We start from the raw sequence: 144,179 nt of genomic DNA on the forward strand, positions 1-144,179 counted from the left end.
AAATCATCAATTTTCAATAACGAACATTTTTCTAAAAATAAAACGAATTTATAAATTTATTTATTGCAAGTATTCATTCGTTAATTTTTCCTAGATGAGATCTGGAACCGTATTAATGAGGAAAAAAATCTTCGTTTCAGAAATTAATTTTAGTGCGAATACAAATAAATTAATATCACAAGCAGGATTGCAAAATGCGCGGCAATGTAAAATGCCGCACCTTTTACATTGAGTTATTTTTCTTTTACCAATGTAGTCAAGACTCAAGAGGGAAAGAAGTAGAATTTCCTTGGAAGGATCTGTAAAAAGCTGCGGTTTCATTTCGCCGTCAGCTATTACCTCCTTCGACTACTCTGCACAGCAGGGGTAGCGTCCGGTCTGTCCCCCTGCAAAATGTGACAGGTCACATGATCCACACTTCCATCGGTCACCGTTCGTTCTATTGGTTGTTGAAGTGTCAATCATTTCACTGATGAGCACTGCTTTCGTTTAAAGAAAAAGCCCATTTTCAAGCGAGATCGTTTTTCTTCCCCACTGAAGAGCAGCCTTAATGCCTATGTTGGGCTTTGTTGACCTTAAAAGAAGTCCAACATCAATGATGGTATACATGAAAAGTTTTAAACACAGCTCAATTATTCTTAGCTTCTATATTGTTTTTCTGCTGCACATTGCCACGTTTGCTTTTTTTAGAAATTACACCTAGTATTTCGCAACGGCTTTAATAGACCAGTAACTGAACCAATCATCAGATCATTGTGACATTACTAAAGCTTTAATATATCTTTCGTCTCATACGTGACAACTTTTAACAGGTGCAACATGAAGCATCGCATCAACGAGGCAACAGATCAAACAAAAATTCGCCGTTTTATTGACCAACACCAGTAAAAAACACCTCTTGGCGGTATCTTCAGCTGCCGAAGACGTCGAAATTGAATGCAAATTTCTCACACCGTCGTACCTTCCACCGTTAAGGCATTCTGAAAGCCATTCGCCTTCGCTCTTATCTTATTTGTACATCTTTCCAGTAAGCATTGCGTGTTCCGATTAATATTGAAAAGTCTTGACGCTTCGTGCGCAACTTCGTGTCTCTGTTTCTTGGAGTTTTATTTAAGTATTGGATCAGATCGTCTGTTTGCCAGCTCTGAAATGGCCTTTCGAGATGTAATCGTATCGTTCGAATCTAAGTTTGGACTTCGCAGGTGTCAAGTGATAAAATCGAGTTCTGTGGTGGATAGCGTTTTGCAACGCTATTAAACATGTATTACTTTTTAATTTACACCTCAGCAGATTTTGTACGTAATAAAAAGTGCGTAACTGTACGAAATTCGTAATATTAATTTACTCATTGTAAAATTTATTATATGTATCAAATTAATTGTTGCATATTTTGCCAGACTGTTACTCAGGTCCAACACGCAGCGTTTCAACGTTTCATAAACGTTTTAAAATGGTTGTCACAACGTTACCAACCATTTAAAAGCGGTTATAAAACGACCTGGGAAGTGCTAGTCCAGGTAGTACGCGTAGCATTTACACGTTTCATAAACGATTTAAAATTATCATCACAACGTTACTAACCATTTTAAAACGCTTATGAAACGAAGGTGCAATTTGGATAATAATCTTTTCTGATCATTTTTTTTCCCAATGACAGATGATCAAATCAAAGTCTTTTGTGATAAGCTTACACAGTGTATTATTCACACAGCTGTAATTCTACACACTTCAAAGCTGATTTTTCTGCAGTTTAAATACACCATTTGTACTTTGCATTTTTTTTAAATGAAAATATGTAAATGTATATAGTATTAATAATTCCTTTTATGCTTTAGTAATACCTTGGACTGGAGACTACTGGAGCATTTATTATTTTTTCAATTTTATTAGTTAATTTATTTTATTATCTTTATTTTATTTGTTTTATTAATTTCATTTAATTTTTTACGCAACGGAATTTTTAAGTAAAGTTTTTTACTGAAATATTTTACATTACAGTTTACAAAACACTCGCTTCCTTTTTAAAGTTTGCTAAAAAGAAACCAAAGGAAAAAAACCTGCTTTCACCCGAAACGTTTTTATACATTTCAATGCTTTTCTGGAACAAAATGTCGTGAAATTAATTTTTAAAAATGAATTACAAGGCAAAATTTCCCCAACTTTCAATCATGTATAACCTGCTGTTAAATTTTCATAGTAAGAAAGATAATATAAATGGAAGATTTGTGAAAAACTATTATCACTCATACATAAGACTGATAAATTGATTTTTTCTTAACTAATAATAAATCTGAAAGTCTCTCTGTCTGGGTCTCTGTAACACTCATAGCGTCTAGACCATTCGGCTGATTTTCATGAATTTTGGCACAAAATTAGTTTTTAGCATGGGGATATGCACCTTTCTGAAATTCAATTTTGTTCTTTTTAATCATTTTGTTTTTACCACCATTGGTGGACAAAGGTGGTAAAAATAATTCCTCTTCACCGAGCTAATTAAAATAACATGGACGAGTAAATTATCATAACATGGAAGCCATAACAAGGACGAGCAAATAATAACATAGCATATTGGCGAGAAATTGAGAAATTCATCATCCATTATTTGTAAATATACAGGTGAACCAAATAACCTTTTAATTTTCTACTACGAGCAAAGCCGTGAGAGAACCACTAGTAACTAATAAGACTCGCGAATTAATCTCATACGATCCATCCATTCGAGGAAAGAAAAATGAATTGTTGCTTTCGGTTTATGTGTTTACAAGCGCAAAGTCATCCTCAAGCCATCTTCTGTATTTTTCTCCAGAACTCAGTTGACATCCATTTCCACAGAACCTTATTTAAATTCAGGACCATGCATGGAAAGTTACAATGCATGACAGGTGAAAACCACAACAAAGATTCACAAGATTCAAACGCAGCCGAAAAATGCATATCCAGCTCATTTTCATAAGAATCGTCCAGTGAAACTAAGAGATTAATGATTTTCCGCAAATAAGTATAATATAAACCCTCTTTATTTTATTTCTGCTTAAAATCAGGATATGATAATACGCCACTTAAACATGTTTTTGATAAGATTACAATTTCGGACCATGAATTTTATCTTGCAAAGTTTTTGCAGAACATTAATCATTGAGAGGTCTCTTTCAAAGTGCAATTTAGCTATATTATTAAAATGTCACCATGCAAGGGGAGCAGCTGCGGTGCAGTAATATTCCTACGGAAAATCATTAATGTCGATCATTATCAATTTCACGGTTACACTGGTTTAGTAATGAAGCAATTTCTCGGGAAATTTTATCAGCAATTCATTGTTAAAAATAAAGTTCAATGTTTCACATAGGAATTGTTAAGATTAGTAAAATTTAGATGTAATGATCTTATTGGTGATACGTTTGCCCAATGTGATGGTACTCTTACAATCTGGTGTTTGTAAAAGCAACATATTGATAAATTTCAATACTGGATGTCTTTTCTTGATTGAACAGATTACCTTTTCTATTCTTGAAACACATGCAGGGGCGGATCCATAAATTTTTGTAAGGGGTGTCAAGTTTCAATGGCCAGCGTTATACTTCCAACACAAAAAAGTATCAGTTAAGGGGAGCAAGGAGGATGGCGGACCCCCTCATATGCTACGAACCCCCCCCCCCCCCCAAATGAGATCAAATTTCTTATCATTTCAAATTTTCCCCTCACCCCTCTCTTCCCTAAACTTTATACAACTTCTGACATGGATCTTGGTGCAAGTTGCCTTAAATTTTCAGTAAGTCATATTTCTTTAGGTAAACAAGCTGGACACGTTGTCGTATATATAAACTTTGAATATATTTTTCTTTTAAAAATTATAATAAAAATCTCAAAAGAGCAGTAGCCCAGTAACCGAACTCAGTCAATCCTTTGAAATATGACATGCTGATAAAAAATACCCTGCAGATAGAACCAACCAAAAAAAGGTTAACATTGATTTCATGTACTATTTTTTCGGATTTGAAAATTGAAGTTTAGTAACAATCATGATACAATTCATGCCACAGGGGGGTCAGCTGACCCTTTGACCCTCCCCTGAACACATGACTGGTTAAAATTCAATGTTTCACTCAGAAACTGTTAAATCTAGTTAAATATGGTTTTAAGGATCTTATTGGCTATAAGTTTCACCGATGTAAATAGTACTCCTGCTAACTGGTGTTTGTAAAAGCAATATTACATTGGTAAGTTTCAACTTTGATGTCTTTTCTTGACTGAATATAGCTCTTTTTCTTGCCTTTGAAACACATGGCAGCATAAAAGTTAATGTTTCATCAAGAAATTGTTGACTGTAGCCGTGAAACTTAGTCATAACGATCTGATTGGTGATAAGTTTCACAATTATAATGATGTTACTTTTTCAAACTGGTATTTGTAAAAGCACTAAATGTTACATTTGTGACATTTATATACATTTCATCATTGTTACCATTTCATTAGTAAATTTTAGCCCTATCCTTTTCTTGACTGAACAGAGCACAATTTCTAGTCTTGTATCACATGAATGCATAAAATTAATTTTTCACCAAGAAATTCATTGAATCTTGAAAAATTTAGCTGTAACGATCTTATTGGTGATAAGTTTCACCAATGTATGGTACTTATCCGACTGTTGTCTGTAAAAGCTCCAATTTGGCAAATTTGAGCTCTGATGTCTTTTCTTGTCTTGAAACACATGAATGCATAAAATTCAATGTTTCAACAAGAATTTAGTTTAATCCAGCAACATCTAGCTGCAACGATCTTATTGGTTTATGGAGTTTTTGTAAACTATTTTATAAAGCACCATTACATTTCAAACTTCTCACCAATAAGATGCTTGTAGCTAAAATGTATGCTATTGGATTGAACTAATTTCTTGGTGGAACATTGATATTTATTTTTAACAGTGTTCCAAAAAAGGTAAACGTAACTGGTGGTAGTGTTATTATAGCTTAGAGTTTAGTAGTACAGCTCAGTGGAATTCGGGCTTTTGAAATTTTTCGAATGATACAGATTTTCGAGGTTTGCTTTAAATCACGTCATCAGTTTAGAAGTATTTTTTAAAGCTTTTCTCTATCTTTTTTTAAAAACTATATATTTGAACGCAGGCACGTCGTTTAAGAGGGTCATTCCCCCCCCCCCCCCCCCAGATTTCAAAAATCAAATTTTTTTGCTAAAAACGGCCCTGGTTTTTAGTATTTTTCAAAAAAAAAAAAAAAAAATCATTACACACCCTTTGACCCCCACCCTCTGGAAAAATTTGAAATGACGAGCCTGCTAATGGTAGCTGTTTTGTCAGTTTTGGAGGCTGGGAGGACAAATGAAGAGTAATTGTTACAAAGTTGGTTGTTAATAAAGGCAAGAATTTAATTCCTAGAGTAAACAGCTAAGGGAATAGATTTGTTTCTTACGGACTTTTCAAACTTAGCAAATGAGTCGAGACCACTAGAGCGGCCAGAAATACATTCTGGAAGGGGTTTTTCGATCAAAAATACCTTCTGGTTTTTTTTTTTTTTTTTTGATGAAAAATATCATCTGAAAGGAATTTTTTGATCAAAAATACCTTCTGAAGGAGGCTTATTGATCAAAACAGCCCTTTCATATGCACGAACTAATGTATTAGAATTTACATTTGTGCTAAAACCAATAAATCTGGGGGCTGTTTTCACCCCAACCCCTCCTCCCCCTCTTCGCTGTACCACTGGTCGAGACTTTTCTCGATTGAAGTCATCAACTTGAAAGATTTTTTTTTTCTGCAATTTACCTGTTTGTTTTTATTATCAAAATATTCAAGCAAACAGAGTAAGTTTTGGCTGATGTTATATTTTAACCATTTTTTGTCTCTTCCAGGCTCGGAACCGCTCTCAAGCCCAACCTTCCCGCCGGAATCCCGCTACCCTCTTCCTCCTCCCCGGCATCCCGAGTCCCCGCGCTCCTCGTCGGTCTCGTCCGACCTGGAGCCGGACTCACCGCGTCCCGGATCCTCCCGGCCCGGATCTGCGCCGGCCGACGACGGCGAGGCGTCCTCGCCGCGGCCCCCTTCTGCGCCGGCGAGCCGTCCGGCGCACAACCCGTACGCGGCCGGACTCAAGCCGCGCTGCAACAGCGAGCCGCTGCAGGTCGTGGAGTGCCTGCTCGAGAACAAGGACCTCTGGGACAAGTTTCACGAGCTGGGCACGGAGATGATCATCACCAAGACGGGAAGGTCAGTGCGTCTTCCTTTCACCCGATCGATCTATGCCTTCAACGAGTATTCTGGGGCAGGGTTCGAGACAAATGAGACAAAAGCTGGTGAAAATCAGTAGTTTCTAAAAGATGGGGCATTACTTTTACCACAGCTTGGTGCAAGTTTTTGTGCTTATTTGGGCGTTTTTCACGAAAATTTGGTAAAGAAAATAAACCACTCCTTAGGGCCAACAACTTACCCCAATTTTTGGTGCAACACCGAAAAACATTTTACTGTTCAGTTCGTTGTTCTGCTTACGCTATCTGAAATATTCAGAAATGATATCGAAGCAAAAAGTTTTCTAAAACATTTTTTAAAGGCATGGCGCAAATGTTGTGGGGACAAGTGACACATGCTCAATAATCATGCCTAAATAAAAGAAAAAAAAGCAAAATTTTTAATCAACGTGTAGAAAAGAGCAATTTTACGACTAAAAATATAAATTTAGAATTCTTTGGATTAAAAAAAAAATCTAAACCCCTCACCCCCAGCCTCCTGGGGTGAGGAGAATTCTGGAGCATCAAAGGATCTCAGTACGAAATTTTGGCAAAGATCCGACGTAAACTTCTTATTTGAATAAGAAGCATACACACACTCATGACATTCATTTCAAACAAGGGTCAGGCAACAATTTTTGTTGGGCTTCGGACACTTATGAAATTTTTTTCCCGGGCGCGGTCCAGAAATTCATATTCAAAATTCACCTTCAAGCAATCTTGCATCAGTTCGCAATTTTTTTTCGCCCAAATACTAGAAAAAGGCTATATATATATATATATATATATATATATATATATATATATATATATATATATATATATATATATATATATATATATATATATATATATATATATATATATATATATATATATATATATATATATATATATATATATATATATATATATATATATATATATATATATATATATATATATATATATATATATATGGCGCCTAAATATATTTTTGCCAACATAAAAATATTTTTAAATATTTATTTATTTATTTATTTATTTATTTTTTTTTTGTGCAATTTATACTTTCAAAATATTTTTGGATGTCCAGTTTTTGGACCAGTTGCTGATATAGAAGTTGAAAAAATGAACACTGGTTGTGAAAGTCTTAGTCGTTAAACTAAATTCTTAGTTCAAAATACGACTAAAGACCATTTGAGGCAGTGAGAAGAAAGGGATGTAAGTGGACATTTTCAAGTTTTGAGTAAAACGCGTTTAAAGATAACATCCTAGGTAGGCTTTCATTGAAATTATTTTCTCAATCATGCTGTATAGCAGCAACTACCAGGGTTACGAGTACCATCTCGTGCCCCCCAAGGCAGAGGAGAGGTTCACCCACCTTGTGTACTGATTATCTCCAAATTTTTAATTTTGCCACTTACATCCCTTTGCTTCTCACTGCCTCAAATGGTCTTTAGTGGTATTTTGAACTAAGAATTTTAGTTTAATGATTAGGAATTTCACAACCAGTGTTCATTTTTTCAACTTCTATATCAGCAGCCGGTCCAAAAACTGGACTTCCAAAAATATTTTTATGTTGGCAAAACTTTAGGCGCCACTTTTATCACTTTTTATAGTATTTTGGCAAAAAAAAAATTGCGAACTGATGTAAGATTGTTTGAAGGTGAATTTAGAATATGAATTTCTGGACCGCACCCGGGACAAAAATTTCATAAGTATCCGAACCCCAACAAAAATTATTGCCCGACCCCTGTTTGAAATGAATGTCGTGAGTGTGTGTATGCTTCTTATTCAAATAAGCAGTTTACGTCAGATCTTTGTCAAATTTCGCACCGAGGTCCTTTGATGCTCCAGAATTCTCCTCACCCCAGGAGGCTGGGGGTGAAGGTTTTAGAATTTTTTTTTTTAATCCAAAGAATTCTACATTTATATTTTTAGTCGCAAAATTGCTCTTTTCTACACGTTGATTAAAAATTTTGCATTTTTTTCTTTTATTTAAGCATGATTATTGAGCATGTGTCACTTGTCCCCACAACATTTGCGCCATGCCTTTAAAAAATGTTCTAGAAAAAAAATTTGCTTTGATATCATTTTTGAATATTTCAGATAGCGTAAGCAGAACAACGAACTGAACTGAAAAATGCTTTGTGGTGTTGCTCCAAAAATTGGAGTAAGTTGTTGGCCCTAAGGAGTGGTTTATTTTCTTTGCCAAATTTTCGTGAAAAACGCCCAAATAAGCAAAAACACTTGCACCAAACTATGGTAAAAGGAATGCCCCCATATTTTAGAAACTACTAATTTTCACCTGCTTTTGATGCATTGCACCACGTTTTTATATTTTTTACTCTGCTAAATGTTATGATTGTTATGCATTTGTACCTCATGTTTTGAGTGTACATGATGTTTTAAGTACAAAGTATCTTAAAACATCACGACTTTAATGCCTGCAAACAGATATTAAAAACTAATATCTATCAAAAATTTTTGAGAAATTGGTAATGTTATTTAGATGCATGCATATGTTCATTTGCCTATTTTCACTACCGCTCAGCAATGTAAATTACATGATTAGCGGCCGTGGCTCAGTGCAGGGAGGGGGGGGGGGGCAATGAAAACACCCCACAAAGCCATTGGTTTAAACATAAATGCAAATTCTAGTTCAGTAATTTATGCATAGGAAAGGGGTGTTTTGTTAAAAAAAAAAAAAAACCCTTCAGAAAGTATTTTTTATCAAAACACCCCCGTCAGAAGGGATTTCTGGCAGCGCTAGTGATTAGCGGCTTAACCATTAAAATTGTAAGCATTAGCTAATTTGCATTATCAAAAAATAGACGTCAAAAGTGACGAAACAGCAAAATGAAAATTTTAGGTGCAAAATCCGACTCATAACTGTTAATTTCGAATTCTGTTTCGGGCGTTAACCTGACGAAAATTCCTTATTTTAATGCGTCGTTAAAATCTTTTTGAAATGCAATCAAGGCTGCTAGGGAAATACTTTGACTGTCTGTTCATATAATTTGAGCTTATTGTTATTGTGAACAGTAAATTAGTTTAAATGACTCTTGAACACAACACTACCCAAATTACCCTTTACTTTTATTTAATTTTAGTTGTTGATTTACTTAAGTAGCCTCTTTCTTGGAATTCAAGAATGGGGTTGTTTCCATCATTTAAAAGTACTACTTTTAGTCACTGAAGTTGATAAAATGAGCAAAAAAAAAAAAAAAAAAATAACATGGAGCGAGGAAAAACTTTCATTTTCCCAACGATTAATTTTCAATAAGTGTCCGATTTTTCAAACAAGGCGTGGTCTTTATGACATCACAAGTGATGAACTTTGGCGCGCTATTCCACTGGCGCGCTGAATGCTTTGCGCTTGCTGTCTACCGCGTTTCCAGATGAAGATAATTAAGAAACGAATTAAATATTGTGCTCTACACCTGCTATCAACCATATCGTCTCCAGTCCATGTGAGTAAAGAAGCGAATTAAATATTGCGCTCTGTGCTAATGGCATCAGGAAATGGCATTTCATCACTTGTGATGCCATGTGCAGAAGCGTGAAAAATGAAATTGAATCTGCGCATCGATTAAAATAGTTTTTAAAAAATATTAAACGTTGCCAAATTATTTTTTAAATGGTCAAATACTATGTTTTTAAGCATGCTCGTCCAGAAAAAAAAAAAAAAAACTTCTAAAATTTCGGAAACGACCCCATTCTTAGGAATTCAGTTTTTATTTATTTCTTTCTTTATTTTTTTAAGCCAAACTTTTCAAATTGCAAGATTTTCGTCTTCGACACTCTCTTGCAAATTTCATCCATTCATTCATAACCACAACTTTCAAAGCTATTTTTTTTTCTTTCGGTATTTATCTCAAAGTCACTCAGAATTAAGAGGATTGTTTATTTTTCTCCCGAAAGGGGAAGCATGTAAATCTATAGTAATGATTCCGCTCCTTTCCTCGTAGGCAAATGTTTTACCGCATTTCTTCGCAACAGAATAATACATTTAGGTCATTCATTTCCAAGAAGTTGAAACAAGCAAACTTTGCAAAAGTGCTCGAAACCTCGACCTTCACCTGAGCATGTCCGGAAATCACGTGTCAACATACGTTTTTCCGCAAGCAGCGGCACTTCATAAGGATTCTACTTTTTGAATTCAGTGAGTAGGCATTTGTATTCGTTGTTGACTCAGCGCAAAACTGACAATAATTTTCACTTCAAAGAATTTTTTTTTTTAACTCTCCAATTTTTTTTCTTTTCTTTTTGTTTTGTTTTGTTTTCTTTCTTTCTTTCTTTTTTTTTTACATTTTTTTCTTCTGGGCACTTATGCCAAACTTGTGCAAACAAACACGTATCATTTGTAAATATGATCTTAATTACACAAAATGCTTTTCTTACATCTTTGATAGCTCGATATTTGAAAATGTCAGTTAAAAAATAAATAAATAAATAAAATAATAATAAAGAAATAAATAAAAGCCAAAAGATTCGAGGTTATTTTCTCGAATTGCTATACAAAAGTGTTTTTTATTTTAAGTAATATCTTTTCTGTTTTTGTGAAGCATTTTATTGAAAAGTTTACAACTCTTTACCATAAAATTTTCCACTTTTTATTTTCTTTACTATAATAAGGCTAAAGGCTCTCTGTCCGGATCTCTGTGACGCGCATAGCGCCTAGACCGTTCGACCGATTTTCATTAAATTTGGCACAGAATCAGTTTGCAGCATGGGAGTGTGCGCCTCGAAGCGATTTTTCGAAAATTCGATGTGGTTCTTTTTCTATTCCAATTTTAAGAACAAAATTATCTTAAGATGGACGAGTAAATTACGAAATTATCATAACGTGGAACCGTAACATTGGCGCAAGCCAATTGGAGAGATACGAAATTATCATAACGTTCAACCGTAACATGGATACAAGCCAATTGGCGAGAAAATTCACCATATTATTTGTAAATATACAGGCGAACCAAAAGACCTTTCAATTTTTCTATTACGGGCAAAGCCGTGCGGGTACCACTAGTTAATAATAATCTGACAGCTGTCTTTTTAATATGCACTGTTACATGAAAAAGTAGCTCTAGGCTCGCTCAATAGATATCACGTGACTTCATTATATTTGGACAGCAAAAATCATATCCAGTTTAATTAATGAACACATATGTGTGAAATTAATGTATTCAAAAGCATCAAGAATTTCATATGCATTGAAATAGTAATCAAATACATTCTTACTTTAACTTATTTCGTTTATAAGCAATCAATAACGAAGATAAAGAAAGTAACATCAATAAGTTTAGAGAAGTTTGAAAGACTTAAAAACATTGTAGGTAGTTTAATACTTTAGTTTAAAAACAATAATAATAAGAAGCAGCTTTTTGAAAATGTTGCACAGAAAATGCAAGTGACAACTGAGAAAGAAGAAATAATTATTTTGGACAGGAGAAAATATGGAAAAATACGTTTTCGTTTGTCCAAAAACTTCATTTACTCGCGGGAAGAAGATATACAAACACGCGTGGAGGACACGTTACTGTTAAATCTAATTAGTTATTCGTTGAATGTTTTGAAACACAACTTGCGGATTATCCATGTAGCTTGAAGATTGTTTTTGGGGGACTTTAAGTGTACTGTCCGTTCTCGAAAGCAAAGACTAGCACTCAGGATAGATTCCATTTTAAAAAGGGGCGATAGGTTGAGTACGAGCACTTTCATCTCGCACTTGCTATCTCTCTTTTTCGAAACTACTTTAGATGAACTGCTGAACATGTTAATTTGTACTTTTTACTTCCGAGTTTTTCTCCCTGTTTTCATAAAATCAGAGCAGACCTGACGCATGCGCAACTTGGTGGGAGGTCTCAGCTAAGGAAAACAGACAGTATACGAGTCTTTATAAAAATCACCTATTCGTACATTTCCAAGATAGGTACTAATGTGAAAGACAGGTGCACCTAGGTTTTAGATAAGATTTATATTATAGATAAGTTTAAGGTAGGACACAGTAGCGTATCTAGGGGTTGGCAGGAGTGGCTCTCGCCAGGGGGGCGGCATTTCGACTGATAAAATAAAAAAAATTTTAAGGTTTTTTTTTCCCATAGAATTTAAAAAATGCTTTATTTTTTTTTTAAATACAAACTTGCAAAAAAGAGAGCTATAGGTTATGTATGTATGTATGTATACACACACACATACATAACATCTACTGAGAAGGATCATTGGACATCATTGAAAACAATTCTAAAAAGGAAAATAAGAAAAGAAAATTCAATTCATCAAAATGTTCCAAAAAAAAAACATTTTTTTTGGAGGTCAAAATGACCTCCAGTGACTTCCCATGAGGGCGACCCTGTTGGAGGCAATTTTTTTCGTTCGCCAGGGGCGCTAGACCCCATAGTTACGCTACTGGTAGGACATTTCGGGAGGACACAGACAAAAATTCCCAGGGAATATTTCACCAGAAAGGTATTTATCCCAGGGAATATTTCACCAGGAAATAAAAACATCTCGGCATACGATCATAATGAAATCATCGATGACAAAGACCCTTTCTTTCCATTTACACGGACTTATGTTAGAAATAAGTACATGACGGGACATTTCGGGAGGACATAAACAAAGAGTTTACGAAAATTTCCCTGGGAAGATTCACCAGGAAAGAAATCGGCTAAACGGAACTAAAGAAATAAAAACAACTCAACAGACAATCATAATGAAATCATCGACTATAAACAATTCACGGAAAAAAGACACTTCTTTCCCCCTAAAACTTAAACCGCAACTGAAACTGCTCGAAAACCCTCTGTGCATCGGTCACACACACACGCACTGGGATGCATTTGGCGGTCACGGGCGGACATCCGAGAAATCAAGAGGGGGGACAACGAACCGAGGCGGGGGAGGAAGGCAAGAATTCTTTTTCTCAGTCGAATATACAAGAATCGCGATGTCAACTTTCACCAGCATCACGTTTGAATTGCGTGCCCACATAAACGGTCGTATTAAATCACGAGCGCTCACGGAAAATCACGCGCGAGGGTAAGAACTTTTTAGACAAAGGCGCGGTTTTGTTTTCGGATGCTATTTTCTTCCCTGTTTTATGGCTTCTTTCGGAGAGCGTCCTCGTCTGACATTCTGCTGACGGAAGTTGAACTGAATGGGAAATTCCTTGCGATTTCTAGGCTTTAGGTTTCTTGAAAAATAACTGAGAAGTCTGTAATGCAATGCAGCCTCGATGTAATACTGTTTAGCCATGAAAATGAATCCCACGGCAATCCTAACCTATTGACAAAAATAAAACAAAATGAAATAATTGACACATGCTTTCTTAATGAAAGAGTTCTTTACACTTGAAAACATGTACGTAAAGGTTCGGAATTATGACAATAAAAAGAAAAAGCTGTGTTAAGTTTGTTGAAAAATATTTTTTCAACTTCTACTTTTCGCAAACAAGTATAAAATTATTAAAACAATATTTACGTATTTCTTGGTCCATATAGAAGTAAGGTAGTCTGACTGAAATTGATTATAGCAATATTATGTTTAAAACGATTTATAAGATTGTTAAAAACTGCAGCATATGAAAGATGACAATGAAAATTATGTGGAGTCGGACTCATTTCGGGGTAAAGGAGTCAAAGTTGAGAGCTTTAAAATTTTAAAAGTCGTACTCAATCATTTTGTTTCGAATCCGCACCTTTCACTGTCACATTACCTTATATCAGCGGTTCCCAACCTTTTCTGTAGTGCGACCCACAAATTTGGTAAAAGCAAAACTGGAGGCCCAGTAATTATCAAATAACTACACAAGTAATATAACTTCATAATGGAACGAGACCAATGAAGTTGTTTTAAAAAGTGGTTTTAAGAGTTTATTTATGCGATATTTTAACTAACGAGTATTCGTGATTTGAAGATAATTTCAATTTCTTACATAATTTTCTTCAAATAGAATCCAATTCAGTAGATTTTATCTTCAATTTATGTGATGTTCTCTTTGAAACGTATGCTTTATTGGCAAACAGCCACGGTTAGCTTTTGAGTAAAGGAACATCTCAGTGGTGAACTGTCCCGAAAAAATATTAGACCCCAGGATTTATTTTGGCTTTTAGAATCTAGACCGATGACCACGGCTCAGTACTAAGCGACCCACGGCCTACTTGTGGGCCGCAGCCCATGGGTTGGAAACCGCTGCCTTATATGGATTTAAAAAAAAAAAAAACTTCCGCCATATTAACCAATCTTGCAAAACCCGCATTGATATGGATGAATATGGTCTTCTTTGTAATCCCTAGTAACACTGTTGTAACGATAATGATTTCAAAGCATATATAGATTTGATGACCACTGTATAATTCACAGACGAACAAATAACGAAACTTCGTGCGTATCTTTTTCATTAAGTAGATTAGCTCGTTCGCAGTCGCAACTGCAACAAATTGCATCATATGCCTGAAGACGAAACGCCGCGGTAGTTACTGAACCGTACAAAACAAATCAGTACAGCAGAACAAACGCTCGGAGTGGATAAAGCGATGATTTATCTGAACAAACTGTACAGGAAATATTTTTTAAAAACTGCCTGGATAAATGTCTAGACACAGACTTAACTCATTTCGCCTTAAATCCAGCGAGCAGTCACCCTGTTAATTCAACGCGCCCTTTTAAGTCTTCTCTCGACTGTTTCTGCTGAAATCCCGCTTCGTCTAACACGGCAGTTAACAATGCCTCTAATGACCATACTTATTCTAACCCAAATGACTCCGGCCGTAATTGAATGACTCTTACGGTTTTACGAAGATGTCCAGGTTAATGAATTTTCCTGCCCCCCACCCGCTTGGGCAGCATTTCTGGCAACGGCCACCCACCTCCCGCGCAATCCAGGCCGAGAGATTGCGCGGTCCGGGAGCATTAAGTTGCACGGGGTAACATTAAGGCGCAAAGGGATTTACTGTGCGATGCCCCACGTGATTAATTGCAGTTGTCTCGCAATGGCCGGCCAGGATTTGGTCTGTGGTCTCTAGAATGTTTGGATAGGGGTGTTGGTGAGGATTAGGGGTGTAGCTCTGGGAACGGCTGTCGTTACAGCAGAGGGCTGTGGATGTGAGCCTCATCGCTTGAGCGTGTTGTATTGGCCCAGGAAAGCACATGTAGGCCCATGCGATTAGTCGAGGAATGCACATGCAATTGCATGTTCACAACACCTAAACATACAGAGCTTTCCCAAACTTGCACTTACAACTCTTGCTAACACAAGTTTGCGGCATTATTGGTTATTGTAATGGTATTAAACCAAATGACAAAGGTTTCCTGCGTTTAGTAATTATCGCGAATTCTATTAAGCAGCATGCACAGTAAACTTGTTAATATAAACTGAAACAACATAACTGTGATACGAATATGAATTTTTAGCTCATCCCAATTAATTTAAGATATGAAATAGCAATTCTTCAATTTTGAAAGCAATAAGAACAATACAATAACCAACTTTATTTTTCTGGTCATTTAATACTATTGAATAGCCTGTAAAATCTGATTTAATCTGGTTTTTGATTTGTAAAAATCTAAAACGAATGAACTAGAAGTATACGTATCGCCAATAGTGGACCGTTGAAATAATTTCGAAATAAGCAGAATACTTCAGTAACCTTAAAACTACATTTAATTTCTTTACTTATGTGCTTAAAACAATGTATAAAAAATTTGTGTCAGTGTGACATTTGTAGAAGTGTGTTTTATATTTTGGTAAAAAAAAAAAAACTAAAATATGGAATCTTGAAAAAACTGATAATTTTTATTATTGTTTTTTTTTTTTTTTTTTTCGAAAATAAAATAAAGCTGCGTAATAAAATCAAGCCTGAAACCAATCATTCGCTGTATTTACTAATATTTCTTTACAAACATTTCATGGAATAATGGTTAAAATAATAACAATAAAATCAAGCATTTAGATCTAAGATTGGGAATTAAAAAGTTATGGGTTTTTTCCTCAACGGGTAGATCATATCGAAAGTTTTTACCATACAATTTAGATAGGTAAGAATTAAACCTCCGTATTAGAGCTGCACTATTTCTTTAATTTGCAATTCAGAGTTACGCGGTAAAACTCTGTGCCTCACTCACATACAGTACAACCGAATGATTCAAAATGATGATAAAATATTTCTGCTTCCAATCTGATATTAGGCTTCACACGCGACAATGAAAAATCGCTCTGAATTAATCCCGAACGACAATAACCATGAAGTTCACACAGCTTGCATGACGATTTCACACTTCACTTCACTTCTCCGGCTTAGCTTGGATTTAAAATGTATCCACTTTTCACCTGATTCAAAGCGATTTTTTTCCCCTCACATCAATCAATCAGATAAGAAAGCTTATTTAGGACAATGTATCTTTTTCAGGTGATTTTACACGTCCTTGTCAACAGTTTAAGTTATTCTGATTTACTCAAACATGGAGAAAAAAAAAAAAAAATGCGTAAATAAAAGACATGCTTCGATCGTTACTTGGGAAAAAGCTCACAGTGAAAAGAAACAAAAATTACAAATAATAATAACGTAATATGAATTTAATGCTGAAATTACGAGATTAAATCAAATATAGTTGAAGTCAAGATATGCATCGCCTTTAATTTTTCACTTTGGCTGAATAAACGGCATTTTAGCGGTTAAACACTTTCCACTATTTTCGGTTTATGTCTGGCAACTGCATGCAAGTTTTAAAATTCTTAAAAAAAAAAAATTTTTGTTAATTTTTCAATTTGTTTTGCCAAGCATTAAAAAAAATTGTTAGAGTTGCTGGTTTTAACGTAAACAAAATTGCTTTTAAAAAAGTCCGAAAACATTTTACATTCACAAAACAGTTTTTAAAAATAATCCGAAGAATTGACATTTTCTTTTAGCATTAAGATAAGTTTTTTTTTTTTTAATTTGCAATTTTGACTATTTTGAAACATTTTTTTTAAGTCCAAGAATTTTTCCTTTAGTATGAACAAAAGCAGTTTTTTTTAAATAAAAAATTGAAAAATTGATATTTTTTTAATAAAATTAACACTTTAAAAAAATTGAGTGTTTTAATTTAAAAAACGGAAGTTTTATATTGTCTACCAAAATCTACAGAGCTTAAAAAAAATGTCTGAAAATTTGATTTAAAATTATTTAACTTTTTGACAGTATACTAAAGAAGAAAATGAAATTTTATTTCAAACTTTTGTTTATACAAGAAGGCAAAAGAAAAGATATAGAAAAACCGCGAAAATATCATTTATCATATTGGATGTCAAATTAACTAAAGACTTCTTAGGTAGCAAGCTATTACAGCTGATTCTAATTCAGGACACAAAAGTTAATTTCAGTATATCAGAAAACAGAGAATTTTTCCTCAGCCAGAGAAGTGAATGTGTTAGATTCTCCGGATGAGATATTATGACGGCAAATTATGTGGAATCACTAGAACGCGCCCAGAATACTGATGGGGAACTAGACCAAAACATTCGAACATTTACCAATAATCTCCGCATTTTATGTTACACCAATTTTGCGTCAGTATTGATGTTTCTTTCTCGTTTTGCTAAACGCGATATTTTGAAGCATAGAAATGAATTGTAAATTAAGGGTAAGTTTTCTTCTTCTTTTTTATGTTTCTTTTTGTTATTAGGTTTTTTTATTTCTTTTTCTTCATAATTTGCTGTTTTTCATCAATTTTTTCTTTTTCTTTTTTCTTTTTTTTGTAATGTAACACTAGTACAGTGAAACCTCGATTTTAGTTCCTCCAAATCTACGTTTTCCCCGCATTTAACTTTTTTTCATCGGGTCCCATCATCAGTTTTACTGCTATGTATTTCCCGTATTTTATGTTTTTTAACCCAGTCCCTTGAGCAACAGGCATTACCTAGTTAATACGCAGATAAACTGTTTTTCTCCTTTAATATGTGAATTCAAAAGCTTTCCGCAGTTTACATAAGTAATATGCACATTAACGGTTCTCACATAGTTAAAGTTCCAAATGTTTTTTCAGAAAAAAAAAAAAAAAAAATCTTAAAAAAATGCTCTGAAATTCAAAGTGTCACCAATCTTTAGATTAAGTAAGAATAATTTCATCATGTTTCTCACAATTATTTTCTTTATTATGTTAATATTTTTGAAATTTTGTAAAATTGTTTTTTCTTGATTGATGATTGCTTTTATAAAATAATTTGTTGACTGTTTGATGGTATTACCTTAACGCTTCAGAAATCTAAAAATAAATGTATATCATTATGCTAATTTAAATGCACAGAAACCTTAAAAGTAAAAGAATTTTCGGAACTTTAAGTTATCAATCTATAGATAATCTGTAGAACAACTAATTTCTGCACTTTTTCTGTTGCGGTACATCATATGCCTCTATATACGTATAATGAAGCTAAAATAATTTGCCCCCCCCCCCAAGAAAATGGAATAATATGTAAGAAAAACTTCTTAATAGCAACAAAACGAGTTTTATCAACAAATAAACAAGACAGATATTGACCAGCAGACAAATGTCAATTGAATTTTTTTCAAAGCCAACGTTTCATTCTAATTGACTAGGCAATTCATGTTGACTTCGAAATGTAGTCGCCAAGTCAATATCAGTAAAAATAGATAAAACAGATAAACAGTGGTGGATGCGGAAGTTTGACTGCTACATAAAAACGAATTTTACAAAAGTTTTTGCAGAACGTTTTTGATAACATCGCTGGATTTACAGATGTTATCGCATGCCCTTAATACCGCCATACTTAATTATGCAGATGATTATCGAATCCCAACTTTTCCTTGGACTCTTAAACTTACGTCAAAATAGGAACTATATGTAACAAGTTAAAACCATAATTGGATATGAAGATATGATGATTAAGAGTGCGTTTAGTTAAAACTTTTTTGCAAGAAGCTTGAATGTCGTTATGCTTTGTCGCACTTAATTTGCAAGAGTTATTATTCACCTAATTATTTTAGGGTACATTGCATGACTAATAAAATAACTGTTGACAATAATGCTGTTATTAGTAATATTTGAACTTAAAAATATATTTAAATTATTTAAATCTTGTTTATGACCTCATGATTGGGAGCAATTTGATGCTCTTTCATGTTGATTCAAAACAGTAATTATTCACCGTAACTGCAATGTCATACATAATTAAATTTTGAACAGAAGTTGAACTTAATTTTTGCATAAGATGGTTAAGATAGTGTAAAAGAAACTGCTTGTGTAATTTTACACAAATTCGGTACGATAAAAGTAGAGTGGAGATACGTTGGATTGGCAATTTGTTTACTTTTTACAACAGAAACATTTAACAGCCGCCTACATGTTTGCTCCCCATAATTTAATTTTACATTTTAACGGAATTTATCATTTTTTATCATTTGATTGGCGTATTTCGCAAATTATTTTACATAATGATGGAGCTTTTAATGCCATTTAATGTAGTTGGTAGATAATTTTAACAGTTCAATGAAGCTTTTAATGCTGTTGAATTTAGGTGGCGAATTATTTCACATTTTTATGGAACTTATTTGATGACTTGTTTTATTTATTTGGCGAATTGTATTACATTTTAATGGTTTAAATTTTTTATTTGCGTGCTCTTTTATATTTTAATGAAATTTTTAATTTATCAGGCATCAGCTGAAAGTTAGGTGGTAAAATTAAAGTATGTTATAATAGCAATAATTGTTGATGATGGCTAGGCAACTTAGTAATATTTAACTTAAAACGCATATTATAAATTTCCTATTCAAAGCGCACAAAATGTATGATATGATTTTTTAAGTTCTTTACTTGGCAATTTTTATGTGTTCAAGCTTTGCGAGCTTGCGACAACTTTACTGAAAGCCAGATTTTTGGGCACGAGATTTCTGTGGCCTGGTTTATGGGAACCACTTCGACAGAGAACAGTTGCAAAACTTCGAGTCTTCCCGGAATTGCTTTTTCACGATAAGACATAGCCGGAGAAAGAGAATAGCGTTGAGAAAGAACGACAGGAACAAATTATGAAAATAAAAAACGATGTCCTCAAAATACACGAAACGAACGTGGAGACTCAACCGTGAAGACTGTCACTCTCTTGTCTCCGGCAGTCACTCAACTTATTATCAACAAACGATGAGTTGCAAGTTGCTACCGTTGCCGATGACGTCACACGGAAGGAGAGAGGGGTGGGCGTACTAGCAATATGGCATGCTATCAGTTGTCAGTTTCTCCAATTAGCCAGTTTCAGGAAGAATCTCTTCGGAAAGGGAAAGGGTTGACGGAATAAAGTAATTAATTCTAGTGACCGTTTTGTTAACAATAGTGTGGCATGGAACATTTTATTTGTTCGAATTCTTGTGTCATTGATACTGACTAGTATCGAGTTATGGATTGCTGCATCAGAATGATACAATGGAAGCTCAAACTCAGGAAGTTATGTTTTTTTTATATATATTTTTTAAAGAAAACGAAGAATAAAAGAAACAGATGGTTTTGAATTTATTGTCAAGACAGTAATGATAACTACAGCTATACAGAAAACCTCATTTGACTCAATTTTGGGATTTTTTTTTTTTTTTTAAACCAGAAAGAAGATAGGGGAATCATTTTGAAAAAGCAAGAAGTTTCGATACAAAAAAGGAAATATTGAAGTTCGCAAACAATTTCTGCATTAGGCACTTTGTAAGAGTAATATTTTTTCAACAAAAAAGAAAAATAAAAGTTATCATAATGAAAACATAAAAATCCTGAACCGAAATATGACATTAATATTAATAATCTTAGTCTCCTATTACCTCCGCCGCTTGCAAAATTAAATCAAAATCTCCCCCCTCCAGAACCCCTCTGTAATGCATCACATGAAACTTAAATTTGAAGCGTAACTCATAATATACGGCCCTCAGATTGAGCCTATAAATCTAAATCATTTTTATGGCTCTCAGTCATTGTTGTCTTTGAAGAAATGGCGCGAAGACGGAAGACTTCAGCCTCTAGTTCCACCTGAAGGCAATCCACAATTATGTAAAGCTCTTTCTATACAGCTGTCTGCGGGTCTATTACTTGGTATTAGTGCCTCGTGTTTCGTGCCAATCGTTCATTTTATTTTAAGTTTTAAAGGGAAGTCGGGTGTTTTCCCCCGCAATTTATTATTATTAGAATTACTTTATTATTATTATAGTTCTTTTTTTTTAGAATTTATAAATGTATACGGTGATCCGATTGGAGGTCACAGGAGGTCAGCCTGACTTCCCAAAAAAAAATTTCTTATTTGGCAAATTTCGACTTGTGATTAGGCAATTTGAAATAGTTTTCAATTTTTGAACACCGAATACCCCTTTTCTTTAGATGCACGTATGTGTGCTTGCCCGTATTTATCATTCGAGAAAAATCGAAGCTCTAATCGGTAAATTGAGAGCCCCCCTCCCCCCCTTTAAGTAGGGGGAGCCCTTGTGTAGTAGAATGTCAGTAAAACGACAGTAGAACGTCGAAGATCTGAACTAACTGGGACTAATGAGTCGTTCGGATTTTCAAATTGTTCGGATTTTCGAAAATAACCAACAAAATACCGTTAAGGAAAGTAGTCTGCCATTTTATCAAATAAATCTGCTAAACAATACGTATGTACATAACATACAATGTTGTACATAACGCTGCAATGTGTAATTACATTTTTTAACACAATTGAACTCTCACCGTTTACTCAAATTCAGGAATAATGTACCGTACTGAATTTAAAACTTTTCAACTGATTTTGTACCTACTGAAGTAGGCACAAATCTATTTTTCTTCAATAAGTATTTAAATTTCTTCTTATTTTATGTAATGAGTGATTTCTCGTAAAAATCGAAACGAAAACAAATATTTCATCTTTTTCATTCGCTTACTGCTGCGAGATAAGAAAGAAAAGCAGAAGGTTTAAAATGCTGCACATCATGCAGCCACATTAAAATATTTCTTTGTCAAACTAAAAGAGTTAAACAAAGCGAATCATAATTACTATAATTAAAACCCGGTGGCCATAGGTATCTTATTGTATACATGCTTCTCAAACGAACGTAGTAATCATTAAACTGCGACATATGAATAGAGTTTGAAAATTATAGGTTACCATAAAATTTTATGTCTATTGACATCTGACAACTTTATCTGTGCTGTTTGATTACCGGAAGGAAGGAACAACTCAAATATTAGCCTTTTTTTTTTTAAAGGGATGTATGTAATTTAATAAGGTATAACTTACACGCTATCTAAAAGTGACATGATAATCATATAATTTAACGTATAATTTTTTTTTCCAATTTATTTTATTGTTTTTTTTTAAAGATACTTTCTGATGATTTTTATTTTATTTATTTATTTATTTTTTTTGGGGGGGGGGGATTAGTTTTCGTCTTTGTTTCAAAATCTTTTCTTATTTTAATACTTTAAAATCTTGAGTTCGCTTTTGAGTATCGCTTTTTAAAAAACATACGACAGTCTATTTTCATTGTCCATTTTCTTTTTTATGTTCGAACTTTGGTTTAACCTTGCTAAAATATGCCATAAATTACATAAGATATTTCTATGGCCTATTACTAACAACATGATATGAATGTATTACAAATCGTTCAATAACTGTTACCGTTATTCCAACTGTTTTTTGTTTTTTGAAAATGACATCAGGCGCGTGATTTTAAAAAACAGAAAAATATAAATAAATAAGTAAATGAAATATAAAAATAAAATAAAATAAACAAAATAGTGTGGAAATAAAAAGACAGAAAGAAGGACCCCCTCCCCCCTTTTGCGTATTGAAAAATAAAAAATGCAAATCATAGCAAAACATACATATGCTCGCCAATCCACTTTTGCTGTTACTTTTGAAAAATACATTTATCCTGAAAATTTATTTAATTTTTATCAAACGGTTAGCCACTAGATGATATTATATTTTTTGTTAGTGTCTTCTATACCCGAATGCATCATTTGAGTCTATTATTGTCATTATATAATGATTTGCCTTTCTTGACTGCCGCCTTTTAACCATTTCGTTAACCACGTTTTCATCTAAATTGGCACAAAACTAAAATGAGCCTTTGTTGTACATTGTGGCAAAGGCTAACAACGAGCCAGAACCAGTTTCTGAATACTAATGTCCCATTTTTCCTGAGCCGGAGACTCTTGCTGTGAATGTTAAACTCATCTTCTACATTCTTAGGCAACTTGCTACCGACTTTGAGCAACATTTACCGGCAACGTAATTTCAGTCCTCCAGAGCGTTGTAAATGTCAACACCGGTCTGGCAACACGGGATGTATATTCTCTTTTTCTTGGTAGATATTCTTCCTCCAGCAAACAATAACGCGTTCTTTCTTTGATCTTTTTCTTTTTTTACGGTCTTTCGATACGGTAGCGGAACTTGAGAAAACATGGACCAGCCATCATCAAGAATTTCAATTCGAAGTGGATGTTCGAATCTTCGGCCGGATGTATGGTAGATGGATATCGATTAATAAGCTACTGTCACAAGCTATCATTGCAAGAACGTATTATCGCGGCTAGTTATCGTAGTTGGAGGAGATTATTATTGTATTTTTGGAGATTCTTTCTCTTTAAGACCGCTGTGTTTAGAAACAATGAAAAAACATGTAGCTCTTACATAATAACGCATAAGCAAGACCAATTCAGTTTACTAAATAGTAATTGAAAAAAGGAAAAGAAAATGGGAAAAATAAGATACTGAAAATATATACATATATTTTCAATGGTTTACAAGGGCGTGCACAGAAATTTTGGGGCCCGTTGCAAGTGACTTATCTTTATTCCTTACCCCTACGTCCCAGCACATATTTCATCCCTCTTTTCTAAAATCACTGGGCCCCCTTCAGGCTCGGCCCCGGGCCAATAGGTGTCCCTTCCCCCCCCCTGTGCACGCCCCTGGTGCTTTATGAAAATTACTGTGTTAGATGAAGAATATGCATGCAGTGTTAAAAATAGTAATAAAAAAAAAAAAAGAAGAAGAAGAAATGAAAATAAAGAAAAGGGAACAACAAAAAGCGAAAAGGTTTTTTTTTTATTGTAGCAAAGTGTTCAGCATTTAAGAAAGCATAATCATTCTAGTACAATATACAAAGTTATTCTGCTATAAATTTAAGCTGATGAGGTGAACATTAACATTATTTGATTTTTGTGAAATTTAATAAAATAAGGAGACCTCTATTTATTTTGTTACTTACATTTCGAATATGTTTAATAAGTTGGTTCTTCATTACTTTTAATTCAAGTTTTGGCTGAAACATTGTTTACAGAAAAGTTGAATGCTGGGTTAAATTGATATGGGAATTAAACGAAAAGTATGCAGAAAATTTAAATGGAATAAACCAAATTACGTACTGCCCAAATTTTTAGTGAAGTTGCAATGTATTTTATCCTGGTTTTCTGCGTCTTTGGGTAATTTTTGAACCAAGTTTACTCCATTCAACTAATATACACCTCAATTAGTATCTCGAGGGTAAAAATTATGTTCATTTTAGAAGTTTTGGACAAAGCGTTCTCTGGATCTGGGATATAACAGTTTCGCGAAACGAAGGGAAATGTATACTGAAATTGTACCTGCTGTACTATTACATGGTTCCACAAGAGCAAAAAAGTGAATATTTTAGCTTCCATAAAGCAAAAAAGTGAATATTTTGTGTTCCATAAGAGCAAAAAGGTGAATATTTTGGATTCCATAAGAGCAAAAAAGTGAATATTTAGTCTTCCATAAGAGCAAAAAGGTAAATAGTTTGGAGTTGACCAGAGCACAAAAGTGAATATTTTGGCTTCTATAACAGCAAAAAAGTGAATATTTTGTGATCCATAAGAGCAAATATAAATATTTTGCTTTCTGTTAGAGCAAAAAAAAAAAAAAAAAAAAAAAAAAAAAAAAAAAAAAAAAGAATATTTGGGGAAAGAAAAAAAAAGTGGAGTGGGAGAAAGAAAGGAACTAATAGTGAGTAGAATACGCCAGCAAAACACAAATGCATACCGCTTTAATTAACTGTGAGAAACACTTTTTTAATGATGCAATAAATGACATCCTCTGGAGCACGCGATCAGCAACTTGAGGACGGATTAATTAATTTAAGCAGAGCCCAAACCGGTTTTTACAACAGCGTTCGTCTGCAGTAACCTCTTTATACTATATTTTGGCGTGAAAATACAGTAGAATGCCGTTTATCCGAACATATAGGGACCGATCCCAGTCTAGATAAGTGAAAATTCGAATAATTGGACAGGAAGCATGAGGGATGTTTCTACTGAAATGGTTGAAATACATACATTCATTTTCGCGTAACGGGTTTTGTTTTCATACAGAATCTCTATTTTTATCAATTACGTAGTTGGTCGGACGGTAAAAAATATATTGTGTGAGAGCAGTTTTTCTTCACATTCTATCCAAGCTAAGGAGGGTTGCGGTTCGTGCAGACATTTTAATTTTGTAAAAAAAAATTGAAACTTTTCTTTGTCTTTTCCGTCTGTTAATTTTATTCCCATTTCATGTTTTCTTGTTAATACTCCCAACGTATAAGATCGGGGGAATCTTTTCATTTCACTTGAACAATATCAAAGGTAGAGGGAGATAGAGGGGGGGGGGATAGAAGTTTGGAATATCAGACAGATAAACTAATCGGAGTTCGGATAATCAGAACAATGGCTGCCAAAAAGCAATTTGAAGTCGCGTTTATTCTATTCCTTTTCCTCATGGAAACATCCACCTGCTAAACCTGTAGATGACCATGGATTACAATGCTTATGATGTTGTCTAAAAAGGTTCAAGTGTGATATTGAAAACGCGAAAGGGAAACGAAATCAAGTTTTCTTACATTTTTATAAAGCAAAGATAACGGGGGAGAGAAGAATAGAGATTCGGATAATCAAACAGTTCGAGTAATTGGTGTTCTACTGTGAATAACTGAAAAAGATGAAAATTTGAAGTCTGTTGCTTTTCTGATAGAACTTCTTTTCTAACGGAAATGCCCTCTATACCACAGATGACTATGGATTTGATAATGCTTATGATATGGTCTAGAGGTGAGTCATTTTCGTCAAATTCGATTATGAAAACGCGAAAATGTAACGATATAAAGTTTCTTTACTCCTTCATAAATCAAAGAAAACGAAGGAGATAGAGAAGGAAAAATAAAATTTCGGATAATTAGACAGTTCGGATAATCGGTGTTTTGCTCTAAATGACTGCTAAAAGACAAATTAGAAGTCTGCTGTTTTTCGAACGGAATTTCTTTCCTTTCGAAAATGTCCTCTTGGTGTACCGTAGTTGATCATGGATTGACAATGCTTATGAAATTGTCTTGAGGATGTTTTTGACAAACGTGATATTGAAAACGTGAAAGTGCAATGAAATCAAGTTTAGCTACAGAAATCTGATATCTCTCCCCAAATCTTTCCACTAGTCTCCTTTCGCACTTTTTCTAGTGTTGTCAAGTCAGTAGTTGAGTCACGTGACCCCCGATGGACCGTGTCGAATGCTAAAAGGGGCTGCTTTTGTGGATGCCCGTGGATTTGCTCAACCATGACTCCAGCCATGAAAAATTAGGAATGGACGAACCCTGGGTGTAAAGCATGTAAATTCAATCCATTTGAATTAGATTTTCTCCCTTGCACCCCTCCAGCTACCTTTTGACATCACTCTTTGCTTTTGTGCTATGTGTAAATGGAGTTCTCTGTTTTATTCTATCTGAAGGGGAAGGAGGGGGAGTCAAAAAAAAAAAAAAAAAAGGGATAATTCATCGATTCTCCCGATATCTGGAAATTATCTTCTGAAGTTTTGCAATTATGGCGCCTGTCAGGTAGGAGACAGGATGTTATTTAACGCATGACCGTTAAGTAGTAACTCATAAGTGTAGCTGAAATATTGCTTATTTACAAAAGAGGAAGAGTAAGGAAATTTATGAGCCATCTCATTGTTATTTAGTAGGTCTTCTATTGTATTTTAATGCAGCTTAATTTTCAATTTTACTCTTTTTGTGATATTGCTGATTACGTAGTAATGTCTTAATTAAGAGAAAGTCATTTTCAAATATAGTATACCTGTGCGGTGCAGGTTTTTTGTGATCAACTTAGGCAGGTGATCACCTCACAGATGTTGATATGTATGGTATGGGACTAATCCTGTACAGAACAAAAGCAATCAACTAAGGGAGGTGGTCAACTTTACAGGTTTTACTGTATTATGAATTCAATTCCAACTAAATAACAAATATCGTAAATGCTCATAGAGTCAAAGTATATATAAACGTTTTATATTTGTATGATAAGGCGCACTAGCGCATCCAGAAAAACCTTCTGGAGCGGTTTTTTTTTAAATCAAAAAAACCTTCTGGAAAGGGTTTTTAATCAAAAATATCTTCTTAAGAGAGTTTTGTGATTAAAACAGTCCTTTCATTTGTTTAAACTACCGAATACACATTTCTATTAAAACTAATGCCTCGGTGGGTGTTTTTACCCTCAGTCCCCCCCCCCCTTCTCTGCGTGCCACGGATAAGGTATAAAGTTGCCTTGCGAAATAAACAATGGATGTAATTAACTATAAAAAATCAAATTTTAACTAAGGCCATATTGCAGTTTAATAAAATCAATAGGGGTAGAACTGAAATTTAAAAAAAAAAATGAAAATTATATCAAGACTAATAACATTAATTGTTTAACGCTTTGTTTTGTTTGAATATTTATTATGCTCAATTAATTTTCATAACATCTACGGCACCATTTTCTCCAAATTTACAAACATTGAATTATATACGAGAATCTGTAAAAATGGATAAGACACATGAAAACTAACAAAATATTTTTTAATGTGAAACATAGAGAACTTTATAAAAATCTTTATTTTGAACTACCGAAAGAACAAATAGAAATAAATGGAACAGTTTGAAAACAGAACCAGAAAGAGTAAAAAGAACTAAAAATTACAAATACAGGTGGAAAAAATCTAAAAAATAAAGTAGCTTACATACACATACACTCACAAAATAAGAAAAAAAGAAAACGCAATTAATTGTAGAATTTTTTGTGATCATTTCTTTCTAACACTTCTGTTTTTTAGGGAAAAATGGTTTGGATAAAAAAAAATGTGACTTACAAAATGGATGAGCGCGCACATACACATTTACACACACACACACACACACAAATAAATAAACAAATAAATAAATAAATAATTAAATAAAAAAGAAAAAAAGAAAAAAAAGAAAACACAATTAATTGTGGTTATGTTTCTTCAACGCACACATCAAAATGGATGAGCGGACACACACACACACACACAACACACATACACATGCACAACATATAGAAATTTGTACACATATCGAAAGCTGTTCAGTGCAATAAGTAAAAACTCTAAACGTCTACAATAAGTAGTCTAATAAGCAAACCCAGCGTAGATACACTCCGGTAGTCACTAGTCAAGCAGATTCGAAGCATTTGTTAATATAGGATAACACTACTCCGTGTCAAAAATTAGATACCCTCTTTTTTTATATCCGTGCGCGGCGGCCCTCTCGTCAATTTCTAATCCACCATTGTTGTGCCCCAGTGCCTCCCCCACGCGGGGTTATGTGGATAATGAAAGGGGGAAGGACCCCCAGGGATGCATAATGGCACCCCGCACCCCTGCGAGATTGATACATGGCAGGACAAACTCCGGACAGGAAGGTTAAATGGTGTGGGACGATCCTAATGCTTTTTCCCCCCTGTAAATGGCACATTTGTTAAATCGGCCTGGATTAATATCAAGTGCCGTGTAATTGGAAGTTGGCTCCTGCTCAAGTGGGGCTCTTGTGTCAGGGTTCTTAGTTTGCAGTACTTCATTCCTCATCAGGAAACTGTGGACTGCTTGTTGATATTGGTGATTTACTTGATGGTAAGCGCTTTGCTCAACACCGCGTGTTCTTGCAATTGCGACAGATTACTTGTTTTGAAATTTAGATTTGATTTTGAAGTTTACAGTGGCAATTCAGAGCATAATTTTTGAAGTTTCAGAAAAAAAAACTATTTTTCTGTTACAAAGTTTTATTTATTAATTTTTATTAATAGCAATTTAAAGCCTTCAACAGTGATCCACGTCTATGCAAATTACCTCCTTGTGCTTTACTGTTTATGGGGAAAGTCTGATACTAGTCAACGCATTTTAGATGACTGACGTCAATTTCTCAAAGGTAAACTCAAAATTTGATTAAATAAATTTTCTACTTTTGAATTAACTTATATATTTTTTTAATTCATGGCAGAAGTACACAATTATATCTTCAATTTTTAGTTAGGTGCACTGTTAAAAAAATTTCCTGAAAATAACGGAGAAAGTACCGGCAGCAAAGTTGCCGTAAATATTACGTTTACGTTCAATGACTTTCCGTGATTTAACAGAAGTTCCATTTCTTATTTCTCCGTAGTTGTAGTTTTCCGTTTATAAATTTCTCGTGACTGAACGAAAATTCCATTTCTTATTTTTCCGTTCATTTACGATCTTTCTGTGTTTTAACAGAATTTACGTTCCTTATTTTTTCATTGCGATATTTTTTCCATTTCTCACTTTAGCGTATTTAAGTAAAAAGATTTTATTTTCAAAAAATATTTAAAAAGTTATGTCAAGTATTGACTTTTCGTTTCATTAAAAATTTAGTTCTTTAAAATGATATATAATACAGATATAGTTAACTGTTCTAAAATTATTACTTTTTTTATTTGCATTTGTTACTTAAAGATTTTTTAAATTAACGTCTGGAGAGAGAACTTACCTAACATACCAAGCATCCATTTGCTGACCAAAACTTTTTATATCAACTTCAGATGAGTCAAACTAATCAAATAGTACTAGCAGAAAAATTGATGGATTTGAATAAGACACCAATTATCCCTGCTGATACTGTTCGATATTCCCTTCGTCGTACATTGTCTGGGGTGGCATAGAAAAACATACATAAAAAAATATGATATTTTTATTTGCAGAATATGTCAAATAAAATGCTATTAAAAACAGGTTGACGTTATCATATAATAATATACCTGATAGAGAGTACCGCATATCTATTGTGTTTAAAAACAGAATCATTGACATGCACGTGAAGAATTTTTGGTTCAGATGCTACATCCCCCCCCCCCCAATGATATCCAAATTTTTCACTCATTGGAATCGCAACATAGATTTTTAGTACATAATCATTATTACTTAAGCATATATCAATATCAATCAGTTCGTTTTACCCGAACTGTTTTTCCAAGAAACTTGCAATAATCTCAAATAAGTTGTTGGATAAGATCTTAATAAATTAAATTAAGTACTTATTGTTGCCAAAACTTTCATTGTATATATCAAAGATCAACAATACACCTTTATTTAGAGATTTAAAATAGTTACTTTCAGTATTCCAAACTGTGAAGCGAATCCCCCCCCCCCCCCCCCCCAAAAAAAAAACTGAGTGATTTTTCCTATCTTGCTCTCACACCACCATAATCTCCGGTATAGATACGAAATGGCATTTAGCGTATTAATGACTTTCAAGAATGCGTAAGATCAATAAAAAATAACTCTATAATAGTTGTATAAATTCTAAATAAACTATCATCGGAATTCTATCAAATGCATATTAACAAGGAAAATACATTTGTATATTAACATGTACAAAGATATTCAACAACACTTACATATGACCAGCGGTGCTAAATGCATCTGGATACAGCTAATCCAATAGGCTTTATTTTAAATTGATAACACGAGATCCTTAAACTGTTCTCACTGCTAGAGCACACAATATGACTAACGAATAGAATTGTTCAAAGTATTGAGCAAAATATTAAAACCACAAAAATATTCTAATACTGACTCAGTAAAACCCAAATCAAATCACCAGGGCGATCAAAACACATCTGCAAGTCTAAAAATGGCGCGAACATTTTTCCAAACCTACAAAGCTCAAAGGCGTATAAAAAATTTCGACATACGAGTATATTACTCTCCAGACATGAAATAGCAAGCTATCTATTTTGTCTACAGCCTCTGAGTTGTTATTCTAAATATGCTTTTAATTAGCAAAATGTAACAGTGCGATTAATAAGCACTATCAATAAGTGATGTTTATCATGACTTGAAGACTAATCGGAGCAAAGTACAGCACAGCGGCAACCCTAGAAATGGAAAAATTCCGTTTTCGTCGGGATGTTTACGTTTTTGTAAGGAAAAAAATACATTTTGAAGCATTACGGAAATATTCTGTTAAAATCAGTCAGAAAACTACCTGAATTTTCAGTTTTTTTTAACAGTGTGCACTGTTAAAGGTATAGTCAAACGCTTGCGATCTGTCAATGCTGTAAATCCTCGAACTTCTAGCATGTGTTTAACATCACAATCGATGTGGTATACGGCCAAATTGATATTTGTTGCATCCTTAGTTTCCTTAAGCTGTCGTGAACCATCCTTAGTCCAAATATAAAAATGGTTTTATGGTTTTCAGCTTAATTATCTCTTTGTATTTTGCTCCAAATGGAGCAGGCATTAAACTTGGAAATAATTATTTGGTGGTATAATGCAACAAATATTTTTATTAATAAATATATGTATAAAGTCATTTAATGAAATCAAAAGCTATTAATCACCAGTATTTGCATTAAACTAGTATAAAATTGGCCTGAGCATGATTTACTCACAAGATTTCATTGAAGTGGCCTCGCGCAGGTTTTTTCCCCTGCCACTCGTATTTCCATTTAATTAGTCGAACGACACATTTTCATTAATCTCTTGGTGGAATTCGGGCACAATTTATCATCAACATCGAGAATTCGACTGCCGTTGACGTTCTAATTTTCGTCGAGTTTTGAAACCACGTCTGTTCGCACGTTGTGAAATTAATATCAGCGGTATAAATTAACACTTCCCTTCATGGCAGATGTGCAGAAAACTGAAGCAGAAACCTGAATCTTTGCATATGAGATAGGCTGAACAGAAATGGGGGGGGGGGGTAGTTATTCAGTCCTTATGTCGTCCTATAATGGATGAAATCTGAAAAAAAAAGGCTTCCTCCAGAACAGCACAAAAGGAACAAGCAAAAGCTAACCCGTCTGGAATAATAAAATATCGGTGTAAATAAATAAGTAAAAAATATGAGGGGGGCGTGAAAGGTTTCATTGGGTGGACGTATTTCATCGTCGCATGCACGCAATCTCGCTTGTCAGTGTGGTCACGGCATGTCGTCCTGTCGTCAAGCTCAGCCCCAGTGACACTCAGATACCGGAGCTTTTCAAAAAATATGGCTGAGCGGACTCTTTTTAGCATTCATAAGGCCATCTAATTACGTTTCTTCAGACTCTTTTTAGCATTCATAAGGCCATCCAATTACGTTTCTGATGGCCAGTTTCTTTTTTGAGCGCCTGAAAATATCAATAACGGAATTTTCGCGGCGGAAGCTCAAGTTCGCTTATTTATTATCAAGTTCGAAGACTTCTTGTCTTGATCTATCGTTTGTGTGGTTTCGTCAAAACGTGATTAAACTTTGGATTAGATTATTTTTTTCCCCGACTTTATTCTCGATTTTCGTTAATTAAGAAGCAGCTGTTGATGTTATTAATCATCCCGTGGCATGTTTTGTAACTTTAGGAAGTGAAACTTATCAAATTGCATTGTCGGTAGTTTGATATCTGGGAAGCATCAGTAGTAAAGCTGCGAAAATGATCATTTATATTCGGTAAATTAATATCCTCAAAAAAAAAAAAAAAAAAAAAATGTCGTAGATTAATTTAAACAGGTATATTGTGCTTAATTATAATGTTAAATAAATATACTCGAAGGGCAAATTTAATTGCAGTTGTCAGTTCATTGAAAATTTTCTGTGTTACAGTTACAAACACAGCCATTTAAGGGAACTTTGAGAAGAAATGCAAAAGAAATTATAGAAGGTCAATTTCGGTATCCTAGTGACATTTATTCAATACAAATGAATCGGTTCGTTACTCACAAAGAAAATAAAACAACATTAGTAAGTAAGGTTGCATTTTGATGTAAGTAATTACACGACGGCCTATTCAATATCTCCCTGACAAGTCGCACGAACTAATTTTTGAATTTCAGGATACATATAATACAGAAGTAAAAATGCAAAGGATAAGTGATAAAATTTTTGATTGGTTATGAAAAATGGCGCAATAAACATAACAAAGAGAACTGAAAACCAAAGTTGCATTTCAATCAGAGATATTTTTATCGCCTTTTCTACAAGCGTATTTCACGCATTAAAAATCAGAAATACGCCTAAAATTTAGTTAATGAATTTTCAAGCTTTGTATTTTATTCAAAAACTTCGCGTCGGGAAAAATGGTAAGAAAATAAATCTTTCGTCACTTTTTTGAATACGAAATGTCAACGGTTCTAAATGAGAAAAATCAAAATTACACCTCTTTTATTTTTCTGTCATCTTCCATTTCATTCTCCGAAATTTTTTTTTTTAAATTTATTTTTATGTATTTATTTGTTTATTTTTATGGAATTGATCACTAATATGGTCTCTTGCAATGGTTTCCTACATTTCAATCATACAAAATGAATATCCTTCCTTTGAAAAAGGCCAAAAAGTATTTTCAGAGAGAAAAAAAAAAAAAAAAAAAAAAAAAAACTTTAGCTGATTACAATAGAAGAAGAAAATGTCTATTTTCAGACTTCAAACTATTAGGTTGGTTAATGCGGACTTTTGTCCGGCAAATAGTGTTCTCAAAATACGAAGTGCAATTTCCTCCACTCCTCAAACTGCAAGATCACAAGGCGCGTACAGTGGCTGCCGCTCATATGAATCACGTTTATTCTAAACCGTTTTGATTCCAGTACCTGGGCGACCGAGCCTCGCTCAGCTTTTAAAGAATTATTTTTTGTCAACTCGTGTTTTTTTAAGGTTCAATACTTTTCCAAATATACTTGAAAAGCTTCAAGTTAACGAAATATTAAGCACTCAACCTTCTTATAACACTAAAGTATGAAACAAAGAAGATTTTGGATGTAATTAAATGAACATTTGTCTTTAAACTATGTGTTACATTTGCTTCCACTATACAATTTTCTTGTCAGTAATTAAAATATTTTGACATTGGAGCCAGTTTTGCTATGGTGAAATCGGTTTTTAACCGAATACTTCCTTTCATACTATGATGCGTGTCACGATTTTATCCCAATCGAGATTTTCTTTTTGAATAAGTACTTTTAGTGTAGTTGGTCACTTTACGCCAGAAAATGCTACATACAGCATGATATCCATCAAAACTGATGATCCACAAACTATTCCAACAAATGATAACAACTGTCTTAACGAAACATAAACAGTCTCAAGATATACGTTTCTTCGAAATAAAATTTAGATGCGTGATTTAAAAAACATGTTAAACTATTTGAAGTGTAAAAAGAAAATAAATAAATAAAATAAAATAGGACGATTAAGCAATAGTTTCACTTAAAAAAGAAAAAAGCCTTACATAATGCTTTTGAATTTGTTTTCAACCAAGTGTGTTTGAAATTAGCCAAAGTGGCCAATATCAGCCAAGCCTGGCAACCCTAGGCAAGTTTAAACTTTTAAAGCGAGAAGAGACAAATTTTCATTGATATGGTTGCAAATCGTCTGCCTGATGCGTCAATTCACAGTTTACTTCAAGGCTTAACTTAATTAGACTTAATATGAAAAAACCGTTTTTTGTAAAAAAAAAAAAAAATCACGGTTTTACAGAAAAAACACTGATGTAGGTGAACTTAGAATGCAAAACTACAATTAAATCCAAAATTTCATCCAAATCGCTAGAGCCGTTTTCGAGATACGAAAGATAAATATATATACATACCCACAAGAATTGCTCATTTAAAGATATAAGATAAAGCGGTCAATTCAAAAAGCCGGATTTTATTCTGTTTTTGGCAATTAGATTCATTAAAGCGATTGATTCAATTAGCCGGCGTCCACTGTAGTAGGTTATATGGGATGCATAACTTAGGAAGAGCGACATAGAACGTAATATAAGACATATAACGTTACATAGGATGACAAATAGTGTCCTCAAGATTCCTAGAGTAATTTTCCCCACTTCTCAAGCTGTTGGATCACAAGACGTGTAATAGGTTAAAATATAGGATGAATAACCAAGGGATGAAGACATATAACGTAATATATGATATATAACGTTGTATAAGATGTATACATGGAAATAAAAGGGGAAAGAATAATGTGATAAAATTTTCACCTGGTTAAGAAAAATGGCACAGTAAACATGATAAAAGGAACGTAAAGCAAAGGTTCTATCATTATAAGAAGAAAAAAAAGTCTTTCAGACTTCAAATTATTAGGTAGGTTAATGCGGACTTTTATAAGGCAAATAGTGTCCTCAAAATTCCTTGGGTAGTTTTCCCCACTCCTCAACCTGTAGGATCACAAGGCGTGCAATAGGTTATACATAGGATATTGCATAGAATTTATAACCTAGGGAGGGAGATAAATAACGAAGTATAGGATATATAACGTTATGTATGATATAGAACTTAAAAATAAAAGTAAGAAGAATAATGTGATACAATTTTCATCTGGTTATGAAAAATGGCGCAGTAAACATGATAAAAAGAACGTAAAGCAAAAGTTCCATAATTATAAGGAAAAAAAAAGGCTTTCAGACTTCAAATTATCAGGTAGGTTAATACGGACTTTTATTAGACAAATAGTGTCCTCAAAATTCCATGGGCAATTTTCCCCACTCCTCAACCTGTAAGATCACGAAGCGTGTAATACTCACAAATAACCGTTTTTATACACGTAATTCCTCCCGTATAATCAAATCGTATGCCTTCAAACCCACGACACAGCGGCGCAAACTTTCAGGCATAAAAAAATCTGCGCGACGTATAATGAAAAAAGAGAAAAAAACAGATTTGCCCCTAATCTCCTTTTAATTGGCATCAAATGTCGTAGTACCTCCCTATAAATCAGACGATTTCACGAACGAAGGTGTAAGCTTCATTAAAACTTCCGGCCATACCTCCAGTAAAAAACATTAAGGTTATAAATCATCTCCTGTAGCATTATATGCAGCGGTTTTTTCGCTACTGCGTCTTTTATTTCAATCTTCCTATGTATTTTCGTGAGGTTTAATGAAAACTGGGACGAATTTCCTATCCGTAAAATGTGTTTTCTATTGCTTGTACCTTCCCTAATGTCTATTCTCGACTTTAGTTAGAGCGTTACATTACAGCTCCTCGCGTGGATTTTTTGTGAGAAGTGTTACCCGCAGCAGTTATTTTCTTTGCTGTAGGTTTCCTTTCTCATACTATTGAAAATGAGATCGCATAAAAACTATGGAATACACTAACAATTGAAGAATAATGAAAAGGTTTTATTAAAAAAAAAAAATCTTAGTAGTAAATACAATTAGGCCCTGATTTCTGCACAAGCAATCCATTGACTTCGGGACCCCCAAATCCTGCCATAAAAAGCGGTTTTCTACTGTCTGACCATCGATTATACGGAAAGGCTAATATCCGGTTTATATGCGGAAATGGACGTATCTATTACTTTATAGGGGTGTTAGTTGCTTTGTTACAGATGTGCACTTTTGCCTCTCTATTATTTAGCCTTAGTTTTGTAGAAATGAAAATTTGCTCTCAGCAACATATTTTAATCTAAAGTATATTCGATCTATATTCTCACACCAAAAATTAATTGATTTATTTATTCACAACAAAGTTTTGAGCTTACCATTTTGCTTTTACGTTCCTGAACGAAAAGAAAATATTTTCTTTTCTTTTTGTTGTTTCCACGGTAATTTTTGTTTTCCCTTATTTTATTTTAGAGAACGCAATAGAAGAATAAGGCACTAGTGACATTATAAAACGTGTGCTTCAAAATCCCATCGTTATTTTCCCTTCTCCCCTGCTAGATTCATTCAGATGAAATAGTTTTTACTTGGTAGATTGCCAAATTACATACAATCCGCGGTCAAACAGTAATGTGTTGTTGCTATTCTACATTTTGATCTGAATTTATTTCCAACTGTATGAACATATCTACAACATCTGACGTTGTTATGGATCGATGAAGTTCAAAAATGTTCTTTTTACTTCGCTTTTTAAGTATTTTATTCCCATTTATTTCAGTGAATGCATGACTAAGAAAATGCTTTTTAATTGAAAAATCATCATTTGTGTGTCCTGGATTCTTTTCGGTTACTGTACATTAAGCGGCGCTTACTGTAACGGGCGCTAGGGGGCTTACCAATATTTTCCTTGCCCAAGGCACCCCGAAGTCAAAATCGGGTTCTGAATGCATTGAATGATCTGCAAGCACCCTTATCCTAAGTGGTTAATCTCAATTCCGACGACTTACATCAGTTTCACATTAACAGAGCTTTTAATGGGGCAATTTTTTCTTTGTTTGACGACGTGTTGGCGCCAATAGCACGGGGGGGGGGGGGTAATCTTCCTAACTGAACCCTTGATCACATTGCCAATCAAGTGCGAAATTTTTTTTACATGAATAGAAGTAAGGACTGTTATAAACAAAGCTAGCTTATCATGGCCCTCAACTGGTTAAAAAGAAAATTCCGGGACTATATACCATTGCTAATAGACGACGACTTTCAACTTCAAATATAACTGCAATCATATATTTTATTGGTGTCTTTCTGCTTCCTTTTCCTGTAATATTATATCTATGAATGCATCTATCTCTACATTCGAAAAAAGCAGTCTCAACTCTAAAAACAAATCTGCCACTGTCTTCCTTATGCTGCTGACAAACTGCTTTAGCGACCGTTTTATTTGTAGTAGCTGACTCTTTTTAGCGACACTTTTGCTGCATATCTAAAATATCCCAAATTTTTACTTTGGTTATGACACAAACGAACAATCCAATTTTGTGAGTTATGTCTGCTTCCTTCCGAAGTAGTAACGAAATTCATAAAAATTAAAAATGACTGTTTAGTTAGATAAGCCGTCGCACTATATCAACCTGAACCAAGAAGTTTTGTTTAAACTTCTGCGAGGGATTTTCAAAGAACACTATTTAAACAGCGAACATTTCATGCGAAATCAGTATCATTCCTTCAGGAGATTTCCTATTGCCTTCAAAAATTTGTCGAATTTTTCATTTTTGTCGTATCTGATGACCCAAATGAGAAGCAGTCAATTAACATTGACAAGCAGTTATAAACCCCTTTTTACATATTTGATATATTTGCACTCGTCACAAAGCTGATTGGCATCGCTTTTGGCAGACAGGCAGCCATATTGAATAAAAGATCGAAATTTATATTCTAAAACTCTTCGGATGAAAGATTTACATTCTGATCCCAATCGCTGTTCCAGACTTAAATAAACATTGAGTACAAAAAGCTCTTATTTGAAAATATCACGGAATTTACTAAGTTTCGAGTATACGCGTGTGTACCCAATAGTGTCATAAAAACACCACTCACCGTAATGGATCCACACTGTTCTAAAACACTTATCACGTCTGGAACAATATCAAAATAGACACGGACGAACTGTCTGAATATCACTGGTACGTGATGGTTTTTTGGTGAAAAATTGTTAAAATGCTCCTTTTCCCCACTGCTCAACAAAAAACTTTCAACCTCAAGAGAGGAATAAAACCGAAAAAAAGGTCGAAAACTATGTTCAATGTCCTCCGCAAACCGTAACTCTGAAACCTGTCAATGGGCTGATCTGAGGGTTGATGATGCCACTGCGTAATAATCGTGATTCGTGCTGCATCCACCATAACTGGTCACGTGACTAGTGGAATATCAAAATATGTCAGGTATATGTACTGAGCTGGTCGTATAGCAGGGCTTCCAACTCTCAAAATAAAGATTTCGATTTTTGTTCGTGGGCATCGAAATAAACGCTTTTGAGTGAAATAACAAGTTTTCTGGCTTTTTATTATTTATTTGCTCATGCTTTTAACCGAATTTTTGCTTTATATATGTATTTTTTCGAGACGGGTAGGCAGTTCTTCGGCATTCTGTAGCTTTTTCTGAAAATTGGGCAGCAAAAGTTTCTGTTGTTTTTACATTATCTCAAATTGTCAGTACATGGTGGAAGAAACGTATACCGTGGATGAAAAGTTGTAAAATGAAAGCAAGAGATAAAAAGACAAGTTTCTGAAATAATAATAGGCTGATGTTTTCGGATAAACTGTTGTAATACCAGTAAATAAATATACGAACTTTTTTGTTATACATTTTTACTTCACCATGTATTGGTTTCTAAAATCACTTGAGCATTTCTTTCCTCCTTGCCATCGTTATGATTTTGTTTTATCGTAGATGACTTCAGCACGTTAATCAAGTTAATTTGAAATCAAGGTCTAGTTAACCACAAATTTAAACTTGGGTGAATTGACTAAGTAAGCGTTTAATTCAGTACAATTCGGTAATATTTCCATATTTGAATCAATGGCTAAGAAGTCCCCGTGACCACAAATTTGGAAACAGTCGTGCAATGTTGCAATTTTTTAAATAATACTTAATGTCCCTTCTCATTAAATGCAGGTATGTGAGCATGCTCGTATATTATTACTCAGAAAAATTCGAAGTGTGATTTGGCTAATTGAGAATACTCCTCTCCCAACAATTTACCAAGCCAGATGGGTACCCAAATTCACTGACCATTCATTGACTGTTTATGAGGTGTATCATTCTAAATCCATGGGATATTAAGTTTTTAAATTACAAGGGGGAATACAGATGGATTAATTATATACAAATGGCTTCAGTTTTAATAAACTACACCAATCTCTAACAATGCCACCACAATTAGAATTACATTTAAACACCAACCACAATTAGAATTACATTCTTCAAGTCATTAGTCATTACTTCCAATTTAGAAGTATTTAACTCAGCACAAACTACTTAATTACATAGCATAAAACAAGTGGATCGATGTAAAGGCTAGTTAATGTAACACCTTTACAACTTTGCAAAGCATACCCCCTTAGTTCCCTCACTTCATTCTCTTGCTAAAAGTGTGTATCCTCCATTTTTTTAGAGAGACTCCCGCTACTTTACAAGTCATTCATTCCCAAATAACCTCAAAGATGAAGGAGAAAAAAAAAGTCTTTGCAACCCGATAGCTACTTCATAACTTGCAGACAAGCACGCGCCACCAAGTATGGAAACTCTTTTTTCCCAAATAGGGGAGCGACCTGGGGGTGCTTTTCGGACCACTTGAGACCTTTGGCACCAGACCACAAGAACGATATCGTTTTGCACTATCGGGGGAAGCATGTGTGGGGCTTCCGACGTGGGAGGCACGGGCCCCAGAAGCGACAGCGAGTGTCCCTGAAGATAAAGGAGGGAGACTAAGTCGATAAAAGTATGGACACTTTGACTATTTCCGGGGGATATTTGGAGAAGTGCTATTGCTGTCACGTGCCCGTCACTACATAAGACTTTTATGATGTTGCTATCATATTTGCGAGGTGATTGTGTGTGTGCTGTTCAAGGCTACAGTCCTGCCAAGGGGGTGTCAAATATTTTTGAGTGTGTTGGAAATTGTAGTAATTAACTTGCTAATTAAGAAACAATTAATTACTAAAATATTTTAAAATCACAAATGATTAAAATGTAATTTCATACATTAGATTGAGCTGTTAGGCCCTTTTGTGTTTAAAATGAGATTTTGCTTGTTTTTTTACTTCAAATTTCTATAGTTATTCCACAACAAACCAGGGCAAATATTTTTTCTGACTTAAACATTTATTTCTTCACCAGAATGAACTTTTCCATGGTCTGATATTATAAATACATATCACTAAAAGTAATTCATACAAATCTTAGTTAAAAATTTATTTGTTGTTAAAGGATTTTTTTAATTTTTAATTTTAAAGCAACTGCGCAGAAAGTAGGCCAACTCTCTTTCCTAGGTAAAACTAGCCGAAGCTTCTTGAATCTACTCTAGTATAAAGCATTTACCAAATTGGATTTTTGAAAATGTCGCAGAATACAATGTCATTGCAAAAAGCACGAAAAGCTTAACTTATTTTATTGTTTGTTTTGGAATTTTCAAAAATTGTAATGTACATTACTTACTAAATGCTTGTATTTTGCAAAATACAGATATAACTGTAATTTTCAAAGTAAATTAAATGCACAAATTTGTATGTAAAATCTATGACAACTCATTTTTGCGTCAAAAATAAAATAAAATATAATATAATGAACTCACAACTTTAGACAAATTAAATGAAACTTCAAAAACAGTTTTTAGTTTTAAAAATCACAATCTCAAAAGCAATGTTTCTAAAATTGAGACCTGTTGAAAAGAAAAACCCTCAGCTGTGATCAAATGCATTTAAACATCCATTCTGGAGTCAATGTTTTTGACGAAATGAAATTAGCTAAATGCAAAAACGCGTGATGTACGTCAACTGTCACAGATGCGATAAATTCTCAAGTTTTCCGGGTTAGGGCTGTTAATCGCGTGTCGTTTTTCGCCATAAATGATGGGACAACTAATTGCACTTTCAATGCCTGACGGCATGTAGAAGCCAGATTTAATTACAAGACTAATATTCGCCTGATGTTATTGCAACGCATAAAAAACGCCATGGCGCCAGGCAGAAGCTACTGGCAGAACCTTAGATTGCTTTGGTGGTTTAAAAAAAGTTTCGCCAAGCCGGGCTCAAGCATTAGGGGTTGGGTCAGATAGTCCGTTTTTTCCCCCTCTCGGGTTATCTCTGTAATGGGGGCGTCCACAACTTTGAAAGCTAATAAAGTACTTTAAATGGAAAGGGCGGCTGGCGCTGTGGTGAGCGACCATTTGGCGATAACTGGGGTTTTCGGTAAGTAGTTGCGGTTATTATCAGGAAAGCACTCCGAGAAGAGTTCGAGACAATGGTATGATGATATTTCTTGGGGAATGGTGCGGATTTCTCAATCCAGTGGCACAAGAAAACCTGTTAAGCATATCAAAGACCAGGGCTGCGGAGTCGGAGTACGAGTCCGATTAATTTTGGGGTAAAGGAGTCGGAGTTTGGAGTCGAAGATTTAAAATTTCAAGAGTTGGAGTCGCTCAATTTTCCTTAAAATCCGTAACGCTGCCAATGTTTGCGGAGTCGGAGTCAGACTGATTTTGGGGTAAAAGAGTCGGAGTCGAAATTCTCTAAAATTCCCGGAGTCGGTCACTTGTCCTGCTACAGATTACATAAAAAGGAACTTTATGGTATATATGTGTATATACCATATAACTGGAGAAACAATGACGCCAAAACTTGTAAAATACAGTGGACTCTCTCTATTCTGAACACTCAAGGGACCGAACAAAAGTGTTCAGATTATGGAGGCGTTCGTTCATTATAGAGGGAGACTGGATAATGCATAATGCATTCGCCGGGACCATCAAAATGTGTTCTGAATATTGGGGTGTTCACATTAGGAGAGTGTTCAGATAGAGGGAGTCCATTGTATTGCGTAGGCACAAAAAATTTGAATAAACGAAACCCTACTTGTCCCCACCTGAGGGGTGGGGACAAATAGGGATGACTTGATATGTGGCTTAATAGTCCATGTAGGCAGACAAAAAGGAAAAATGGTAAATTACTTAATTAGCAAATGTAAGAAAAGTCCTTTTTTATGGTTTTCATTTTTTTTACACTATTATGTTGTATAAGGGAATGAATTATGATACGAATATATAAATATCATTGCTTTTTAGCTTATATACCTTTGGAGTTCCATTATTGACTGTAGACTTTTAAGAGTTTAACCCTCTTTTCTCCGCTTAGCTCAAACATATTTTTCTTTTTATGTCATAATCCATATTTAAAAGTTGCGAGAATCCTTCCTTTAAAAAAGTAACGTGTGACATATTACCGTCGCTTGCTTCCCGTCAAATTTCACTAGAAATTTTGTAACCCTTTCTTGACTTATGCTTCTTGCGATGCAGTTTTCAAAAGATGTTCAAGTTAATGCCAATAAAAAAGAAAACCAAACTGACAGAAAAAAAGGTCCTCCCTTTCCCCATCATCCAAGACCTGAATTCAGGGTCATACAGCATCGAGACATCTTATCCCACCCTCTAATTGACGTGGAGACTTCACGCAGCTTGGCGACTCATTCCCCTGCTATTAGAGTCTGAGTATTCTAGGCTTACGTGGAGATAGCGTAATGTACAGCTAACTTTACTTGAATGTTAATGGGGAAAATTTAAGAAGTGGTGCAAATACAGTTGGCAATATTTGTTGCAATTTTTAAGAGGCACCGAAAAAAGGAGGAAACCTTTGTTTATTTTGAGAACATTTTTTTTTTAAATTTTAAGACAGTTATGAATTTCCGGTTTTGATTCCGTAGAGTTTATATACAGAATTATCTTATAGGTGGACCCGATGGGAGGTTACATCCTTTCAAAAGTTTAAGCTCGGGGCGGCTTTGTTATCGTAATAACCTCTTTAAAATAATTTAAAGTGTTGATATAGAATTAGAATCCCTTATATTTTTAATTTCACATCATTTGATCTAATTATTTTTGTTCTCAACTTTCAGCTTTCCGTCCACCATTTCACGTTGATAAAGTAACCTATTTTTTCTATTTCATGACTTTTTAGATGCCTACAGAAATTTATATATGCTAACGTACTTCAATTATGTTTAATGATCTCAATTATGAATAATGATTAAGTTAGTGGCCAGCTACGGACTACTGAAATATCATAATTACAGCTGTTGTTAAGAAGCGACAATAAAGTATTAGTGCAGAAAATATTTTGAAATGAAATTTGTCAAACACTTGGCTTTTACAAAGAAGGTGGGAAAATACGGCATGAATGGTGACTCTTGTCCAGCAGCTTCAAGATCTTCATGTAGTTTCGAAAACTCGTGTTTGGAAGTCGCATTTCGAGTTTTTTCTTATTACGTTTCCTTAGTCATATGATTTTTTTTAGATTCTCAGGAATGAGACATCGTTTTCACGTCTTAATGAGCTTTATGAACATTTTCGTAATCTTCTCAAAAATTAATGACGTCATCTAATTTCATTTGTACAGATTTTGTTATCAATTTTCATTTTGTTCTAATTTTAATCGAATTCTTGATTCTTCATGACATTTTTCCCTTATGTATTTCATGTTCTTTTCTGTGTTATGGCAGACGATATTCTTTAAACTCTTGGCACGTGAACAGAGTTTACCACTAGTTATGAGATAAGTAAATAAATAAATATTGAACAAGAATCCCCCCTCGTAGGGTCGTTGTAGGAATTTAAGGGTATGTACCTTGTCGACCCCCCAAATGCACACCAAAAACAGCTCTTATGACGGAACACAATTTCAGACAGACCATCTCGCATCTCAATGGGTCTATCTTATTAAAAAGCTTTTAATAGCTGGCGCTGAAAAATCGGGATCCGGACAAAACGTCCAAAACCAAAACATCCACGGACAGAAGGTCTACATCCGAAAGGACCGATGCGATGGACAGAAGATTTGAGAGACAGAAGATCTACATCCAAACGGACCGTGCGATGGAGAGAAGATTTGAGAGACAGAAGGTCTACATCCAAAAGAACCGATGCGATGTATAAAAGATTTGAGGGACAGAAGGTCCTGAGGACATAAGATCCAGTGGAAATAAGTTCCGACGGACAAAAGATCCACAGAAGGACCACATTTTTGGACAGCTAGGACATAAGGTCCAGTTTTCTGAGCTGACTGGACATAAAACTAAGAGCTAGCCAGATAGACGTAAGTGTTAACACGGGACCTGTTTTTTAATTAAAGGGCATTTCTTCTGTGGATAGAAGAATTTTAATTTTGTTTTAATAGTACTCTTTTTTTTTCGGGTGGAAATGGATTTTCATTTTTTTATAACTGTAATGCGTATTTTATTAAATACTTTTTCTAAGAGTTGGAAGTTGCCTTTTTCCCCCTATTGCAATGCGTATCTTAATTAAATTCTTTGCACATCGTTGAAAGGGAAGGGGATTTACATATTTTACTTATTCTTCAAAGTCGCCACATGAGGAGTTCTTTAGACCCGTATATCACTAGTAATGTAATAAATAAAATAAAAAAAAAGTAAAAATATCCACTTTGGGGCTCTCTTAGCAATCTAATGGTATGTACCCTGTCGACCACCCAAGGCACACCAAAAACAGCCCTTGCGACGAAACACGACTTCGGAGGGACCTTCCCGCATCTAAATGGGCCCATCTTATTTAGTGGCTTTTAATCGCTGGCGTTGAACAATCGGCTCCCTAAAACTGAGAGCCATCCAGACAGGCCGTGAGTGTTTACACGGGACCTGCTTTATCAGTGTCTTGGCGTCACTTGCAAGAAAGCACTGTTTGGGGCCAACTTATAGCGTCCATGCTTGTATGCGCCAACACGGGCGATACCGGATAAAACGTCAGCAGTGTTGTTAAGTGATAACGATTATAGGCTGGTGTCACCCCCTCCTCACCCCCAGCCCCGCGTCATTCTCCCTGGCTTTTAAAGTGGATATCTAGTTTTCGTTTTTTTTTTCTTCTCACGTTTTGTTTGTTTGATGATGATATTTCAGGCGCCATCTCGATTCAACTGATTTGCAAACTAATATTTCCCCTGTTTGCTATTTCCGTTCGTTTCTGAGGGGCCAAAATTTGTGCGATGGGGGGAGGGGGTTGGTAATGGCCTCAAGGTGGTGTTCTTTCTGTTTGGTTTTATCTTTTATAATTAAGAATTGAGTGTATGTATCTATGTATGTCTAAGTTATTTCTCCTGAACTCCAATGAACTGACCATCCAGTCAGGTATCGATAGATTCCTAATTTTGCCGTCTTTATGTTTGACTATTTAACATAATCCTCCGATGATAATTAGCGGAGATATTAATTAAAAACTAGGTAATTATGACACCTAGTTTTCGTAATAAAATCCCTATTTTTCGAAGGCTTTCCTCCATTCAAATTATTATTCAGTGCTTCATCTCAACTTTCCGTAACAATGCTTTTATATTAAAATTCGTAGCGTGAAGAAAAGCATTGAGACGAAAGATCTGTTGCCATTTTTTTCTGGAATATGAACAAGAAAAAAATCTGTTTTTTTTTTTTTTTTTTTTTTTTTTAAATGGCTTTTCCTGTAATCGGGGATTTAAAATGTTTCCTTTTTGGTTATTTTTCCGCAATCTGCCGCAAAATTTTACTGATTTTTTTTTTTTTTTGTTCAAGCCTGGCTGTTGAACACGCGTCACTTGACATAATTTTTACTTTCGAGGTAGACCGTGCAAGTTTTTTTTTTGTAATGAAATTACTTACAATTAACAATAAAAAAAGTTCAATATTTAGGTTTTTATTTATTGTACACGCTAAGGCTTAAAAAGCAATATGAAAACATACACACATGAATATAGGGGATACACTTTGGGAAAACACACAAAGAACAGATTCTTCATCTACATGGTTGTAAGCAGCATCTATACTTAATTATCACATGAAACTAATTTAGAAATACATGAAATCTCGTTCATTTGCTCATTCTTTATTGTTAAAATACAGCACTGCTACGTTTTATGAAGCATGCCTCCTCCAAGCAATTTTTCTTCTCCCGTGAAAGTTTTGAAAAATTAATGTTTTTCTCTTAAAACTTAATAATAATAATAATAGCATTATAATGGGGTGGTTTCCTTCAGTCAAAAGTACTACTTTTAGTCAATAAAATATATAGAATGAGCAAAAAAAAAAAAAAAAAAAAACATGGACCCAGAAAATACTTTAATTTTCCCAACAATATTTTTAAATTAAATTTTTAAAATGTCCGATTTTTCAAACAAGGCGTGGTCTTGTTGGCGTCACAATTGATGCACTTTGCCGCATCTTTCTACCACGTTATGATAATCAAGAATCGAATTAAATATTGCGCTCTACGCTTGCTATCAACCATATCGTTGCCAATACACGTGAGTAAAGATGCGAATTAAATATTTTGCACTGTGGATAGCAACACTGAATCACTGTATTACATCATTTGTTAAGTCATCGGAAGAAGCCGTAAACAATAAAAACACTCCGATTTAAATATTTCTTAAAAAATATTAAACTTAAACAAATTATTTAGAAAATGGTCAGATCCTATGTTTTTAAGCATGCTCTTTCGGAAAAAAATGCGTTTAAAATTTTGGAAACGACCCCATTATCAATTTAATAATATCAATAATTTTATGGGTGTTATAAAACCTACAATTGCCTTTTGAAAATATTGTTATCAATGCATCAGTATTATTTTTATTACCATAATAAGTTTTCCAACTAATTCTACTAAAAGTTATCTCTCTTCTTGCAGGCACATGTTTCGTACAGTTCGCGTTTCATTTTCCGCTTAATCGTATAAAATCAAAAATATTATTTTGAATTTTTATTAATAACTATTCTTAATGTTAGTGCTATAACAGTATTATTTTTATTACCATTATGAACATTCTTTAAACTAATTCTGAAGGGGAAAAAAACCTCTTTTCTTTACAGGCTAGTGTTTCCTACAGCTCGCGTTTCGTTTTACCTTCTGTGTTACGAAATCAATAGTTTTCTTTTTATAACACTATTAATAATTACTATTATATTGTTATTACTGTATTATTTTCATTATCATAATAAACTTTTTTGAAACTAGTTGTAAAAAAAATACTGTTTCGTTTCTTACACAGTCCGCGTTTCGTTTCCCACTCAATATTTTAAAAAGTAATAGTTCTTTTAATAAAACAAACAAACAAAAAAAAATGTTATTGCATTGTTATTACTGTATTTTTTTCACTATTATGATGAAATTAAAAAAAAAATTCTAATAAAAAAAATATTGTCTCTTTTCTCACAGGCGTATGTTTCCTACAGTCCGCGTTTTGTTTTCCACTCAATATTTTATAAAATAAAACAATAAAAAAAATGTTATTGCATTGTTATTACAGTATCTTTTTCACTATTATGATGAAATTTAAAAAAAAAAAAATCTAATAAAAAAAAATTGTCTCTTTTCTTACAGGCGTATGTTTCCTACAGTCCGCGTTTCGTTTTCCGGTGCTGAACTCCACACGAAATATGCGGTATACATGGACATTGTTCCGGTGGACAACAAGAGGTACAGATACGCGTACCACCGGTCGTCGTGGCTTGTGGCGGGAAAAGCCGACCCTCCATCTCCTTCCAGACTTTACCTACATCCGGATTCTCCCTTCACCGGAGAACAGCTCAAAAAACAGGTGGTTACTTTTGAAAAAGTCAAGCTCACCAACAATGAGATGGACAAACAAGGACATGTAAGCCTTCCTCTTATTCATACTTAGTTAAAAATACAGTAGAGCTTCGATTATCCAAACTCCAGTAAACCAAACTGTCCAATTCTCCGAAATCAATCGTCCTCTTAATTTTTTTACGATTGACTCGTTGAATTGTAAACATTCCTTCGATGAACGAGAAAATAAGGAGTTGAGTGAAGAAGAGAAATCAAAGTTAATAGAACAGACACTTAGGGAATTATTGCCACGCCCCATATCAAGTGAAAGGGAAACTTGTAAACGTAATCTACCAACTGATGCAGTGAGAAGCAAAGGGATGTAAGTGGACATTTTAAAAATTTTGAGAAAAAACGCGTTTAAAGTTCCGGCCCTAATAGGTAGGTTTTAGTTAAAATGTGTTTATACATTATACTGTTAGCAGGGTTACTAATACCATATCTTCTAGGGTTACTAATACCATACTTCTACTAGGGTTACTAATACCATATCTTCTACTAAAACAGAGAAAAGGTTCACCTACCCTAATATTTGCCCTGGATTTAAAAAAATTTTAATTTTGCAGTTACATCTCTTTGCTTCTCACTGTGTCAATTCATTAACTGAATTTGATAGAAACATAAATTTTCTGTGTTGAAAATGTGCCTTTTAACAGTTTTTTTAAAATGGTCAGAAGCTTTCCTGGAGTTTCTTGACCAATTCTCCGAACTCTCCCCCATGCGAATTAGGGCCTATCCCGACAGGTTTTGATAATGGACGCTCAATTATTGGGTTATTAGAACTTTCGAAAAGTAACTTTATTTTTTATTTGACTTCGCCCATTTGTGCTATACTTGAACGGTCTCGACAAAGAACTTCATTCATTACCCCTCTTAGTCCCGATAAATATATTAAGCTCCGTCACAAACTGGCTTTTTTAGATGTGATGGAGTTGATTAACACTATTAAAATATGAATAAAACAGTTAAAAATAGGGAAACTGATTCTATGTTACCGTGAGTGAACTGCAAACTTTAGAGGGCTGCGCAAAGTAGAAAACCAATCTTATAGAACAAAATCATTTCATCAACTCCCGTAACGGTGAGCAAACTCATGTACCATTTGAACGGTCTCGACAAAGAACTTCATTCATTACCCCTCTTAGTTCCGATAAATATATTAAGCTTCGTCACGAACTGGCCTTGAAGATATGGTGGAGGTAATCACTAGGAAAAGAGCTCCTGAGACCCTCCCGAAATCTCCGTTGGCGAAAAAAGAACATTAAAAAACCCCTCCCTCTATCGAATCATGTCGCCATGATGCGACATGCCGCCTCGTAAGAGAGCGAGATGAAAAATCGCCAGAGATCACGCAATTCCTCTTTATTAAATCGCGAAGGGGAAAAAAAAAAGAAGCCAAAGAATACAAGCCAACATAATCGCCAAAAAAAAAAAAGAAGGGAGACATAATAACATCCCCCTTTCTACCACACCGCCAGTACTCTCAAATTAATAACGCATGATAAATACGCGTCTAATAACTTAATATAGGCTCTGAGAAAACCCACCGCTATAATTTAAGGTACCCCCTTGCCCTTAATCATCCAATGTACTGCTCATTTTTATACATTTATGGGCCTTCTCCCCCCTGTGGCTGTCTTGTTAACTCGCAATAATAAGATTTTCATTGGGAGAAACAGTAGGAAGTGATATTTAAGTTGTAATCATAGTTGTTAGGCGGACAGTTGGATATAATATTTCAGTGGTATCTCGTTGTACTACTTAGGCGATGTTCCCGGTTGTGGCTTTACGAGTTTATTGATAGATTGATAAATCGAATTGTTGTAATTGAGTGGGATTGGGTTGTGTTGAGGTGGAATTGAAAGATTGAAGGACTATGATTGGACTGTAAGTAATGTCAGTTGCTATAGTATTCGTTATATTTCTTGGAAAGTACTTGATGATACTTTTGCAGAATTTGCTAGTTGTTAGGCGGATAGTTGGATATAATATTTCAGTGGTATCTCGTCGTACTTAGGTAATGTTCCCGGCCATGATTTTATGAGTTTATTGATAGATTGATAAATCGAATTGTTGGTAATTGAGTGGGCTTGGGTTGTGTTCAGGTGGAACTGAAAGATTGAAGGACTATGATTGGATTGAAAAATAATATGAATTGCAACTGTATTTGTTATATTTCTTGGGAAGTCGTTGATGATGCTTCTACAGAAGTTGCTAGTTGTTAGGCTGATAGTTGGATATAATATTTCAGTGGTATCTCGTCGTACTACTTAGGCGATGTTCCTGACAGTGGCTTTACGAGTTTATTGATAGATTGATAAATGAAATTGTTGTTCTGGGTTGGAATTCAAAGTTTGAAGGTTCATTTGATTAGACTGAAAATAATATCAATTGCGATTGAATTTGTTATATTTCTTAGAAACTCGTTGATGATGCTTCTGCAGAAGTTGCTAGCCGTTAAACGGACTATTTGATATGATATATTTCAGGGTCATCTCGTCGTGTTACTTAGGCGAAGTTTCCGGCTGTAGTTGAACGAGTTTAATAATAGATTGATAAACCGAATTCATGCAATTGAGTGCGCTTGGGTTGTGCTGAATTGGAATTGAAAGATTGAGTTGATCTGTGACTTGACTGAAAACAATATCAGTTGAGATTAAGTTTATTATATTTCTTAAAGTCATTGATGCTTGTGCAGAATGGTGTTCAGTATCTTCTTGCAAACTTAAATGTAAGATTAAAGTATCTTTAAACTAACATGATTTTTCTGAAGCAATTTAATATAAAGTCAAATAAGTAAAATATTTTTAATCTGTCCACTTTTTATTATATTTTATTTTAATGATTTTTTTTTTCTTTCTATCCTTCCCACACAGAGCAACAGAGTAAAGCTAATTTATAATAATTGTTTTTTCTTTTGATGGAACTTACAAAGAAAATAAAAAGCAATAAAACTAAATAATTGTAGTGAAATCAAAAATTGTAAAATAAAAATTTTAACTCAATTTATGAAAAAGTGAGGAGACATAAGTATCACACAGTATCTCCTATGGATTTTTTTTGTCCTTTTATTATTTATTTATTTATTTATTTATGCTAATGTTCAATCGTATTGTTATTGTTTAACTTTTGAACAACGAAAAGAAATGAGGCAAGTTAAAACGACTGAACTAAAATGAGCAAAACTTAAATGAAATTTATCGGATTAAAAATGTAAAGATTAAAAGTTTAAATTATTAGAACTTGATCCTCACAAGTAAGGAAATATGGAAACATCTTCCCTCTCTGTAAACATCAACGTAAAAATAGAAAAATAAATAAATAATAATAATAATAACAAACACACATACACACACACACGCAAGTGGAAAATTTCAGTGCTGAGTCTGCAAAGTCAAACGAATACGAAGACGAACAATTTCACATTAATAATAGGAATTAAAACCAATAATGTTTGAAAGAGATCATTTTTAATTATTTCACTTTTAATTCTGCGAACTCAGGTGGAAACTAAGATGAACAATTAATTGCCCATAAAAGATATCAATTAACGCCTGTAATGTGTGAAACAAGATCATTTTCGATTGTTTCAGCTTTACTTCTGCTAAGTTGGACGAAAACGAAGACTAACAATTGCTCATTTACGATACCGCTTTATATCAATAATATTTGAAACAAGATTATTTTAAATTATTTTAGTGTTAATTCTGAAAACTCGGACGAAAACGACGACGAACAATACTACATTAACGATACCAATTAATGCTAATAATGTTTAAAACAAGATCATTTTCAATTATTTCAGTGTTAATTCTGCAAACTCAGACGAAAACGACGACGAACAATTGCACATTAACGAGCCTTATCGCAGTTTCCGTCTGCTTTCATCATTTTGGAGGTATTTTATGAGAGGCGGGGTTGTACGATTGAAAGTGATCTTGCTGAGGCAAAGTAAAATTAAAATAACAATAAACCACGGACGAAAGATAGGAAAGAGAAAGATAATTTTATATTTTATTGCCTCTTTTTTTGCTTTCAGAGCAGCTCAGTCGGAAAGGTATTTTATTTACGATGTTTTTTTTTTGTCGCGTTTTGTATTGATAAAGCGGTCTTTAGCACTAGCTGACCATAGCTTGAAGGTTAAGGTGGTGCTGTATTGAATACAGGTTTACACCCTTCGCTTAACAGGTAACGTAGGAGTACTGGACTCATAAAATATCGAGTTTTTTTTTCATCTCTCTCGCCATGGAAGTGTTTGAAATGCTTGCAGTAATGCATTCACAATATGTAGCAATTCATTGATATTCAAAGTAGTAAGAACGTCTACTGGTTTTATTAGACTGGATAACTTTCATTTTAACTAGAAAAATCCTGCGCTGCGGAGTCAGAGTCGGACTGATTTGGAGTAAAGGAGTCGGAATCGGGAGTCCAAGACCTTAAAAATTCCAAGAGTTGGAGTCGTTGTCGGTAATTTTCCCATTGAGTCCAAAATCTGTCATGGCTGCGGAGTTAGAATTAGAGTCGGACCGATTTTCGTATAAAGGAATCGGAGTCGGAGTCGAAGTCTGAAATTCCTGGAGTCGGAGTCGATTATTTTCTTTCCGACTCCACAACCCAGGACAAAATCAGAATTATGGTTATACTGTCAATGAGTGTTCAACATTATTCGTGCTACCATTCATCATATAAGTTTTGCAATGAAAGGCAATTCAAAAATATTTTAAAATAGAGAATTATAATATAATTAGGTTTGTGAGAACTAAAGAGACATGAGTGGACTCTTTAAAGTTTTCAGTTAATTGTGTAAAAGCGTAAAAAGTTCAAAACCTACTTGGCTTTCATTGAAACGGGTTCCTAAATCATGTTATATAGCAGGATCTACCAGGATTGCTAGCACCATATTTTGTACCAGCTTCAACTTTTGCTTCCAGCTTCTTGCACCAGCTTCTTTTTGTTGGCTTTCATTAAGAAAGGGTTCCTAAATCATGTTATAAAGCAGCACCTACCAAGACTGCTAAGTACCAGCTTTTGTACATGCTTCAACTTTTGCTTCCAGCTTCTTTTTGTTGACTTTCATTAAAACGGGTTCCTAAATCATGTTATACAGCAGCACTTACCAGGACTGCTAGCACCATCTTTTGTACATGCTTCAACTTTTGCTTCCAGCTTCTTTTTGTTGGCTTTCATTAATACAGGTTCCTAAATCATGTTATAGTATAGCAGCACCTACCAGGGCTGCTAAGTACCATCTTTTGTACATGCTTCAACTTTTGCTTCCAGCTTCTTTTTTGTTGGCTTTCATTAAAACGGGTTCCTAAATCATGTTATAGTATAGCAGCACCTACCAGGACTGCCAGTACCATCTTTTGTACCAAAACAGGTGAATAGCTCCTATAACTTGTGTTAGTTATCTGCAATTTTTTAAATTTTAGCACTCACGCAGCTTCGCTTTGAGCTACTTAAATTTTTCTAGGACTGTTATTGGGAGTTCTGAGCGTTACTCGAAGGCGCGATTTCTGGACAGGGTTTTAACTCTTAAAACCCTATACATTGTCTTTGCGAGTTTTCTCATTACACATGTGTGCAGCATTTCGTTTCCATTTGATAAAGTAAATAACACAATAAGGGCAAAATCTCGACATCTTCTACATTGTCTCTAGCGATGGGATTTCTTCGCTTTCATCACAGTTGGACCTATACTCTTCAAGGAGTGCTTAGGTCCAAATTAAGTAATGACTTAATTTGTTAAATTGCGACTACGACAGACTGAATGTGCACCAATCGACTTTAGCATGCACCACAAATGGTTTTTTTTCTTACCGTCCTTAAAAAATAGAGGGGGGGGGGATGTCATCTTTGAATGCCACTAAAACTTTCCCTGCAAAATGAACCATATCATGTGCTAAACAGCGTTGAATATTTCCTGTCCTATCATATTAGTTATTAGCTGCAACAAAATTTTAGCAAAAAACAGATATTTTAGAAAAATATTTTTTTTTTTCCCTTGATGAGTTTCCTCAAATTCCAAAGTGAGTCCCCCAAAAACATTTTTTTTTAAAACTACAGCATTGAGTTAATGCCAGAATATATGGTTATATGGCTTTCGTAAGTTGTGAACAAATAATTTTTTTTTTCATAAGTGATATCGAACTGTCTATAAGAGTCTTCTCATCAAATACAAAATCTTACCCATAATTAGTGCAACTTATAAACACAGGAAACTAAACGGAACTGAACGAAAAGGAAAACTAAAACAAAAGGAGATAATACCAATTAAAACCCCAATAACCTAGTGTAATAAAAACACTATGCTAGAAATTCGGAATTGTCACAGATCGTAATCCATTTTTGGATCACAGAGTCTAAACTGATCGCATTTGTCGATTTCACCTGCGCATAAAAATCCACATTACAATACGCCCACGCGCATGCCATGCCGCATATTTCAAAATACCATTCATCGTTGCTCAAGAAAACCCTCCAATGAAGAAATCCGCCACAAATGGAACCATCTGATGCATAAGAATATTATGTTAACGTAAATCACCCCCCGCATAGCGTTAAACAAGAACACTTCAGCATCGATTAAAAAAAAGGGGGAACAAAGTAAAAGCAAGCGATCCACACCGCAGAGAATATTTTTGAAGTCCCTACGCCCCTGACAGTGTGACAAATCACCTTGCGACTGGGCCACGCCTTTTTCCAACGCTCTCACACGTCGGCAAGGATCAAAAGAATTGCTTTTTTGTTCTTGAGTTCTTTCGGGTTGTGATAGAGGGCAGCACTTCTCTCTCTTCTAAAAGCATCTCCCTTCTAAAAGCTACCGGACATGTGTGATTAGTGTTGTTCATTTTTTCCCTTCATGTAATATTCGCTTCTCTTCTAATGGAATTTAATTAATTTGGTACATAGAGTAATTTTTAAAGTTTCTACTAGCTCATGTTTTTTTTTTCACTTATTACAAAAAATTGAAATTAAAACAATCTGGCATAAAAATATAAAACTTAATTATTAAAGTTGTCAGCTTATCTTTCTGATTCCGTTAATATAGAAAGTATTCATTTTATTTTTGATTCCTTGTAATAATGTTTCGTATTTTCATTATTTTTGATTCAAAAACTAAAGTCAACCAATGTTTTTTAACTTTTTAAACTCAAAAAGTACAATTAAAATATGTATATCTCCATTAATGAATTTTCCCCTTCCTGCAATATTCGTTCCTCTTTTGAGCGAATTTAATTAACTTCGTACATAGAGTAATTTTTAAAGTTTCTTCTGACTCAGCTTTTTTTTTTCTAAAGAAATTAACAGTATTTAAAATCTGGCATAAAAACATAAAAATTAATTATTAAAGTTGTCAGCGCAACTTTCTGATTCCGTCAATGTAGAAACTATTCGTTTTTGTTTTCGATTCCTAGGTACTATATTTCGTATTTTCATTATTTTCTATTAAAAAACTAAAGTTTGCCTATGGTTTTTAACTTTTTAAAACTCTTAAGTATACTTAAAATATATATGTCTCCATTAATGAAAATTTTCATTGGAAACGAAGCGAGTCGCTTTGAAATAGTAACAATATTTGTAAATATTTCTCACATTTCACATCTTTAAAATTTTTTAATTATATCTTCTTTCTCTTTAGTATTCATATGAATTTTTTTAATTTTTAGGAAAAAAAAGACTTTGACATGCATATTTACATAAAAATATAAAAGAATATCCTATAACCCCCTAATAAACGGACGAGAAAAACTCCATCAAAACATTCCAACTCTTCTATCTAATTTCGTTTAGCGTTCATTCCAGACAGTATAGTCCAGAAAAACAATACAGATCACAAATGATAATTAAAGTAAATAATGCAAAAGAAATATAAAACATTATAGGCGATAATAAATTAAACTTTACTAATAATAAAGCTGAAAGTCCCTCTGTCTGTCAGGATCTCTGTCCGGATCTCTGTCTGTCAGGATCTCTGTGACGCGCATAGCGCCTAGACCGTTCGGCCGATTTTCATGAAATTTGGCACAAAGTTAGTTTGTAGCATGAGGGTGTGCACCTCGAAGCGATTTTTCGAAAATTCGATGTGGTTCTTTTTCTATTCCAATTTTAAGAAAAAAATTATCATAAGATGGACAAGTAAATTACGAAATTATCATAACGTGGAACCGTAACATGGGCACAAGCCAATTGGCGAGAAACTTCACCATACATTATTTGTAAATATACAGGTGAACCAAAAGACCTTTAAATTTTCTATTACGGGCAAAGCCGTGCGGGTATCACTAGTGAATACTAAATGCAAAGAGCAGCAGACGACAAATTAATAAATAGCTGTACAACTGCATTGTACGTTTCATAAATGATTCTTATGGAAAAAGAAATAGTTTAGCAAGAAAACTGAGGTATGTACTCCGTTCTTGATTACGAGGGTTTTTTAGTGTACTGGTGCTGTTTCAAATGGCAACACTACACTATAGTTTGGCAACACTATACTATAATTACATGATTATCGTGCTATTACAGGAAATTTAGCACGATTGCTTGTTTAGGTTGTGCAGTTTGGGTACTTCTGTTGGAGAGTTTACTTCAAACTCTAATCACACCGGTCAGAGTCTTAGAATGTTCTGAAAGGCTTCTTAGTGATGCATGGAACGAAAAAAAACAAAAAACTGTTAGATAACCCTTTATCTCCCAAGATTGCTAGGGCCGTGAAAACAAGTGTGTAACCAAAATGAGAGAGATGTAAAGTAACCAGACTAATTTTAATTATAGAAAAGGGTATTTTTTCAGTTAAATTTAGTTACATAAATATCTGTTATAGCGGTAATTTACTAGTATATGCCGAATATTTCTTGTTTGATGATTTAACGTTTGACTGAACTTCACAGGAACAGTCGTTGACTTTAGCTTGACCAATTACTCATACTGAATTCTTATTTCGAGACGAGTTCGAAGGATCCATACTTGTCGGTGATATTTGTCTTTTTTTTGTTAGCTTGAAAAAAAAAAAAAAAAACTTTCTTTATTTCTTTGATTTTCGCTTGAAGTGGCTGAAAGTTTCTACAGACTAATGTCTCTCTAAAGTAGAAAATCGGATTTGTGTAGCTAAGAAACCTGTCGAAGAATAAAATTAAAGAATAACTAAAATATTGGGGGGGGGGGGGGCAATGTCTACTTTTGACAAGTTTCTTTTTTTTCTTTACCCTGCTCTAGTAGAATGTTCACATTTAAAAATTCGCTGAAAACGTAACATTTTTACAACTTTTTCTTTAGTCTTGGTGTCCTTTAGCTCGGTGGAATAAACATTTTAACCATTGCCTAGAACAAAAATGAATAATAGTAATTGTAAAGTTAATTGTTGGTAAAGTTAGCAAATGATTTTCAAGGCTCAACTTTTGAAAGTTTAAAAGCATTGAAAATAATCTAGATTTTGGACTTTAGAAATTTTTAAACTTTGCAAATAATGTTTCAAGCCTTTGCTAGATTTAAGCCATCAATTTAAGAGCATATTCAAAAAAAATTTTTTTTGTTGTTATGATGTGCTTCTTTTACTTGCTTTGTCTTCAGTGGTTATTTAAGTCATCAATTTAAAAGCTTTTTCCCCCTACGTGCTTGATATTATAATGCTTTTATTCTACTTACTCTGTCTTGACTGGGGATTCAAGTCATTAATTTAAAACCTTTTTTTTCTCGCCATACACTTGCTCTGCTCATTAAAATTAGCTCATTGACAGTGCATGTCAAAGTCGTCGTTCCAGCCGATATATCGTGTCGTTCGTGACCCTGAAAACAACATTGCTTCGTAACAACACAGCCATCCTCAATTTTAACGATGAATAGAACGTGAGGTCCAAGCATTTAGTATTGTTAAATCCGCATGCATATTTATCCCCAAAACGAAAAGATTCGGACTTCCTCTGTGGCACCCAGGCAAGAGTTTCGTGCTGCACCAGATACAGCAGATGTGAGGACCGCGTGTGAGTCAGATAGCTTTTCAACAAGAGTCCAACTCCAGCGAGGATGTCTTTGTTGCACGCCACGCAACAAATCACACGCCGACTGTCAACCGGGGCTCGGCAGCTTCGATCACTAATAAATAAAGGTGCTCCGTGACATTTACTTACCGCTTATGGCCACGAAAATCCACAAATTGGTTTCGGTGGGAATGGGTTATTGTTGTTCTCTTACCCTTCACATGTCGAGAGTTCCGCTTGTCGACGGCGACAAGTTCAAGTACCTTCTTCTTCTCGTTATGGGACGGAATCCATTCTGGAATGCCTTTTTAGTTTTATGGGGACATGAGGATGGAGATTCGATTCTTCGGCATCCTGTTCTCACCAGGAACCACCCTCCAGTTATTAATCGACGCAATTACGCACGATATCTTTTGATACGGAGTGGTTTAAAAGCATTTCCCAAAATAGCGATTATCGACCTTTTTCTTTCCGCGTAGAGGGTTAAAATTTTTAAAACTATAAATTTCAAAGTATTCTAAGTACTGTAGAAAGTAGAATTAACCGGAGCGGTCGAGGCCAAGGGGCGTCCGGTAAAAAAAAAAAAAAAAAAAAAAAAAAAAAAAAAAAAAAAAAAAAAACCTGGATCATTGGGCAATTTAAAATCAACTTTAGGTATATTTTTCCTGCACACTTTTTCCAGTTTTTAGAAATGTAATTAAAAAACACACACACACTGCAAATAGCTTGTTTAGAACTGAAACTTTAACAAGAATTACTTTTTTTTTAGTAGGGGAAGGCGGGTTCAATGAAACACAACTAGACTTTTACATATGTTATTTTCCAATATTATAAATATTGTCTAAATCCTGTCAAACATTTGTATCGATGGGGAAACAAGACTAAAAATATGACTTAAATATAATTTGCATGCAGAAAAAAGGGGAGGGGGAAGCAAATTTTGTTAAGTCACGAAACTATTAATGAAAACATGCTCCATGTAGACATGCGAAACGTTTGCCTTTATGAAATCTCTACTTTACGTAAATTTCAAATAAATTAATGCAATGAACTATTCATAATTTTCTTTTTCAGAACTTCTTCAATGGTTTTTTTTAAGGTATTGATAAAAGATGAGTAGAACATGTGTATATTTTAAAAATAAAAATCAATTTGAAAGGTGGATTTCAAGCATTCCACAATTTCTTGCAAATTGATTGAAGTGAAAATTTCTATAGATTTCACTCAGTCATGAACGAAATCAAACTGCAGACGATTTGCAACTATGTAAACGAGGATCTCGCTCTCTAACAATAATATATATGAAAAACAACTGTCGTCATGGCAATCTGAAAAATCAGAGCAACATCAACTTTGGTCAAGTAAGGATAATAAGCAATTCGGAATTGCGAAAAAAAGAGAAATAAATTAAAAAATGTGTTACAACTAAATTTAAAAATTTTAACCCTATGATTGCATTTGACAAACTCACACTGATGATAGAAATCATGGTTAAAATTGTTAAATGTTTAAATTTTGACGAAACATAAAAAGATAGTTTCTAACGTGTATGATTACTTTCCTTGCAGATAGTCTTGAACTCTATGCACAGGTATCAACCTCGCATCCACATAGTGAGAAAATCTGGGAGCACGACACTAACATCGCCCTCAGAACTAGAAAATGAAGAGTTTAGGACCTATGTCTTTCCAGAAACAGTCTTCACAGCAGTTACAGCATACCAAAACCAACTAGTAAGTTTTTTCAAAGCAATTTTTGACATTATATATTATTCCGTCCTGAGTCAATGGTGTAGCAAGAAATCTTCCATGGCGGGAGGGGGGGGGGGAGGTATATAAAATTTTTCGAAATTAAAGGCCGAAAAGTGCAATTTTAGGCTCTTGCATTGTGTGATCATACATATCGTGCACGGTAAACGGTACGTTGTTGTTGTTGTCTTCTCCAGTGGAATGGTACGGTGGAATCACTGATCCAGAAGTATCCAAAACAGCCCCAATCGAACACAATCAAGTTGAATAAGCTTCTTAGTCTGATGCAAAATTATATATCATTTATGAATCAGCAAATTTTTTTTTAAAAAAATCTTAAAACTGATATGAAATCTTGATGACAGAGGGAGCACTTCTAGCAAGTTAAAAAAAAAATGTTATTGCAGTTTAAAAAAGAAAATCAACATATTGACGACATTTTCATTAAAGGTTAATGATAAATAGTTCTTCATAAACTCCAAAAAGGAGAACTTAATAGGTGGGGAGGGCGGTAATTATCGAAATAAAATATGGTTCAGATGGTAAGTTTGTTTAACCTGTAATGAACGCACCCCAGTAAATGATCAGTTCTGTTTTCATGTTACTTTATTTTTTAACATTAATAGCGATTCAACATTTTTTTTTTCTTAGACAAAATAGTAGCAGAACCTTCCTTCTACGCAATTCTTAAAAGAAAGCGAGTAGAAAACGTCTGTGTTTGTCCGCAGGTTAGGTTTTTGAGACATAAGCTGAGCACAGAACGTTTCGGACGAAAATTCTCGCAAATATTCTAAAACCAATTCGTAAAACCAACATCGAATCTGATAGCACTGTCACAATAACTTATACGAAGAAAGATGTCTCGAGATTCGTTCAAATAGTTTCAATCGTTCAAAAGCGTATACATATTTGATAAAATTTGGAAACACAGAGAGAAGTACAGCTGATGCTACAAAATCGTTGATGGAATAGGGGAAAATCAGCTTGTTTAATACCAGATAGTTAACTTGTTCAGAAAATGTCCTCTTGCACTGAGAAAAATGAAGTCTTCAAAAATGAGTACATTAATGCTTTCGAATTTTCTTGAAAACTTTTGTTTCAAATTTGAGTACCCATGTTTTCAAATAGTGTGTTGAATTATTTTATACTCAAAAATGAGTACATAACTCGGTTAATACTCAATTTTAAAATTATTACGCATTCAAAAATGAGCAAAAATACCTCAAAAATGAGCAGATGTTGATTTGAGTGTTTGATGAGTATCTGAATGTTTCAAATTTGAATATCACATAGTCGGAGCCATTTTGACTTGAGATATGTACAAATTTGAGTTCTTTTTCGTCATTTTTGAAATTGTTTTTTTTTAGAGTGTGCTAAATTACTTTATTTTAATAAAATATTCATGTCTTAAAACATTATTAACAAAATCTACTGTATATATATATATATATATATATATATATATATATATATATATATATATATATATATATATATATATATATATATATATATATATATATATATATATATATATATATATATATATATTCCAAACTTAAAACTTTTCAATTTTCTTTTTCAGATAACGAAACTTAAAATCGATAGCAATCCATTTGCCAAAGGTTTTCGGGACTCATCGAGGCTCACAGAACTAGAGAGGTAAGACCATATGATTATTTAATAGAAAGTGTATGTATTTTAAATAATGTGTATTGCGATTCAAAGAAACTTATTGACAATTAAAATAATTGAATAACTGGTAATATTGAATGAGTATTACACAACTTATGATTTTTTTTTTTTTTTTTTTCAAATTCATGATTAATATTGATAACTATTCTGTGCCCGAGAAATGATTTATTCTTTCGAATGAAAAATGATACTTATGAGAAAAGTAGAAGCAATATCTGTTGATTGATCTTCTGGTACTTAAAAAATCAATATGGTTTTTAATTCATATTTGATGAAAACCATTAAATTATTAAAGACTTATGTTTTTCAGAATCTCTTCTTTGATGATGTTAAACATTTTCTTTCAGAAGATAAGGTATTCGCATAACTTTAAAATTCTTTCAAACCAAATGTGTCCCACGATTTCATTTTGATCTCAATTTTCATCAGAAAATTACATTTACTCGACATTTTAAAACTAGAGAGTAATTAAATAACCAACTAAAATCGTTGAATTTACTTGTCTATGTTACGGTAATTCGCTCGATATTGCTGCAGGAGAATCAAACCCACCAATGGTGGCCTAAAATTGGAATAGAAAGGGAACAAAATTGAATTTTTGAAAATTCGCTTCGAAGTGCTCACTTCTATGCTACGAAATACACTGTAAAAAAATTCCGAAACGTTCCTGAGTGTTTCCGTGTAACGTTTGAGGATTTCATAGGTTTTTTATATACTTCCTGGAAATATTGAGTATCAACATCAAAAAGTTTCCTGAATGGTTACAAGTTGTCCAAATGCAGACTTCTCTCTGTTATAAAAAATATTTTTAGCTCCCAGTTTTAAGATTAACTAAAAGTATTTATAAGATGTACCGGCTTGCCTTCAGTTACGGCTCGTCCATGCTGATTAAACTTCCAAAGGGAGCAAATAAGTATGTACAACGCAGCTTTGCAAGAATTGCAATCAAGCGAGATGCTTAATACTTGCAATGCTGGCTTAGCTTGGGCCATTTTTGCAGTACTGCTTTTGCAACTGTCTTGATTAATCAGGAAGGTGCTAAACTGTTATATTGTCACTACCTAAGATTACTCTAAAGTTCTGGAGACACGACTGGCTATAAATGGGAAGATTTCTGGATTTTTTAGGAAGGTTACTGAATTTTAGCGGAAAACGTTCCTGGTTTTTGCGAGATATGTTACTGGCAGAAATTGAGCACATCAGCTGCCTATTATATTCCAGGAACGTTTCTGAATCGTTTTTACAGTGTAATTTTGTGCAAAATTTCATGGAAATTGACCGAACGGTCTAGACGCTTGGCGCAGAACAGACATCCAGACATACAGAGACGATGACTTTCAGCTTTGTTATTAGTAAAGATAATTAAAGTAATTTATGAAGAAATCGTGTCCCATACAAGTCGTAAATACACTGTTGAAAATTCAGGAAGATTTTCTGGTAATTGTTACTGTAAAATGGCGGACCGTAGCTTCGCTGATTTTTACGGTAATTTATGCTGGAGAAATAAGCGATCCCAGCTCCGATTGGTTGCTGTGGCCTACCGAGGAAACCGTAAAATTTTACAGTAACATTTGATTTTTACGGTAATAGTTACTGGCAACATGGATGCCAGTAACAATTACCGTTAATTTTCCGGAAATTTTTTAACAGTGTAGTGTAAAAAATTAATGTCACAACACATCCACTGTTATTCACTTGAAAATAAGTGATATTTTTGTTTTTGGTAAATCAACCAACAAAAATTTAGGACAGCCTAAGCGACAAACAATATTTCAAGGAAGATATATCCTTTCTTTAAATAAAATTTCAAGCAAAAACCATTTAAATCATATTCAGCAACGGAGCGGCAATTTTTTCAAAAATAAACCTCACATCACATGCGGGGAACAAGCTCAAGGAAAATAATTTGTAAACAGAGACGGAAGTTGATGACTTCAACTTGCAGCATTTAGCAGGATGACGCTAATGTGCGAAGCACATTTTAAAATAAACACATTCATCAAAAAAGTACCACGAATTCCTCCCAGATCGTTCTCTTTTTCATGGTCCGAATTAAAGTTTCAACAAACTTAACTTGTTGGCATGTCGCCCTGCCTAGACCTCCCACAGAGATGGAAACCTTAATCCCAGCACCGGTCTCCATGTCCGTTTTGTCGAGGCTGTTAATTGCCTTCTTTCATCCAGCCCCATCTTCAGAAGATCAGCTTACCAACAGCGAGATGGTTAATTCTGATGACGGCCGGCAATGGCCCGTGTCCCGACATCCGACACTTGCCACCCACAGTTTGCCGGAATGAGTTACTAAAACTGTGCCTAGTCTTCTTGTTTACATTTTTTTTTTTTTTTTAGGAATGCTTGAAATCTACCCTTCTGTCCACACCATGGAAAATTGTGGGGTTTCTTTTTCTGTCTCGTTCCCTTTTTTTCCTTCTCCCGTGCTGAATTTCTGAGCAGCAAATGTAGCAGTTTAATGTTCCGGATACTAAAAGTAGTCTTTTTGTGGTGTGGATTACTTGGGAGGATGTGTTGACTAGCTATAATGTTCTAAAAGCTGAAAACAGGCATTGTCTGAACATGGAAATGCTTGAAGTTGATAGATTGCAAGTAAAACTAAGGGCTCAAAAACATATAGCATCCAGGCATATTGTAAGGAAGGGCTTGATGCAGCATGTTAAAAAAATGATTAATTAAAAAAGGAATAAGTACAATAAGCTTCTTTTAAACTTTTCTAGTGTTAAAAAATAACTTTTTAACATGTGAGCATCTTGAATCAGATAACATTTTAAGTATGAATGTAATTTTTAGTCAACTTTTCATTAAAAAAAAAAAATGGAAAAACACATCGTATTGTAATAATATCATTAAAAATCATTAGAAAACTAAAAACTTGACATTGTTTCTGACAAATTAAAATTTTGATTACCAAGTATTGTAGTCAGGTTTTGAAAAAGTTTTTTTTAAATTGTTCTTTTTCTCTCTTTTCCAGTCTCGACACTCTATATTTGATAACCTTTTCTTTAAAAATCAGAGTTAAACATAAGTTTAACATTTTTCTCAAGATTTTTAGATCTGAATTGCATTTAATTTCTCTATTTTGTCAGCGCGTGTTTGCGCGTCGTGTTGCGCTCTTATACTCATACCGCTAAGCATTTTCAACATATAGTTAATTTATTAATAATAATTGTTTCTGTTGTTGTTGTCTTGTTGCTATTATTCAATTATTACTTACTTGTGTGTTTATTTTTACCTGTGAATGAATTAAGAAACTTTTCGTCAAAACATTGTGAGCAATTGTTCTTTGCCTATTCGGAGCGATATGACTTTTCTAATAGAAGAGAAGACAGTTAATAAATAACCACTGCAACCTATGAAATATTCATAAAAGTATGTCTACACTTCCTCATCCATCGAAAATTAGTCGGCAACGGAAGCCCCTCTTCGGCAGATCTTCATTTTCAGTAATAATAACACTATCCTTAGAGCTGCCAGCGTTTCAAACGTAGTTTTCAAACAGGCAACAAGGCAGCGTGATGTATTGCCCCGAATAATGAATAGATGGTACTTATTTGATTAGGAATGCTCCAGTTTCGCTAACGACATGTTGCTGAAAAGAGAGTTCCTTTCTGCGTTAATGGGATGAATTGGGAAGTATTTGGGAATTTCCCTCGGGAAGCCGAATTGCTGAGCTTTTCTTTAAAGCAGGTAAATTTTAGTTCCATAAGCAAAGAGGGTTGGGTTAGCGTGAAAAGGGTGTCTAATATTAATCTGGGTAAACGCAGTTTGTAAATTTGTTTCGTGGTTTGCGTTTGTGTTGAAAGATTAGGTTAAATGAATTTAGGTCATGTCCTCTCAGAAGAATCAGGTTTTTATACAGAGGATGCAATACAAATATATTGTTACAAGTTTTGCACATTGATGTTATGTTTGTGTGTTTTTGAGTTTAGTTTGTTGCAATCTTGTTAAACTTGGCTTTTATTCCTTTGACTCAGTACCTTTATTTTTAAAGTTTCACATGTTAGCAGTTTTCCCCTGCTTCGCAACAGCTTTAACAATGAGTTCTATGGGTTTGGTGAGAAATTGGTGAGATATCGCCAGGCTGGCTTCATTTTTGGAAACTAATTTTTGGAGTCAAATTTGATGAGAAATTGCCAAATGTAGCCAAGTTCAGCTACATTTCTACTTTAACAGAAAACTCCGGATACCAAGCTTTTGCGATTTGTGAGTGAGTTGGTCAGCTCCGTTGTCTATGTGCTGTTTGACCACGAACAAGTTTTGGCTAAATTTCTTCTCACTAGTTTCCGCACGATAATTTTAGACCGTTAAAATTATTTACCAGTAACTATCTTGAGTACTTTATTCACAACAGTATTGCTATTAAAAAGTAACTGCAAAAACCTTCATTGGTAATCTCCATTCTAAAATATTGCTAACATTAAATTGACGATTCGTATGAAAGCAATTTCTTGAGTTTTCTTTTTGAAAATCTACCACGAGGGATTTCATTCTTACTTTCGATTTGCAATAAGGAAGCAAAGTGCGCGACCATTACCACGAAACACATTGCACGAATCAAAACAATAAAGAAAAATATTCCATAATAGCAACAATTTTATCACATACGTGAAAGGAAGAGTGGTAACGAGAAATAAGGCAGTCAAAAGCGTACTATCATCATTCTTGAGGGTTCGTAAAAGCCTCTGACCTAAGCACCAAACGTGTGATAAAGATTGACAGTCCATCCCGCCTACTTGGCCAAGGTGTTCAGCCCAGACCCTGCTATTGAGGGAAGATCGTCGGCATCCGAGTCTGTGATCTAGGCTCGCCGATAAATAGCTGTCACAGGAAGATGGATGGCTAAATTCAATCTCTCTCGATGAGGGTTTCTTCTTACCTTTCTTTGTTCCTTTCGTGTTCAGTGTTAGGGATCTTTTTCTTGTTTTAGGTTAGCCCGTTCCAAAAAGTAGCTAATTGTGTTTTAAAAACTTAGGAATGAATGTCCTACTTGGACAATGATCTTTTGCATAAGCAGTTCTTTCTTAATTGTGAATAATGAATCTCTCGTAGTCACATCCTATGCTAATGGTGTTAGGGAAAGTTCATATCAATGTCTGATGCACGCATCTGATAATTATTATTATTAACTATTACCTTTCGCAATAATAAAATTTAACATAAAATATGGCGCCGGATTTCTACCAAGATCTGTTCCGTTTTCTTGAGTTATGTCTGATAAAATATCACCTTAACCAACTTGGTGACAAGCTTACGCCCACTCAATATTAAAACCCAGAGGTCATCCCGAGTATATTCGGGTGTGACATTAACAGGGGGAACAAACTTTCAAAGAGTATCCCCTCTACCATCATTGGATGGTGGGGTCACTTGAATGCCGATAAAATTCGAATAGCCATTTTCTTGAAAAGACTTCTAAAACTATATTGATTGGTTAATATTCCTTTGCTCCGAAATAACATCATGTGGTTGCTGATATGTTACTAACTGCAACCACATGATGTAATTTCGGAGCCTATCTTTAGGGTTACTAAGCGGATTTCAATTCCTCCTGTCGTTGTTGCTAATCCGCTTTTTTTAAGCAATAAGATTGTGACGTAAACAAGAGCAATGTATCAGTTATATATTCAGCAAAAAAAAAAAAAAAAACTAGCAGATAATCTTCAGAGCTATCATTAGCGTTGAGAATGTACTGTTGCTTGCATTGATATTAATGACCATCTAACTTAGTACTTATTTTTCTTTGTCGGACATGCAAATTGTTAAAAAAGAAAATCTTAAACGTTTTTCCGGGAGTTAGAAATTTAGAGGTGACCTATTAAATTTCAAAAAAAAAAAAAAAGTTCATGTAAATGTTTTTTGTGAGGAAATTTTCTATTTTGTTTAGAAATATATCTTTGCATTGTTGTGAAACTTATAGAAAATCTTCTGTCTGATTTCAGTCTTGAACTACAGCAACTAAACATGTACTCCTCTTCCAGGGAGACAATGGAAAGTCTCATGACCGAGCACACTTACTCCAGAACTCCACTCAGGCCATTCCTGGACCTTGAAAGAGAAGAACTCAACTGTTTGTTGCTTCGGGAGAAAGCAGAAATGCTTGGACTAACCACGAGGCCTCCTTTCTTTTGGAGGCCTCCAGGACCTACAGGCTATTCACCGGACTCATATCCATTGTTGTCTTCTCAGGCGGGCTGCTTGCCCCCTCACCTATACCCAGTGTCTAGAACCATGATGGTTCCTCCCCAAGTGATCCAACAGTGGGCAAATAGCAACCCATCCTCGCTGTCAGCAGGACTAAGTCAGTACAACATGCTGATGAACAATATGTCTTCGTGTCCTCCACCAGTAGGCACTCTGAGGCCACTACCTAGTCATCCCAGTGATGGGTCATCCAATCATCGCTACATGCCTTATGTTTATTCCAGAAAAGAACAAACTAATGGCAATGATCCTGAAGCATCATCACCTTCTGGTCTGAGATGAAATTGTTCTTGAATCCTCACAGACATTAATTTTTGAACAAGTAATCTTTTGATGGTGAAAACTGAAACAAGTGGAAAAATTCATAATCATTTTTCTGTTGAACCAATGAAACTCAGCAAGTGAATTGAAAAAAGTTATCATCTGTTTACATATCACTTGTTAATAATCATTTCATGCAGAACATTTGTCACATAACTGTTTTAAATGAACGTGTTCAGGAACTTATTGCCGAAAGCATCCCTGTGCCCGTACTTTGCACATGAGCAATCCGCATTTAAAACTCATGTGGATGGTAAACCGAGAAATCTTTTAAAACATAAATTCTCTAATATATAGCTATAACTATCAATAAAAAATACCCACAAAACCGAGTGATAATTGTGTAAAGATTACAACAGTTTAAAAGCTGGCACAAAGTCTGCTATTTATGTCACGCTTTTGGTAAATGACAAAATTACAACATCATTGTAAATATAATTGAAAAAGTCATATCCGATTAAAACAAAAATATGTTTATTATTTGATATAATTATATATATATTTATAAAGAATAATATAATAAATTTTTATCATAATTTAGACCCATAATATTAAGCATATTCCAATGCAATACTGCGGATGAAGAACAAACGTATTATTGACTCATGTAAGAAACACATTGGTAAATAATGCTGATTTATTGTCTCAATTCATTTCCATACTTCAAATTTTGTACTCGACTATTCTTTTGTACCTATTGTGATGTCTTTCAAGCTAGATCATTAATGATCTTGCATAATTTACCAAAGATCTTGGTTACATTTTATGTCAAACAAGCAACAAATTGTATCAAACAGTGATTTAAAAACAAGCATTTGTCATTTATTTTATTTTGTAAATTTTATAATTTAATTTTTTTAAAAATTTTATGCGCAAAAGGAATAGATTTGATATTTTCGAGAATTATCATCGAACTATTTTGGAATTTAGATCGTCTTCTTTTCTTGCAAGTATTTTTTACAGGCCTAATTTTATAAACAGGCAAGTGCAAATAGGTGAAATGTAATGAAAGCGAACACCATAAATTTGATCGAATCCTAAAATTGAAGCATAAATCCTGATGACTAAGGAGTTGGTTACAATAATTAAGTTAATCTAATTACTGCCAGAAAACTCCTTCTCGCTTGAATCGTAACTCCTTAAGAGAAGTTTCAGAGACAGAAGAATAGTAACGACTAAACGAAAAAAAATATCCTGTGAACCAAGTAAAAAGCCACAATGGCAAGGAGAAAAGTAATGCAATAACTTCAGCGAAATTTCTGCTGACTATTGCTGAAGTTACATTCACAGCAACAGCAACGAAAAATCCGTCTCTTGAATTCTGCGTCTGTGCACTATGTGCGAAGAAAACTGCGCAATCGTAGAATCTGAGTAACGTTTCTTTTATTGTTTTTTGTTCCTGGTTGGAAATCACTTGAAGAGAAAAGTTCTGAGAACTAAAAAAATTTGAACAAATAAAATGAAATTACTAAGAGCTAATTGAACTTAGTCATCAGGATCTAAGGGGAATTTCAAGAATGACTAAGGGGGAAAATTCTGAGAAATTGTGTTATCTAAGTGGAAAACTCTCTGAATGACTGAAGAAAAACATTCAAAGAACTAATTACAATTTTTCAAGGAAGTCCTAAGAATGACTGAGGGGAAAATCCTAAAAACTAATTCTAATATCCAACGGAGAAATCTTAAAAATGACTGAGGGAAAAATTCTAAGAGCTAACTAATATTAAAGGGGGAAATTCTAAGAATGATTGGAGCGAAAATTTTAAGATCTAAGTGTAATATCTAAGTGTGAAATCATAAGAATGACTGAGGAAAAAAAAAACTAATATCCTTTTATAATATCTAAGGGGGAGAAATCCTTACAATGAGCTGAAAGAGAAACTCTAAGAACCAATTCTTTTAAAGAAGGGGAATTTTCTTATTAGCACAAAAGGTAAAAATTATTTCCAGAATGAAAAATACAAATAACTATTCAAAAAATGCTACGGGAATTGAAGAGAAAATCCTAAATACAACTATGAAAGATGCTAACGATTGGGAAAATAACCCAGAACATTACTAAAAAATTTTAATGACTTAATGAAAAGTTCTAATGACATGGGAGGAAATAAAAAGAACTAAGCGAAAAATCCTAGTGATTGATGCAAAAATTCTTATGACTAAAAGTGAAATCCCAGTGATCAGTCACTTGGATTTTTCGTCAAGTTCTTTCCAGGCCTGTGGAGTTGGGGACTAGGAGTTGGGAGTCAAGGGGTTGGATTTTTCGTCAAGTTCTTTCTAGGCCTGTGGAGTTGGACTAGGAGTAGGGAGTCAAAGGGTTCTAAACTTAGAGCAGCAAGTAAAATGGAGGGAGCAAATCCAATCATTGGCATAGCAAAAGCTTACCCAAAGACCACACGTCCACGTGACTCAACAACGACGAATGGTTGGCACGTGTTTTGACTGAAACAAGCGAAAGAAACCTGATTTCTTCCAATGCCTTGCTTTAAAATTTATCACGTGACTTGGGGTTTTGGCTTCACGAATGAAAGTCTTCACTCCTTCCAGTTTTATTTCTTCTCAATATTTCTAAAATACTAAGAGTCCGAATTTGAACGGTTTCCCTTCGAGTCCGCAATCTACCATGGCTGCGGAGTCGATGTCGAAGCTCTAAAATTTTCGGAGTCGGAGTCTTTCAGTTTCCATACTACTCCGTAGCTCTGGTCTTTTCTCATACCTTTCCTAAAACTCAAGTCCCTAACAATTGATGTCAAAGTTGGGATCTGCCAGGGCCGTATGCAAGGGGATGATTTATAGAGGTTCAAACCCCATCCGAAATTTTTCATTCAAAGAAATGTTCTCCATTATTTTTTTATTTTTTATTTATTTTTAGTGACAAAAATAATATTGTTTTTATTATTATTTTTTCAATTTTATTTGGGAAATGAATTTAGTATGACTGAAAAATTGAACAAATTCATTGTGTGTTTAAGGTAGTTATTGAGAAATTCATATATTATGTAACAATATGACGTTTTGTAAGAACAGCCCCTCCTTCCATTTTGCTAATCTATTGCAACAAAAATCAATGGAATACACACGAAACCAAATTTGATAGACCATATATATAACAAATAAATACCTTTGTTCTGAAACTTCAAATAATCAGTAATCCATTTTGCAATAATTTGCAATTTTTTGTGCTTTATAACGTTGGGTTACTGATTATTTGAAGACCATATATATGTTTCAAAAAAATATGTTTGGTAAAAACCCCCTCCGAAACAAAAATCTGGTTACTTCCCTGGGATCTGCACTCAAATTGCCGGTGTTATAAGATGCAGGCCTGTGTTTACTGTTCTGCTTATTTAATGTATAAATTGAAAATTAGTCAAAAATTAAATAGCTGGCATGTATCAAATGCTCGTGATACATCTTGTACATACTTCTATGGAATGTAGATTTTCTATTGTGCTTTATGATTAAAGATTATACATTGTAGATAATAAGCAAAAACATAGTCTGTGTTGTGATCAATATATAAATTGAAGTCTCTTAAATTTATTTATAGTTTATGAAAGGTATTTATTCTGAGTGACAGAATTGCAATCATGTACTCAAACCATCAGAATGGTTATACATCCTGATTATTTCCTCTTTTGTTTTGGAAAGCAACAGTTCCGAATTAAAGTAAAATTCTTTTATGAAGAATAAATGACTTTTCTTTAAATTTGTGTGGTATATATATTTTTTTCATTCATGAAAAACTTTACAGAAATATTTACAGAAACTTAGGTAAATGTTTATTAGTTTATGTAATGATTGTTACTTTTACAATTGAGTTTCCACGTAAAGAAACACACACGAAAAAATTGCTGAATGATAAACATTGGATATAAATTGTTTGGTATGATTTTCATATTTGAACTCATATTACTCAATTACAAGACTTGACATTGAAAAATTCAAAGGAAATTTGTGTAAATATCTATAAATTCACCCTTTACTCAATGAGTGTTACTTATACAATTTACCATGTAATCAACACCACATTCCACATTGTCTACGCATGAACCATTTGCAAAATGATGAAAGCTGAAATTAAACTTTTGGTACGAACTTTATGATTGAACTCATATTACGAAATTAAAACTGGAAAATGAAGAATTTAAGTAAATTGCTATGTAATTGCTCTTTACTCAATGAGTGTTACTTATGCAATTGAGTTACCATGTAATGCAACATTACATATGCTCTTCACTCAGTGAGTGTTACTTAGGCAATTGAGTTACCATGCAAAGCTACAATGCATTTGCTCTTTACTTAATGAGTTACTTGTGTAATTGAGTTACTATGTAATGCAACATAACATTTGCTCTTTAATCTATGAGTGTTACTTATACAATTGAGTTACCACGTAATGACACACCTACACAGGAAACATTTGCTGTGTATGATAAAATCTGCGCTTCAATTTTCCCTACGAATTTTATGTTTGAGCTCATATAACTCAATTGAGACTTGAAAATGAAGGGTCTAGGGAAATTTAGGTAAATTGCAATAAGTTTTTCGCAACTCAATAATTGATTCTTTTGTGATTGAACTACCGCGTAATAAAACATTACACCGTCTGGACAAGAAACATTTGCTGCATGATGACTTCAGTTCATATGATACTCTTTCAGTTTTCATAATCTTGAATTGTTAGGTAAATTTAGCTCCTCCATAGGCGACTGATGCACCAAATAAGGGGAAGGGGAGGTCAAAAGAAGTAACAGGTGTTAGGGGTCAGCGCCTCTGAAGATTTTTTTTTCCGATTAATTGGGTTATATTACTACTGATTAAATGCCCTCTAAAAAATGTTAAATGTGGCCTCAAAAATCGGGATGGATGACCACCGTAGATTTCCTCCTTCCAATTAAAAGTTCCATTCTCATGAAATAACATGAAAAAAGTCCCATTTACTCATTTATTTATTTATTTTTTAATGGAAATTTTATTCTTTATTTTCAGGAAGTTGATCAATCTTCCTTGCAAAATATTACTTTTCAATCGATCATTAATTTTTAACTCTCAAAACTTAGTCCAAGGCCCCTTTCCTTTTGGGAGTGGGGGGAAAGTTGCTCCCCTCCCCCGTACGAGCCGCCTAATGTGAAAGACCTTGATAAAATAAAAAGATTATTTTCTATGCTACACAACAATAGTTTAGGAGAGGAGGGTGTAACGGAAAAGGAGGGAAATACAGTAAAACCCCAACTTTATGTCCCCGAATCTACGCTTTTCCCATCATCAAAATTACTGCTATGCATATCCCGTATTTTACGATTTTTAACCCAGTCCTTTGAAAAACGTAAAATTGGGGTTCAACTATAGAATAGCGAGGTTCTGGTGCTATTAAGTGAAAATATCATCAACGCTGCATTAAGGACCCCCATGATACAATGTAGGGAAAGTTATTCGTATGTTGCAGTTGTATCACTCATAAGAGGACAAAGTGTGTTCTATGATTTTCAAAAGTGTCTTAAAGTAAACTTTCAAACAAAAAACGTTGAGATCAACACATATAACCAATAACTTATAGCCAATACCTTATAAAATTTAAGGAATCAGATATTTTATTGAATTAAAGTTATTGGGAAATAAATATACTTTACTATTAAGTTTGACTAAAATTATTCAAATGATTATTAGTTTTTGCTATTATCAAGATTTTTTTTAAGTAAATTATTTCAAAAAGTATTTTTTTTCAAAAAAGTGCTGTTTATGCAAAATGTTACTACCTTCAGATTCCTGGCAGTTACTAATTGAGTAAAATGCAGCGTTCCTAAAACATATGCATTTCAAACCTCAACTTCGGGCCCTAAATTCGTAATCACTTCGCAGTGCCTGATCATTCAGTTTCTAAATCTTAACCCTTAAATAAATTATTTTTAAAAAATGCTTTAAAATATGTTCTTTGACTTTAAACTTCTATTCACATTATGGGACAAATACTTTAAAAAATCATAGTTTAATTTAGATATGTTTTTTGGTTAAACAAGCTCTTGGCAACATCGAGCTTTAACTGAAAAACAAAAAATAACTTACCATCAAATGTCCTAAAACATGGGTAAAAATTGTAAAAAAAATTGTAGATTGTTAATTTTGTCTAATTAAATTGTGATTGTAAATTGTTTGCCTTACTCTTTAAGTGGTAGTAAATTTTTTTTATTTGTCACAGAATTCAAAAAAAGTAGGCATTTTCAAAGGCGCAAAAAAAAAAAAAAAAACCGTACATTTGTGGATGCCGAAAAAGCATTTATTTTTGTTTTCGATCAAATTGGTGCTTTTACTAGTTTAAAATTGATTTACTAGCATTTTCAATGAGTATTTTCTACGTTATTGGCAACTACAATTTCGATTTGCTCTATTAGTCTTTTAGAACATTAAATTGGATGTATTGCCAAATGCCAACACGATGCATTTAAGGGTTTAAAACTGTAGGAAAAAAGTGTCCAGAATGGAAAAAAAAACAAAAACAATTACGAATTCAGCTTTCATAAAAAATAAATTCACTTGTCCTAATATTATCGGGATAAAATACTCCCAATATCTAACAATCTACTGCAATATAAATAAAATTCTCTTCTTATATACATTATTATAACATTGATTTCAGCGAATACACTTGTGAAGTCAAAACTAGAGGTAGAAGCGCAACCAAATGTCGTTTAACTGCACGCAGTATGGAAGCAATGACATTCGACGCGAAGTGGATTACCTAGGGGTTGCATACTGGTTTCAGTACGTTCCACCGAATATCGAAACATACTTTTTTTTTTTTTTTTTTGAATTTGCCACGAATCAAATCATTGCAGTTTTTCTAGATCTGAATTTCTTTCTAAATTATTACGTCCAATCAGTGGCGCAATGAAGGGGGGTTTTGGGGGTAACCCCCCTCCCCCAGAGGCATTGGTTTTGACATAAATGCAATTTCCATTACAGTAGTTTATGCATCTGAAAGGACTGTTTTGATTTAAAAAAAAACCCTTCAGAAGGTACTTTTGATTAAAAAAAAAACTCCTTCAGATAGTATTTTTTATCCCCCCCCTCCAGAAGATATTTTTGCCCCCCCCCCCGTAGGTATTTTTGGTTGCGCTAGTGGTTCAAATAGTAGATGAACCTAGAGGCATTAGTTTTAACATGAATGCGTATTCTAATACAGGTATTTCTAACTAAAAAAAACCTCTAGAAGGGATTTTTGATCAAAAAACCCCTCTAGAAGGTATTTTTGATCAAAAAAAACCTCTTTAGAAGGTATTTCTGGCTGCGCTAGTGCGTCCGATAGGGAAAAAATACATATTACGGTGTTACGGTAATGTGCGAAGTATAATCGAAGTGAGTCAAAATATGAAAATAATATTGAAATACAATTTACTGCCTGACCATCGACAGATGGAAAAGCAAACACCCGGTTTACAGGCTATAAACGAACGTATCTGTATTGGTTTACAGGGGGTTTGTAATTTGTTCATTACAGTTGTGTGCTTTTGCCTTTTAATTATTCAGACGCAGTTTTGTAAAAAAAAATACACTATTTGTTCACGGAAATAATTTTTGAAAAGTAAACTATATTCGATCTATATTTTCACTACAGAAATTAATTGATTATTTATTTATTTATTTATTTATTTATTTGCAAATAGTTTTGAACACATCATTTTTCATTCCTGGACGAAATAAAAACATTTTCTTTCTTTTTTTTTTTTTTGCTGTTTCATGGAAATTCTTTTTGTTTCCCCTTATTTTCAACCTAGAGAATACAGTTAATTAATAAGGCCCTATTGACATTATAAAGCGTGTTCATCAAAATCCCACCACTACGCAGTGAGCGATTAGTACAAGCAAGTTGGACAAAAGTCAGTTCGAAATTCAAAACTTTGGTATTCGGATAATGCAAACAATAAACCAAAACATAATATATTCAGTAAATTACGCTGGCTATTGGTTGGTAATTTACTGAATATAACATGCCTTGCATTCAATCCTCGAGTTGAACCGAACCATTGTTTCGGTCACTCGTCTGGTCCGAGCTAATTCTATATTAGCTAACAGTTTGTTTGGCACTCTTGGCTTCCTTAAGAGGTTTTCCATTTCCAGCTCAGTCACTTTCCTATGCCAGGCTGATGAGTGCTAATAAGCACGAAACTGCAATCCTCGGCTGGAAATGACTGAGCTGGCGGTGTATTTCATGCAAAACATGATACTTAGTTACTTGTTTATGTCTAACTCCCTTCCGTCACATGAGTAATAAGGCTCAAAGGTACAGGTAGTTATCAAAATAATGGAAACACTCGGGGAAAATTTTTTGGGGATCGCTACTCTGCCGTAAATGTTCTGTTTATTAAGGTGCCCTTCTAACTTTAATCGCTCACACTTGTAACTCTATATGGTGATTGAGTTCTATGTGAAATATTTTGGCGTAACTTTCAGCTACTTCACCCTAATACTAACGGCGAATTTTACAGCAAACAAATAGAAAATGGAAGTCAGAGGAACGAATAGTGACATAAAACTTATTTCAAAGTTATCAAGTTTGACTTTTTATTTTCTTATAAACTTGTGTGTTGTAGATAAAAATAAGATTGTGTAGTCAATTAAATAAATTAATAATTCAATAAATTATAAAATATATAATTTTAATTTTCTGTCGATTCTCGCCAAAAAAGCTGACTTTCGCAAGCGTGCTTAGAAATTTGAGTTAAACTGATTTCCTCAAGGAATTCAATACGAATTTATTTATTTATCAAAGAAATACAAAAATTTTGCTTAAATTGATATGTTAAGGAAAATTTACCTAAAGACTGAACAAAATTACTATCAACGCATGCAGAAATAAAAGAAAACATTACACGTAAATAAATTTTCAATCCAGCTCATAATCAACTTTAAATTTCATTGAAATAGATTGAACCTGTATGATATTATTTACTGCTTTTAGCATTTCTTAAGCTACAGGGTGTCCTGAAAAAGACTGACTGTTTTTAAAAAATAATAACAGGAAAACGGTAAATGCTAAAAAAAAATAATTCTTACAGAAAATTCATGTGGTAGATTGTAAATTATTCCCTCCAGAGGTCCAAATTTTAGTTGAAATTTTTCCCAACAGATGGCGCTGCAGATAGTAAGCCCGTTAATTAAAAAGAAATATAAAAATTACATAATATTTTTTTCGAAAATAATGAACAAAAAAACAAAACAATATTTTCAAACAATCGTCGGCTGTAATCCCACGTCGCAATTAGAAGAAAAATCGGAGAATTTCAATTCTTCTTTTTTGACTTACCGGCGAACTATGTGTAGCGCCATCTATTGAAACATTTTTGAACTAAAATTTGTAATTCTGAGGGAAAAGATTTAGGGCCCACCACATGAATTTACTGCAAGAATTTCTTTTTTATCATTTACCGTTCTCCTGTTATAATTTTTTGAATACAGTCAGTCTTTTCCAGGACACTCCGCAGTTGCCGGTGTTTTTTTTTCAACTAACTGTTGTTTCTTGGATCCCGAACAACGAGTTTGTAGTTTTATAGCAACAACTCTAACAGCGAGGTATGTTTTCCAGAAGCAGTTTAAGAAGGAGTTGTACTTAGAAGCAAAATTGAAAAACTTGTAAGACAAATTAATTACTTATAACATTTAAAGCTGGATTTGGGAGTGTTTTAAAATTTAGTTTCTCTTGGTTTTGGAATAACCAGGTTACATTGTAAGGAAAATTCCAACCATACCCTGATTAAGGTATTGGGCAACCAGGGGAGGGGACTTTAGGGCCCGTCACAAATGACTTTTTCGGGCCTTACCCCTATATTTCAAGCCTAATTTTAAAAATATGGGCCCTCTTCAAACTCGGATCCGGTCCAAGAGGTACCCCTTCTCCCTTCCTTCAATCCTGTGCACGCCCCTCAGGGCAACTGGGTCCAGGAACGGAGGTCCCCAAGATTTAGGGTCCCCATTTTCTTTCAATGTTCATTATATATAATAGACTTTGCAGATACTGTAAACTTCCGATTATCCACGGAATTGGGTGGCACGGTAACCGCGGATAAACGAAACCGTGGATAATCCAAATTTTTGGTAAAAAACTATACTAGTGAATATATTAGATAAAAAATATAAATAAAACTCACGCATAAATTTAAATTATAGCTAAAAACAATAACATTGATCTTAAAAAATATATGTGAAAGCTAAAAACAAACAATAACATAATCATAAGTCATCACCTTTGAAGAAAGAACAAATTGTAAAAATTCCCGCCAGTAATTCGACGACCGATAATCGGGAGTTAACTGCACTAAGTTTCAAACATAAAATTATTACAAACAAAATATTTCAAGGAATGTTTTTTTTTCTCCTTAATTTAGTTATTTGTTGTGTTTCAAATGAAACATTCGGTTTATTTGCATAACAAAATTCATTTTAATGTTACATAGAAATTATACTGCAGTTTGAACAAGTATAGTAAATATTTTATTTAAATAAGTACATTTTTTTTTCGGTGCATTTTCAGTTGTATTCATACTACTAATTAGTGTGGAGAGGCCTACCTTACGGCTTGATCAGGCCCTGACTAGAACTGTGTGGTACAGTACACTCCCGATTATTCACGAAATTGGGTGGCAAAAGTGCAGCGAATATTAAAAATCGCGGAGAAACTGCAAAAAGAATAAAAAGAGGGACAAATGAGATAAAAATTTTCCGTCTCCAAAAACTTAGCTGTATTGAATTGATGCATAATACTTTCTTCATACAGTGAAAATATATTAAAAACAATAAAAATGTTTTGTATTTTCGCCTAAAAGAACTTAACATCAATGAAGATAACTGTACGCTGAAGAAAGCACAATAAATAAATAAATAAAATAAAACAAAATAATATAAAAATAAATACAGTAAAAACCTGTCTACAACGATACTGTTGGGACCTAAAAAAATCGTAATAGACAGGTTATCGTTATAGACAGTTTGATTATTCATACTGACATTTTGCTGAGGCCAAAAAAAATATTGTTATCAACAGGTTATCGTTATAGACAGTTTGATTATTCATGCTGACATTTTGCTGAGGCCAAAAAAAAAAAAAAAACCGTTATCGACAGGTTATCGTTGTAGACAGTATCGTTATAGACAGTATCGTTGTACAAAGGTACAAAGGTTTCACTGTAACTAAAGCAAAAGCAACCAAGGTTAAATTTACAATTTTTCGACAAAAAAAAAAAAAAAAAAAAAACCAGCCATTGGTGTTTGCTTTTTACTGCAAAAATACATGTTCTTTATTGTTGATTGACTCGCGTATAATCAGGAGTTTGCTGTGTGCTTCCCAGAAGTTGTATAAAAAAAGGAATTGTACCTAGAAACAACATTCAAGAGTTACTTTTTCAACCCTTGAGTGTAATATAAGATAGCTCTCAGGTAAGAAGATGGTCCAATTGTAGTACGTGGTTCCGTTAAGAAACTACCAGATAATGTACACACTTTGATCTCCGAACCCTCTTGATAATGGGGTGGATGATGGCATGGCCAATGGAACTACCAATGGAAATGGTTTTTTCCCCCGAAAAAACCCTTTTCCACCCTTCCACAAAATTCTATCCTTTCTACCACCTTTCTCGGAGCTTAAAACATTAAAATCCGCCAGGTCAGCTGCTTTTTTATTACTCTAACGGCTTTAACGGTATTTCTTTCTTGGGGGAAGGAATTTTGAGTGGAAGAATGTTATTTGGTTCTCGTTGCTTTTACTGTGTTGATTGTATATAGATCAAGGAGTTTTTCTTTTTAACCTCTTCGCGCCTCTTTTTCCTTGCTGAGATATTGTGGGATGCATAACTTGTTATTGTACTTGGCTAGAATGAAGTGACGTGTGCAAAAACTTTATATGCTTCATATTTGATGATGTTAGGAGGAAAGACAGAGCTCGGTGGCTATTCCCAGAGTTATCATTTTTATGCTGAAGTCTTAAAAACGCAATGTTAGGAAACGTTAGAGGGGGAGAAGGGTGTTCTTCTTCGGATTTTTTTAAAAACTGAATGCCTAAATATACATGGTCTGGCTATCTTTGGCGATTTTAGGGACTGGAATATGGCAGTGGCGCACACAAGGAGTCTTGCTCTTTTCCCCGATTGATTACGATCCTAAGTATTTTGTACGAAAATTAATTTCAAACAAAGGTAACAATAATTTCAGTTCTAATAAGTGAAAAGATAAAATCCTCATCTTAAAAGATTTTTTAAAAATATTGGGCACTTTTCCTGTAACGAATTGCCAATAACAAGCAGAATGGTGATTATAAATGAATATAACATGTTTTAAGTTTTGTAATTACAGATTACATTGAATGAGATTCTATCAACTTCTATAATCGTATGGTGCTTCCGCAACGATGAATTTCCTTTGTTAAATTCATTTTTTAATGATGAGAAAAGTTAATGCATATATTATTTTGCTATCTGGTATAATTTATTTAAGTATAGTTCATTAAGTAGTTCTAATTATTTATTCAGTAGTTTATTTTTTACCGTTTTACGTTCTTGAGAATCGATAAAATCAAGTTAATATGTTTGACGCCGTATTGAGGTTTGAAATGAGAATTAGGCTTTCGATCTTGGACCCTCTCCTTTTAAAATTCCTGTGTGCGCCACTGGGATATGGCTGTCCCTATAGTTGGAAATTGAGGTCATTTTTGGAAATTGAGGTGCTAAAAACGCAGTTACCTATCCTTGGTGGTATTACAGGAGGGGAAGGGGGATTCACACAGGGCTTACTCTTTATGAAATGCATTTCAAACCTTGGTACTGTTAGACGACGGAGAAGGGGGATTTATGTGTTGTTTTATGGATATAAGGATGCGTTGTTTTAGGGATTTATGTGTATTACTAGAGGTACCCGCACGGCTTTGCCCGTATTGGAAAAATTAAAAGGTGTTTTGGTTCGCCTGTATATTTGCAAATAATGTATGGTGAATTTTCTCGCCAATTGGCTTGTACCCATGTTACGGTTCCACGTTATGATAATTTCGTAATTTAACTCGTCCGTCTTATGATAATTCTGTTCCTAAAATTGGAATAGAAAAAGAACCGCATCGATTTTTCGAAAAATCGCTTCGAGGTGCACACCCTCATGCTACAAACTAACTTTGCGCCACATTTCATGAAAATCGGCCGAACGGTCTAGGCACTATGCGCGTCACACAGATCCTGACGGACAGAGATCCGGACAGAGAGCCTTTCAGCTTTATTATTAGTAAAGATTTCGTGCTTTGGCAACTTTTGTGAAGTTGCCAAAACACGAGATTTTTAGCTGTTTTGCGAAGTTATTGGTGGGTAAGCGGCTTTTCTTAGTAAAACGACGAATAGAAAACTTTTAAAAAGGGGGGAGGGGTGGGGAGTCTGTCTACTCCAGAAATTTTTAGGAAAGTAACAGTAGAATTTTGCTCATTATGTCAAGAGATTTATGACTCACTCGTGTCCGCGCTTGAATTTGCCGCGAAGTGTACGACCGCCGGCTTAACTGCTGCTAGGAACATTACAGCATCTTATGGCACTGTATAATTTTTTTATTCAAAGTGTAGATTTACACCTCATTCCGGTGGTTCTCGATTTACAGCAGGAACAAAGGTATCACTTTCAACTTAGGAAGATTAAATGAGTATAGGTTTAAGCAGTGTCAATTATAGAAATAAAATACTCACTTCTTCCTAAATTAGTAGCTACATTTAGGGAACATTTTGTCCCAAATTATCCGTTTTATTTGAGTACTTTTCTACTAAATATTAAAAGTGGTAATTTTATGATTTTTGAGCAATCACGACTACTTATTGTTCTCACTTGACGGTTTTGATGTCCTATGATTTTATTTTCCCCCGTCTCCCTCTGCAGCACCACCGTCGGCCGGCCGCCTCACGATGCTGCTCCTCTAGCGAAAACCGTCTCCAGGTTGCCTCACTTACTTGCCTACACTTACACATACACCTACACACACACACACACACAAACACATACACACACGCATACATACAGACACTTACACATACACACACACCCACACAACTACCAACACATACACATACTCCCCACACAAACACACATACACACAACCATACACACACAAAACACACATGCCTACACACACAAGCAAACATACCCCCCCCACACATCCACACATATAAACACACACGTCTACACACACACACACACACACACACCTGATTGCGAAAAACATAATTTGAATTCAAGATGTCAAAGTTCAAATTATTTTTTTTATTTAAACATTTTTTAGATATTTCTTGGCGCTATGCTATCTAATAACAGCATTTACTTACTAAGCATTTCCTCCTTTGTTCCTAAATCAGTACGAAATTAACAACAGTAAGCAACGTATATTAAGCACAAATTGGTTTGTTAATTTGTGCATGATCTACGTTGTTTACTATTTTCATTTTGTAGCACCCCTTTGTTGTAAAACCTAAGGCGCGTCTGCTAAGAGGTGGGGTGAAAGGGAGAAAAGTATTAAAATAGTTTCAAAAGTCCCGAGTTCGCCCGGTCTTAAACCACGCCCCATTTTATGGGAACTAATTCACCACTAATTGTTTAAAACTATCTTCTAACTAATGAATCGAGAATTCAGGAAATTCATTAGAAAGCAATGTCTTCTGCCTGTTATAGTTACATAAGTAAACTACGTATACCTTGCAGAAATTAGTTTGTTAATTTGTGCTTGATATACGTTGTTCAGGGGTGGATACAGAAAGATCTTTTGAAGAGGGCACGGTAAATTGAATGCCCCCCGCCCCCGCCTTCGATGTTTCATAGCAAAGTTTTAATGACTTTATTTTTAAATGTGCGTGTTTTTATTTATTTATTTATTTATTTTTTAAGGATTCCTTCAGGTCAATGAATCTACTTCTAAGTACATGAATAATATTATGCACTAATATACTGTGAATGTGGATAGAAAACATTTTTAACGTTTCAAGCCATTTAATTAAACCCAATATAATATCACCGAAATGCTAGATGAGTGGCTTTACTTAAGAACATTCTCATAATGATCATAACACGAGGGCAAGGTTATTAAACAAACCCATCCTCACTTAATTTTTTTAAAATTAATTTATACAGAAAATCATAACTTCATAACATCTAAGTTTTACTGAAGAATTCAGAAACTATTTCTGTGTGAATTTCAAAACAGTTGCTGATTTGTTCTTAAAGCCATGATACAGTTGAGATAACATATTGATACTACACGCCGTTTCCATTAAAAATCATGGGTTTTCCAAGAAACTACCATATTATGATTTCTTTCATTTTGCATTTTTTATAAACTGAAAGAGATCACTATTACTATTTCGCAAATAGGTTCCTGGATCAAAATGACTCTTTTAGGTGCGCCTACACATTATTAAAAAAATGTTAATTATTAATTCCATCAAAGAAGAATTAGTGGACGAATCGCGATAATACGGTCGTTTGAATTCGAAACCAGTGAGTTAAATGTATTCTGCAACTCTGGGCTTTTGACTTCAGTAACTTCTTTAGCAAACAAAAATGCTTTTATTCAAAATATGCTGTGTGTGTTTTGTGTTCTTTTAAATTAACTACGTAAAAAAAGGCAAAAGAAAGTTCAATTAAAAAGTAATAAATAAAATAGAGAAATTAATTCATCCTTTTGGGTGGGGGGCACGAGCCCCCTGTGTTCCCTCTAAAATCCGCTATTGACGTTGTTCACTATTGTCACTTCGTTCCAGTACCAGATCTGGTTCAAAAACCCCAAGTTCGCAAAGTCTTAAACCACGCCTCATTTTATAAGAACTCTTCCACCAGTGATCGCATAAAACTTCCTTCCAACTAATGAATCGGGAATTCAGGAAATTAATCTATATATATAAAAATGGAGTTTGGTAAATTTGTTCCCTAAGATCTCAGAAACTACCCGGCAGATTTGGCTGAAACTTTCACCGTTTGTTCTTTTTGGTACTGGGGAGGTTTGTAGACCAGTTCGAAAAAAATCCGATTGTTAGTTTCTTTTTTATTCTAATATGTCCAAATTTTCCCATAAATGCCCCAATATGACGGTGAAAAAATACGTGCACATATTAAAATTTTGTGTCCCTCGAAAGCGCTTATTTTTCTGCTGAAGATGGCATCTGTTAGAAGGTTCTAAGTTGTATGAAAAACGAGATATGAGCTTTTTTTGTTCCATGTTCGAAGGCTCTCCTCAATCCAATTCATTATTTAGTGTATCATCTCAACTCTCAGTTGATAGCTAGAATTGTTGTACTCTTCAATATTTTTGCGTTTCGTGTGACTGTTCGAGGCTTTTCTCAAGTCAAATCTTAAAGTAACTTTTTTTCACAACATTGGCTGATAATAAATGAATTTGGCTGATTATTTTCCATTTAAGTGGAACTTTAATGAAATTATTGTTATATTTTTATTATTTGTGCGATCAGACTCATGATCCAATCTACCAGTAGAAATCTCGCCAAACTCTTTGCAAAGATTTCAGTAGCTTATGCGAATACATTTGTGCAATTTTTTCAACTGTCGCTGTTTTTGAAGCCAATGTTTCTCAGCTTTCACCATGTAAACAAAATATCGCCATTAAAAGAATCTTTAAAACTTTTTTCAAGATGTAAAATAATCCACCATCAACTAAATTAGGCAAATCCATTAAAGAGCACAAAAACTTCCATAAATTTTTCTTTTTGCACATTTTCAAACAATCGCCAAATTTTACTACTCATTTTGAAAACATTTTGGATGAAAATGTTTAGCTCCATGTTATGGTGACTAGAAGTATCTCAGGATTTGGCGACAATATCTTTTTGACGAAAATTAGTAACAGACCGTTTTACAATTTTTGTTAGCCGGCCGAAGACATGGATTTTAGCTGTATTATTGAAGATATTTACTATTAATTTTAATGTAATGGAGATTTTTAGATGAGCCGTTATCGTTATTTCAGAATGGTTGATGCTGATGTTGATTTTGAGGGACTGACGTCGATATTCTAAGATGACGTTTCGAGAATTCATTAAAAAGGGAATTTTTTTGAAGCTATTGTGCCAATTCTGCTGGGGTTAAAAAAGGGTGTCTTCCCAGTTTAGCCGACATTTCTGCCCCCTCCCCCCCGTTTTCTGATTTAATCATACCTTTTGATGTATTAAAATATTAAAGGCGTGAGGAAGTTTGAAGTGTCGGCAAAACTGGGGATAAACCAAAATCAAAAACAGAATGTTGATGTTATTTTGAAAATTTTTCTTATTCCGAAGGGAGGAAGGGGGGATGACTACTTTCCTTATTCAGATAGATATTTTTAGAGGGACTGTTGACGATATTTTAAAACTGAAACCCTCATTCTAACTCAAATCTGAACGTTTTTTCACTTCATAAGTATCCAGGTTTTGAACGTTTTATGTGTTTAAAAAGTATAGTAGCTTAGTCTATATATATCTAAATGGATCTTGGTAAATTTGTTCCCTAAGATCTCAGAAACTACCCGGCAGATTTAGCTGAAACTTTCACCGTTTGTTCTTTTTGGTACTGGGGAGGTTTGTAGACCAGTTTGAAAAAAATCCGATTGATAGTTCCTTTTTTATTCTAATTTGTCCAAATTTTCGCATAAATGCCCCAATATGACGGTGAAAAAACAAGTGCACATATTAAAATTATGTGTCCATCGAAAGCGCTTATTTTTCTGCTGAAGATGGCATCTGTTAGAAAGTTCTAAGTTGTATGAAAAACGAGTTATGAGCTTTTTTTGTTCCATGTTCGAAGACTTTCTTCAACCCAATTCATTATTTAGTGTATCATCTCAATAGGGAAGTTGCAACCTATTAAATGTTCATATTTTGGCTATTGGATATTGTTAATTGACCCTCAAAACTAAAAAATTCCCCATCGCCGAATTTTAAAACACCGTGGTTGATTTTTAATGATTTTTTAAAAATCCACGCGCAAAAGTGCGCGCTTCTGAAACGTCACTAGCCTACGTCACAGGGCGCGAATGGGCAGCCTTCCGCCGAAGATCCCTTGTTAAATAGAAAACTGTTCTGTCTGATCCCTGATATATTGACAATAGTAAACAACATGTATATTAAGCACAGATTAGTTTGTTAGTTTGTGCATTATATACGTTGTTTACTCTCTCCCTTTGTTGCAAAAAGATATTTCTTCATTCCAGTGCCAATTTAATTTCAAAATCCAGAGTTTGTAGTCTTAAGCCACTCCCTATTTTCTAAGGACTCTTCCACCAGTGATCGCATAAAACTACCTTCCAACTATTGAGACGGGAATTCAGAAAATTCGTGAGGAAGCAAATTGATGTTTTTGATTTATTTGAGATTGAGTCCTGAGAAAATGGGGAGTGACTTGTTTATAGGAGTGCATGAACGCAGGGTTTTAAAAACTAATTTGAAACTAATTCAATTAGGGGGTGAGGGAAAACGTGATTAGCTGATGCAGTTAATTGATAGCTAACATCTTAAAATCTCTAAGAAAAGTTTAAACAAAATCATAAATTATCAGTATCCACAATCAGTACACAAGTTTTCAAGCATAGCAACATTTCGGATGGAAGAAGGACTTTTTATTAAAAGAGTGAAAAATGTATTTCTTCTTTTGATGGCACTGGCAGAAAAAAAATTGTATACATCTGCAGTTACACAAACATGCCTAAGGATGAAACGCCTAGTGTTTTGTGTCCTCATCTGTCAACTCGTGACACTTCCCTCACCCGATATGATCCAAACAACACGCCTTTTCAATATCTTTCTACAACATCTGTCATGGAACACATTTACAACCAAATCCCCAATCGAAGCCCTAAATAAAGACTCCGCGTGTTGCGAAGACAAGGGCGTCCTCTTCAAACACAGAAGATGTCGTGTCGATGTTCTTCTCATCCTTTACGCCATGAGACAGGTGCCCGACCTGGTACGGTCCTTATCGCTAAGGATCATCTGCTGGTCCTTAATAGCAGATCCATCATCGAAGTCATTCGTTATCTTCTTCTTCGGTCTACCCCTGTGCACGTCACTACGGCAATTTTCGCCAGTTTGACGTTCAGGTGCAAGAGTTTGACAGTTAGCAGCACTCGAGGAGTTATCGCATTTGTGAAATCTCAGGTTGAATATATATTTAATCGAACAAGAAAGTTCTGTCCCCAGGAATTTGAAGACCTTTCTGTCTCTATTTGCAGGGCATGCAGAGGGAAATCGTCATAGTCCTTAATCGCATGAAGGCTCTGGTTTCTGGCTCCACTGATCTGTCAACGATGAGATTTGTTACCGTTTTTGAGGTTGCGCACCTATCTTTTTAGTAGTAATAACAGTTTGATTAATGTATTTCATCCGAAAATAGATTTCATCATATCCACCGTTGCAAAATCCGCTCGTTCAAATACAATAGTCAAACACTTTGAAATATTTGAGAAAATATAAATTTGTGTTATCTTACTTGAATATATACATTTAATCGAACAAGAAAATTCTGCATTGAGGAATTTCTTTGAGGAAGAACTTTCTGCCTCCTCTATTTGCAGTTGGCATGCAGTGTGAAATCATCCTTATATATTATTTCTGTAGCCTGTTTTTGGTTTCTACGCCAAATTTCCTTCAATTCTTGATCGATTTCTTTGATTTACGGCTAATTTTATAGCTTATGGTGCTGGCTACTGACGAAAAATAGACCCAAGGTCTAAAAATTGTTTCTTTTAGCCGAAAAACCTGTTTTAAAGAACCAGAATAAGGTTTTCGGTCAAACTTATAACTTTAATTTGCGCTGTGACTGACAGAGCTTAGTAGCTTGATCGGCAGAGCGTTCTCTTCGTAACCCGGAGATTACGTGTTCGGGCCCACGTCCGGACAATCTGCAACAAAAAAATTAGAGAAATATCGCGCGTTACATGAACACCGAATTAAATGGATAACAACTATGAGGGAATAGAATAAATGAGAAGGAAATGCTCCTTGCTGATATGAAAACATTCAGTGATTTTGTGCTAAATTACTTCGAAATTGCACGTGTTTTTTTTTTTTTTTTTTTTTGAAGCTTTGGCTCTGGAAAGAAAATTAAAGCATAATGTAAGCGAAAATATAAGTAACAGGTTTAAGATTTCAGACTACAATAGAATTGTTTTTTGTTCAGAAAAAAAAAAAATAAATCGTATATTAAAATGTATATTCTTCTAATGAGTTTTTGACTCTTTGTACAAATAAAAAAATTACTACCTCAATTTGAAGGGTAAAATATATATTTTTTCTTCTTTTTGCAAAAAAACAAATAGCTTATCACATTTTTACTAAATTCGAAAAGCTACACTTAAAAAATGAGCATAGTTCAATTAATTTTGTATTTTAACCGTTCTGTTAAATGATGAACACGTGCTGCCATCTAAGTCATAACGGTTCAAGCAGCCTGCGGTAACAAATTGTAAAAATTTTCAAGAATAAAAAAATGTTTCTTCAATATCTTATCTTATATATTATTCCCTTCTCATTTTAAAACTTATCAGGCTGGCTAATGAAGAAAAATAGACTTACGGTCGAAAAATCAAGTTTTCGAAAACGCCCCTTGCTGTTGCAAAACCTTGATGCTGCCTGTAGTTCTTATGCATTTTTTTAAAGCAAAGTTCTAATGCAGTTTTCCATTTTTTACGTCGCTTTCTGCAAAAAAAAAAAAAAAAAAAATAGCCTGTGAGTGTGTTCATATTTCAATAAAGCTTAAAAGCACTGGACTTAGTTGTTCGGTTAAATTGATAACTTTTTTTCGGTAGAGCGTTCGGCTATAAACTATTCGAACTTCGGGCAAGTTTGGGCTGTCCGAAAGAATATCAAATTTATATTAGTATTACGCATTACATGTACTCATAACATACAAACGTAATAAAATAAATGCAGTGGGATTGCTACTTTGTGTTTCGACTCCTTTATGCAGGCTACAGTTATCATTCGGATAAGTTGACTGTTAATCGAAGAGTGTTCTTCCCTTTTTTAAACTTTGACTACATCCAGATCACTCAGCATATTGTAAGCATAAAAAAGTATTAGATTTACCAAAAGGAAATCCTTTTTGTGCAGAAAAACATTTTCATTGTATGCTGAAATGTAGATGTTTCTAATAGCAGTGTTCGACCTTTTGTACAAATGAAAAAATACTACGCCAAATTAAAACTACGAGATTCTCCCAGTAAACGTTTAATTTTTTTATTCGCGCGAATACGATAGAAAGCATTAAAATTATTATCAACTTCATTAGCAAGAAATCATTTTCTACTCCTCTGCTTTCTGCTGAAAAAAAAAAATACATTTTGTCTACGTTCGAAAAATTACACTTAAAAAACAGACTCAGTTCAACTGGTTTTGGTTTTGAATTTTAAGTGTTCGATTAAAAGAGAAACATGTGCGGGCATTTAAGCCCTAACTGTTAAAGCAACCTTCTATGTGAAATAGTTCAATATTCAAAGATAAAAACACTTATTTTCAATCTAATTTATTACTTCTCTAGAATGTTCGTTTCAATCGCTACGTGAGATCTTCGTCATTCTTTAATCAAATTCCATGCTTTTCGAATAATTTTAAATCGTATCATGCTGGTTAATGACAAAACATAGAAGCATGATATTATTATTATTATTTGTTTTTTGGGCAAAAAGCTTTTTTGCTGTTTTTTATTACGCATTCCTTCAATGAATAGCTTTCGAAAAGGAAGGCGCAATTGCTAGGTTTGTTGAGGTGTCGGGCTCTTACTCAGAATGGCGCCAATCCGAATCCGTGCGATAAATATCTCTTTAATATTTCTTTTTTCCCGTCAGATGCTCACATGTATTTGCCACAACCTGTTTTTTTACATGCACAATTATTGCTTTTTCACGAGTCACTACTCAGCCACACTTTTAATGATATTTATGTTTGAATTGAAAATATGTACGACCAAAAGGTGAGCGATGATCAAATTATCACAACGTTGTAGTTAACGAGGTTTTGTTGATGGGTTTAAATTACATGCTTTCTCTTCTGCGCTTACTTTTTTTTCGGTTCTTCTTCATAATGTTCTTTCTTTGAAATTCTTAAAGAGCGAAATACCTTATGAAACGATTCGAAGCACAGTGCGGAGTTCCGCACGGGTCGACTAGTCGTAGTCCTTAATCGCATTAAGGTTTTGTTATCTGGCTCCACTGATCTGTCAACGACGCTATTTGCTACCATTTTTGAAGTTGCAAAGTTTTTAAAACTTTCTATGGTTTGATTAGTTTACAGAATTCGCACACCGATTATAAATGCATAATGTCAATTCCGCTTCTTTGATATTTAGTTGGCTCCCACTGTATAGCGTGGGAGCTGAGCTGACCCCAACTGCAAGAAACTGAATGAAACCCTAGATAAAACCTGTCTCAAGAGAAAATGAAAGAATATCATCTTGGAAGTCGATAGTTCTTCTTACTGTTTTGTGCAAGAATTACGCACTTGAAATACCAGAGGAACTTCGTAAAATATGAATTAAATTTTTCCAGTACAGTTTAGTCCTTACACCTTTACCTTTATAATAAATTAGAAACCCAGCTTTCCTACCCCAATATTCTTACAGGCAGAATTGACTATTTTAAGCAGGTGCTCTTATCATCAAATTTTCAAAGCATAGTTCATCCTGAAAATTCATAGTGCTCGGTGTCTTCTTGTCTTTCTCAGCTTATTATTGCTGAAAGTGATGCACACCTCCCTTCTAGATCGATGACGATGACGCATATTCTAAAATGGTGCAGAAAATTCCCCCGAAACAGCCCCCCCCCCTCCTGAAGAGAAAAAAAAATTTAAGACGTTTCAAGGAAAAAAAATACTTTTTTATTTAAATGGAACACTCTCCGTTTACAAAACGCCACTCCTGGGGGAGGGGGGGCACCCTTTATTAACTTATATTCAAAAGTTTCGTTAGTGTTAAAAAAAAACATTCTTGGATGGGTACAATTTTCAGAAATGCGTACAGAATTTTTTTTCTTCCACACGCTTTAAATGAAAAAGTTCTAACGAATTTCTTAACCAGAATTTTGTGGCTTTAAGAATGAAATGACGTAAATGATTGGATTAACCGTACATGGTACAAGGGTAATTTATTCTGAAGTTCCGAAAGATCAAGCAAAAATTGTTCTAAGAAAATTACACTGAACATTTAACCTGAAGTGCAGTTATTTTTCGAATAAATGCAACGTTCAATCCAATTGCAGTTTCCTAAACAAATAAGAAACATTTTATCTTTTAACACTGCATTTTTATTCAAAAACATTAAATGACATGCTTAATGCAAATTAATTTTTGTTGTTATAGAAACGGGTAATAGAGGATTTCAATTCAGAGGATATCTGAGAGCTTTTTCTTCTTTCTAGCCACATAGGACAAGATTGAATTTAGTAAACATTTAACTATCCCAAGTAGCACACTTTGTTTCATAAACGTTTGAAAACGTTAGAAAATTTTGTTACAAAGTTCAATCTCAGGTAGAACACATAATGTTAAAACGTTTCATAAACGTTTAAAAATGGTTGTCACAACGTTAGCAACGATTTTACAACATCTATGAATCGCTTGAAAGTTACTTGTTCTACCTGGGAGGTTTTGTAAGTAAATCAAGAAGTAACAGAAACAAAAGGAGAAGAACGTGATAACCACACCAAAACCATTGGTATTAAACATATATTATACATATATATATATAGTTATGATATAACCGTTATCTTTGAGAGATGATTTATTTCCTTAACACACAATACGTACTGCATTCTCTTTACAACGTAGATAATAGATTACATCCTCTATAATTTCAACATCTTTAATGTAAGCTCACGCCCAGGAACAGCTATATTAAATATAAAGCAATTACTGCACAAAAGTAGCTATCGAAGCAGCACACGTCACATATTGTCATTTACAAAAAAAAGACTGCCTGTGGATTTTACGGATATAAAATCGGATTTTTACTTCACTACAATACATTTACCAATAATCGTGTTGATTGAACCTTTACAATGAAATGCGTGACATATGTACTTACCAGCAAAATGGTTAAAACGGATGCATTGAATCGTATTAATAACTTCAACAATAAGTTCAAAAGAATGAAATTGCTATTGTTGTAAATTGCGGCGCGTGGGTATCACACTTAAGTGCAGAAACGTTTAAAAGTACACAAAAGTCATCAGCTGTCACCAACAAGTGTGCTTTCATGAAGCTTACAAAAGTTTTACATATTTTGGGGTTTTGTACTAAACATTGTACGTTGTTTCATCCGGCGCGTGGCACACCTCAACAAGGCATTGTATGGGGTTGAGACATAATAGATCAGTTACTATTGATCTACGTTTTGTCGGTTTGGTGAATAGAAGTTTCAAAAACTTTTGTTTGGATGTGATTGTCCAAAACGGATTCACGATAAAAGTTAGGGGCAACAAATCATTCTATTAATGCATTATAAAATGCTTCATAAACAGCCTACGAAACCGAATATTCTCACTGGTAATTTAAGTCTCATAACAGAAATACAGATTTTTATCAACATCCTGCTTCGACATCCTCTGGGTCATTGTCAGCTGAAATTTCGCGAGTAGTTTAATGTCCATTTTGTAACGAGAATTCTCTAATCAATCTATACTTGGGGCAAACCTAACCTGGCTGCATTATGAAGGCTACGCAGATCCTAATTGCTCTATTACAATTCTGCCAGATTAGGTTTACCTCAATTATAGTTATAAGAAATCGTTTCAAGTGGACAGGGCGTGCACGAGGGGAGAAGGGATACCCGTTGGCCCGAGCCCGAGCCTGAAGGGGCCCAATATTTTTAATACTAGGGGTGAAATATAGGGGTAAACAATATGAAGGGGGCCCGGAAAAGTCATTCGTGACGGGCCCGTAAATTTCTGCGCACGCCCCTGCATGTGGGATATGCTCATTTTAAGTCGTTTATTTAATAAATCGTTAGGATAACAGGAGAGTGTCCCTTTAAGTCGGCTGTAGAACATCCATAATTTCACGGGGTCCGGGGGGGGGGGGGTTTCTCCCCCTGGAAGTTTTTTGAAAAATAGATATGAGAATCTTTATTTTGAGGCCTTATATGGGGTAATTGAGACAACGAAAATATGAAGAAAAATAGAAAAGCAAAATCTTTAAAAATCATGCATTCTTTTACAAATCAAGATCAATCAGAATAAAAATTGCTTGCTCAACAAATCGTTGACATTAATCGACAGAGAGGAAAAACGAGAGAGGAGAAAAGAGAAGCACATCGTCATTTGCTGTATCGGTTTTTAGTGTAGTTTGTTTTTGATCACTTCTCCAACATCCCGCCGCTCCCCCATTTTTATCACATGCCCTACAGTATACAAATTATATAAATTGGTTTTAAAGAAATGGTGTAGAGATTCAGAAAATGGGAACGAAAGAGTAATATTCTATCCATTTGGACAACTTTATTTCCTTGATAAGATTTCAAAAACTTGAATAATTTTATAACTTCGCAAGACACCCCTGTTTTAAGTTAGAAATAAATGTAATAAATATTTCTGAAAGCAAACATTTTTTCTTTTCAGTCACAAGTAGTGCAAAAAATGAAATAGAGTAGAGTGAGTGGAGAAGCTTAACCTCATGCTTAAGATATTAACAGTATGCAGTAGAAGTAAGATAAAAACAAGCAATAACAAAAGAACTTCCAAAATACTGAATTCGGTATTAAATAAATGGCAAGACATGGAACATATCAGTAACAAAAATTTATCTTGGAAAAAATGTTACAAAAACGCGAGAATCATGATTTTAGCATTTTTTACTCAGATTGTATCAAGGAGCTGAATTTGGCACATCTTGGTAACCAGATTCTCGCCTAATCGGAAACCAGGCGCCCGGCCTTTGGGGAGTCCCGAGCTCAAAATCGGTGCAGTGTAAGTTTTATAAGAGTTTTAGGGCGAGGAAAGCAGGGGCGTGCACAGGGGGGAGAAGGGACCCCTCTTGGTTCGAGCCCGAGTCTAAAGGGGGCCAATATTTTTGAAAAAATGGGTAAACAATATGGAGGGGGCCCGAAAAAAAGTCATTCGTGACGAACTCCAAAACTTCTGTGCACGCCCCTGGAGGAGGAAAAGTCTACCAAACTGACAAGGAGCCTGCCTTGGCCCTAAATTTGATGTCTTTCCTTTTGCAGATTGCATTTTCTGTATTTCTTCAAATTTTCACTCGTTTAGTAGCTACAAAGTTAAGAATAAAAAAAGTTAGTTATTTTCCTTTTCTGACAATAGAAATTAAAAAAAAAAATTCTTCTTTTTCACGGTACAAAACATTTCGGGTTTCGGGGAGGGGGGGGGGACGTTTCCCCCCACTCTTTGGATACGGTCCTGATGACCTATACTAATGGCAAGGACGGGTACAAGGGAGGGGGATGGGGGCGATTGACCCTCCCTTGAGGATCCCTGCAATCCTGCAAAGGCATTTTTTTTTAATTGGAAGCTCTAAAACGCAAGTGTATGGCCATTTTTGATGACGTTAAGGAAAGGAATGAGGTTCAACTCTCTCTCCCGGAAATTTTTCGAAATTGAATATTCAGAAAAGCAATTTTAGACGATCTTTGGTGCTGTTAAGAGTAGGGCTCGACCGATGGCATTTTTTGGCCGATGGGCCGATGCCGATTGTTGGCCGATTGTTCAAAGATGGCCGATGGCCGATGGCCGATTGTTTTCCTCCAAATGGCCGATTGCCGATGGCCGATGGCCGATGCCGTTGGCCGATGGCAAAAAAAAATCAAAAAGAAATAAATTGATAAGATTGTCAGGGATTTAAAGGATCATTGATTCATTTCACTTTACTTCCTTTCTACGAATAAGGAATTGTAATCACAAAAAAAAATCAGATTTCGACCTAAATTTCTATTTTACGATCACCCAATTTATACTTCGCAAGTTTTTTCGGCACATCTGTAAGAACATATAAGTAACTGAACTATCCATTTTGAACGCCTCCTCAGTTAATTATCGCAAATTCTCTTGTAATGTCTTCATGCGCGTAAATTTTTGCCACTCAAAAACGTTATGAAATAGTAAGTTGAAAACTCATACGTACGTAGTATAATTTAAAAGTTCGAGGACAAGTTGTATAAAACATTACCCTGAATAGTTCCCTTTACCGAAGAACATCTATCTACAAAATAATCACCTTAAACGACTATGCACTTCTGTCAACGTTCGTATAGCTTTTAGAAGCACTTCTGGAAGACATTTTTCGCAACCACCTGTATGGCCTCTTGCGCTGCTGCTTTAACTTCATCGTGGGGAAGAAGGCGACTTTTATATTGAGGATGCACGGTTCGGTTGGTCAATATTCTTATATGACAAACAAATAACAAAACATTTCGTTGGACTGAGCTCCGTGCGACTTTTACCTGTTCCCAGCAAAAAAAAAAAAAAAAAATCATTTGCATGGACGCCGCTTTCTTCCGTCAGGAGAAGATAAAGCTGCATCATAGAATGTAGTGAAAAATGGCTTCCATTAGTGTTTCCAAAAGTTATATGAACACTGGCAGAAGTATATATTCCCTCAAGGTGACCTTTTGAAAGTGGATGTGCTTCGGTAATGTGAATTATTCTGAATAAGGTTTTATGCAGCTTGTTCACGAACTTTTGGATCGTACTACGTACAATCTGTATAGGATATAGTTATGTTTCTCCTTTTTTGACTGCTGTATGATAAAAGAGAAAGAACAAACACCAAAAAACAAAAAAAGAAAGAAAGAAAGAAAATGGAAGAAAAACAAAGAAACTGTTTAATAACCAATTGATTTTTTTTTTTTAATTGAACATATAACTAAGATTTCAGTAATATTGTAATAATGTATGGATTTAGGTACATTAAACTTAGTTAAAAAACATTAAATTATGTTGTTTAATCATTCAAAAAAAATTAGAATAAATCTATGAAATTGTCAACAAATTTCGCAATTAAAGTGGAAAGATTGCACGTAGACATTTTTTAGTCATCAAATAAAACAAAAAAGGTAACAGATAAATTACAATATTAAATCAAAATAGGAATATTTTTATACTTATTTAAAATTTATGAATAGAAAGGTTTGCCTTTTTCATAAAAGCTTTAAGAGCCATTATTTTGAAATTCAGACAAGGCGTGGCAGTGACCATTTTTCATTTTCCTAATTTTTTTATATGTAAAGTAGGTTATAAGAAGTGAACATTCTGAAATTTTTAGCCTTCCAAAAAAAATTTTTCGCCCGTTAAAAATTCCCGAAGTTTTAGGTTTTGAAGCGCTTTTTTAGAAAAATTCTAAAAGTCGCATTTCAGTGCGCTATAGCTCTTTACAGAAACACCACCTCACGGTTATGTTTATAGTTATTGGTTGTACTGTATCTAGTGATGATGACTTCATAGGTTTTTTGGTTGGGGGTTGTTGCTCTCTTCAGATAAGGGTTCGCAAAGTATGGATTTTATCCGTTTTCGCTCAAGTTTAACCTGCCTTATTTCCCCCGAAAAAAAATGTAAAATATACTGAAAGTTTATACTATGAAGAGAGTAAATGGCACAAAATTTGTTTGCGGTTAAATTGTTTTTAGGAGAAAAATACCTTGATATTTTTCAAATTTTCAAAAATTGTGCTTTTTTGATCGCAATTAACTCAAAACAGCATCACTAGGGAAAAAAAACTTTTATATATTATGGTACTTGGCTATGTGTAAAATATCATGAAAAAGAAAGCAGCATGGGATCTCTTCTTGTTTTTCAGAAAATAATTTTTTTTGTAGCTCATTTTATGCGTTTTCCCGTACGTAAAACGTGTGTCCAGTATGCAGATTAGATCTGCTAAAACTTAAAGGATGTAGTAAGAATGTATATATGTGTGTATAGAAAGAGAGAAAGAGACTTGAAGGAGAGTCTACTTTACATGGGAAGTGTGAGCAAATCTAAAGTGTCTATTATTGAAATTAATGACGCAAAAACAATATGTAAATTTCAGAAAATCAAAAATATAAATTTTTATCATTCGGTGGAAATAAACAACTCAGGATTAAAAGTATGGCAGTATTTCGAGGTCGGTAAAGGAAAGGAAATTTCATTTACAAAAGATGCTTTCTTTAAATCTGGTCACTCAGTTATTTCGGAATTCTCTTCTGCGGAATATCAACGTCCTCAAAGCATTGTCACACAGAAACGACGAAGATTGGACAGGGAGTATGCTGCTTCCTATTTCTGCTCAGAACGGTATTGCATGAGCACTTTTCTCAAAAAAGATGACTACGAACAGCACATTTACTCTGGAAAACACAGTTATGTAAAAGTAGCAACATCGTCTGATTGAGTAAAGAAAAACTACGTCAACATGCTAGAAGGACATAAAAGTTCTGTTTCTTATGATCTTGGTCAGGCATCTACCAGTTAACAAAGAGAAAACAAAGAAGAAAACATTTTGAAAATCTGATGTGAGGGGTGGGCTCTCCCAACTCGTAAAAAAATACGATTTTCATTGAAACACAAAGAGTTTCTTAATGAAAAGTTTCTTTATGGTGAGAAAACCGGGAGAAAACAGACGCTCTACGAAGTAGAACATGCAATGAGAACAGATATAATTAAAGACATAAAAATATTCCAACCGAACGACAAAAAGTGAAATTCCAGCTGCTTTTAGACGATATACAAAAAAAAAGCGAATAATACTGATTTATCAAGAACCGACAGCCTTTTAGAGGTATTTAAAGATGACATAGAAAATAGACATTTAGAGGAAAGTGAAGCAGATATTGTTCATGAAATTTCTTCCATTGCTATGGACATAAATAAGAAAAAATTATTTTGGGATTGATACGATAAATCAATATATATATATATATATATATATATATATATATATATATATGTGTGTGTGTGTGTGTGTGTGTGTTTGTATTTGTATGTATGATATCGATTTATCGTTTTCTGATTTATCTGCAATTAAAATGCTACTAATTTGTAAAAATCAGAAAAATAAAGTATTGCTAGTCGTTTTCTCTCTCTATAGACACATATATACATTCTTACTACATCCTTTAAGTTTTAGCAGACCTAATCCGCTTACTGGACAAACGTTTTACGTACGAGAAAACGCATAAAATGAGATACAAAAAAAATTATTTTCTGGAAAACAAGAAGAGATCCCATGCTGATTTCTTTTCCATGATGTTTTACACATAGTCAGGTACCGTAATATATAAAAGGTTTTTTCCCTAGTGATGCTGTTTTGAGTTAATTGCGATCAAAAATGCATGATTTTTGAAAATTTGAAAAGTGTCAGAGTATTTTCTCCTAAAAAAAATTGAACCACAAACAAATTTTGTGCCATTTACTCTCTTCATAATATAAATTTTCAGTATATGTTACATTTTTTTCGGGGGGGGGGGGTGGCTTTGGGGGAAATAACGCACGGATAAAATCCATGCTTTGCGACCCCTTATCTGAAGAAAGCAACAACCCCCAACCAAAATAACTATGAAGTCATCATCACTAGATACAGTAGAACCAATAAATATATACATAACCGTGAGGTGGTGTTTCTGTAAGGAGCTATAGCGCACTGAAATGCGACTTTTAGAATTTTTCTAAAAAAACGCTGCAAAACCTCAAACTTTGGGAATTTTTAACGAGCGAAAAAAATTTTTTGGAAAGCTAAAAATCTCAGAATGTTCACTTCTCATAACCTACTTTGACATATAAAAAAATTAGGAAAATCAAAAATTGTCACTGCCAAAATGTCCGTTTTTTGTCTGAAATTCAAAACAATGGCTCTTAACAGCGACATAAATTTTGCTGAAAAAAGAAATAGCCATGAAAAGAGCGAGGTTCTTAAAACGCAGCTACAATAAACAAACTCAATATTTACACCAAGTAAATAACTGAATACATATACTACTTGATATGATGTTAGCACACATAATATTGAACAATTTGATTGTTTAACCTTTTATGAAGCTTTACAAACAAGTTCAAATTAAATTTTTTAATTTAACAATAATTTTCTGAAATTAAAAAAAATGCATAATAGAAAATCCTTGAACCTTTTCTATAAAAAAGGAAAATAACTTATTCATTGATTTTATATAAATACATAAAAATATTTACTTACAACAGAAAAAAAATCGATCGCTATTAATGATGCAAAAGAGATGGCGCATTACGAAACCAGGGTGAGAAATACGCAAAATGACATTTCTTGACCAAAATAAATAATCGCTAAATATTTAAGAAATGCTCGAAACGACGAGGTAGGGTAAGAAGGGGGGGGTCACCCTCTGATTTTGGAGTAACTCACACTTTAGCCCTAACCTCGGCCTCATTTTTTTTAGTACAGAACCGCTACCACCAACGCCTCGGAAGAGGTTCTGAATCTACTTCAGTACTTACGAAAAACAAATTCAAAAGTCCCTTTGATTTTCGAATTATGTCACCATTCAAAATGTCTTTAATCAATTTCTTAAATTAATGCTCTAAATTCTTTCTAAACAATAGATAAAGTTTGAAAAAAAAATCTCCAATTTTATGAATGGTGTTACTTTAAACAACTCAGACGTACAACTAGATTTTAATTTCAGAAATTGAGGGAGTGGGAGGAGGGGCACGCAAGTGTTCTCGAAAATTAAAAAAAAAAGTTGTAAAAATAGAGTCCAAAATATTCATAAACATTGACCAGAAAAACCCTTTCAAAACTTGCACCCAAGTTTGTTTTGATGTGCAGTGGCGGATTTAAAATATGGTAAATGTCGCAATTGTGCGAGAGGGCCCATAACCATAGGGGCACTGTAGGAGTTACAAAAATGCTTATGATAAATATTTTAAAACTTCTGTGATAAAGAAATAGGGTCCCAAAATGTATTTCGACGGGCCCCAAACATTTAGCTCCGCCGAAGCGATACTGAAAAGACTGCATTACTGTGATTCATATTACAAATATCGAAAAATTAAAAATTACCGTCGGTTCAACGGGAATCTCACAAAATGAAACGAAATCGGTTTCGCCATCTCAAATTTGTTTCCATGGTCCCCAATTCGGCAATATATCAACAAGTGATCGTCAGTCTGTGACGTTATATTAGTTTTGCATTGAAATAAGTAATTAATAGCCACAAAAAATGAGTAAACAGCCTTTCCAGAATACCCGATTGAAAATAAAAAGGGAAGTGCACAACTGGAACGTACGCACACGTCACATGCGAAAATTTATCCTCCCTTAGCTTACCATTTTTGAGTTATGACTTATGAGAGACACATACGTACATCCAGCGGCGAGAAACAACGCAATAATTAACTTGTTTGGTACCTGAATGCATTATTAAAACCTCTTTCAGGGGGGACTAAAATAGAAATTCATACTGAAATTTAAGTAAACAATTTTTTATGAAAACTATAACTCCCTTTACCTTGTATTAAAAAGTAAAACAGCCAAGGTCCTTTTTTTTTTTTTTTCAAAAACATCGGCCAATTCCATCGGCTTTTCAATGTTTTTTAAGGCCGATGGGCCGATGTTTCCCGCAAGTTAGCATCGGCCGCCGATGCCGATGCCGATGGCTAAATTGTTGAACCATCGGCGCCGATGCATCGGTCGAGTCCTAGTTAAGAGGAGGCATCCGGAGGTCTTAACCTGGACATTTTGCAAAATTAGACGTGATTGCAGACATCACAAGTAGAGTTTGGGGCGAAAATGGGCTCAGTAACTTTCCTCCGATAATTTCTCGAGCTGTTTTAGACAACCTTCGATGATGTTAGGGGGATTGAGTTTCGAAATATTCTCCGGTAGTATTACGAAATTGAAGTTACACAATTTTAGAGTACCTCTATCACAGAAAAGTAAAGGAAGAGGTTTAAGGATTTCCTTGGAAAAATCTCTATATTTTAGTTGTTTTAGATAAAAGTGCTGACGCAGCTCCCCCTCCCCCCAAGCTTGTGTAGTCAAACACGCAATAAAAGGTAAGTTAAAAAATCAACCGCCCCCTCCTTGAAGCATTTCTGGATCCGTCCTTGACAAATGGTGGGAGAACATCTCCTCTGTTTCGGGGCAAGAGTTAGATTTAGTATCTGTGGTATAGGTGCTGCTATATAGCAGGATTTAAGGGAAAAAAAATAAATGAAAGTCTACCTAGGACCTGAACTTCAAACGCGTTTTTCTCAAAACTTTAAAAAGTTCACTTACTGCTTCTCCCTGCCACATATGTAACTTATATAACCTTGTATATTGCTCAGCAGCTAACATTGTTTTCGTACTCCATCAATTTTTCTATCGATTCATGAAAGAACTATTTCAAAATTAAAAACTAAACCATAAAACTAAAATGCATGTTCTGAAGATCTTGAACATAAATAAAAAATTAAAAAGCAGTTCAAAAAATCCACCACTAATTTCAATACTGCTCAATTCCTGAAAGATTACGCTCAATGCAATTTAAAAATAGTTTAAAAAACGTGATTTTATTAATTGCGTTTAAAAGCCTATTTCTTAACAAACTAAGCGAAAAGAATTTAAAGAAAAATGACATTACTTAACTTATTTGAAAAATATACAAGTTCATGATACTGAAAATAAAGTTAAAGCACAGAAAGGCTTAATGTAAAATTTTGATGTGATAAATAAAAATTAAATAAAGAATTTAAGCGTGAAGTTATATACGTTATTATTTTCTTTTTCTTGAATTTTGCAGAAGATCGAAAAAGGCACAATTTTATGCTACTCATTAGTATTTTAATATTACAACTGTGCTCATTTCTTACTGCATAGGTAATTTATTTTTTAATGATTTCTTAATGCGTAATTGTATAACTTATAAAGAGCTCTGATTTATTAGTGTACTTTCGTATGATAGTTTGTGTGAATAAAAATCTGAAAAGATGTCTGAAATGCATGCAAAACATTGAATTTTAGTAAATGGAGCTATCAATTATAAAAAAAATTCGAAAAAATGAAAAAAAAAAAGTAGCTTCAAAAAATAATTAAAACAAGAATGTTCCAAACCTGTAATTTTTAACTACGAAAATGGGTTTGTTTCCTTCTGTCAAAAGTAGTACTTTTTGTCCCTGAAATTGATAGGATAAGCAAAAAAAAAACATGGACCCAGAAAATACTTTTATTTTCCCAACAGTTATTTTTTAATTAATTTTTTTAAGTGTCCAATTTTTCAAACAAGGCGTTGTCTTGATGACATCACAAATGATGCTCTTTGGCGCATTTTTCTATCGCGTTTCCACGTTATGATAATCAATAAGCGAATTAAAACTGCGCTGTACGCTTGCTGTCAACCATATCGTTGCCAATACACGTGAGTAAAGATGCGAATTAAATATTTTTAAACAATGAAAGCGCTCCGATTTAAGTAATTTTTTAAAAATATTAAACTTAAACAAATTATTTAAAAAATGGTCAGATCCTATGTTTTTAAGCATGCTCTTTTAGAAAAAAAATACTTTAAAATTTTTGGAAACGACCCCATTGTAATACGTCAGAAACATTTTTTTTTTACTAATTCTGATGCCAACAGATTTTGAGTAATCGGAAACTGCGTTTACAAAATGTGATATTGTTTTCCGTGACGTGTGTTGTGTTCCGTGTAAAACCTTACATTCGCATCCGATCCTGAACTGAGATAAACTGTTTTAAAATTCAATAATAGTTATCATTCATTGATTCCATTTTCCAGTAAATTCTCTGCAATTTACACTTCACTAATATCCTTTATTAGATGTAGCTGTGTTCACAAGGCCACAGGGTGAGAATAAATGACTCCCGAATTTTAAAAAAAAATCATTTTTTTTTCTTTTTTTGAAACTACTGCATATATTACAATTACTGAGGCTTTAGTGTAAAGAGAAATATATGTAGGTCAGTCAGAAGTTAGTTGAAATACTTTTTCGTCAAAGACTATTTTGGTAACACTGTGTGGCAACACTTCAGACATGGACCTTTATTGTGTGAGACGTAGCTCCTTCCCCGAGCAAGTTTCACATTTGCACATTTGTGTAACTGAAACTTATTCAAAAAGAAACTTGGTATATATCTTTTAAATTCATGTATCATTTAGCACAATACTAGCAAAAATACCTGGCGTTGGCTGGGTCAGTAATAATTGTAAGAAACAATCGCTACTTTCTTTCGTTTTCTGTTTTAACTGAAAGAACTCAAAAAACACTGCTTTGACGTGAATATCGAGTTTCTTCCTTACCCATAATAGTAAAATAGCAATAAGTGTAAAGAAGAAACGAGTATTCATTTATAAACGAAAGTACGAATAGAAGCATGTAAAAATTTGAAGAATATCCAAAATATGAACTGACAAAAGCAAAGATCACTAAAAAAACCGTGCGCTTAATTCAATTAAATAGTACACACACACAAAAAGAAAAAAAAAAGCTCTCTACTATGTTTCTCTAAGTGTGCAAAAAGTAGAGTTTGCAAATGTTTAAATGACTTTAAACTCATGTTTGCTTCGGAGAAGTCTTGATTCAAAATTTTCATTATGATTACTTTTAATATTGTTGTTGTAAGGCAACGAATTTTCGTAACAATGGGTTTTATATTTAATCATTTAATGGGGAAATTACATGACATTTACTGTTTTCCAGCTAAGTTTCTAAGGAATAAATTATAGCCTAAGCTGCTCCCTGATAATGTTGCTATCTGTGATGAAAAAATGATTAAAATCGGTCCAGCAGTTTTGAAGTTTACCCCGGACATACATACATACATACACACAGAAGTAGCCATTTATGTATAAAAATGTGCGGAAATTTCGGAAATAAGAATTTTTGAAATTGGGTTCATCATTTATGTTCATCCTGTATCACCGTAAAAGTCTTACGATCGTATCATTTAGATTCCGTTAAACGCAAGCTCTAGCAACAACAAAATTTGAGTAACCGCAATATGTGAATTCTGATTGCATGACAAGTTCCTACAAAACTGTTAACCGGTAAAGGGGGAGGGTGAAATAATAACAAAACGCATAACAAATGCAAAATAAAGCCACTTCCGAAAGCGTGAGCGACAAAAAAAGAAAACACTTTCTTTTTTTCGGTCCGTTTGTGGCGGGAAAGAGTAGGAAATTGGTAGAGTGCCCTAATGTTCTATTACTTTGTGGGATTTAAAAACAGTTATTAGGTGTTCTATCTTGCTTTTTGTCGAGGAGGAAGGTAGGGGAGAATTTAATAACAGTTTTCTAACTGCAAAACGCGAGCACATGATGCTTTCTCAAAGGGAAAAAAAAGCGAACATTTATATTCTAAATATCTGAAACGGATTGTATTAGATGTCTAGAAAGTAATATATAGTTTAGTGTATGATCTGAAAAAGGTTTTTGCGGTACATACTTCTTGATAAATGCAGGGTAACACACACACGAACAAAATTGGTTTTAGAAAATTTAAATATAAAATTATTTTTAAAAATTAATTTTCGAGTTCAGTATATTTCTTTAATTTTTGAGCTCTTTGCGGCATGTCACTTAAAAAAAAACTGTCCCTCCTCCTCCAGTGTCACAAAGTGTCACACTTTGCCTAACCCCTTACCCCTTGTCACATCTAATGCTCTTTTTCAAAAGCATATTGTTGTTAAAAAATACGTGTTGTCATACTTCTTGTGTCCTTCTGCTTTCCTCTTGTCACAAACTGTCACAATTTTACAAACCTCCTCCATTCTCAAAGCGTAACATCTTTTGTGAATGACCCCTTAGTAAATACGATTCATTCAAACGGGACTTGAAAAGAAACTGCAGCAAAATATTGCACTTGTTAAGAAATATCACGGGTCATGCAGAGAGTTACTTTTGCTATATTCTGCATGGTATACTTTTCTTTCTCATTCGGTATAAAGAACTTAAAAGAAGTATGTATGAGGAGCTTTGTCAAGAAGAACGCCTATCCCTGTGCATTGACAACTATACTATACCCCATAAATACTAACGGGTACACCACGATTAATTTTGAAATGAGATGCATTGACAAAGGCACAGCACAAGAACCATCGGATGTAAAACACAACTGAATACAGAACAAATTTTGCCAACGGAAAGTAACAATTTTTAAAATCAAGCAATGGCACTGAAAGTTGAAGAAAAACCTATAGAGTTATTTTCATATCTTTTGCTTTCATTTCACATTCAGCATAAAGAACTGAACGGAAATATATATGAGGAGCTTTGTCAGCAAGAACGCCTTAAAGGTTCATTACCCCCGTGCATTGACAACCACATCCCATAAATACTAACGGTTAAAGAATGTATCATGGTCTCTTTTGGAACAAGTTAACACACAGGATCGCATCGACAAAGACACTGCACATGGACCATCAGATGTAAATCGCAACTGAGCACAGAACAAATTTTGCAAACGGAAGTGACATTTTTAAAGACCCACAACGACGCTTAAATTCACCTAATGACTGCAGATGTCACAGAGATAGCATCAACTTAAAGCGTGAGATTCGGCAAAGAACCTTATCTCCTAAAGATGGCGATCTCTGGAAAGATCTTCGGTTGATGGCTTGTGGATTCATTATCCACAGATACGCCAAAAAGTAGAGGCTATTTCCAGAGCATAGAGGACCTCCCTAACTGCAAAAGATCCGTCAAATTGTCTAAATACGATGTCAGAGATTTTTTTTCGGCGTTCGAGAAAGGTTGTGCACACATCTTCTATTTAGTGTTTAATGCCTTCATATTCACTGTGACTGTTGTAAAGTGCGGGCTGACACAGCAACGAGAACGATTCATCAAAATATGAAGATTTTCGGAGAGATATTATGTTTCTCCGTGGTAGATCCATTTGCAAATTCTCTTGAATTAAAAAAAAAATTTGTTCTTATAATTAGAAAGAGTGTTTAAAATATATGGGGTGGACCGAACAGCTCGTAGTTTCTTTCCCCCCTTCCCCCTTTTTATTTTCAATAAGAAATTCGCCCTTCAAAGTATGACGGGTGAGAATTGCTTCTACATTTCAACGAAGCAATTGCCTGTTTGGTGATATTTTGATCGTTGAAATTTTAAATCTAACTACAGTGGATGAGCCCTAAACTCCAGTAGATAAGCGTTCATTGTTGACCACTTTTTCGTTTCTTCATTCCCCTGAAATGACACAGTCTTACCAATAAAATTGTTAAGTTACCGGATCTAGTTGAGCCCTGTCAAAATAAAGCACTTCCCTGCATGTCAAACATTACCAAATAATGTTATCAAATTATCATGCCGTAGAGCAAGTTTGAATGTTAGTGACGTCAGGAGCGTTACGCAATCAGAGAATAGGCGATTAATATGAGGATGAGGTTTCAAAAGTTTTTTCCTAGATGCATTGCCAGAAGTAACTTCTTTCTGTAATTTTCCAAAAAGAAAGCGATGTAGAAACTGGAGTCTTGGACCATCGATTGGAAGCACTCACTCACTTGGTTCACTCACTTGGTTGACATACTTTTTTTTTATTGAAACCCTCCTCCTCCCACCAAAAAAAAAAAAAAAGATGAAAAACCGTAAAAGTTTTCTGTAATTGAAAAAAAAAAATAGTTAAATATATCAATTTAAATGTTTTTACTGTCATTTTGCCAAACGCCAGTTTTTAACGATGCTATGAATTTTTGAACATTCGCCTGTTTTTCTACCTCAAAACGTATCTCAATAAAATTCCTTAACGAAAAACTTGCAATTAAGATAAAAACAACAAGCACATTTTTTAATTTTTCAACAGATGTCAGGAGATAATGTTTAAACTTGAACATTTTTTGTGAGAAGAAGATTGCAAAGCCTACATTTTTTTTTTTTTTTTTTTTGAGGCGGAAGTAGGAAGAATTTATTAGAGCTACGGACTCGTGGAGTCGGGTTAATTTTGAAGTAAATGAGTCGGAGTAGGGAGTCGAAGGTTTACAATTCCAAGAGTCAGAGTCAGAGTGGGTCTTTTTTCTTCCGACTCAGCATCCCCGGAAGTTATAGATTAACGGAACATGCTTCAAGAGATTAAAATGTGCGAGATCCGTTCAATTTCGTCTAAAAGTACTTTGAAATATACTGTGTAGCTTCTTAGAAAGATTTTAGACATTTCAATTTCACTCTTTTTACATCCGGTTTAAGCACAATATTCGCATATATTCGTCAATGCGGAAAAGAAATCTTTTCACCATTTCAATGGCCCGGAAATGGTACAAGAAATGAAATTTATTCAAAAGTTTGTACACTAAAAAAATTCTGAATCGTTACTGGGTATTTCCCTGTCACTTTCCGCGATTTCAAAGGTTTTTATCCACTTCCTGGAAATAACAAGTATCATTGTCAAAAAGTTTCCTAAATTGCTACAAGTTGCCCGAAAGCAGACTTCTCTCTGTTGTAAAAAATATGTTTAGCTACTAGTTTAAAGATTAACTGAAAGTATTTAAAAGGCGTATCGGCTTCAGATCGGTTACGGCACGTCCATGCCGATTAAACTCCCAAAGGGAGCGAATCAGTATGCACTACGTAGCTTTGCCAGAATTGCAGTCAAGTGAGATATTTACTTGCAGTTCTGTCCTAGCTTTGGCCATGTTTGCTATACTGCTTTTGGAACTGTCTTGATAACTCAGGAAGGTGCCCAGCTGTTATATCATCCTTACCAAAGATTACACTGAAATTCCAGAAACGCAACTGGCTTTAAACGAAAAGATTTCCGGATTTTTCAGGAAGGTTACTGAATTTTAGCGGAAAACGTTCCTGGTTTCTTCGGGATATGTTACTGGCAGAAATTGGGCACATCAGCAGCCTATTAATTTCCAGGAACGTTTCTGAATCGTTTTTACAGAGCACCCTCTTAAAACGCGCATGAAAATTGTTTAAAAACAGTTCTTAATCAAGGTTTACCAAAATGTGTATCACGGTCGTTAGATCAGCTTGTTTTCCGCTTACTCTCCGCTTGACGTGTTTTCTAAAACAATAATTGTTATTTTTCATTGTTTAGTTTTCATCTATAATTGAAAACTTATGTAAAGCTATCTCTCCACACATGCAAATTCCTTTTGCTTAGTTCTCAATTAACCTGTTATACCTTTTTTAGTTTTCTCCTCGTTTAGTTTTATGCGAAACATTGCAACCGTTACCGAAGAACTAAAGAATCATTTTCTGGAGAGCAACTTAAAGACATGGAGACAACTAAAACAACCTCTTTATCTTAGCAGTTTCAATTCCAGTCACGAGAAGAAAACTTACTTCCCCCTACACTTTTTGTCGAAATAAAATATCAATGAAAAAAGTCATCTTCTAGTAAATAAAAAAAAAAAAAAAACGCAACAGTGAAAAGGAAAAGCCACTAAATCTTCACTTAATCCTTCATAATATACTTTCTTCTATTCTAAAGTGTGTGGGGTTACTGAGATTGCTGCAAGTATTTTTCGAAGGAATGGATGCTTTTTCATTTCCTTTTTAAAAAAAAAAATGTCTAGTCCAGTCCATTTCTGCATTTAGAAAAGAGTACTTCGAGTCACATTGCGTTATATAGTCTAACGTAAAGCTCGTGGCAAGGGGCTATTGCCAAATTATCGCTAAAAAGGACAGTTTCAGGCTCTGATGGAATTGTGACGTAGTCGTAATGACTGTGATATGCGTTGCCAAGTAACAACACAGTTTTCAAAGACTAGAAATTTTTTAGTGCAATCTGGGACGACTACGCCACAGAATCATGAACCTAGCTAATGAATCATGGCTAATGAACAATAACTAAATCTTCGAAGTGACCTTGGCTAAAGAAATGTCGTTTAGGGAAGTACTTTTTTTCCAATGATCTTCTGAGGATGATTACAGACAAAGTAAATAAATAAAGTAAACCTTAAGCAAAGGAGTTTTAATAAAAAAATTTTCAAATGATAACCATCTTGCCGAGGGTCAGAAAAAATTCTGTTACGAAAAAAATCCGCAGAAGGGTATTCTGATTGCGTCATTGTACATGCACATTCACAACTTGATCTGAATGGCAGAAATTTTTTCAGAAGGGGCCCTCCGATACCCCGAAAATGTACACAAATCTAAGTACAAATATACACAAATCTATCTATGATGCAAATATGCTCTTACCCAAGTTCATTACTTAATACAAACACCCAGGCCCGTCAGTTCGATTTTTTCCAGGGAGAGGCGGGGGGGGGGGGGGGGGAGGTGTATACTGAGTGCAAATTTTACCGGAAAACAACGAAAACCAACACAATTCAAAACCCAAAACATTAATTTTTCAAAACCAGGGGAGAGACCCCCACTTGATCCCCTAACTGACGTACCGGCAAATATCTACCAAATACAGATACTTATTTGTAATTATGAAGTTCTAAAACGGTATCGGAAAACTTAAATTCTGCTCTACCTATGGTATGAGTCAATGAAAAAATACACGGGTGCGTTCAAGTATTTGAGTTTCGCCCAAATGGGAAACATTGGAAAAGTAGCACGTTCCTAGTCCAAGATAGGTACAGTTGAACTTTCTTAATACGATCACGTTTAATACGAAATCACGGCTAAAACGAACATTTTGTTCGTCAAGTTTGGTTTGCTATCTAATTACATTAAAACTGTCACGTATGATACGTACATTAAATTGAAAGTATCGACTAAACCGAACAAACACTTCAAACCTCTATATTTAAAAAATAAATTAATACTGCAATTATCTTTCTGAAAAAAATTTCAAAAACTTTTTAGGTAGTAGAAGTCCCATTATGTTTCGAGAAGAAAATATTAAATGTTTTGGATAGAAAATAAAGCCTGTACATTTGTTTCCCTGTGGACATTTCAATTAACTCGGAGATAAAATTATTCATTTTCCATTGTGAATAGTGAATTACAACCTATTTCGCGATTGTCGATTATCAGCTTCCTTTTTCAATATTTTCCAAAAACATTCATTTCTAAGGAATAAATGTTTTTTTTTCTTTTTTTTTTCTGAACGTACTAACAGTTAGATTAAAATGTGTGTATTTGTGGTAATATTTTTTAAATATAGGTAAGCATTCCTTCGTTTTTTCACACTATCACTCATTCACGGTTGTTACGAATAACGGCTAATACGAACCAATTCGTGGACTTTTGAATTTTCGTATTAACCGAGTTCAACTGTATCTACACCAATTTAAGAATAAATCTATATACGCCCCCTATGTCAAAGGTAGCATTTGTGTTACACGAACAGCCGTCTTTTCCCCACCTACAGTTACAACTCCTAAACTCATCCTGACAAGTACACCAAGAGGAAACAGCGACAATAAAAAAGAAAAAGCTTGCCAAGGAAGGAGAAAAAAGAAGGAATCAGCAGGAACTAAAAACACATCTAACAACTCATCATGTAAGATGAAAATGCAACAGGGATTGTGTACCTGGGAGGTAGCAGAGAGGGACAATCGTGGTCAGAGGGGGTCGGGATATATATAGTGCAATAATTCATTGCCAGCGACCACATGAAAGACAAGATTAGAGAGTGATGCAGGGCTATTGTTAGATGTCGCCAGGACGTAAGCTTCTTAGCCGTCTTATACCTGTCCAATGACCACCACAGTTCAAGGAAGTCTTCTGCCTTCTTTTTTTTATTTCCACGTTTTTTCAGATATATATTTTTTATCATCCTCAACTCAAAGACTTTCTTTTGAATCGGGATGGTGGTCTAAATGTCTGATCAGATGTTTAGCGCTTGATGTGCTGAAAACATGTGATTTCAAAGACGAGGCGATAATTTCGGATTAAAACTGCTTATGTCAAGGTGTTTTTAAACCGGAGGAATGCAGGAGCGATTCAGGTTCAGTACATTAATTTTTATGGAAGTAGGTGACAAGTATTTAAGCGATGTTTAGATTTTGGAATCCTCGTGGTACGTAGTATGTTTGTTGAAGAATGTTTACAACGGTTGGTTGTGATTTGTTCCGTTTTATGACGACCAAGAAATATTAGACGAAATTCACAATAAAAATATTTCTTGCTGAAGTAATCAATAAATAAGCTTTTCTACTCAGTACGTTACCGACCTATAGTCAGGGCTAAGGCAGAAATACATGGAATACGCCGGCGGTAACTTACTGAATATACCTGCCTTGCCTTCAATATTCGAGTCGAACTGAACCATTGTTTCGGTCACTCGTCTGGTCGGTGCTAATTCTGTATTAGCAACCAGTTTGTTTGGCACTCTAGGCTTCCTTACGAGGTTTTCCAACTACAGCTCAGTCACTCCTATGCCGGGCTGATGAGTGCTAATAAGCACGAAACTGCAGTCCTCGGCTGGAATTGAAATAAGCTTTTGTTGAATTTTATTGAGAAATTAAAGTGAGTCAATTCTTTTCTTAAATTTAAAGCTTCTTCACAATATTTGACGCTTGGATTGTAGCAGAAAATGATTAACATTTATGCTATAACCTATCTTTACTGCAAAAAACAGGAGCGTTTTCCGAAAGTCAGAAACCTTCCTGAAATTACTCTGGAATCTTCTTGAAGAAATCAGAAATCTCCCCTGTTAAAGCCAGTCATGCCAGCCGAACCTTCAGAGAAAACTTAGATAGGTTTAAAATAATTGATTGGCACCTTCCTGATTTACCAAGAAAGCTCCAGAAAAATTACTACAACCATGACCAAAGCTAAGGCAGAATTTCAAGTAAGAATCAAACATCTCCCTTGCCCGTAACTCTTGCGAAAGTACGGGATCCAAAGCCTCTTTCGCTCTCATTGGTAGCTTAGTCAATCTGGACGGGCCGTAGTGGAATTACCAATACGCTCAGTTAATCTTTAAGCTGGTATCCAATAATATTTTTCTCAATAGTGAGAAGGCTGCATGTATGCTACTTGTAGCAATTCAAGAAATCTTTAGGCAAAGATACTTGATTTTCAGAGGAAATCAATGAAATCCCGTGGAGTCCCGAAACGTTCCACGGAAATAATCGCTGTCGTTTCAGAACTTTTTCGTAGTGTAAGTGCGCATTGGAAGACCGTGTGTTCCCGTTTCCTCCTTTCACAAAATGCTGCCACAAGGGACTTATTTTGTAGTAATTTACCACCCTAAAGCCAGGGCTAAGGCAGAAATACTTAAAATACACCACCAGCCCAGTTATTCCATCCGAAGACTGCAGTTTCGTGCTTATTAGCACTCATTAGCCCGAAATAGGAATCACATGAGTTGGAGGCGAAAAACCTCTTAAGGAAGCCAAGAGAGCCAAACAAACTGGTAGCTAAAGTAAAAGAATCAGCACACCAGATGAGTGACCGCAGCAATGGTGCGGTTCAACTCAAAGATTGATTGTCAAAGCATGGTATTTTGTAGTAAGTTACGGCCCTAAAGCCAGGGCTAAGGAAGAAATACTTAAAATACACCACCAGCTCAGTTATTCCATCCGAGTTATTTCATTTCGTGCTAATAAGCACGAAACTGCAGTCCTCGGATGGAATAAACAAACTTCTTCACAGGAAGCATTGTATTTTGAATCCAAGAGAATGAAATATAAAACTGCATAAGAGAAAACTACAAAAATAGAAAATATGGATTACAAAGATACATTATTGTGTTAATTCGTCTTTTATTTATATAGTACGTGCATCTAAACGGCTGTCTGGATCAAGCGAAATCCAGTTTAATAAGGTCTGGATTAATGAGGGTTTATTGTGTAGCGGTTAATACACAAAGTTTGAAATTCCGGGAACAAAATAAAAATTTCACACCGGTGCAAATGAATTGAACCTAGACAAAGCTCTCCTCTTTGTAATATGCAAACGTGCCCTCCAAACACCCTCAGTGAAAATCAAGTATGCACAGCCACAATACCCCGGGCACCAAACTTCATCACGTTTTAAAAATTTTGCATCCGTCGTATCACGTACCATTGCTCTAGAGGGATCAGCTTTATACAGCTCCAGTCTCCCCTGCGAAGAATTCTTTTTTAGAGCAATGGCTGGCAAAAGAATAAAAAAAAATCGAAATTCAACTTGCTGTGGTTCGAAAATGGAACATTCGCCGAAGTGATTCGGCTTTTTCCTTTACTGACTGTTTTATTACGTTATGATGGCGAAATTTTTAGTGAAAATGTAAAATTCAAGGCGGAAGGAAATAGTTCCCCACACGCGCGTGCGCAGAAGTATCCCGTGGGGGTGGGTCGCTACTTTATTTATATATATTTTTTTTTTTGCCTTTCACATCAAGGTGTGATTCGCAGCGAATAAGGGTGATAGAACGATCAAGGAGAGATAGATACAGAGATGAAAAAAAAAAAAAAAAAGAGATCCACTAAGCCCCCACTCCGGGCAATTTACATCGGATTCCGACTGAATTATTAAAAGACTGAATTATTAAAAGTTATTTTTTGGCTACTCTGTGGCACCTTTTTTATTTTGAGAAAGCGAAAAGAAATTGATGGATAGAGTATTTCTCACCGATAAAAAATTTAGACCTCAAAAAATACTCTCCCCTAAATCTTCAATCGTGTGTGAGCACACTTACAACTCAACCGCACTCACCCCTGGGAGTGGCAGACAGACGGTATGTATTTTTAGTGGGCCTTTTGTAATCGAGCGAGGAAATGTTTTTGTCAGATAGTGTCACGTCTGAACCACGTGACATTGTTTGATGACGTATACCACATCTTCAAGTTTTTATCAGGATACATAATTGATGATTTTTCAAGAGGAGAAATTCGGCCGGGCTTTTTGCTAGTTGGGTTTTTAGACCAGATATATATGAAACTCTGTGCAGTCATTTTCTGGTGCTGCTGACATCATTTGCTTTTGAGTTCCTTTACATTCATACGCGCTTCTTTTTATAGCGTATATCGCTCTTTCTCGCTTCTTTCCACGATATCGTTTCTGTGAGTTTTTCTCTCTATCGTTTTTAAATTTTTTTATTAAATTTACTTCTTTTTTTAAATGTTATGACTTATTCTGATGTTTAGTAAACAACGCAAATTATCTTCTGAAAAAAAATAATGAAATTTAAAATTCAAGAAACTTATTTGTGTAGTATTTAAGATTTTTTTTTTTTTTTGCAACTTTGATTTTTGTATAACCCATGTACATTTGCTAGAGCAGTAATTCTCAACTGCAGGTACGGCGGGTGGGCACTGGTCCGTATAATGTTGTTGCTTTTAAACCTTTCACGCCTCTAATACCCTCAGAATAAAGTTAATGGTTAATATAGTGCTCTCTCCCTCCCTCTCAAATAAAAATAATGGCTATGAGACTATCAAAATTGAAAAAAAAAAAAAAAAAAAAAAAACGTTGGCGACGTTTTTAAAATCGAGGAAGACGGAAGAAAACGGTGGTGACATTTGGATTCAGGAGGTCGTAATACATAAGAATCAACAAGAATAGTGTCAGAAGCATTTTGAAGTTTCTTTCTTTCTTTCTTCTTTCTTTCTTTTTTTTTTTTTTTTTTTGCTGCACAGTGTAATTTATGCACAATTTTCTTTTTTCCATTATACCTATTTATTTTTTTTCCTTTATGCTATTTCGATTGCAACCTATTTATTCATTTATTTTTTTTCATTATGCTCTTTCGATTACCACCTATTTATTTTTTTTTTCATGATGTTATTTTCATTGCTTCCTATTTATTTATTTATTTTTCACTATGCTCTTTCGATAACTACCATTTCTTCCCTTTATACTCTTTCGATTGCGACCATTTATTTATTTTTTTCCATGATGTTCTCTCCATTGCTACCTATTTATTTTTTTTCATGATGTTCTCTCTATTGCTACCGATTTAATTTTTTTTTCATTATGCTATTCAATTGCTGCCTATTTATTATTATTTTTTTTCATCATGCTCTTTCGATTGCTACCAATTAAGTTTTTTTCCCATCATGCTCTTTCTATTGCTACCTATTTATTTTTTTTCTTTATACTCTTTCTATTGCTACCTATTTATTTTTTTCTTTATACTCTTTTGATTGCTACCTATTTATTTATTTATTTTTTTCATTATGCTATTTCAATTGCTGACTATTTATAATTATTTTTTTTTTCATTATGCTCTTTCGATTGCTACCAATTAAGTTTTTTTCCCATCATGCTCTTTCTATTGCTACCTATTTTATTTATTTTTTCCTATATGCTCTTTTGATTGCTACTTATTTAATTTTTTTTCATTATGCTATTTCAATTGCTGACTATTTATTATTATTATTTTTTTCACTATGCTCTTTCGATTGCTACCAATTAAGTTTTTTTTCCCATCATGCTCTTTCTATTGCTACCTATTTCTTTTCCCTTTATGCTCTTTTGATTGCTACCTATTTAATTCTTTTTCATTATGCTATTTTAATTGCTACCTATTTATTTATTTATTTTTTTTAATCATGCTCTTTCGATTACTACCAATTAATTTTTTCCCCATCATGCTCTTTCTATGGCTACCTATTTAATTTTTTTTCTTTATGCTCTTTTGATTGCTACCTATTTATTTTTTTTCCTATTTTTAAACAATTTGTGTGGTTCTCTGGTAAGATGAGGTTATTTAACTGCAGGAGAATTCGCAGTGGAACTTCGGCTACAAATTTTTACAGATTCCTTCTCGCCTCCGCCATGCATCATTGAAGTTAGAGAGCTAGTTTAAATTCATATCCTTGTATTAAAATTTTCTAAACTTTTAAGGTAATTTTAAATATAAGAGAAAAATGTTTGGCGTAACTATTGCTAATGTTACAATAGGGCTAATGTTTTAATTATATTTTATTCTCCAACTAGTGATACCCGCACGGCTTTGCCCGTAATAGAAAAATTGAAAGGTCTTTTGGTTCGCCTGTATATTTACAAATAATGTATGGTGAATTTTCTCGCCAATTGGCTTGTACCCATGTTACGGTTCCACGTTATGATAATTTCGTAATTTACTCGTCCATCTTATGACAATTTTGTTCTTAAAATTGGAATAGAAAAAGAACTACATGGAATTTTTGAAAAATCGCTTCGAGGTGCACACCCCCATGCTACAAACTAACTTTGTGCCAAATTTTATGAAAATCGACCGAACGGTCTAGGCGCTATGCGCGTCACAAAGATCCTGACAGACAAAGAGACTTTCAGCTTTATTATTAGTAAAGATAAAGATAAAGATGATTTATCATTTTATTTTCATTTTATATTTTCATTTTAAGTAGAACCGATATAAAGCTTAACTTTTAAAGAGAAAACGCAAATTTAATCGCAAATTAAAAGATTACAAAATCAAATCTTTAAACGGCAAAACGCTTAACCAGGCATCCAAGGACGTAGCCAAGGGGGTGGGGGGTCCATGGGGTCCGGACTCCCCCCCCCCCTTCCCGAAAGACCACTGTCTGCTTTTTCTCGGTTGTTGCACCTCACGACAACAAAAATTTTCCAAAGAGAGAAATTTTATGAAACCCGGTATTTTTCCCTTAAATATTCCCATTTATCGACAATTTTCCCGCGTCCGAGTCAATTCAGAACACGAGAACCTCGTGAAATAACTGCGGGTTCCCAGTTGCCGCCGGTCTCTTCCTGTGTCGCGAAGAATCCGTCCGAAAACGACGAATTTCCAATTCAACCCAACTGGGTTGTGACCTTGAAGTTCGGCCCCTCTCCCTCAGCCCACCAAATTGCTATCGGCAAACTAATTGAAAACAAACATTCCCCAGTCTCATTGGGGTGGTTTTCTTTCTTTCTTCTTTTCGTTTTGACTCTTTTCCCGTTTGGACTTGATTTCCTAGACACATGCTGCACGAAGGACAGCCAGAGTGAGGTGCATCCCTGGTGAATTAGTAATTGAAATTCCTATTATTTTCTGTTTTAACACACAGTTTTTTTCTACCACGCGCTTATAGGAAACATATCTTGAACAAAATTGTAATCAGAAGAAAATTAAGTGTACATAAACTAGGTAAGTTGTAGTGTTTCCTTTTAAAGTTTTCTTAACAATACGAGCAATTTATGTGTTAATATGTTTTCCCATTTAAAAACTAAGTTCCGACAGCAACGAAAAAAAAAAAATCTACACATTTCGTGTGATTGAGGATGAGAAAAAATAAATATTAATTATTAATTTATTTTTGAACTTTATATTTTTGGTATGATTTATTTCAGATTCATTTTATATTTTGATTAATAATCTTATTTAAACTTTTAGTTTATTTTTAACAATAATAGATTACTTATCTCCCCGGAAGCTTACAACTTTTAAACTGTAATCCTGAAAAGTTCGGGGTTTTTTTTTTTCTTTTTTTTTTTTTTTTTTGAACATAAGTGAATAAATAAATTCGAAGTTGATGCAACGAAATTACTTTTCGCTGTATCAAAATTTTATGAAGCGAAGAATGAAATTGAAAATTACTTGAATATTTTACTGTAATCAGTTTATGAAATTGCAAGTTCGGCCATATTAACACATGTAATTTAAAAGTAATTATTAGAAATTCGTACTTTTAAATCTTACTGAAATGTGAGTCTATGGTCCCAAGAGAAGAGCAGCTAGTCATTTTTAACTGAAGAAAAAAATCTTTCTTCGATGTTGTTCCGTTTTTCAAGAAAAGCATATTTGTATTTCTTTCATTGGAATAAATTTTCTGATTAGTATTTACCGCCTTTTTACTGAGGAATTATTTAATAAGCGTCTATGCATCCATCATTAGTAAATTGCGGAGGTAGTATTAAACGTAACAAAAAACGGACATGTGCATTTAACTATAAAATTGCTAGGTGAAAGTTTCTGCTATTTACTGCGCATATAATTAAAAACGGTCAATGCGAGGTACATTTTCTTGTGTTTTTCACAGGGCTGCGGAGTCGGAAGGAAAATAGCCGACTCCGACCCCAACTCCGACTCCGGGGTTTCGAAACACCCGACTCCGACTCCAACTCCGACTCCGACTCCGGCTTTTTTATTTATTTATTTTTCAATTCAACCCCTATCCCCCTCATGAGAAGGGAGGAAAACCTCTATACAGATTGAAATATTAATTTGTTTCTTATGAAATTTAAGCGCTGTATTTTTTTTTGTAAAATTAAAAAGCATACAACGTCAGAAATTGAATTTGAAAATCAAATTGTTCCAATAATTACGATTTTAAAATTGAAATCACATAATCATCCTATTGTTAAAAAAAATTGAAAAGGTTTAACTTGCTCCCCATTAATGTTTAACGAATAGATGTTGATCAAATCGTGTGATTTTCAAAAACGCTTTTTTTGCTAAGTCAAAAAACCTTTCTAGAGCGAGGGCGGTCCGCTCCGGCCGAGATCCATCTGGTGGGTGACACCTCAAGTATATTTCAGAGTTTATAAAAACAATACACATACTTTAATTCTGAAAAAAAAAATCCCCAATAAATTTGAAATTATATTTCATCTATAAAATTTCAACGAAAATAAGGCACTATACTTGTATTGAGGGAAAATATGGGGTACGTGTACGCTTGGAGAAAATTTTACAGAAAATGCGGCAATATACAGCTTTGTACAAATAGCTTTTCTTTTTCCTATAATTATTCCCTCAATTTTTAATTTTAATTTTACTGGCTGCTTTAGAATTAATCTTGAAATGAAGATTTTAAGATTAACTGCAATTATTTGAGTGTTGTAACCAAGATATTTGTTCTATTTCATACTTTTGTTGAAAATCAAGCTTGTAGATGTTGTCCTTAAATTGAAAAGACAGATATATTTTATCATGTCTTTTAGATTTGCGCCTTTGCACGCCAGCACTAAGTTGAATTACAGAACACCGTAAGATACCTCTCGAACTACGGGCTCCAACTTGCTCAAGGGGTACATTCCTTTTACAATTTTATAACTGAGGTCGAAGTAAAAAAAATGTTATTATTGTTGTTTTAAAGTGATTTTAAAAAAATTTATTATTGTTGTTTTAAAGTGATTAAAAAAATATAAAATGTTAGGTAAGAAAACCGTGCTCACAGTTGCTATTATTTCAAGAATGTTGAAAAACAAGCAAACTAGGGAACAGCGTAGGTGGCTATTACAGAAAATTCGATGAACAATCAAGCCAGCTGGTTATTAATGACAGTTGTTTTCTTATTAGTAGGCTTTTATACATGTAATCGAATCAACTGGTAGTCAGTTTTTCAAAAAATGCCAGGAGAGTCAGCGAAAATTAAAGAAAAAAAAGTAGACCGGAGTCGGAGTCGGAGTCGGCATATTTTCTACCGACTCCGACTCCAACTCCTTTACGACAAAATCAGTCCGACTCCGACTCTTCGACTTCGACTCCGACTCCGACTCCACAGCCCTGGTTTTTCACGTCTATATTAGATTTTTTTTAACTCTTAATTTCTTCAAGTTAAAATTATTTGTTATTTCTTGCAATAGAATATCTTTTACTAACATCACATAAAAGAAAGAAAAAAAAAAAGTCAATACCTACGTTATAAAATATGATATGCTTTCGAGAATACATGATGATTACAAAATCGCTCCTAGAATGGAAGTTATACCAATTTGAAAATGAAAGAATCAGAAGTGTTATTATTGTTAGATGAATTTTGGAAGGTAGATTTAAATCATTACTGGATTTTTAACCACAATCATTTTAAGATTTTTTTACAAAAGATTGTCTTTAGGCTTTTGAACATCAGATGACTGTTGAGCAAAAAATTTATAAACTGAGGCTATAAGAAACCTATAAGTTTTGATTTCAAAAATTGGCTAGCTTTATGCATATTACATATTGTTGAAAATGTATCTAATTTAATGCTACTGTATTATCGCAATCGCAAACGGGACGAAGATTACCTTAATGATCAAAATTTGACGTTTGACTCCAAATCATGAAATTTTCGAGTCGAACACTTGCTTACTGCTAATAAAGACAGTAAACTAACCAGGTTATAATCAAATATTGACACGATAATTCGTAATAGAGTATATTGCCATTTTCCCTGTAGTTGTTTACAATTATATTTTTAATTTGAAAAACACTGATTGGTACAGAAGTTTTTTTTGTATTGGCAGAATAAACTGAACTCGTGTTTGGTGGTGAGATAGGTGGGTGCGATGCCTCCTCTTGATCTTTTAAATGAAACATCAAATTGAAAACATCAGAGGAAAATCGTCAATAATGTTTAAATCATTCATGACCTTATAAAAAACATTTATAAAAAGCAATCATTTGCATTTTTTCCAAAATGTCGTTAAAATAAAAATACGTGGATGCTTAATTTCATTCACCATACATTCCATTACTCGACAGGTAAAAGATCTCTCAGGTATTCGTTTGGCTTGACAAAATTAAACCCCTAGTGCAGTTTCGCACCGAAGAGAGCTCAAGTGTCTCCATCTGGTGGAAACTCGGCATCGAAATTTCCTGTGCAGTCACATCCGCGCCTTAATGGTAGCATTTGAAAGACTAGATGCCATATCGGTGGTTCGCACTAGATCCGAAAAGGCTAAAGCCTCTAACGAAGCCCCATTAGAAAGAAAAAAAAAATACCATAATGGATCCTAAGAGAGCTTATTTTACCAATTCGTTTTGCAAAAAAATAATAATAACGATTTTTAAAAAAAACGGCAATATGCATTTTTTTTTTTTTTTTTAATGATTGCAACAAAGGAAGTCTCCATCCATCAAAGAGTTAATAGTTTGTTCAAGTTTTTAAATGATGGTTAGAAATGATAATTAGAAAACGGATAAAATTAGAAACTTCATTCAATTTCGTATAATCAAAAGAATGTTATAAAGTAGATAAATAAAGAACTAGTTCAAGCTTTTTAAATGAAACCTTGCTAATATTTTCGTCGAGAGGGTGGTTGAATTTTGCCAGAAATCTTGTTCAAATCGGACAGGGTGGCGGAATTACGTTATATTGCATTCATAGTTATACATTCGACTCGATAGATATAGATTTCTTTATTTTTTTCAAATAAAATGACTTGTACATATTTTGTTGAAATATATTACAAAGCTTTAATATCTTATTAAACTATTACCTGCGTTTTCCAAGTAATCCATAAAACAGTTTTCGTTTTCCGATTTTCTTTTATTGTGAACTTTTTATTAATAGGAATTATATCACTCATTTTCAAAGCATCAGAACAGAGGAAGCTTATGTGATGGAATTTTTCTATCCATGTATGAAAACTTAGTATGGGAAAACTTTTAGTTTAATGTTAATTTTATAAACTGACAATAATTTTTTTGCCACTAAATGTAAAATTTTTGTTAAATAATTTTTTAATAAATGCTCTATCAATTTCAATTATTTAATTAATTTTAGTTAATTATCATATTTTAATAATTAGTTTTAATTGGATTTATTTTTTAACGTAAATATGAGCTACTATGTTTGCTTTAGCATGTCTCCTCTTTTGAAGTTCGTGAAACCTTGGACCCCCCCCCCCTTAACAAAGTTCTAGCTACGTGCCTGAGGCATCTAGAACATAGTTTTAAATTTATACGGCCCCTGCTTTTTATCCGCATACCATATCCACATACATAACCTTTTCTTCTAGAGGAATTTCCCTTGCAGATTCTCTTGTCATCGCACCACGCAGCAGGTTCTGACAAATCTCGTACGTCACCAGCCCCCGGAATGAAGGAAAAGGAAAACATAATTCATCTACGTGGCTATTTAAATTATGTTTAACTTCTGACGTAATCGTGTTCTCTTATCGTCAGTGAGCTGTTTCATTTGACCCAACTTATCACATTCAGGGTGATAAGAAGCGTAGTTCATCTGATAACCAGCCAGCTGGGAACGCGATGAGGCTTATCTTAACAGAGTTAGTTTGCTTTTTTAGACGAATACAAACACACATAGAGCTCAACACCAACAGTGGAGCGAATTAGTTTCAAATCAGGTTGTCTTTTGTTTTAGGTGATTCCATCGTCACGTTTGGTACTTTTTTGGACTAATTTATCCTCACTTTTTATGTAGGAGGATGTGGGGCAAATTGCAATGGTAGAACATTTTCCTAGTATGCAGTGCCACCTATCTAGCAATATTTTAACTAAGTTCTTGAACACATAGTCAACTCCAGTCAAAAAATAAATAGTTATAAAGATCAAGGAAAAGAGTAAAACAAATTATTTTCAAAATTTCATATACATATTGTACTATTTTGTGGTTTATCAAAAATATATTTTTTTTGATTATAAAACGATAAGTCTTTGTAATTAACATTTTAAGTACTGACTGAGTTCTACTATTCAGTGCTGTTAATATTAAACATGTTTTGATCTTAAATGTGCACTGCAATTTATCACGTGAATGCGGGGAAAAGTGAAACATTCATTCATTTATTACATCACTAAACTATTCATTTATTAACTAATTCACTTATTTTCTTATTCATTATTTATTCATTTAAGTATTTATTTGGTTATTTATACTTTAATTTGCTGAAATACATTGTTAACAACCAAACGGAAAATATTTCACTAGAAACATATCTTACTTTTCACTTTGTCCCATGTATTTTTGAAGCAAAAATGATCTCCCTTTTTTTTTCCAAGAACAAATTTTTGGCCAAAAAAGAAAAATTATGTTTAATTTCAAGTTTTATTTAAAAATACAATATTCTTTCCTTATCCACTGATATTTTCAGAAAAAAAGTGTAATTTGTTCACCTTGAAAAAGGTAAGTTATTTTATTTATTTTTCTTTGCCCCTTATTCCTCTATGAGCAAATTAATTCCAGCTGAAAGTTTAAAATTCACTGTTTTAATGAAAATACTTGACTTATGTAACTTGCTAAGCAAAAATGTTGTTCCAATTTAGTTTTAATGATTATTTTTTAAATGAAGTTTGCTTGCCACGTGTTCACACAGTTCTGGACATCCGCTTTAGAGTTCTAAGTTCTAGAAATATATCCCCTGAATCTATTGCTGCAATTGTTTTAAACTACTACGTTTCACGGCAAAATATTTTATATTATTAATTTCAAAAAAGAAACAATCAAAAGGAGATTGCATAGAAAAACAGTCATTTTGTCCCAGGCTTGACACTTCTAGTTTTTTTTTTTTTTTTAATTCAATTCAAAAATGTAATAAACAAAAAATCTTTTTGCCTTAGAAATCACACATACGCGTGTGTTTTCTTGGGATTTTTTTTTTTTTTTTTTTTGATTTTAAGTCTTGAAACGTGTTGTTACGTGTGGTACAAAGTGTCTGTTTTTTAGCAATGGCCCTTTGGCGAACGTAAACTACCGACTAAAACTACTGACGTAACTACTAACTATTAAACGTAAAACTACTAACGAACGTAAACTACTTTCACCTCGCAATTCATATTATGGACCACAAACAAATTTTGCAATACCTGCTTTGACGTTCGTTAATTAAATTCCAGACTCCATGGACGTGCTTCCATGTATTTCTCACTCGTGCGATATATCTGAATGAAATACTCCTTCCCTGTCACTAACCCAAAGCAATGTAAGCACTATTTTCTGTATTTTACTATAGCAGTATATTTAAGACAATTCTGCTGTTTCTCACAGCTTGGTTTTAAAGATTTAACTTAAGTGAGCACATGCTTTTTGTTTCTATACGCCTTGGCAATAAAATAGCTTCTTAGGCAGCATTTATTTTATTTCTTTAGTTTTCTATTTTTTTCCGTGTAATAAAAAGTACCTTTGAAAGCATTGTTTGAAATTTAACATTTTACGAGTAAGCACTTGATATTTGAGAACTAATATTAAAAACGATTTTATTTCAACTACCTTTTTTTTAAGCTGACTGTAATAAATGAAAAAAAAAGGGGGGGGGGAACCCCGAGAGTTGCGATCTTAAAAAAAATAATTTCAGAGTTAATAGAAGAAATATTTTCTAATTTTTTATTTCAAGGTGAGATTACATTGAAACTTTGTTTTGTCAATAATATGTAGTTCAGTTGGGATTAATGGAAACATACGCTGAATCATTCAGCGTATGTTGTCCATTTAGAATGGAAACAAATCCGATTATCGTGCTTGTGATTTTTGAAACTAAACTATTAGTGAGTGTGTATTTCGGTTAGCACTGTCAATTGGGGTTGATGAAAACATTTGGTGAATGGAAACAAATCCGATTATCGTGCTTGTGATTTTTGAAACTAAACTATTAGTGAGTGTGTATTTCGGTTAGCACTGTCAATTGGGGTGGATGAAAACATTTGGTGAATGGAAACAAATCCGATTATCGTGCTTATGATTTTTGAAACCAAACTATTAGTGAGTGTAGTTCGGTTAGCACTGTCAATTGGGGTTGATGAAAATATTTGGTGAATGGAAACAAATCCGACTATCCTGCTTGTGATTTTTGAAACTAAACTATTAGTGAGTGTGTATTTCGGTTAGCACTGTCAATTGGGGTTGATGAAAACATTTGGTGAATGGAAACAAATCCGATTATCGTGCTTATGATTTTTGAAACCAAACTATTAGTGAGTGTAGTTCGGTTAGCACTGTCAATTGGGGTTGATGAAAATATTTGGTGAATGGAAACAAATCCGACTATCCTGCTTGTGATTTTTGAAACTAAACTATTAGTGAGTGTGTATTTCGGTTAGCACTGTCAATTGGGGTTGATGAAAAAATTTGGTGAATGGAAACAAATCCTATTATCGTGCTTGTGATTTTTGAAACTGAACTATTGGTGAGTGTATATTTTGGTCAACACTGCCAGTTGGGGTTACTGGAAACATGGGGTGAAATGGAAGAAAACTGGAATACCACACTTGTGATTTTTTTAAACTGAACTACTGGTGAGTGTGTATTTTGGTCAACACTGTCCTGATGTTAATAAAACTGCTATCCTTCCATATGAGTCTATTTTCACGCATTTATAAAGATTTTTCTTACTACGCATAATGGCAATGTGTAATTTACAATTCCTATTGCTTATTGAATTGTCTCTTTACCACTGAAATAAAACGGTAAAATTTTGAACCAAATTCGCTTTTACCGCCAAAACACTGACATATCTCATTCATCTGCTTTTTCACCGAAATTCTTAAAAAGCAAAAGAATAATACGTCATGAAGAAAAGAGTATAAGAGGTTGACGGATGCTGATCCGCCAACTTCCTCCACTCCTTCTTAAAGGCTTCGCTCGATCCCGATTTACGTCACAAGGAATATTTCACGTTGTTGTTCACATCCATGCAAAGCTGGTGAATTCTCACTTCACTAACAAGGTTTCAAAATTCGTCTGTTGACGAGCACTTTCACGGAACCTCCATATTTTATAGGCCATTTTGATGAATTTTCGACTTACATGTACCTAACTGATGCTGCTCCTTAACTGTGGAAGAACATTTTTCAACCTTACTTCATATTTTATTTACTTATAAGCTAAGAGATAAATTTTAAATGATCAACTAAAGAATAAATCTATGTAAGATCGTAAAACAGGTTCTTTGATGGTGGTGGATTATTTCCTTTCTTGTAAGCTCTGTGATAATATGGTTCAATTAAACGCGCGAAGAAATTGTTGCTCGAGAAATAGTAGATCTATTAGTAATCAGTAAAAATGTGTACACCAATAATCTGATAACTTATCACCCCACCCCCTTTTTTTAAAATTTATATACATTAATTAAAGGCAGATAAGATAGCTTTTGTCTAATCAACTATAATAGTTAAGCTACTAGCTATTGGCAAGATTAAAAATTCGTGAACACATAATCTGATACTGTAAGACGGGATATCTCACGCCCCACCTAGGCAGAAACTTTTTTGAAAAAATTTATGTTAACGAAAAATAAAGGATAATACACTTTTAATGTATAGGTTTAGAAACTGTTAAATCAATTACGACCAGAAACTATAAATTAAATTTTTTCTTCCAAAAAAAAAAAAAAAAAAAATGTAGCTTTGAAGCAAGATTTTTGCACGCACTGACAAGCCACTCCATAATGTTACTTGATGTAACATCACTTGAGGTAACATCAAAAAAATTTGTAAGAATAGCAAAAAGTCTAGCAAAAAGCTTAGCATAAATCATAATATGAGCAATGAAATGAAAAATCAAAATCAATTTTACTCTAGAAAAATAAAAATGTAAAAGGTTTTAAACTGCCACTCTTACCTTTCATTTTGCTAAAAAGCTGTAATTACCTCTAAAAATTTGTTGAAAATGGCTGTAGTGTGTGCGCAAAACTTCTTTATTCAAAAAGACTCTTATAAAGGTAGACACAGGCGCACTCTGTTGCTGAAATCCCCAGTTAATACCCAGTTAGTGGTACGTTTTTCCTGGCGGGCATTATAAGCCAATTCTATTAATTTATTCGGGAAATTTTTACAGTTTGTGACGATGTGTGTGTGGGAGGGGGAAAGGGTAACAAGAAGTGTGAAATCATACATCATTTTTATAGCAATATTTGATGCTTATGAACACTAGCGTGAGATGTGACAAGAGGAGGGGAGGGGTAAGTGAAGTGTGACGTTTTGTGACAAAAAGGGGAAGGTAGGGGCAAATTTCTTGAAAAAATGTGTGGCACCTCTTACGTATTCTGATAATTACGAAAATACATATTCAAAGATTGAGATTAACAATTCCAAAATAAACGGAGGTTCTGCGAAAAACAAACAAACTTCTTATTTATATGGAACGAACGTCCGCATATCTTCACAATCATGTCAACAAACTCGTTAAAGCGTTTCTGCTGCACTTCATCACAGCCTGGACATTTCTCTTTACTCCAGCAGAGCCTTCCGTGTTGTTTTAAAAAGCCAAGAACTATAAACTACTAGTCGCTTCGTTACATCTGTCGGTCTGTCCTCACGGAGCGGGCTACTGGGGAAAGGCGATACTCTCTTCTAACTTCACTGCGTGTGGTCTTTTTCTCGAGGAACCTAATTAAACGCATTCCATCTTTCAAAAGTCCTTCAACAAATCCTCTCTTTTGGAGAAAAGTGAGAGTATTTTTGCTGTTTTTATTGTCCTGTTCTTTGCTTGCGTGCATCTTTTGAAGCGGGGCGAGAAACCGGGGTGTTGAGGGACTTTTGTCTTCAAAACTATTCCAGCATTAGAGTCGCTATTTAAGAGGTATTTTTAACTCTGAAATTCGACGAGCAGTTCCAAGTAATTAGAGATATTTAGGTTCTTCGCAGAGATATTTGTTTTACATAAACGTTTTGATCTGGATATTGCTATGAGTTCTTTTGCACGTTTCAAACATAAGAGTTGAATGTCTCGGAGGAAGAAAAAACCTACTCCATTTTTAAAACTTTCAAGAATTGCAAAATGAAAAAAAAAAAAAAAAAACATATTTCAAGAATTTATTTCTAAAGATTTTAAAAATATGCGCCAAAACAATAAGTGACATAACTGCTTTTTTTTTAAATCTTTGGTGCACAGTAAATTTTTGTAACGGCATTCATGCGGGAAAAATGGTCGGAGCACAATTTTAGGCAAGCTATGATGCCTGTATTTTGTGACACTCCTTTATAATAAATATGTATACCCGAGAATAGGTTATTTTTTTATATATTTAAATAAACAAAACTGTCGCCAAATAAAGCATACAAAATTGTTTAAGAGAAGTCGTTTTGATGGATTTGTGCAAAAATAAAAATCAATTTCACAAAAAATCCTGATGTGATGGGGAAAAAAAAAAATGGGGCCATTTTCGGAATAAGGACACCAAATAATTTATGGATGACCGAAAACGTATTATGTACTTTCAAAAATTTTAATTTCGCTGGTCTGTGTTAGTATTAAGGGAAATATACATTCAAAAACATATTTTTATAGTGAAGTTTACATGTTTTGTGGGTAGTACACATTATGTGGAGTTAAATGTTTTCTCCGGGTCAAAAAAAAACCCTAAAGAATAGCCATTTTGTCCGACTATATCTATTACCCACTCTTCAGACGAAAATTTTAAAGCTTTTATAATGTGATTCAATTTCTCCTCTATGTTCCAACCAAACTTCTTTGATATTAAAATAAACCCTAAAAGAAAATATGCTGCCTTCTCACGAACTTAATCCCCACTCCCCCCCCCTTCAAGCTTTCTTAACATTGTCCCATTACGTTTTCTAGTTTTTTATGCAATGGGTAATGACTGTTGTAAACATCATATTAGCAACTCAAGAACTGCAAAAATACATTACAAAAGCCAGAGTAGACGGAATTTTTCTTTAATAACAATAAATAGCCACCTTTTCGTTAAAACATAAAGCACAAGAACGGAAAAGACGTGCAATAAAAGACAGAACAGCGTTGATGTACTCCTTAACATTTTTGCTCCCGCAGAATTTGTACTTTGATACTGATAACAATGGTTCGTAGCTCAATAGCTCAATGTGACAGCTTCAACTCCTGATTCAGATTTGGTGTCGCTTTATATAGAGTTTAAAATTTTTCTCAGCACCAAAAAAAAAAAAAAAATCCCTAAGGGTAGCCATTTTATCCGACTATATCTATTACCCACTCATCAAATAAAAATTTCAAAGCGTTTATAATATGATTCAATTTCTCCCCTATATTCCATCCAAACTTTGATATTAAAATAAACCAAAATATACTGCCTTCGTAAGATTTTTTTAACGCCTCCCCCCGTTCTTGCTTTCTCAATAATGTTCTATTACGTTTTCTAGTTTTTTACGAAATGGGTAATGACTGTTTCGGAAAACGTCATATTATCTTCTCAAGAACTACAAAGATACATTACAAGAGCCAGAGCAGACGGAATTTTTCTTTAATGACAATAAATAGCAACCTTTTCGTTAAAACATAAAACACGAGGAAGGAAAAGACGTGCAATAAAAGACAGAACAGCGTTGATGTACTCCTTAACATTTTTGCTCTCGCAGAATTTGTACTTTGATACTGATAACAATGGTTCGTAGCTCAATATGACAGCTTCAACTCTTGATTCAGATTTGGTGTCGCTTGCAACGCAGCAATGAAATGATTATTTACGTTCACAACGTTACCTTTTCTTTTTGCTTTCTTTATCCATACTTTTTGACTTAAACGGCACAGAAATAGGCTTGTTTTATGTCCAAAATAACAAAATTGTTTTATTTTATATGTATGTGATTTACTTGGAGATTTCGTATCCAGTTCTGCTATTGTATTGAGCAGGAATTTTTTATGACTGTCAAGAATGTGAAAGGATAGGAGTTTGAACATGTCGAAGAACATAGACAGCCTTGACCATATTAGTTCGTAAATGCCTTTGTCTTTGTCAGTTCATAGTGAGAACACGGAAACTATTTTCAGAGCAGGTTTGATTTGGGGCACTATCAAAACTGCGGGTTGCATATGGCACCTTTTAAAGTGAAAAGCCTCAAAGGGGCCATTTGGTTCTAGATGGCACCCCTATGCACCTTAAGGGTACTATTTAGTTCCCCATGGCAACCCTATGGCTCCCTTAAGGGTGCCTTAAACGTGGCATTGATAGCCAAATACCACCCTTAAAGGAAGTGCAGCTGGCGCTATAACGTTTCAACCGAAAAGGTGCATATACCACTTGCAGTTTCAACAGTGTACCTGGTACTTCAGTACCTTGGGTTTAACCCAAAGACCGATCATTTTGTGCAATTGTATTTGGCTAAACTGGTCGAGCACGAGATGTTCTTTCAGAAATTAGGAGTACTGACATCTTAAAGTGGATTTCGAATCATAGAGTAATATTTGGGCGAAGTACTACAACGATCAATGACATCTTCATATCCAAGTTGGGATTTGAATCGATATCTTCTGCGGGACTGGTGTTGATCACTGGAGCCTTGTGCCCCAGGGCGGGTAGTTTTTGTTTGGATAAATTCAAAAATACTTCAATTTTAAGTTCTGTCTCTGACCAATTCAAATCAATGATAGGAAATGCAGCAAGTAGTCTAGACTCTTGAGTAATAAAAAATACTTTGATTGCAACTCAACACTACATTTTGAACACATATATTTGGGCTAAATTGTCCCGAAGTGGGTGTCCTAATGATTGTTTGGGGACCTACACCTCAAAGTGGATTCCAAACCAACTAGGACATAATTGGACGAAGTACAATACAAATCAATGACATAAATGTCCAAGTCGGAGCTTGAAACGGACACTGGAGCCTTGTAATGCCACTTCGCGACTAGTTTGATTTCGATAAATTCAAGTTCAAGTCTAATGTGTCCAAGCGAAAGCACTTCCTTTGCTAACAAATAAACCATCAGCCAAAACTTAGGCCTGCTGTTCTACCATTCGTCCAAAGCCAAAATTTGCTAGACAGCAAAGCGGGAAGAATTGTAATGTTGTATCTCAAAGATGGAAATATTCAAACCTTTTCTGGGGTTTAACCCAAACTGTCATAGATAGGACTTTAGACAACGGGAAATATCAAATTAATTTCTTAACATCCCTAGAAAATCACTTACAGATTACAGTTACTATAAATTTGCAATACATTTTACTACTTGACATTCGATAAAGTCAGGGAGACGTCATTCATTGCAGACTTTTATGTCTGTAAGCATTTATTTCAAGTGCCACTATAAACTAATGTGTTCGAGGCATCGGGTGTTTCATGTGCAATTGCAGACTTTGATGTCTCCGAGATTCTTTCACTTCAAGTGCCATTATAAACTAATGTGATCGAGGCATCAGGCGTTTCATGTGCAATTGCAGACTTTGATGTCTCCGAGATTCTTTCTCTTCAAGTGCCTTTATAAACTAATGTGTTCGAGGCATCAGGCGTTTCATGTGCAATTGCAAACTTTGATGTCTCCGAGATTCTTTCACTTCAAGTGCCTTTATAAACTGACGTGTTCGAGTCATCATTCATTTCATGTACCAATGCAGGCATTGATATCTGAGAGACTTCATTTATTTCAAGTGCCATTATTGACTGGCGTCTTCGAGACGTCATTCTCATATAAATAATAGCCGGTGATCGAGTAACCCGCATGATTCAACAATGAAATTCGCGCCACGGCATGATAATTTGATAATATGTTTTAGTAATGTTCAACAAGCAGGGAAAGGCTTTATTGTAACAAGGCTGAACTCGATCCGGCAACTTAAATGTCTTACTGGTAAGACTGTGTTGTTTCAGGGGAATGAAGAAACGATAAAATGGTCAACAATAAACGCAATCTACTTGAGTTTGGGGTTAATCCACAGGAGTTAGGGTTACAATTTCAACTATGAAAATATCACCAAACAGGTAATGGCTTCATTCAAATGTAGAAGCAATTTCACACCTTGACGGGCGACTTTCTAGTTCAGAATAATTAATATCTGCGAGCCTTTGATTATTTCAAGTTACATTAAACACTGACTTCTTTGAGGCCTCATTCATTTCATCTGCCATTGCAAGCTTTAATGTCCATGAGACTTCATTTACTTCAAGGATCATTGCAAGCTTTAATGTCTGAGAGACTTCATTTATTTCAAGTACCACTAAAGATTAACGCCTCCACTGCGTCATTCCTTTCATGTTCCATTGCAGGCATTAATGTCAATGAGATTTCAGTTATTTCAAGTGCCATTAAAGACTGACGCCTCCATGGCGTCATTCCTTTCATGTGCCATTATGAATTCTTTGAAGAATCTGAAGCGTTATTGCTTGAAGGACATGCATCCAGGGCCGCGCCGTCCCTATGTGTAAGAGTGCAAGGTTGTACGGCACACGACGGCGCCGGAGTCAAAAAGGCGCTGAGCTCTACGAACCAAAAATGCTTCAAATGGGCGGAAAAAATCTTCAACCAAAAAAATTGCAATTGAACTTTACATTTTATCTAAAATAGTGACGGTGAAATTATGCTGCCCATTGAAACAAGCAATCCGTATTGCTGCCTATCTAAAAGGAAAACTTACTGCCTTGTTGTGTCTAAACATGCTATTCGAAAGCGCAATCTTTTACACTGAAAACACACGATGCTAACTAATGCACACATTAGCATTTTTTTCCTATACGGAATCGTGAATGCTATTTCGGTATGAACCGACTTCCTTTAATATCATGAAAAATTGGGTTTTTTTAAACATGATTTACGTCAAATTGAAATGGAATATCCTCTGACACTTTCCTCTTAAGATCATAAAACATTGCTTAAGTTTTTAGGAGTTTAATTTTGAAAAAACTTCCAGGGTAGGACTCCAGAATCCCCTTCCCGTAAAAATTCTACAATTTTTCTACAATTGCGTTTTTGGAAGTTCAATTTCGAGAAATTGGAGGCGAGAGCAAGAATTGATTTCTATCTATTTTTCAAAATAATACAAAGCGCCAAACCTGATAAGATCAGGCTTTGCGCGGGCCTGCATGCATCCCTCGATTTTATTCCACCTACATACGACGATACTTCCATTAATGAAAATGAAGTGACTTTAAAACGCAGAGTTAGATTTACAGATTAATCCCGTGATATGTAATAAAAAGAGTAAAAAAAGGGTTCAGTTAAATTGCTTTTTGTACAGTTTATATATAAATTAGACATTCATTGTCAGTTTGAAAATCAGCTTTCGATTAAATTTACTATCCAATCGATACCACGTCACGTCAATATTTCGATTGAATAAGTAATATAATGTGAAGACACGTACAATATGTTAAGCTTACGCTTTTTGAAAACTTCTAATTTTCTCCACTGTCCCGAAGTAGAAATAAAATATTATTATGTATATTTTTTTTTATTGATCTTTAGTCCACGTTTTCGACGGTAATGCACTCAAGTCCAAATTAGTGATACATGAGATACGGTTGTACTGTCATAAGCTTCAAGAGCTTTGTCACCGTGGGAGCAGGGAGCGCAGTTGTCGTCTCAAGGGGAACCGCTATTTACTCTCTCATTATGCATTCAAAGCATATATCTCTCTATACCATATTTCAAACCATACATCTATACCATATTTCAAATTATACGACCCATATTTTGAAATTTTCTATATTTTTCTAGAGTTTACGTTTTTTAACCATATTTCGAACCGTGCAAACAATATTTAAAAAAAATTCTATATTATTCTTTATAATGAGAGAATAACCACTATTTGCTCTTTCATTAAGCATTCAGAGCATATATCTATCTATACCATATTTCAAACCATACATTTATACCATATTTAAAATTATACGACCCATATTTTGAAATTTTCTATATTTTTCTTGAGTTTAAGTTTTCTAACCATATTTTAAACCGTGCGAACAATATTTAAAAAAATTCCATATTATTCTTGATTTTAAATTTTCTAACAATTAAATTAATCAGTTAAATTATTGTGATGATGTCATTTCTCGAACCCTAATGCTTGCCAAACTTAAAAATGTGCTTTCTCAATGCGAACTCATGTTGAAACTCATTGGAGACTGCGCTGATAAAAGATGTAACACGGTTCACAAACTTTTTACGAGTCGTTTCAGTATCCAAAAGTTTACTTTTCGAAAGCTGAAATCAACAATGAAAAACAAAACATCTTTAAAGTTGCAAGGAGAAAAAAATAAATCGGCTGCAAACCATTTATGAGAATAAAAGCGACATGCGAAGGACCTGATATCGAATGTTACTTTTGGCATACAATTTTCTTGCCGTCTGAATATTTGACAAGGCAATAAATCGCCAAATGCAACCTTTCCCATCTTCAACCTAGCGCAAGGCAAATTTATATCCCTTCAACCGTTGACGTAAGAATTTGCTTTTTATTTGTTACTCCTCTGTGCACCTATTGCTCCGGCTGATCCTACGCTAACGGAGTTGACAGTCAAATCACTGTCTCTATTTATAAGCTTTTGTTTCACGCCTATTCAGTTAAGAGAAAATGTAATTTTTTTTGAGCTCCGCTATGGATATGTATCAGTTATGAAGCGTCCGACTCCTCAGTCTGACGTACGTTTTGCGAGCTAGCTATGATTTATTTATTAGACGCTATTTTTGTTTACGACCCAGTATCATAGTGATGTTTTTCTCTATGTCTTAAGTCCTTTTCTTGCGAGTTGTTTTGCTGAAGAAAATTACTTATTTTTAGAAGTGTTTATTTTCATTTTATCTCTTTAGTGTCTGCGTCGTTTCCACATAAAAATTGCGCGGAGAATTTATCGCAACGGAAAATTTTACTTTTACTTACGAAAAGTATCATTTATTTTTTCTTCAAGGTGAATTCGATTTTTTTTAAATACTGTTTCCTACCAAAAGTAAAGGGGCTTTGCCCCCTCTATTTTAAAAGTTTAAAATTAACAATTTTTTCCCCTAAGATGTGAGAATGATTCCGTAGTTTTTTCTTTTCTTTTTTTTTAATTTTTAGAGAAGGTCATTTAATCAGTAATGACGTTGAAGTCCAATAGTCCAATAATACTTGCATAGCCCAATTTTACAAAAAATTATAATCAATTTCAGGGGTGCTGTCTGTCTATCCTCCTCTCATCCGCATCTCTTTCGACTCAGGGACCATTTTAGGGGAAGTGAGTATATATGCGTGTATGTATGCGTATAAGTGTAGGATATTGACGCAACCTGGAGATGGCTTTTGCTAGAGGAGCAGCATCGTGAGGAGCCGGTCGACGGTGATGCTGCAGAGGGTGCTGGCGGGAAAATAAAATGATAAGACGCCAAAAACAGTCAAATAAAAGCAATAAGCAATCGTGATTGCTCAAAAATGAGATTGAAGCAAAATTTGCCACCCCTAAAAAATTTGCCGCCCTAGGCAGCTGCCTACTCTGCCTATTGGGAAATTGGGCTATGGTCTTGCTCGGATAGAGAATTTTGTGGTTGCAACTCCTACTGTCTTGGATTCCGAATACCACTAATCTGGTATCAGTTGCTACGCTTATGGCAGAATTGACTACTGCATAAGGACATCGATAAGTTGATAAATTCCATGCCTCACCGGATATAGACTTTCATAGCTGATAGATGTGGTTTTAGAACTTACTGAATTAACATTATATTTTTCGTTTTGCTGCTACTGATCAGTAAAATATTTTTTCCCTTCTGTATTAATTTGATATCATTTGGCCATCTAACTGCAAGTGCAAGCAATGGAACACAAACTCTGAATGGGAGATGAGTGCTGCACTCGATCCTTTTCTAAAACTACATTCAAGCCACAAGACTCTTCTAGAAAAAGTGCAAGTGCCAGCGATGGAACACAAATTCCCAATGGGGATTGTGTGTTGCATCCGATCCGTTGCTAAAACTATAGTCAAACCACAGCACTGCTCACGTTCAGGCAGAACTGGAAGTGCCATCCAGAATACAAACTCCGAACGGGGGATGTGTGTTGCACTCTATCCTTTTCTTAAGCTATGGTCAAACCACAAGACTGTTCTAGCAGATCTGCAAGTGCCAGAGATTGAACACAAATTCCAGGTGGGGGTTGTGTGTAACATTCGATCCTTTTCCAAAGCTATAGTCAAACTACAAGACTGTTCCAGCAGAACTACGAGTATCAGCAACTAAACACAAATTCAGAATGGGGGGTTGAGTATTTGTTACATTCGATCCTTTTCAAAAGCTACAGTCAAAACCCAGGATTACGCTAAGAAACAGAACGAAAAGTTCCAGCTATAGAACACAAATTCCGAATGAGGGTTGTGTGTTGCATTCGATCCCTCTGTCTAGGTGGGCTCCCAACCTCTGCTCCGGCTCCCGTAGGCATCAAAAGGAGGAGTGGCGTCGTGACAAGCAGATACAATCCACCAAGCGATCGGCGTAGCCTTAATTACAGGGCCCTAGAAACACACTTCACAATTTATTGGTTGTAATTACAGCGTTGGCTATTTTTCACTTTGCAAGCTCTTCGAAAAGCCTTTCTTCATTCGTTTATAAAAGGTTTTTCTTTCCCTTGCTTGGCTCGTTCTTTCGCGATTCGCTCAGATTTTTGCATCACAAGTTATTTGTGAGGTATGTGGTACGAGTTTCTTTTTTTTCTTTCTTTTTGACTCCGTTAAAAGAGTTTGCAAATGAAAACAGCACTTCCGCAAAGATGTCTAAACATAGTAATTTAGACATGAAGAGGTGAAAACTCTTAGGTGTTGATGTGGTTTTAAAAACGAAAGGTTTTTAAAAAGAGAAAAAAAAAAAAAAGACCTGTGAATTGCTTCTTCCAATCAACTCTAATTTGAATTTTGAAATTTTGAATTCAAATTATGTTTTTCGCAATCACGAGTTGAGACAAGACCCTATTCATTGGAGTTATTGTTTCTAGAAATGGCTCCCCACCTCAAGTATATCCCTCCTCCCGGGTGGTTACGTGTGTATAGTTGTGCGTGTGTAGGCTTACGTGTGCGTACGTAGGAGTGTGTGTGTATGTGTATAAAGGCGCACGCGTGTGTGAGTGTGTATGTCTATGGGCATGTGTGTGTAGGACATGGACGACACCGCCCAGCAGAAGTAGATTACGGCGCTGGGGGACAGCGCTCAGGACCAGAGAAGCCGCTGGTGCTGCTTAGGCCCCTGGTCCAAGCTGAAAAAGGAACCACAACATCAAGGACAGTCAAATGAGAACAATAAGCAATCGTGATTGCTCAAAAAAAAAAAAAAAAAACTCATACAAAGAAAGTTCAGTCGTTCAGAGTATCATTGTACCAGTCGATGTAACTCTGCGTAACTTCATATTTTAGAGTTTATTTAATTTGAAAAAAAAAAAAAAAAAAAACTATAAATCCCTGACATGAATTAATTTTGCTGGTGAGGTCATAAACTAAGAAATCTGCTCATTACGCTTTTAAATATACTATACTATAAAATATATCAAGCGGCATAAAGTTATCTGGACGGGCTCAAAGACGCCCTGAATCATTGAACATTTGCAGCTTTTCATGGTGGAATGTAATCAAAAAGATTGACAAAAAAAAAAAATTATCAGACTCATAACGGTAGAAAATGGAGTAGAGACAGCAGCGGATTTTTCATTTGGAGGTCGTCGCAATGTATTTTTGAAGGCCTTTTTGTCTACCGTTCTTAAAACAAGACTGTTAGAGAAGCAGGTATTGTGCTTGTCAATAATTATTGTTGCAAATGATCTCCGCTGGGCATTATTGTCCGAGCGACGTAACGCGCTTGCAACGTATCATTTGAGTTATACTGTTAAAACTGCTGGTTGCACATGGCACCTTTTTATCATGAAACGTGGTAGCAGCAGGAGCATTTCTTTTAGGTGGCCATTTTGCCATCAATGGCACACTTAAAGGTATCAGAGCAAGCCAAATGGCACCCAAAAAGGTGCCATACAGAACCAAAAGGCTCCTTTAAGGGTGCTATTGGAGTGGCATAGTGAGCCAAATAACACTCGTAAGGAAGTGCCACTGGTGCTACAACGTTTCATTCTAAAAGGCGCCATATGCGACCTGCAGTTTTAAAATTGTACTATACCAACAATTTTTTTTTAATATTATTTTTGCATGTTTGATAAAACTTCAGAAAAATTTTGCGGTAAACATTACTTTAAATGGAGCATTAACAGTACAATAGGGTATTAAGTACAGACAAAGTGAACGGTAAATTTTGCCGGAGAAAGTTAGCGGTTGCAGGACGAATCGGTTAATGTTCTGCAACCGGGAAGCTCATTCGGTAAAGTGACTGGTAAACCGGATCAATTTTTGATCCGGCTGCTTGCATCTCGTCCTTCTTACTCAACGCAACTAAATACAGCTTTCGCGTTTCTTTCTTTTTTTTGAAGATTATTTTTTTCTTTTGCGTTTAATGGGGTTTTATGGTAAAAAGTGTTAGATACATATATGCCAGTACATTTCACCGTAAAATTTTTGGGTAAAATGTTATTTTACTGTAAAAAGTATTCACTATATAGACGCCAGCACTTTTTACCGTAAAATTTTTAACGGTGAACTTACGTAGACTATAACGAGCTTCTTTCATTTCAAAATAAGTGAAAGAACAAATTTATAGTTGTAAGTAAAAAGTAAATGTAAAATTAAAAAAATTGTTGTACACGCGTGTGATGAAACAGCACAATCTAGGTGAGAGAGAAAGAAATAGAGGGGAGGAGGGGATGCTAAATTTCCCGTCTCCGAGTAAAGTTCTATTTTTCTCTTTAAAAAGTTAATTACATCGCTTTTACGTTTTTGCATTTTTGCGTCGTTTTGTGTTTTGCGTCGATCTAAATTGCGCCAAACCCAATTAAATTTTCTTCAGTGAACTGGTTGAATTTTCACATATCCTTTAAGCCAGCATTTGAGTCATTAGGCATAAACTGAATCAGCTAAATTACCAATTACCCAGACGAACCCAATTACATCTGAATCTGAAAACAATTAAAACCATTATCTTCCCTCACCCCAAAGGAGAAAAAACCATGGAAAAGGAAAAATATGCCAAAAGAAGTTGACGCTAATGACGTTTTTTTCGCTCCTAAATTCCTCATTTGCACTGCTGTGGTATTGGAAAAAATATTGAGTTGGCGGGAAAAAAAACTTAGTACTGACAAAACGAGTTTTCACTTAGTTCTGGCAGAAACTAAAGGGGACATTATCTGCTCATATTTGCATTAATGTCACTGCATTACTGCCTTCATTTAATACACTACACGCTTCACGCATTATAAAAAATTATAGTCGAACGTATCAATTTCGATTTTTTATGTGAAATTTTAAAATTCGTTTTGTGTGACGGAAGTGAAGTTGTTGTTTTTTAATTGTTGCCAAAAACAATGAAAAATGCTACTAATTATAAAGTTATTTTTGTTGAAAAATTTTAACAGATTAATTTCAAGGCTGAACTTATACGCAAGCATGCATTTGGATATTTTAGGCATTTGAAAATTCGCAACTCCAATAAACTATAGGGGGCGCTGCAGCCACTGTCTAAAGGCGGATGAAAAAGGTAAAACAAACAGATGCCGTAACTTATAACTTGCTTTGAAGCTTAATGAATGACAGTAACATTTCATCGTGCTTGTGGGAAACTTTCTTTTCTATTCTTCTGAAATTACATTACACCATAAACTCTCTGAAGCCTGTAATTTTCTCCAAAGAAAACACGTGGAACGGAATATTTTACCTTTTTCTTTGGTATTGTTAATCACCGCAAGGTAGCGTATTCAAGCTCTGGAGTTGCGAATCGATAAATGATGCAGGTTTTCGGAAATTTCTCTCATTCACGTATCGTTATCAGTTTTAAAGAGTAGTCTACATTGCTTAGCTCCAGCCTTGAAATTAGTATGTTAACTTTTATTAACAAAATTACTTTATTACTATTATTTCTATTTTATTATTTTTAGCAACAATTAAGGAGGTCCGGGACACATTTTGAAAAAAGGAAAAGAGCGTTAAACAGTTTAGAGTTCTGAAACTTTTTGCAGGGATTCAACATCTATTTAATAAGTAAAATCATAACAAAAAATAATTTTTAAAAAATTTATTTAAATTTAATTCGTTTTTTTTAAAAATAAGGTTGCTCTAAATCGATAAAACTCAAAACATTCTTAGTCAATTTTCAATTTTTTTTTCAAAAAATTATGCACAAATATCTATGTTTTAACTTTTATTCGGCGATTTAAGAAAATATTATTTCAATAAAAAATAGAAAATATTTGAAGAAAAATTCGAAGATATTTTTTTTAAAATCATATTTTTGCAGAAAACGTTTTTTCTTTTCTTTTCTTTTTTTTTCTTTTTCTTTTTTTTTTTGCAAATTTGCCGAATAAAAATTAAAGTAAACTATTTGAAAAAGATATGCTCTAAATTTCATTACTTTAATTTTATCAGTTCTTGACTTATAAGGGTTCAAATGCAAAATGTCGGGAAAAATTGCATCATGGAGAAAAAAGGATCATCATGGAAAGTATAATATTAGTTAAAGGCATGCTGCAAAAATAATTATATCTTTCGTTCTAACTAAGATAGAAACAAGATTCAAACATCCTTTTAAGCATTTAAATAAAATTAAAAAAAAAGGAGACGTTTTCTAAATAATAATAATAATAATAATAATAATAATAATAAACTAAATTAGACGATTTTTGTGCCACGGGCCCCATCAAAAAGCAAATTTCCAATATTGGTTAGTTTTCTAGTTATTTATAATATTTTTTTTCCTCTAAATCTACAATTTTATTGTGAATTTGCTGAAGTTAGGCACAGAAAGAACAAGAGCATAGCGAGAGAGAAAACGTGCCTTTGAAGCTTACGACCAAACGGCACGACCTTGAGGGTCACGGATTTTGACAAAACGGTCCATTTCCACTAGGTATGAGTGCAGGTAAAGCGGTTTGACTGCATAGGCCCTTATTTGGCTGCAACGAGGGCCCAAAGTTGCTATTTTGGCCCTAGAAATACAATGGCGTTTCCATTGGAATTTCAGACTTCGACACTATGTTCGATCTCCCATCACCTTTGGCATCTTTTGTTAGTAAATTGAGTATAAGGGAGAACATGTTTTTTTTTATGGGCACTGTCTAAGTTATTTGAAAAGTCGAAACCATCTTGCATTTTTTTTCTTTTTTTTTTGTGTGTGCCATGTGCAATAAATCAGAGCTTTTTCTCCTCTCTATTTTTGCTTATCAATGTGGGGTATCTTTGATAGCAGACGATAAATATCCAGTTAAATTAAATGTTTTTATTAGCAAACGATAAATACTTTTTACTAGCACACGATTAATATAAAACGAAAATAATTAGTTTCATTTGCAAACGATAAATATCCTGTAACTATGTATATTGTCATTCAAGGAATTGAAATTAAAAGTAGTAACCAATTTAAATTTGAGAACCGCTTATTAAAAATTAGGATCCAACATAATTAATTTGAAGGTAAGCATGCAAATGGCTCATACTGCAGTACAGTAGCAGAAAAATGGATAAAAATGGTAATTTTAAAGGAAATTCTGTTGCATCCTGGGTCCAAATTATCAACTTCTGACCCCCATTACGGCCAAACTAGGGCCTATGCAGTCAAACCGCTTTACCTGTGCTAATACCTAGTGGGAATTGACCTATGTCTAGAATTTTGTCCAAATCCGTGACCCTCAAGTTCGTGCCGTTTGGTAGTTAGAATGTAAAAAGAAAAAGAAATATAGAAGTTTTACTTCAATCGCGTGTCTTTACGGTACACAATTTTTGTTTTGCACATTGTTTGATTGTTAACGTAACTTAATTGATAACATGTCACTTCATTATTTTGATAATATGTCCTCCCCTCCCTAATTTTAAACAGTCGCAATCGCGAAACTTGAAACTAAAATATTTCCTGAACTACTAAAAGGTAGAATTGCTTGAAATAAACCTGGTTCGATTAAACTCTTCAGATAGAACATAGCAAAGCTTATTTGCATGCGAGATCATCTTCCGCATTTCATTTTATTCAGCGAATTTTTAGAACTTACACGGTAAGCAACGGAGCTCATCGGTACTGCGCTCTGGAACCCACCTGTATTTTGATTCCGAAATTGATGCACAGTCATTCTCTTTAGGGCTGGTCATAAATGATGTCACCCTTCGAAAGTAGGAAACATTTCGTGAACTTGTGCGTGTGTATGTGACAAGGGGGGGGGGGGGGGAGAACAAGAAATATGACATCACGCATTCTTTCTTTATTTATTTTTTTAAATTATTTATTTATTTATTATTATTATTTTTATTTATTTATTTATTTATCTTATTTTATTTATTTATTTATTATTATTATTATTATTAATTTTATTTTATTTATTTATTATTATTATTATTATTATTATTATTATTATTATTATTATTGTTATTATTATTATTATTATTATTATTATTATTATTATTATTATTATTATTATTATTATTATTATTATTATTTGACTTCCAATGCAGCAGGCGGAACAGACATTATCCTTACGGCAAAACGCATTCTTTTTAGGAATATGCTTATGAAAAATTGTGAAAAATTGCGAGACATGTAACAAAAGGGACTAAAGGGAAGTATGACACTTTGTTACAACGGGGAGGGGAGGGGCAAATATGGTGCAAAAAAAGTGTGACAAATCCCTTTTCTCAGCGAGACGTTTAACAGTGATGTAACTTGTAACGTAACTGAGTCCTTCTATTCATAACACAATATTTTTCTCTGACACTGATTTAACATTACGAGAAATGCCCCAATTAGACATAACCAAACCGCTGCAATTTCTCGTTTTACCGCTTCCGCTAATAACTCGTGTTCAAGAATTTCAGCGTTTCAGAAAGTCCCCTAATCTTGAAATGCAAATTTTCCACATTTTTTATGTCTGTTTAGGATCGTAATCGAAACTAAAATGTGAGCAAATGAAAAAAAATATTACATTTTTCTTTATTTTTTACCTCCGAATAACAAAAACTAGTATAGTACATTGTAATAGTATTAAAATAATACGTATCTGTTATAGTTTTGCTGCCTGCAATTCAGAACAGACAGATATTATTGCAATCTACAATAGCATAAAATCAAACGTTCATTGCAAAAACAATTCAGAAACATTCCTGGAAAATAATGGGCAGTTCATGTGTCCAATTTCTGCAAGTGACATATCTTGCAAAAAAAACAGAAATGTTTTCCGCTAAAATTCAGTAACTTTGCTGAAATTATCGTGGAATTTTTCTAAAGAATTCAGTAATCCCCACGGTTCAGGCCAGTTGCGTCTCTGAAACCTTCAGAAAAACCTAGTTTAGTTTAATATAATAGATTGACATCTCCCTGTTTCGCCAAGAAAGCTCCAAAAGCATTATAGCAATCATGGCCAAAGCTAAGTCAGAATTGCAAACAAGAACCATGAATCTAAATCGCCTGCAATTCTTGCATAGTTACGAAATCCAGAGGCTTATTCGCTCCCATTGGGAGTCTGGACGTGCCATAATCGAATTCTGAAAATAAACTGCTAAATTCAAAAAAAAAAAAAAACTACGAGTGAAACGTAGACTGAAATTTTTTTAAATAAAACGTAAAATTGTGTTACGAATTTTTTATCTTTCTATTTAAAACATGGTAAAAGTAAAATGAATCATCTGAAATTGTTTTAACAATTTTCGACGGCATAAATTTTTGGTTTATAACAGATGTTGGAATATATTTAAAATGTTTATACTCTATATAATGTGAAATGCCATATTTTTCGACAAAAACTACTTTTACATTTTGCAAATATTTTTATAGCTCAGTTTAGGACCACATGCGTCGTATCAGCTGTATCAAAATCATTAGTATTTAAATCAAGTCATTTGCTTTATAATCATGACATTGTTATTAACAGAACTATTGTTAATTACTTTAGGTAACTTTTTGGCAGAATTTCACTCTAAACTATATTTTTCAACAGTTTTCAGATTCTTGCAAATAAATAAATAAATAAATAAATAAATAAAATAAATAAATAAATAAATAAATAAATGATAAATAAAATAAACGATTTTTTTTTCTATTTAAAAATATTTTACGATTCACAGAAATAGTGCATTACTTTTCAAGACCCCAGGAGAAACATAGCATAAATCTCAAGGACTTAGTAAAAACTGGTGCATTATTTCTTTTATGCTAACAGACAAATAGAAAAATTCAAAACCCAATTTATAATTATAATATCTAGATCTTAACATTTTGTTTATGACTTAGGGCTGCTTGATTTCAAAATTGAACTGTCAATATCAAATCCTTCATAATCAAATAACTAGTGAATAACTTTTCGAAGTTTCGTTGTTCATAGGCTTCGATTGTACTGTTATATCATTTTAATAAAAATTAACAATTTTAATTAAAAATTACTAAAATTTAAAAAATAAAAAAAAAATTAAATCTACTTTCCTGGGTTAATTTAGAAGTTTAATGTTTAGTTAGAAGTTAGAAGTTTAATGGGGCATATATATAAATTCAGTTGACTTACTGAATTTATGTCCCATTTAGTGGCATAGCAGGAAAGGGGGGGGCGGTCAACTCCTTACGGAGCCATTGGCCTTAAAATG

General features: G+C 34.2%; 1 protein-coding gene across 1 annotated transcript; it reads left to right on the forward strand.

Annotated features, from left to right (window-relative positions):
• The first annotated feature begins 5,910 nt into the window (after positions 1-5,910).
• Positions 5,911-68,770, forward strand: LOC129225954 (T-box transcription factor TBX20-like). The gene is made up of 5 exons (XM_054860507.1): positions 5,911-6,220; positions 48,221-48,494; positions 60,015-60,179; positions 61,780-61,856; positions 67,883-68,770. The coding sequence occupies exons 1-5, from the start codon at positions 6,198-6,200 to the stop codon at positions 68,385-68,387; spliced, it is 1,044 nt and encodes a 347-aa protein (XP_054716482.1). The 5' UTR covers positions 5,911-6,197; the 3' UTR covers positions 68,388-68,770.
• Positions 68,771-144,179: the final 75,409 nt, after the last annotated feature.

Source organism: Uloborus diversus, chromosome 7, assembly GCF_026930045.1.
Source record: "Uloborus diversus isolate 005 chromosome 7, Udiv.v.3.1, whole genome shotgun sequence".
In the NCBI taxonomy this organism is placed as follows: domain Eukaryota; kingdom Metazoa; phylum Arthropoda; class Arachnida; order Araneae; family Uloboridae; genus Uloborus; species Uloborus diversus.

Bases quoted from the DNA above. Each gene is read 5' to 3' on its own strand.
- LOC129225954 (XM_054860507.1), top strand. From the start codon at position 6,198: ATGATCATCACCAAGACGGGAAG. The intron at 6,221-48,220 runs GTCAGTGCGTCT...CTTTTCTTACAG, and splicing joins ATCATCACCAAGACGGGAAG to GCGTATGTTTCCTACAGTCC. The intron at 48,495-60,014 runs GTAAGCCTTCCT...CTTTCCTTGCAG, and splicing joins AGATGGACAAACAAGGACAT to ATAGTCTTGAACTCTATGCA.